General features: G+C 42.2%; 4 protein-coding genes across 7 annotated transcripts; 1 reads left to right on the forward strand and 3 right to left on the reverse strand.

Moving 5' to 3' along the window:
- Positions 1–1,115: 1,115 nt before the first annotated feature.
- Positions 1,116–72,158, reverse strand: slc1a7a (solute carrier family 1 member 7a). The gene is made up of 11 exons (XM_043699315.2): positions 71,969–72,158; positions 71,443–71,522; positions 38,522–38,737; positions 31,655–31,697; positions 23,951–24,176; positions 21,223–21,322; positions 19,397–19,630; positions 10,501–10,695; positions 7,335–7,469; positions 7,113–7,212; positions 1,116–3,376 (listed from the first exon to the last, which is right to left on the reverse strand). The coding sequence occupies exons 1-11, from the start codon at positions 72,107–72,109 to the stop codon at positions 3,167–3,169; spliced, it is 1,680 nt and encodes a 559-aa protein (XP_043555250.2). The 5' UTR covers positions 72,110–72,158; the 3' UTR covers positions 1,116–3,166.
- A 5,360-nt stretch (positions 72,159–77,518) lies between these two features.
- Positions 77,519–84,934, forward strand: cpt2 (carnitine palmitoyltransferase 2). 2 transcript variants are annotated; one of them, XM_043699316.2, is made up of 5 exons: positions 77,519–77,708; positions 78,464–78,544; positions 79,684–79,790; positions 80,477–81,781; positions 82,990–84,934. In XM_043699316.2, exons 1-5 carry the CDS (start codon positions 77,551–77,553, stop codon positions 83,319–83,321), a joined length of 1,983 nt encoding a protein of 660 aa, XP_043555251.2. In that variant the 5' UTR covers positions 77,519–77,550; the 3' UTR covers positions 83,322–84,934. The 2 variants fall into 2 exon arrangements, with proteins under 2 accessions (XP_043555251.2, XP_087846773.1); XM_087990647.1 differs by lacking the exon at positions 77,519–77,708 and adding an exon at positions 78,037–78,211.
- Positions 84,935–87,009: 2,075 nt separating this feature from the next.
- Positions 87,010–103,675, reverse strand: czib (CXXC motif containing zinc binding protein). Of its 3 annotated transcripts, none has more exons than XM_043699317.2 (8): positions 103,629–103,675; positions 103,454–103,537; positions 95,058–95,114; positions 94,780–94,861; positions 91,643–91,674; positions 91,371–91,448; positions 87,377–87,442; positions 87,010–87,265 (listed from the first exon to the last, which is right to left on the reverse strand). In XM_043699317.2, exons 1-8 carry the CDS (start codon positions 103,632–103,634, stop codon positions 87,188–87,190), a joined length of 483 nt encoding a protein of 160 aa, XP_043555252.1. In that variant the 5' UTR covers positions 103,635–103,675; the 3' UTR covers positions 87,010–87,187. The 3 variants fall into 3 exon arrangements, with proteins under 3 accessions (XP_043555252.1, XP_043555255.1, XP_043555253.1); XM_043699320.2 differs by having other exon boundaries at positions 91,367–91,448; positions 103,629–103,672; XM_043699318.2 differs by lacking the exon at positions 95,058–95,114 and having other exon boundaries at positions 103,629–103,649.
- A 6,733-nt stretch (positions 103,676–110,408) lies between these two features.
- On the reverse strand, positions 110,409–116,875 carry magoh (mago homolog, exon junction complex subunit). Its single transcript, XM_043699321.2, has 5 exons — positions 116,727–116,875; positions 114,240–114,298; positions 113,930–114,040; positions 113,366–113,448; positions 110,409–110,714 (listed from the first exon to the last, which is right to left on the reverse strand). The coding sequence occupies exons 1-5, from the start codon at positions 116,812–116,814 to the stop codon at positions 110,615–110,617; spliced, it is 441 nt and encodes a 146-aa protein (XP_043555256.1). The 5' UTR covers positions 116,815–116,875; the 3' UTR covers positions 110,409–110,614.
- Between the last annotated feature and the right edge of the window lie 3,363 nt (positions 116,876–120,238).

Consider the following 120,238-nt stretch of genomic DNA (forward strand, 5'->3'; position numbering starts at 1 on the left):
TTGAGATGCCTCTGCTTTGGATGTAGATAAAGAACACAATGCTGGCACAGATGCCATGGACATATATGACATTTATGTTGTGAAAATTTAGCTAAGTGTTTCTTTCTTATTTCACATTTTAAAAATAGGTACCAATGGTCATTATTGGGGAGAATGGAAGGAATTAATGTACTGACTATTTAAGTGCAAAATAGATTTGCCAGTAGAGGTCATCAGAAAATATGACAACAATAGCAGGTCCATAAAGTCTCATCTTCATGTTTATCAATCACTGATAGCCTGACGTAGAGTCATGGAGTCATACAGCACGCAATCAGACCCTTCAGTCCATGCAAAACAAGTTTCCCAGACTAAACTAGCCCCATTTGCCTGTGTTTGACCCATATCCCTATAAACCTTTTCTATTCATGTACCTGTCCAAATGTCTTTTAAATGGTATAACTGTACCTATATTTACTACTTCCTCAGGCAATTCATTCCACACGGTGTGAAAAGTTGCCTCAGTCCCTTTTAAAGTCTTTCTCCTCTTGCCTTAAAAATATGCTCTCTAGTTTTGAACTCCCCACTCTGGGAAAAGACCTTTGCTATTCACCTTATCTGTGCCCCTCGTGATTTTAAAAGTCTCTATAGTGTCACCCCTCAACTTCCTATGCTGCAGAGAAAGATGGCCCAGCCCATCCAGCCTCTCCTTGTAACTCAAATGTTCCAATCCCAGTAACATCCTGGTAAATCTTTTCTGAACTCTCTCCAATTTAATAATATCCTTCCTATAGCACAGCTACCAGAACTGTACACAGTACTCCAAAAGTGGCCTCAGCAACATCCTGTTCAACCTCAACATGAGTCCCAACTTCTATACTCAATGGTCTGAGCAATGAAGGCAATTGTGCTAAATGCCACCTTAACCAACCTGTCTACCTCCTATGCAACTTTCAATAAACTGCATACGTGAACCCCTACGTCTCTCTGTTTGACAGTACTCCCCAGGGCCCTATAATAAACTGTATAAGTCCTGCCCTTAGTTGTTTTATCAACTCGTATTTATCTAAATTAAACTCCATCTGCCACATCTCATAGGCAACAGGACTGATCACAGAAAGTACACAACTTTAAAAACAGCATAATTTATTGTCACTCAAAAAATAAAATCAGGAAAAATATAATGGCAACAATAATGGCAGATTACTTGTAGTTTTGTCCTTCTGGTAAATAAGCTTAAAACAATGAGTCATATAGCATTTGAGAATTAATTGCTTTCAATGGACTGATATTGGAAAAAATGCTGAAAGAGACATCGTCAGATATTCTTTCACGAAAATACTATCTCCATTTGATGCACTAAGTAATTTTATACATGACATTTGTTGTGTTTTAGCTGACATAAAATATTCCACGTCTAAGTGGTAATAAAATCTAAATTTCTCTAATAATAAGCAGCATATAATCTGCTTCAGATTCAGATAATATTAAATGGCAATGCATTTAAGCTATGTACAGTGAAACTATTTCATAAAAACAGTACAAGAAATATGACATTAAAATTCATAAAACAATGAAAGAGCCATTAGGTGATTACTGGACCATTAGCTGATTAAAACCTGCCAGCCCATTCAAAGTATTATGCCCTGAATCATTGAAAACAATACATTGTTGATGCCCTCCAATTCTGACATTTCTACGTCATTATTTCAATCCTTTATTGTTGTAGGTCAGCATAATTCTGCAATAGAAAGACTGTCCCAGTGAAGCAGAACTGCCACTTGGCAGAAAAAATGATTAGAGAAACTTATTTAAAATGAACTTAGGCAGGATATTAAATCATTCTAGACAATTGAATACAGCACAAAACTAATTGCTAGGACCTGCAAAACCTAATGCTGAGAAAACAACTGATCCAGTGTGTTTAGTGTAAGATTAAGTTTATCTAGTTTTCTAACATTTATCTTTAAAACTTCCATCAAGCTTCTCTTCCTCATTCCTTCTAAGGATGTAAAACTAGGTAACTGTTTAGTTAGCTTGATTTTACTTTTCCTCTACAATAAACAGGCTTTTGAAATGTGATTTTTGCCTTCTTTCCTACTCCCCTTTTAGCTCTCTCCTTTAAAACTATCAGATTAAATAGGTACAGCTGAAGTCCTTGGAAGAGAAGTTGTCGTGCATCAGGATTTGGGGCTGTAAGTGCTTAGAAGAGATTTTGAATAAATACATACGAGCATGATGCTATTAAGTTAACTTTGGCTCTCAAGAGCTTAAATGTGCAGCTTCCAGGAATGAAGATTAGTATTTGTAAAACATGTCGACCCAGAATGGAGCTATGGAACTTCAACAATTTACATAAAGTGTTAGCTGCCAAGATTCTTCAGTTAACCATTCTTGGAGCATGAAGAGCTGGAATGTGTGTGTGTGTGCACGCGCGTGCGTGTGTGTGTGTGTGTGTGTGAGAAGTCAAGTCTTTGGCCTTCTAACCAGCCATGACTTAGAGATTTAGAGGGTGAATTTTTTCAGGGCTTTATCTCACTTGACAATCATCATTTCATTCAGTAATGCATCCAGATTCTAACATTGGAGATTGTACTTTATGGAAGGAAAGACATTTTTAAATTAATCGGTTCAGAAGGTTTCTGATATAGCTTTGGAGTAGGTAGGACTTGAATGCAGACTTTCTAGTTCAGAGGTAGGGACTTTATTTACCACTGCACTACAAGAGCCCCAGGGAAGTTCCTAGATAATTATTGAAATTTCTTCTTTTTTGCCTCTTCATAGAATTAGAACAACATGTACCTGCTTCCTGAACTCCCTAGAATGGAGACAACCCATTAGGGAATGGGAGAAAGGAATCAGGAAAGATAGAAAATGCTAAAATCAGATAAGTTTAATTTGCTACCTCTTATTTTAGCAGGTGAAATAAATATAAGAATGTACCCTCTAAATTATTCCATTGTAAATTCAAGAAAAACCAAATAGACAAAAATCATGTGATATTTATGAAAAGAGACAAAGCATGAATAGGTCACATTGATACACATTAACTGCGCATCTCCAGCACTACCATCCATCAGTTCTACTTTTTAACTTCTCATGAATATATAACATTTCCAGCTCTGAGGTAGTCATACATTTTACCAATATGGCATGAAATACTCTTGTTGAATATACATTTGCGTCACTATACTTTGGTCTCTAACTCATCTATTTCAATGGTACAGTGATCCTTTTTGGTGCCGAGACCCAACTCTATTTGTACATTATGGGATCCATCTGGGGTAATAGCATAGATTTGTTTGTTTGACTTGTTAGCATCATTCGTGCATCCATTTCTCTGATAGGCCATGATTGGATTAATGCTTATAGGTTTTGTTTCACCAATCAGTGGAACCTAAATAAGATAAAATAATGAGATGATTAGATAGATCACTCACTGTTGCTGAACAATTTGATAAATTGGCAATTACTGACGCAATGATTAATTAGTATTGGCAATACAGTTAAGATGATAAGTTTCAAAATTATCAGTGTAAGTTCTAATTTTCGTTTCATGGGCAGTTGCCCAATGCAGTGGATTACTCATCTATTACTGAACCATATGGTTTAAATTCCATTGATATAATTAGGCAGAAAAGCAAGACAACTGACCCAGTCTCCTGCATGATCACCTAGTGACGATGTAAATTTACTCCTGTGTCCCAAGTATTGAATCAAACAGGTTCTATGGAAGGTAAGGATAATGGATAGCATTTCAAGAAATCCAAAACAGTGTGAATTCAGTCAGTTACTATATCTGAGGGGCATATTATATAGCATGAACTTGTAATATTGATTGTACTTTTCTCTTTCAGTCTCCTGCTCCAGGTGCAAAGGTGAAATTGACCTGATAAACTCAGCTAGTTTTATTTCAGCAAAAAGGCATGGCATCTGGTTCACTGACTATCATCTCCTTACAGATAAAACAGAGAAAGTGGCAAGGGATACACATCAAACTCCCCAGAGCAGCCATGGTTGACAGCCTTGACTGTTCATGTCTTTATCTCCCCCACCCAAACGTTTAGACTACAGTGATTCCTCTCACTAGAACACATACTTTTCAAAATTGTCAATATGCAAAATGCCCTAATAGACTCTGATCCAGCCACAAGTATGTGAATGTTCTGTGCTAGGAGCACACCCATTCCCAGTTGAGTGCAATAGAATGATACACTGTAATAAGTATCTCAGTTCCACATAGCCTACACACCAGGGCTCTCCTTGACAGTTCTATTGAGGTTACTTTTTAATTTTCGGGGCACATTTTTCATTCTCACTAATTCATTCATTAGGTGATGCAGTCATGCAGTAGCAATACCTTTTGTATTTTTTGGTGACATATTTGGACTGAAAAGCAGAATTAGAATTCATCAATATCCCCATACAATGCTTTATGAAGGCTTCTAATTTGTGGAGTCAATTCCACAATGCTTCTAGCATTTCATGGCAGTGGCTGCAGATGATGCATTGTGAGAAATCACATGCATGTAGCAGTGATTTTGCATCTATTAGAATCAATGGATCAAAAATCTCACCTTATTTCTCACAATATTATTTCTGTGAGGGCTGCTCCCCACTTGGAAACTTGGAATTGTTTCTTATGTTTGAAATGCACCCCTGTTGCCAACACGGTGGAACCAGAAGACTCCACAGAATCATTGTGTTGCAACCACCATTATTGCCTCTCCTTCCACACCCCGTTATCTTCAGAAATGCATTCTGCATTCCCCTGGCAACCCACTCACTGCCCCCTTCACATCGCCTTGCCGTTCCCCTGACCAAACCCCTGAACACTCAGGCATAAATACAAAGTTAGAAGGTTTAATTTCCATCTAGTGAAATCTCTGGATGGCCCTTTGCATCATTCTCTATTAGTTAGGAAGTATAACATAGCCTTCACATCATAAACTTCAGCAAAATGCTACATCATGGAGTGTTAGAATGATTGAAGTTCAAACATAACACACGTACAATTATTACTAATGGGCCACCATAATGATGGCAAAAGATCACCAGAAACTGCACTTATATGCCAATTAAGATGTAGTGTCTGATTAGGAGAAACCTAAGGAAATTCTAAATCCAGCTACAATCTGGCAGGGCAACATATCTTAAAAGACGACTGTCCCTTAATTTTGGTCACCATAGTAAGTGTTTAGGATTAGTTTCAGCGCCCCTTCTCACTGTATTTAAAAGGTTGCTACTGGTAATCAAAGTCAAGTGACTTCAATATAACTGCAGAGACAAAAAGCCATAAGACGAAAGCAAATGTTGTGTCCTCTTCAGTGATATGAGGAGCTGCTGTGTAGGTAGGTAATGATTGAGCATTGCATGATCTCAAGCAATCCCTTTTGGGACATAATCAATACATTTTGTGGATAGGAAATTACAAAATATGATGTAAATCATTTCTCCATTTTCCAAAGGCCACTATCAATAGTGATCAGAATTTTTTCTCCAGCCAGTACTAATAACTGACAAGTCCAACAACAAACCAGAAAGGGTACTGGTAAGATTTAGAGTGAGCTCTACACTGAGTTGAAGTTTGCCCAGGCAGATCATGGAACAGGACATGTCTGCATGGAGTGCACTGTATAAACAGAAGGCTCATTGAATCTGTTCACTATAAGGAAGCAGTTTCAGCAAAACATCATTGGGCTGATACTGCTACTACAGGTACATTTAATATTCAAGCTGATCACCAAAAGCTGCTTCCTCAAATAAAGTGGAGTTGAAAAATAGCTTCTGGATTTGGTGAAGAGTGCAAGGAGACTTCAGATTTGTTTTTGGAGCTGTCCTCTGAGTGATGATGCGATAGAGTTTGAGTCACACAGAGTCGTGTTGCGATTTCTGGCCACAATAAAGAAAATCCAAATAGCAGGAAAATAATTAAGATAATTATAAGCCATGGCTCTTAAGTGCTTTCAGATTATTGTAGTTATCTATATTAAATTACTTAGTGACATGCAGCAATCAGAAAGGACCAATTCAAAACTTGATGTTGTAAGGAGTATGTTGGATCAATTATGTTTTTTTTAATATTAAAATGTTTTGTAAGGCCCAAGGGGAATTGACTTAAATTGTTTCTGTTGATTTTCTTTGGCATAAGGTTTTGTGTCACCGTCACGAGGAAGCTGAAAACTGTGGGAGTGCATGAAAAATCTTTGATTAAAAGCTACATAATAGAATCACAGAGCCTAATTGATTGGCGCTGTCACCCATCCTATCACATGGAAAAGATTTGAAATAACTGATTTCAACTCTCAGCAGTAGCTGGAACCTGGTAGTAGTCAACTGGTCACACATTCCACATTCCACCAGATTTTCCTTTAGTAATGCAATTCTATAAAAATCAGGTCAGGTGTTAACCAGGTAACATCGACAAAATAATGACAGGCTGTTTTTCTTTCCTCACCTTAAATCTATTTGGAGGAAATATTTTCTTCTGAAGAAGTTACCAAAGCAATATCGTACACATCAAAAAAAAAGCATGGTCATGTTAGTCTCAAGCAAATACATTGTAAGTTCAGCATGGAAAGATTCAAGTACAGCAAGAAACAGTCACTTCTGCAAGAATAAACTAACACTGTCAGAGACTGTATTTAAAAAGTTCTAATATTTTCTGGGCATTGAGAAGATAATTTAATTATTGTAATTACTGTTCAGAAGTTTTGCTTTCTGCCCTAAAAGAAGTGCAGGTCTGTGGGTGTTAGCTTCTGGCATCTTGCCAAAAGATGTTAAATCTTGAAGGCAAATCTTAGAGAATGTAGAATGAGTCCACATGGATGTCTTAATTGAAACTGATTCTGTCTTCACCTCACATTCACACTCTTTTCAAGAGATGTCCTGGTTGCTTTGCCTGGGATAAATTAATTTAGATCAAAGGTCAAACCTGGCATCTTTTTTTGCTGAAAGACTTATTGTCATAGCAGATAATCAACAGGTACAGCCACTGTGCTATTGGTTGAACATAACAAGTTATTTTCCATGTCCAATCATCAGATGTCCAGTCTTTAAAAGAGTTAATAAGCCACAAAGCACATCTGTTGAGTAAAACCAAGTTTGAAAAGAGAACAAAATAATTTTCCTACTTCATCATTTTCCTGAGTGAAATTCTTTCGGCAGATATGAGCCATGATTCCAGCTGCCAAAGCATCTCCCAGGACATTAATCATGGTCCGAAATCTATCCCTTTCAAAAAAGAAGCCACTAAATGTTAGCACTCTGTTAAAATACCAGCCAGCGAGGTAGAAACAACTTCTTGTAAGGTTTATAAATAACAAAAAAGGAAAAATCTTTGCTTTACAACTTACAGTGCCCAGTCTACTGCAATTATTAGAGTGATGTCATCTGTAGGAAGACCAACAGATGTCAAGACAATAACCATGGTGACAAGTCCAGCTTGTGGAATCCCTGCTGCACCTATGCTGGCTGCTGTGGCTGTTATGCTGCAAAAATAAACAATAACAAGATATTACTGTAAAGTGGAAATCCAACTTTTAATGAATGTTTTGCTGCTTTGGCATCTAACTCTCCTCTTGTGATTGAGAGTGGGCACTTTATCCACATCTCCTGCAATCCTGTGAAAAAGCCCAGAGAAAATGAAAGTGATATAAAGAATGATGCCATCTTCAACATTGACTTCCTTTTTGTACACTTGATTACTCAATTCTGCACAGTTGGCATAAAGATTTCTGCAGAGTTGTGTTGTCCAAATGCTACGTCAGACAGTGTGATATGCTATTGAGGCATGGCCTACATTATTACAGGAAGTGATACAATGCTACATGAACTTGCTCTCTCGTAGCTTTGCGGCAAGCTGAAGTCACAGTAAGATTATTCTTAAATAAGTTCTCTTCAGATCAGCAGACTCTAAATATTCTTTAGCAGCACAACAAAACTAAGATTATAATAAGTTGAAGGCATCAAATTGTTGCTGCTATATAATTCCAGTTGAAGATAGACACTTTCCAAAACCTTTCCAAAGCATTCCTGATGAAGGGCTTTTGCCTGAAATGTTGATTTTCCTGCTCCTCGGATGCTGCCTGGCCTGCTGTGCTTTTCCAGCACCACTCTAATCTAAACTCTGGTTTCCAGCATCTGCAGTCCTCACTTTTGCCTACTTTCCAAAACCTTGTTTATTAACAGGTTAGTTGACCACAAGGGCACCACTGTCAAGTTTGTGAAGTAACTCCACAGAGGCCAGTATCCCATCACCAAGTCACTCTTTACTTATATGTGGAGAGTCCTTGGCACTGATCCAGCTCCCTCAGAGCCAACTCTAAGAGAAGAGAACCTCTGATACTCCTGTCCTTATTTGTCAGCCAGGGCTCCCTGATTGGACCAGATTAACAGCCCCAATCAGGGAACTCATCTCTGAATACAATCTTTACAGCTCACTATTTACATCATTGTGTTATCTATCCAAAACATGTTTATTGTTTTGATTTCAGAAAAACATCCATATTGAAGCATTCAGGAATTCCTGATGAAGGGCTTATACCTGAAACATTGACTCCCCTGCTTCTCAGAAACTGCCTGACCTGCTGTGCTCTGGCAGTGTCACCCTTTTCGAAGGAATGTAACAAGTTGTGTATTTTAGTACTGGTTTTGGAATCTAGAGTGTGCTAGCTGTTGTATGAGTGACTGGGATTGGTAAGGTGGACGGGGGGGACGGGGGGGATGGGGGGGAAGGGCAGCAAGCTGTTATGTTGGTACTAAGAGTTCGTGTAGACACCATAGCTCCCAGGCCTCATTTTACATTAGAGATCTAACTCCCATCTGAAGCCAGTAGGTATTACTCCCAGCTGGTGGGAGAATGTGAGGATTTGGACAGCAGGAGACTACTGTTGGCGATCTAAGAGAATGGTCTATGGTGCTGCAGTAAATGGCTGAAAGGAATGAAGAGAAAACCTGTGGTCTGAATGGGATAAGAAGGGGGAAGCAAGGAGGAGCAATGCCTGAAGGCTCCAAGGGAAACATCAATTCCCATTGGCCTACAATTAACCACATCACCACCGTTAACTTTTCAAAGTGCTTAACTTTCTGGATTTCTTGTATCCGTTTCCTGAAAGGTTTGTCCTGGCAAAGATATCACAAGAGGTGTGGTTTCCCCATACAGGCCTCTGGGTAAGATTGCAGCATGACACTATCTGCATTATCATTCAAGGATTTTATCAGCCTCCTGAGCATCTGAAAATTAAAACTGAAACTCACTAAATCAGGAGGTGAATCCAATGTCATTTTAACTGTCTCCACGTCTATTAACTGACAGATGGAAGGCTCAAATTCCATGGAGATTTTCATTTTACTATGGAAATGGTGAAACTGATCCAATATATATAGTAATTCATGGACTCAAAATCAAAATATAAATCATTGGATTCCTTATAAATCCAATGAGTAACTAATATTAAAAATGGAATCTGCCATCCCTTATTGGTATAACCTAGCTGGTGTGGCCTACCTCGGACTCCATTCCCAAAAACATTGCAATGTTTTCTGTAGTGGCCTTGCAATCCATTCAGTTATAAGACATCAGACACTGAACAGAAATATTGGATACATCCATTGGCAATGATCCGCATCGGGAAAAGACTCAAACAGTCGTATTCTATTTAGCCCTGGAAAATTCCACCTCATAAAGAGCAGCAATAATAAGAGTATTTGGTCCTATGATGCTCAATATTGACTCTGAACCTAAAGAATTCTCTGGCCTCAGGTGAAACATACTGCAAATAAAAAGAGAAAGTGTATATTTCTGTGTTAGATGAAGACAAGTTTAAGGCTCCCTGTGGCCTAATAACAGCAGGCAAAACGCAAAATTAATGGCAAACTGGATAATGTATTGAAAGGCAAGTGGCTCCCATTGATACAAACCCCAATGAGCAGTTGATGAGAATTCTTGTGTATGTTGGCTTCTGTCAGAACCAGCTGGGATGAGTTGGGTAGATTTGCTGTGACCAATCCTGCTCTTTTGTATGAAACAAAGTTACTGATACCAGAAGGAAAGATGCCTATGTGACATCTAAGGCAGAAGATGGTTGCATCTTCATAACATATGTTTATAGCATGTCAGTAAACAGCTTGTTACATTCCATCTGTGATAACTAACAGTCTCTTGTGAGATATCAAGCTCAAATTTAAAGTAAGTTTTTACATCACTGCTACTGAAACATTCTCATAGAGCAAACATAGAACTGATACAGCACATAACCAGAAAGTAAAACTGGTTAGCTCCTCTTAGGAAGAGTCTGTTACAGATATTTTCTCATCAATCTGTTCAGAAATATTATGATATACCTCTGCAGCAGGTGGGACTTGAACCAATGCCTCCTGGTTCGGAGGTAGGGACACTACCACTGCACCACAAGAGTCCCTATCTCATGATATTAGTTAACCTTTGCTGGTACAAACTGTCTTTTACAACTGGAAGCTACAAAATTTCAATTAGCTCAAATAAATGAGAACTCCATTTACCTTACAGTAATAATTTGTCCAAAGTCCAGTTCATAGTTGTTAACCTGTGCTATGAATATTGCTGCTACAGCTTCATACAAGGCAGTGCCATCCATGTTGATTGTAGCTCCCACAGGCAATACAAATCTCGCAATTCTTCTGTCGATATGATTATTTTCCAACAGGCACTTGAAGGTGATTGGCAAAGTGGCAGAACTGCAAATAATCAATGGCAGTCATAGTTAGACTATAGTGCAAACTTCAAATAGTGAACCCACCCATGCAGACCCAATGAAGTGCATTTTCATCCTGAGGCAGAGATAGGATTTTGAGGTGGCTCTACTGGAAATGTATGAGGTCAACTTCCTGACAAGTCTCCTGCTTTCCCATGAATTTAGTGGAAATGCCTTCTTAGAAGTTGCATCAACTCGCTAGAAAGCTATAGCCAATCAACTGAGGCAGTTAACAAGCCACTGGATAAAGGTTCTTGTGGAACTGTGGTAAAGATCCTAGCTCTGAGCCAAGAAACCTGTTTTCAAGTCCCACCTGCACCAAAGGTGTGTCACAACATCTCTGAACAAGTCAAGTAGAAAATGCTTTTTTAAAAAGTCAAATGATAACTTGTTCCAGGGCTGTTTTTGACACAATGCACAAGAACAGGGCTGGGCCATCAGTGTGCCTAATGAAAGGAGACAGCTATCCAATGGAGAGCCAGAGAACTGGGAGCTATTCTGACACTGCACAAATAGTGCTCAAGCATGACCACACACAGCTTGTTTTGTGTGGGGTTAATAGGGCAGAGCGGTGGGGGTGGGGGGAATGATCCAGGCTGCCATTCCCTTGCAACAAAATGAGACCAACTGTGGTATTTTCAGACCCTCTCTTCCTCTTTCCCTACCCTCAATGGCGCTCAAAAAAAACTTACTCATTCATTTCCATAATCAAGAATTCACCCTTTCTGCCCAATATCTATGTGACTTGTATGCCAAGGAAACTTAATAATGTATACCCTCTTTACAGGAATCTTAGCCATGCCATCAGTTGTATTTCTCCTTACACCTCCCACCACCAAATCATCATCTCCCAGACCATCCATAACCTCATCACCTCAGGGGATCTCCCATCCACTGCCTCCAACCTCATCGTCCCCAACCCCACATCGCCCGTTTCTACCTCCTCCCCAAAATCCACAAACCTAACTGCCCCGGCCGACCCATTGTCTCAGCCTGCTTCTGCCCCACCGAACTCATCTCTGCATATCTCGATAAGGTCCTGTCCCCCTTAGTCCAAGAACTCCCCAACTCCGTTCGGGACACCACCCACGCCCTCCACCGCCTCCATGATTTTCACTGCCCCGGCCCCCAACGCCTTATCTTCACGATGGACATCCAGTCTCTATACACTTCCATCCCCATCACAAAGGCCTCAAAGCCCTCCGCTTCTTCCTTTCCTGCCAACCCAACCAGTACCCTTCCACTAACACCCTCCTTCGACTGACTGAACTGGTCCTCACTCTGAACAACTTCTCTTTCCAATCCTCCCACTTCCTCCAAACCAAAGGAGTAGCCATGGGCACCCGCATGGGCCCCAGCTATGCCTGCCTCTTCGTTGGATATGTGGAACAGTCCATCTTCTGCAGCTACACTGGCACCACCCCCCACCTTTTCCTCCGCTACATCGATGACTGTATCGGCGATACCTCGTGCTCCCACGAGGAGGTTGAACAGTTCATCCACTTTACTAACACCTTCCACCCCGACCTCAAATTTATCTGGACCGTCTCAGACTCCTCCCTCCCCTTCCTAGACCTCTCCATTTCTATCTCGGGCGACCGACTCAACACGGATATTCACTATAAACCGACCGATTCCCACAGCTACCTAGATTACACCTCCTCCCACCCTGCCCCCTGTAAAAACGCCATCCCATATTCCCAATTCCTTCGCCTCCGCCGCATCTGCTCCCAGGAGGACCAATTCCAATACCGAACAACCCAGATGGCCTGCTTCTTCAAAGACCGCAATTTCTCCCCAGACGTGGTTGACGATGCTCTCCACCGCATCTCCTTCACTTCCCGCTCGTCCACCCTTGAACCCCGCCTCTCTAATCGCCATCAGGATAGAACCCCACTGGTCCTCACCTACCACCCCACCAACCTCCAGATATATTGTATCATCCTTCGTCATTTCTGCCACCTCCAAACAGATCCCACCACCAAGGATATATTTCCCTCCCCTCCCCTATCAGCATTCCGGAAACACCACTCCCTCCGTGACTCTCTCGTCAGGTCCACACCTCCCCCAACCCAACCTCCACTCCAGGCACCTTCCCCTGCAACCTCAAGAAATGCAAAACTTGCACCCACACCTCCCCCCTTACTTCCCTCCAAGGCCCCAAGGGATCCTTCCATATCCGTCACAAATTCACCTGCATCTCCACACACATCATTTGCTGCATCCGCTGCACCCGATGTGGCCTCCTCTACATTGGAGAGACAGGCCGCCTACTTGCGGAACGTTTCAGAGAACACCTCTTGGACACCCGCACCAACCAAGCCAACCACCCTGTGGCTGAACACTTTAACTCCCCTCCCACTCCGCCAAGGACATGCAGGTCCTTGGCCTCCTCCATCGCCAGACCATGGCAACACGACGCCTAGAGGAAGAGCGTCTCATCTTCTGCCTAGGAACCCTCCAACCACAAGGGATGAATGCAGATTTCTCCAGCTTCCTCATTTCCCCTCCCCCCACCTTATCTCAGTCCCAGCCCTCGGACTCAGCACCGCCTTCTTGACCTGCAATCTTCTTCCCGATCTCTCTGCCCCCACCCCCTCTCCGGCCTATCACCCTCACCTTAACCTCCTTCCACCTATCGCATTCCCAACGCCCCTCCCCCAAATCCCTCCTCCCTTCCTTTTATTTTAGCCTGCTTGGCACATCCTCCTCATTCCTGAATAAGGGCTTATGCCCAAAATGTCGATTTTCCTGCTCCTTGGATGCTGCCTGACTTGCTGCACTTTACCAGCAACCCTATGATGATAAGCAATCATATTCACTATCAAGGGAACATCAGATCCCTACCTCAATGATGATTGCAGTCAAACAAGGCCGTGTCATTATACCAGTTCTTGTCTCCAACCTTCTTCACTGCAAACCTGTACCTCAACTTCAGCAAATTACCCATTGGCATGGAGAAACAGAACAGACAGAAAGTTGTTCAACCCGCACTGTCTTGAATCCAAACTCGAGTCACTCTAACTGCAGTCAGTGAGCTGAATTTACAGATGAATTTGCAAGTTTTTTTTGTCAAGAGGTGTGAGGGAGGAGCACTGCTGGGAAGGTGAGTAAGACCGTTTAAAATACTTACCTCAGGTGTTGGGGCCTCCATTTGTCAAGAGGTGTGAGGGAGGAGTGAAGGACTGCTGGGAAGGTGAGTAAAAAACAAAATTTTTTGAACAGAGTGGTGAGGAAAGAGGGCAGAGAGAAACGAGCGCTGCTGGCAAGTTTTTAAGTGGGTGAGATCTAAACCCGAGACCCTATACCGTAGGGATTCCCTCCCACCCACCTCCTCTAACCTTACTAAGAGTCTGTAAGCTCGGTAGGTTTTCAGGTTTACTCATTTTTTCTTTTCTTCTCTTCCTTTGTTTAGTCTTGTGTGGGCTTTCAGAGTAGCGGGGTATGGCTGATAGGACAGTTGCATGTTCCTCCTGCAGAATCTGGCAGGTGAGAGACACTACACATGTCTCTGCTGATCACATCTGCAGGAAGTGCACCCAAATCCAGCTGCTCAAAAAGCGAGTTCAGGAACTGGAGCTGGAGCTGGATGAACTACGGATCATCAGGAGGCTGAGGGAGAAATTGAGAGGATGTACAGGGAGGTGGTCACTCCTCAGACACAGGATAAGGACAGCTGGGTTACAGTCAGGGGGAGGAAAGGGAACCAACAGATAGGGCAGGGATCCCCTGTGGCTGTTCCCCCCTCAGCAATAAGTATACCGTTTTGGATACTGCTGGTGGGGATGGCCTACCGGGGGAAGCCAAAGTTGTCAGGCCTCTGGCACTGAGCCTGGCACTGTGGCTCAGAAGGGAAGGGGGGAAAATAGAAAAGCGCCAGTGGTAGGGGACTCAGTAGTTAGACAGAATCTCAGGAGATTTTGTAGTCAGGAACGGGTCTCCTGGAAGGCTGTTGCCTCCCCGGTGCCAGGATCCGGGATGTCGCTGATTGGGTTTACAGGATTCTGAAGGGGGAGAGTAAGCAGCCAGAAATCGTGGTACATATTGGCATCAATGATATGGCCAGGAAAAGAATGGATGATCTGAAAAGTGACTACAGAGAGCTTGGTTGGAAGCTGAAGAGCAGGATGAGTAGAGTAGCGATCTCAGGTTTGCTACCAGTGCCACGGGATAGTGAGGTGAGGAACAGACAGCGAGTGTAGCTCAACACGTGGCTGTGAGGCTGGTGCAGGAGAGACGGCTTCAGATACCTAGACCATTGGGATACCTTCTGGGGAAGGTGGGACCTGTACATGAAGGACGGGTTGCACCTGAGCTGGAGGGGCACAAATGTCCTGGGTGGGAGATTTGTTCATGGGGTTCGGGAGGGTTTAAACTAGTTTGGCAAGGGGTTGGGAATCAGAGCTACATATCTGAAAGGGGGGCAGTTGTAGATTGGGCAGTGACAGGATGTAGTGAATCTATCAGGAAGATTTCTCACGTGATGAAACAAAGGGATTGGCTAAAGTGTTTCTGCTTTAACGCAAGGAGTGTCGGTAAACTCGGTAGGTTTTCAGGTTTACTCATTTTTTCTTTTCTTCTCTTCCTTTGTTTAGTCCTGTGTGGGCTTTCAGAGTAGCGGGGTATGGCTGATAGGGCAGTTGCATGTTCCTCCTGCAGAATCTGGCAGGTGAGAGACACTATATATGTCTCTGCCGATCACATCTGCAGGAAGTGCACCCAACTCCAGCTCCTCGAAAACCGAGTTCGGGAACTGGAGCTGGAGTTGGATGAACTAGAGTATGGATCAGTACTTGGGGCTATGATGTTGTGGCCATAATAGAGATGTGGGTTTCACAGGGCAGGATTGGTTGCTAGATGTTTCAGGATTTAGAACATTTAAAAAGAACACCGAAGGTGGAAAAAGAGGAGGGGGTGTAGCTTTGCTAATCAGAGAGTGCATCATAGCTACAGAAACAAATGTTGTTGAGGAAGGTTTGTCTACTGAGTCAGTATGGGTGGAAGTTAGGAACAGCAAGGGAGCAGCCACCTCATTGGGTGTTTTCTACAGACCCCCTAATAACAGTAGAGAGATTGAAGAACTCATACGCTGGCAGATTTTGGGAAAATGCAGATGTAGCAGGGTTGTTGTTATGGGTGATTTCAACTTTCCCAATATTGACTGAAACCTCTTTAGTGCAGATGGTTCGGATGGAGCCGTTTTTGTCAGGAGTGTTCAGGAGGTTTCCATACTTAGTATGTAGACAGGCTGACGAGGGAAGAGGCCATTTTGGATTTGGTGCTCGGCAATGTGCCAGGACAGGTATCAGGTCTCGCGGTGGGAGAACACTTTGGTGACAGTGGCCACGGCTGCCTCACATTTACCATAGCTTTGGAGAGGGAAAGCAGCAGTTACCAAGGGAAGATATTTAATTGGGGAAAAGGAAATTATCAGACAGGAGTTGGGAAGTACAGACTGGGAGCAATTGCAGAAAGGGCACAGCAGACATGTGGAGACTGTTTAAGGAGCAGTTGTTCCAAGTGATGCACTTATTTGTTCCTCTGAGGCAGGCAAGAAGGGGTAAGATTAAGAAGCCTTGGATGACGCGAACAGAGGAGCTTCTTGTCAAAAGGAAGAAGGCAGCTTACGTAAGGTGGAGGAAACAAGGATCTAGCACAGCTTTAGAGGAGTACAGGTTTACTAGAAAGGAGCTCAGAAATGGACTGAGGAGAGCCAGGAGGGGACATGAAAAAGGCTTGGCAAGAAGGATTAGGGAGAACCCAAAAGCATTTTACTCATAGGTGGAGAATAAGAGAATGATCAGGGAGAAGGTAGGACCAATCAGGGATAGCGTAGGGAACTTGTGCATGGAGTCTGAGCAGATAGAGGAAGCCCGAAATGAGTTTTTTGCTTCAGTTTTCACTAATGAAAGGGACCTTGTTGGGAATGAGAACTTTGAGGAGATGGGATGCAGGCTTGAACAGATCAAAATTGCTGAAATCGATGTACTGGAAATTTTGGCAAACATTAAGATTGATACATCCCCAGGGCCGGATTAGACTTATACTCGGCTGCTCCGGGAAGCAAGGAAGGAGGTTGCTAAGCTGCTGATGAAGATCTTTGCTTCCTCACTTTCCAACGGAGTCATACAGGAGGATTGGAGGGAGGCGAATGTTGTTCCTCTTTTCAAGAAGGGTAATAGGGAAATCCCTGGCAATTACAGACCAGTCAGTCTTATGTCTGTGGTTAGCAAAGTTTTGGAAAGAATTCTGAGAGTTAGGATTTATGACTATTTGGAAAAGCATAGCATGATTAAAGGCAGTCAGCATGGCATTGTGAGGGGCAGGTCATGCCTCACAAATCTTATTGAGTCCTTTGAGGAGGGGAAAAGACAGGTTGATGAAGGTCGAGCAGTGGATACGATGTAAATGGACTTCAGCAAGGCATTTGATAAGTTTCCCCATGGTAGGCTCATTCATCAACCTGTATGAGATACAGGTGGTATGAGATACAGGGAGATTTGTCGATCTGGATTCAGAATTAGTTGGCTGACAGAAGGCAGATAGTGGTTATAGATGGAAAGTATTTTTCCTGGAGATCAGTGTTGAATGGTGTCTCACTGCACTCTGTTCTTGGGCCTCTGCTCTTTGTAGTTTTTATCAATGACTTGGATGAGGAGGTTAAGGGGTGGGTTAGTAAATTTGTAGATGACACAAATGTTGGAGGTGTCGTTGATAGTATCGAGGGCTATTGCAGGCTGCAGTGTGATATAGACAGGATGCAGAGCTGGACTGAGAAATGGCAGATGGAGTCCAACCTGGATAAATGTGAAGTGGTGCACTTTGGAAGGTCGAACTTGAATGCTGAGTTTAGGATTAAACACAGGATTCTTGGCAATGTGGAGGAACAGAAGGATCTTGGTGTTCAAGTACATAGATCCCTCAAAGTTACCACCCAAGTGGATAGGGTTGTTAAGAAAGCATATGGTATTTTATCTTGCATTAACAGGGGGATTGAGTTTAAGAGCTGCGAGGTTTTGCTACAGCTCTACAAGTCCCTGGTGAAACTACACTTGGAATATTGTGTCCAGTTCTGGTCATCTTACTCTAGGAAAGATACGGAGGCTTTGGAGAGGGTGCAAAGAAGGTTTACCAGGATACTGCCTGGACTGGAGGGCTTGTCTTACAAAGAGAGGTTGACTAAGCTCGGACTTTTCTCTCTGGAGAGAAGGAGGAAGAGAGGAGACCTGATTGAGGTATACAAGGTAATGAGAGGCATGGATAGAGTCAATAGCCAGAGTCTTTGCCCCAGGGCAGGATTGACTGACACGAGGGGTCATAGTTTTAAGATATTAGGAGAAAGGTACAGAGGAGATGTCAGAGATAGGTTCTTTACGCAAAGAGTTGTGAATGCATGAAATGCATTGTCAGCGGTTTTGGTGGAAGCAGAGACATTAGGGACATTTAAGCGAATTGAGGGGTGCGTAGGATAGGTTATTTTATTTTAGATTAGGATTAATCCTCGGCACAACATTGTGAGCCAAAAGGCCTGCTCTGTGCTGTACTTTTCTATGTTCTATGACACTTGTGTGTGTGCTCTCACTGAGCTCCAAGAAATTGTTGCCTCTTTCTCTGATGCATATGAGAAAATGACAGACCAACCCCTGCAAAACTGAAGTCTTCTTCCACACAGATTCCACATTACACCACCTACCCCCGATGATTAAGACCAGCAAGGCACTGGAAAGCCTCAATCATTTTCCCCATCTTAACCTTCTCAACAAAGACAAACATAGATAATGAAATTCGCCATTATGTTCAATGTGATAACTCAGCTTATAGTTGACAAAAGGCAAGATGATTTGAGGACCAAGCTCTCAAATCCCAGGGCTAAGTTCATGGTTTAATTGGCAGTAGTATTATCCATGTTCCTGCATGACTTGGAGACTTCAGCAATCTACCGCCACCATCTCAAAGCACTGGTGAAAACCCACCAGCAATATCTTTGCAAAGTCCTCTAAATTAAGAGACAAGAATGGCAATTTAATAACACCATTTTCTCCCAAGCCACATGCCCCGAATCAAAACAAAAATTACTTAAAAGCAGTCCTGGTGGGTAAAATGTGGTGTTAGTAAGCCTACCAGCAAAGTAACATTGCTGGTTCACTGGACTCTAAACATTAATTCTGCTTTCTCGCCAGACCTGTTGAGCTTCTCCAGCAATTTTGTTTTTTGTCCCAGTGTTACTGTTGCAACAGGGGATTGCCAGGAGGACAACAGAAGTGCTTCAAGGATGTCCTCAAAATATCACTGCAGAGGTTAATCATCGCTGCCACCTCTCATGAGTCAATGGGTTGTGACCAACCAAAATGGAAAAGACTTGTTTCGGAAGACACAGAAAACATCAGTCAGGAATGTACAAAGGCAAAATTCAAACATCAGTGAGTGTGTAAAAGCTTCCACAGAACTCATATACAATATTATCCAAGCACCAGCTTTCCCTCATGTGACAGAATCTACCAATGATGAATTGGTCATCAGGCATGTCAGAAGCAAAGTGAAAGCAGAATGCTGATTGGCTGCTGAAGACGAATGTTGATATATTACTGAACACATCATTGAAATGATGTGTCAAATAATTTAAAAAGCCAATTTAATTCTTCATTAGATGATAATACTTAAACCTTGCAAATCGTGGGACATACCTTGATGAAGTAGCCAAAGCTATGAGTAAGGCTTGAAGGATTCCTCTTATATAAACAATTGGATTTTTCTTGGTGATAAAGAGGTAAACCATGGGTAGAACAAATAGCCCATGGACCACGAGACCACAAACCACTGTGATAGCGTAGAAGCCCAGTTTTTTCCCGATTGCTGTAGGGTCATCCATCTCCAGGATTTTGCCAGCAATGAGAAACACTATGCCTAGAGGGAAATAACTAATATAAAGAACATATTATGTTCAACGTAACCAATTAAATCAGAACAGAAAAGAAGAAGAAACAATAGCAAAATTTAAAAGTCCAAAGCCCCCATACCCTTCTGATGCAAGAAACCCCACAGGACCACAGTTATTTAGATTTCAAGAACTGTCTTATAGAATTACAAAGAATTCTAGTGGAGAGAAAGGGAATTGAATAAACACCTGAAATGAAAAGATTTCCAAGAAACAGTGGGAAGTGAATTGGTTAAATTGCTTTGCAAAAAAATCAGCACAGACATGATTATCTAAATGGCCTCCTTCTCTGCTGTAAGCATTTTATGATTCTAAACATTATTTTATCCTTCTGGTGTTTTTCATGCGTGTCTGAGAAAACTGGAGGAGACAATGACTCAAAATGGTCAAGACTTTGAAATAACTCTACAGAGGTCATTATCCCATCATCAAGTCACCCTTTATTCACACATGAAGAGTCCTTGACACTGATCCAGCTCCCTCAGAGCCTGCTCACACAGTGACCAGAATGTCTGACACCCCTGTTCTTATCTGTCAGGTAGGGCTCCCTGATTGGAATAGATTAATAGCCCCTTCTTTGAGGTCCACCTGGCTGCCCTCATTACAATCACTAAACACTTTTTCATGTTTTTGGATTTTAATTGATCTCTTCATTGAAAAATATAATTAAATTATGGAGAAGTTAAAAAGTATTTTCAGGACTTTAGTTGTAGTGGTCCAGCACATTGAAATAGAATAGTTCACCAATCTACAGCTAATAAAGATACAGAGGACTATCTAAAGTATTTATTCAAATGTTATAATTCACAAAATATATTCATCATAAACGTGATCAGATTTTGCAATAGATTATAGGTAGGTAAAATATAATCATATTAAGCAAAACATGAACCTAGATAGCAAGTAAGCTGTAGTCCTCACTGAAATGTCACTGAAAATAATACCCCAATTGCAGGTATTATCTCAAACCATCAAATGACACCTCTTGGGCCCTAATGTCAGTGAATACTGAAAGTGCTGCAACAACTCTCACACACGTCATGCCTTTTATATACTAAAGCATCTTGAGAGACTTCATAGGAGTGATATCAAATAAATTTGACACCAAGCCAGATTAAGAGCAATATATGAGCAAAGACTCAGTCAAAGAAGGTAGGTGCAAAGCACAGTTAATTTGGATGATTTGGCATTTATGCTGGGGCAGACAATCAATAGAATAGTGCAGTCTAGAGTTAACAAAAACAACAGATGGATTGAAGCAAGATAATTAATAGAAAAGTTTTGCAGACTAATGTTTTAACAAAATTGATGAATATTTTCTCAAATTTCCTTGTGGCCTAGTGGAGTGTGATAGACCCTTTGTAATCTGACGGTGACAGCAATGTTTATTGTTATTCTCTGGGAGATTAACCAATATAAGATTTATAAATATTTAGCATTTGCAAACAAAATAAACAACTTTCAGCATTTACTGGTCACAACATTCCCACATAACACTATAATTCAACAGGTAGTGAAACAGTTACTATTCATTCAAATTCAGTTCTGCATGAAGAGCACCAGACCCAGACTCACCATGTGGCAACAGCAACAATCTTCATCACAGATTCATTTAAACATTGACAGAAGCTGACCAGTGGCAGTCCATTCTTTCCCATTCTCCCCAGCATTATACCTTGACACAGAGAATATAACTTGTCACAGCTCAAGTCATTAACTTTATCTGGATGTCGCAGAGTTGCATTCCTATCTAGCCCTGAAACGTGGCAATTGGTTTATGAGATTCAAGAAAAGGTAGACTATGAAACACGTAGTCTAATCCAAAGAAACAATGTAATGGACCCCATTCTTACCCCACAGGGTCTCAATTACACCTCCTCAGACACTCTTGCACTCCTCAACCCTGGCCTGGCAGAACCCCACCCCATCCCCTCCCCTCTCATTGGGACTCAAACCTACCCCTCCTCCTCTTCCCCACCACCAGACCTGGCCTGATAACCCTTCCACACTTTGTATGCCCACCCTGGCAACCCTGTCACCAAACCCCACCCCGCACTCCCATACACAAACTGAGTATCCCTCCCCCTGCCAAGCATGACCTAACAGAAACCTACACCAACACCCTGCCACTGAATCTGATTCAACCCACACCTCAGGTCTGACCTGAACCCACCACCAGACATGACCCAACCACCCACCATCAGATCAAGTGGTGAAATAATGGTCACCACTGAACCAGATTTGTCCCACTCACCCTGACCTCCAAAGAAAAACTGCATCACATACCTGACACCTTCATCATCTTGCACCCTATCCCTAGAGCATGCTACTCACTTTTGACTTGGCACCTGGCCACTGGTATCCTACCCTCAATCCACTTGGCACCCTACCCATCTGTATCCTACCCTCCAAGCACCCTAATATCACAATCACTTTATATACTTTCCATTTGACTGCTACTGTCAAAGAGGCTTTCAGGCCCTTTAAATGTTCAGAAAACAGCAGCTCATTGCTTTGAGAAGGGAATGTGGTTTGCCTTCCTTGACATTTCAGCACTAACTGCCAGAATAGAAGCATGACTTTCACTTTTCTGAAGGAGCCCTGATCAGAATCTCCTCTCAGAAAATCAGAGTGCCCTTCTTTTGTAAAATAAATTACATTATGGTGATGTGCAATACTGGCCCTCGAGCAAGTCAACTGCTTGGAAGCTTGGTAGAACATTTACCTATACTCACTTTTATCCTATATTAACTATCAATGATCAAAAGCCCACTAGTGATATAAATGTAGTGGTAGGTAACAAACTATCACACAAATATTCACATTAATTTGTAAAATGCTTTTGTCATAGGATCTTTTTGCTAAATAAGCCCAGTATCAACACTACAAAGTATTGTTACTTACACCATATTTCAACTTAAGAAAAATAATTGGCTGATGGCAGGAGACAGAGGGTTGTTGTGGAGAGTTGTTTTTCAGACAGGAGCTTGTGACCAGCGGTGTTGAGTCCACTCTTATTTGTCACTTATATAAATGATTTGGATGAGAATGTAGGATTTTTGGTTTGTAAGTTGGCAGATGAAAATTTGTGGTAATATGGACAGTGAGGAAGATTATCTAAGATTACAAAGGGATTTTGATCAATTGGGCTAATGGACCGAGGAGTGGCAGATGGAGTTTAATTTAATTAAATGCGAAGCATTGCTTCTTGGTAAAAGGAACAAGGGCAGGGCTTTCATAGCTCATGGTAAGGCCCTGGGAAAAACAGAGAGATCTAGAGGTTTGGGTACATAATTCATTGAAAGTTGTGTCACAGGTAGAGTGATAAAAAGGGTGTATAGCACGGTTGCCCTCATTGCTCAGACCATTGAATATAGGAGTTCTGACACCATTTTGTGGTTGTACAGGAGGTTGGTGAGGCTACTTTTAGAGTACAGTCTGTTCTGCTATAACACGGTAGCTACGTTCTCGTCCAATCCTGTGTTATAAGAGCATAATTTAAACTGATGCGGCTGGAATCAAGTTATAACAAATTCATGCTTTAAAACTTCACATTTTAGAAATATTGTCCCCAATTAGTCAATCGTGTTATAGCGAATTTGTGTTAATGAAATGCGCATTATAGCAGAACGAACCTGTACTGCGTACAGTTCTGGTCACCCTCCCATAGGAAGGATACTATTAAATTGGAAAGAGTACAAAAAGGGTTTATGAAGATGTTACTGGGACTGAAATGTTTGATTTATAAGGAGAGGCTGGATAATCTTGGACTTTTTCACTGGAGCAGAAAAGGTTTAGAGATGACCTTATGGAGGTTTATAAAATGATGAAGGGCATAGATAAGATGAAGAGCAAGGTTTTTTTTCCCGTTGTGTTGGAGAGTTCAAAACTAAGGGACATAATTTTAAGGTGAAAAGAGAAAGATTTAAAAGGGACCTAAGGGACAACTTTTCACACAAATGGTGGCTCGTATGTGGGATGAACAGCGAGAGGAAGTGGTAGATGCAGGTGCAGTTACAACATTTAAAATACATTTGAACAGGTACATGAATAGGAAAGGTTCAGAGGGATATGGGCAAAATGTGGATGAGTTGGACCAAATGGTCTGTTTCCATGCTATATGATTCTATGACTCTATAAGAAGATTGATATGGATAAGTAGTCATTCTAAATAAAGTGTTATAATTTGCTAAAGAAATAATAAATAGACATAGGAAATCACAAACGAAAAAAAAATCATTAAATAATCTATATACTGATGCTTGTTGCATAGTTTGACAGATGTTCTGTTAAAAAAACTCACCCATTGTTGCAGAAAATATAACAATGCCAAGAACATTCATTCCTTCACTTGATCCTGGCCCTGATTTGTAGATAATTTCTGGAGGTGGGGTAATATCCAAAGAAATGTTCTGAACTACTTCAGAGTCATTGTCACCTTGAATTCCATAGATTAAAGGCATTCGTGTGGCAGCTTCAGATCCCACAACTTTGACAGAAACAACAATTGGAACAATCTTGGTTCGATACTGTGAAACCAAGCAATGATGTATTTTAGTATTCTCAAAGAGAACAAACAGCAATTTTAAATATAAAGTATAGCTAAATGACTTCTATCTTCATAGCCACATTAGCCGAGCCAAAACAAAAGTTGAAAATGAAACTCTATTGCTACGAGCTGAATTTGTGACTCGCTTTCATTCGAAAAGTGTTAATTTGTGTTGGCTTTAAAACCAACAGCATGAAGGAAGTCTGGGATTTCATGTAAGTGAGAATCCTCCATACATGCATCTAAGATATTTCTACACAAGAGAACATCAACTCTTTAACCTCCTGTCACATTAGCAATGTTTGTTATGTTCCTCATGAAGCTGAACTTCCTAAGATGGTAATTTCTAAAAACCTCCCCTAAAAGGGAGAATTCTGGAAGTACCAGATCTGAGAGAAATGCCTATGTGGTCTTGTTTACCATGATGGGTTATGGGTGGCAGAGCTCAAACAGAAGTCTATCAAAATCAAATAATAGTTTTCACATGTCTGACTCATTATACAGAGACAACTTCTTTTGGAGACACGAGTGGGGAAAAAAGTGTTGAGGGAAGGGGTTAAAAAAACAATTGCTGCAAAAAACAGAGAATGATTGCAACAAATAATAGGATACTTGTGAAAGTGAGAACACAGGACCAGAGTGAGTCACTCGGCCCATTGAGCCAGTTCCACCATTCAACAGGTCCAAATTGATCATTTATCTCTATGCCTTTGCTGCACTACCCCCATTTCCCTTATTATCATTGGCAGCTAGAAATCGATTGATTTCTATCTCAAACATGCTCAATGATGGAGCTTCCACAGCTCTTTGATGTAGAGAATTCCTAGGCTTCACCTCTCCCACTAAGAAGAAATTCCTTAAATAGCCAGCTCCATATTTTCTGCTGGTTTTCAGCTAGTTGATTTTCTGTTGGAAAGAAAGCAGACAGAACAAAGGAGAACATTTGAAGATTAAGGAGATACCATGTAAGGTTTGAAAATTAATTTTCTGCAAATACAAGTTCAATTGCCTTTCTAAAATTCTGATGAGATCTGATTCTGTAACGGATTACCACAGTCCTCTGCATGAAAAGACATCCATATTTCCTCCAGTTCCTCTGGTTCAAAATAATGAATAATTAATTCAGGTTTCTTCCCACTTGGCAGAGGAAATGGTGGAATTTCTCCTCCCTGGTGTGGTGTAAGCAATGAGCAAGAGAAATGGGAAATTACTGTGAGAAAACGAAACTCAACTTCCTTTTGTTGAGAACATGTTTTCTGATGTTCTCCTCAAACCCGCAAATAATGACTTCAGATCCTCACTATTGAGCAGTAACAACCATGCATTTACATGCATTTACACCTCATTAAAGCCCCAACATTATTTATACACCATTTTTAACTCTCCTATCCTTCCCTGAAAAACTAGACAGTACAAAAATTCCCAACATGTGCATCAAAGCGGGTACCTCCCAGCTGCAGCTCACTGACTGTTTGTACTGGCCATCTTCCAATTGCTGCGATATGAGAACCCATCTGCATTATCCATGGTCACCATCCTTGTTGACCTTAAATCCACACAAGTTAGTATCAGCAAACCACCAGCTTCACCACATTATCATGGCTACTCTCAGACCACTGCATGCACCATTTTAGCCCTTCAACATTTTAACTGCAGTTCAGACACATCTCGCACGTGTATGTTTGTGCCAGGATGGCACACATCTCATGCGTGTTCACAAGTTGTACCTTATGCTGTTAGTTTGCTTTTTTAATGCTTTCTCACTTTGCATTTACTTAGAGCCTTCCAGTCTCTACACAGTCACATAGTTTTCTTAGTGCACTTGCATTGACTTCAGCACTGACGTGTGGACAACCACATTTGTGTGACTTGCAATGGTTTATTAGCCCATGGGTCTTTAATGCTTCATTTCAGGTTGCTAGCCTCTGTGTCTTGCATTTTTTTTTATTGCAAAGGGAGATGCAGGCAGCTTGAAATGTTGGGAAACACTGGACAGTCAAAAGGGTGGACATAACACTGTCTGGCAGCTTGCAATGTCAATATTACACCTGCAGCATGTGTCAGCGCTTTATTTGGAAAATATACTGCATGTGCTTCAAGCAAATGGCCATGTGAGGAAGTTAAATGGGAATGGTCCTCAGTGGGGCGAGGGTAATCTGCAATCAGTCAAGGGGCTCATCCAGTTTTAGTCCAGGAGTTTGGTCATGGTCACACCCAGAGATTAAGTGCCATTAGTCCAGAGATTATAAGTAGGTCAGTCAGATTACAGTGGCAATTTCATTCCAGACAGGTAGTGGACCTATTTTTCCTGCAATAAGACAAAGATTATGTATCATTAAGTAGATGTAAGAGCAGTTAGCGATCATGCATGAACAGGCAAGATGGTGGGGTGCCTCCAGTGGTTGAGAAGGAAGCACAGAGGTCAGAAATCATTTTGGAGGTTAAAGTGGATGATAGCCTTTGAATGGACATGATGAATGCAATAGTGAAAGTTGTAGCGCATGAGCCTGGTGTGATGTATGTGCAATGTGACAGATTCAGAGTGAGTGATGGCCCTGTGAATGTGAGGGAGCAGATAGAAATTGGTGATCCTTAGCCTTACAGAGCAAAGAAGACCATAGACCTTCGTCCTGCTCTGCTGGGCATCCTTCTCTAAATGGGATGGTGGTGTGGATGTCTTTGACGGTCAACTAGTAAAAGGATTGCCCTCGTTTCCACCAATCCAACCACCAATCTCCTGGTCCCTATCTGGGGCGAGGAAAGCTTTTGTTTCCTCTGGGCCATGTCCTGAATGTAGAGGATGACCACCGCATTATGAGGGTCAGTTTCTGGCTTGCAGCTGCTGAAGTGGTTTGCAGCTGGGCATTAGGCTTTAACCACTGGGCCAGAGGCAAGCAAGCAAGAGGTTCCCAGCAGTTGAAAACTTCCAAAAGGCCTTTGATAAGGTGCCTCATGGGAGGATGCTGAGTAAGTTGAGGGCCCGAGGTGTTTGAGGTGAGCTACTGGCATGGATTGGGAATTGACTGTCTGACAGAAGGCAAAGAGTTGGGATAAAAGATTCTTTCTCGGAATGGTAGCTGGTGACAAGTGGGGTCCCGCTGGGTTCAGTGGTGGGGCCGCAGCTGTTCACTTTATATATTAATGATCTGGATGAAGGGACTAGGGGCATTCTGGCAAAGTTCACCGATGATAGGAAGTTAGGTGGACAGGCAGGCAGTACTGAGGAGGTAGGGAGGCTGCAGAAAGATTTAGACAGTTTAGGAGGGTGGTCCAGGATATGGCTGATGCAATTCAACAAGAATAGGTGCAAGATCTTGAACTTTGGACTATTTTTTAAATGATGAGAAATTCATAAAGCCAAAGTACAAAGGGATCTGGGAGTGCTAGTCCAAGATTCTCTAAAGATTGATTTGTAGGTTGAGTCCGTGATTAAGAAAGCAAGTGTAATGTTGTCATTTTTCTTAAAAGAGTTGGAATATAAAAGCAGCAACGTGCTTCTGAGACTTTATAAAGCTCTAGTTAGACCCCATTTAGAATACTGTGTCCAATTTTGGGCCCCGCACCTCAGGAAGGACATTCTGGCACTGGACCGTGTCCAGCAGAGATTCACAAGGATGATCCCTGGAATGGTCGGCCTAAATATGATGATCGGCTGAAGATCCTGGGATTGTATTCATTAAAGTTTAGCAGGTTGAGGGGAGATCTAATAGAAACTTACAAGATAATGCATAGCTTAGAAAAGGTGGACGCTGGGAAGTTGTTTCCGTTAGGCAAGGAGACTAGGACCCGTGGGCACAGCCTTTGAATTAGAGGAAGTCAATTTAGAACGGAAATGAGGAGACGTTCCTTCTGCCAGAGTGTGGGGTGGGCCTGTGGAATTCATTGCCACGGAGCTCAGTTGAGGCTGGGGCATTGGGTGTCTTAAGGCAGAGATTGATAAATTCTTGATCTTGCAAGGAATTAAGGAAGAGTGCAGGTAAGTAGAATTGAAACGCCCATCAGCTGTGATTAAATGGTGGAGTAGACTCGGTGGGCTGAATGGCCTTGCTTCCACTCCTATGTCTTTTGATTTTATGGAAAGCACTTCCATCTCGTTGGCCCAGTAATTTCCCTAGGAAGGCACCTAAGAGCCCAAATGCTCAAATAAATAAGGTGAAGAGTGTAAGATTGTGTGACAAAACTCAGTATGAGCCCTGGCAGAACAGATGCCATGAACTTCACAGAACAAAACTCTACCTGAAAATGGAAAGATTGCACCCAATATCTTTCTTGATTCATTATCAAAATCCCTTGGCATTTTGGAATATTTATTGAGGTTTTCTGTCAACATCTCTGCTTTTCTAGGTTCTCCAATCTCCCAACTGAAGTTCCTCAGCTCAGGGGTCATAATAGTAAACTTACTCTGCACTGTTTCTCGGACTTTGACATTCTTCCTAACACATGTTGACCTGGACTGTTTGCAATGCTCCAGTGGAGGTCCAATCAGATATTTTCAAATGGTATAGTGGGACTGCTTTGTTTTCATATTTGAAGCCTTTATATACAGTAGTTTGGCACACCGACCTCTACACCGCTGAGGCCAAACGCCAGCTCGCAGATACCTCCGCCTACTGCCCCCTTGATCAGGACCCCACCCCCCACCACCAAACCATCATCTCCCAGACCGTCCATAACCTCATCACCTCGGGTGATCTCCCATCCACCGCCTCCAACCTCATAGTCCCACAACCCCGCACCTCCCGCTTCTACCTCCTGCCCAAAATCCACAAACCTGACTGCCCCGGCCGACCCATTGTCTCCGCCTGCTCCTGCCCCACCGAACTCATCTCTGCATACCTCGACACGGTCCTGTCCCCCTTAGTCCAAGAACTCCCCACCTACGTTCGGGAACCACCCATGCCCTCCACCTGCTCCATGATTTTCGCTTCCCCGGTCCCCAACGCCTTATTTTCACCATGGACATCCAGTCCCTGTACACCTCCATCCCCCATCACGAAGGACTCAAAGCCCTCCGCTTCTTTCTTTCCCGCCGTACCGACCAGTACCCTTCCACTGACATCCTCCTTCGACTGACTGAACTGGTCCTCACCCTGAACAACTTCTCCTTCCAATCCTCCCACTTCCTCCAAACGAAAGGAGTAGCCATGGGCACCCGCATGGGCCCCAGCTATGCCTGCCTCTTCGTAGGATATGTGGAACAATCCATCTTCCGCAACTACACTGGCCCCACCCCCCACCTTTTCCTCCGCTACATCGATGACTGTATCGGCGCCGCCTCGTGCTCCCACAAGGAAGTTGAACAGTTCATCCACTTCACCAACACCTTCCACCCCGACCTCAAATTCACCTGGACAGTCTCAGATTCCTCCCTCCCCTTCCTCGACCTTTCTATTTCCATCTCAGGCGACCGAATCAACACGGACATCTACTACAAACCGACCGACTCCCACAGCTACCTAGACTACACCTCCTCCCATCCTGCCCCCTGTAAAAACGCCATCCCATTCTCCCAATTCCTTCGACTCCGCCGCATCTGCTCCCAGGAGGACCAGTTCCAAAAACGCACAACCCAGATGGCCTCCTTCTTCAAGGACCGCAATTTCCCCCCCCGACGTGGTCGACGATGCCCTCCACCGCATCTCTTCCACTTCCCGGTCCTCCGCCCTTGAACCCCGCCCCTCCAACCGCCACCAGGACAGAACCCCACTGGTCCTCACCTACCACCCCACCAATCTCCATGTACAGCGCATCATCCGCCGTCATTTCCGCTACCTCCAAACGGACCCCACCACCAAGGATATATTTCCCTCCCCTCCCCTATCAGCATTCCGTAAAGACCACTCCCTCTGTGACTCCCTCGTCAGATCCACACCCCCCACCAACCCAACCTCCACTCCCGGCACCTTCCCCTGCAACCGTAGGAGGTGCAAGACTTGCGCCCACACCTCCCCCCTCACCTCCCTCCAAGGCCCCAAAGGAAACTTCCATATCCGCCACAGATTCACCTGCACCTCCACACATATCATCTATTGCATCCTCTGCACCCGATGTGGCCTCCTCTATATTGGGGAGACAGGCCGGCTACTTGCGGAGCGTTTCAGAGAACACCTCTGGGACACCCAGACCAACCAACCCAACCACCCTGTAGCTCAACATTTCAATTCCCCCTCCCACTCCACCAAGGATATGCAGGTCTTTGGACTCCTCCATCGTCAGACCACAACAAAACGACGGTTGGAGGAAGAACGCCTCATCTTCCGGCTAGGAACCCTCCAACCACAAGGGATGAACTCGGATTTCACCAGTTTCCTCATTTCCCCTCCCCCCACCCTGTCTCAGTCAAATCCATCAAATTCAGCACCGCCTTCCTAACCTGAGATCTTCTTCCCGACCTCTCCGCCCCCACCCCAGTCTGACCTATCACCCTCACCTTGACCTCTTTCCACCTATCACATTTCTGACGCCCCTCTCCCAAGTCCCTCCTCCCTACCTTTTATCTTAGCCTGCTGGACAAACTTTCCCCATTCCTGAAGAAGGGCTTATGCCCGAAACGCGATTGTCCTGTTCCCTGGATGCTGCCTGACCTGCTGTGCTTTTCCAGCAACACATTTCCAGCTCTGATCTCCAGTATCTGCAGACCTCACTTTCTCCTCAAGCCTTTATATACACCTGGCAGGATTCTTGAATTCCCATAAAAAATTAATCTTTAGATTACATTGCTTCTTCATCATGCTTTTCCCAAAGTACATAACTCCTCATTTGACTGCATTAAATTATATTTGGTACATGTCTTTCCATTTTACCAACCTACGGTGGCACAGTGGTTAGCACTGCTGCCTCAGGCGACTGACTGTGTGGAGTTTGCACGTTCTCCCCGTGTCTGCGTGGGTTTCCTCCGGGTGCTCCGGTTTCCTCCCACAGTCCAAAGATGTGCAGGGGCAGGTGAATTGGCCATACTAAATTGCCCGTAGTGTTAGGTAAGGGGTAAATGTAGGGGTATGGGTGGGTTTCGCTCCGGCGGGTCGGTGTGGACTTGTTGGGCCGAAGGGCCTGTTTCCACACTGTAATGTAATGTAAAAAAAAAAATGTACATCTTCTCCACACTACTTTTCTATCTTTACAGCTATTTCCCATTATTTCTCATCTAACTTATTCTTTGCCAATATCCCAATTTTCCTTTCCTTCCACAATTTACAGGATTTCAAAACCTCGGCTTGTTATCACCCAATTTACTAGAATTTATCTTGTCTTCGTTCCTATTTTTTTTTCATTTTTGATCGCATTCTGCATTATGAACCTGGGTGGTTCACCTGGATTTTATAAAAGAAGGAAAATGTTTAAAAGCACATTGAATTACAGAGGTTTCACAAGGGCAACTATGAATGCTCAATACATGCTGACCTTGACAGAGTTGTATAAACAGGTATGAACAGGTATAAAAATAAAATATCAACTCACCTGCTGAAAGGTAGCTTGAACTAGATTAGATGGGAACATATTCCTTTAAGAGACAAGAAAGAAAACTGAGAAATACGTTTCTCAGCATTATTATAGTAATCAATAGCAAAATGCATTTGATTGAAATTTAAACAAAAAACCAAAGACAAATATGAATCATAACAATGAAATAAAAGAATCAATGGATTAATTTAGTTCTCTAAACTTAGCCTAGCTCAGATTATTGACCTATTAACAAGTGACCAATATTTAACTTCTTCAGAAACACTTTTTGGTATGGAAAATCAAGAAATAGACATAGCACAATGGCTCAGTGATTAGCATTGCTGCCTCACATTGCCAGGGACCTGGGTTCGATTCCAGTCTTGGACGACTGTTTGCACATTCTCCCTATGTCTGCGTGGGTTTCATCTCATAATCCAAAGCAGTCCAGGTTAGGTGAATTGGCCATACTAAATTGCCCATAGTGTTCAGGTATGTGTAAGCTAGGTGCATTAGTCAGGTGTAAATAGAGGGTAGGGGAAATGGGTCTGGGTGGGTTACTCTTGGGAGGGTCAGTGTGGACTTGTTGGGCCTAAGGGCCTGTATCCACACTGTAGGGATTCTATGATAGAAGATGCCACGGTAGAGGGATTTTATGAGATTGCTAATGTTACAAAAAGATACTGTAGCTAAAAGCTAAGAAAAAATCATGAATGTTTATTAGAGGTACAACTTTTTCATAACATTAATTTTTGGAATTCAGAGAGGGATTGGTTAAGAAACAGATCATGCATATATGTTTCTTTAAAACATACATGCACGAAAAGGAAACTTCCATTTTTCCAGATGTGAGAATCTACTTTATGATCCCCATTGTTTTTCCTGTTATTGTGTATTTGCAAGGGCAATTCATTCTGAATACACAATGAATAGTAAATACCAAATATATTACACCAATTAAGGAAAATCTTATTATTGAGGTCATAGAGGTGGATCACTGTCCATTTTATTATGTTTTGGTTCCTTCTCACCTTTATACCAGGACTGAATGCATAGACAAACCAGGAAAACAAAACATATAAAAGTCACAACAGAGAGTGGACAGATATTTTGCAAGGTTCTGGTCAGCTATCCATTAAATAATGTTACAGCTCTCAATTTGACCTGAAATGGCATTTAAATCCTTTTTTTGTTTTGTAACTGGGACGGTTATTTAACAGCATGAGCTCATAGTCCAAACAAAAGTTTAAATAAATTCATCTGTAAAGTCTGCACAAACAAATTTACTATGAATGAGCAACAGATGTGAATTTATGAGTATAATTGGGCCATTAAATACATTTTAAAGAACTGCGTGGCAGAAAGAAATGTCAGAAAACCAAAGGGGAACAGTTATTAAAATATACCTATCTGTTTGATTAACTTATCATCTAAATATTACCTTCCTTCAGCTCGGAATGGTTATCATGCCTCTGTTCAGAGATAGTGTTCTTTTTTATTCAAATACCAGTTTTGTATGTTAATTGTTACTGAGTCATTACAAGTAAATTCACGTTTGTTCTATGAACCAGTTGCTAGATTTCTTTTACCGATTCAAATGATGGTAGTCAAGCTTAGGAAAGGAATACTATATAATTTTGGTAAGGACATCAGAAAAGACAGATTGACCAGGATCAAAGATAGAATAAAGTGTCTCATGACCTGACCTTAAAATAGATTAGATTTAGATTTTTTTAGATTACTTAGATTTTTTTTAGATTACTTACAGTGTGGAAATAGGCCCTTTCGGCCCAACAAGTCCACACCGACCCGCTGAAGCGCGACCCACCCATACCCCTACATCTACCCCTTACCTAACACTATGGGCAATTTATCATGGCCAATTCATCTGACCTGCACATCTTTGGACTGTGGGAGGAAACCGGAGCACCCGGAGGAAACCCACGCAGACACGGGGAGAACGTGCAAACTCCACACAGTCAGTAGCCTGAGGCAGGAAATAGTGCACAAAAATTGCAAACAAACAAGATATTGCATAGCCTCTTCTGAATGAGACTTTCATTTTTGACTGCATCTTGATTTGTGTTGGACTGATGGCCATTAAGAGCCAACTAAGACTACCACACTGATTTTGCAAAGAACTGTTATAGCCATTTCAGCAAACATCCATTTCCTCAATTCAGATCAGATTTGAACCTTGAACACAGAGGTAAAAGAGTAAGTGCGAGCTGATTGCAACAACCAGTATTTTTTATTATCAATGCAGGGGACATAAACATTGCTGGCAATACCAAGATTTATTGCTCATCCCTCATTGCCCTTGAGAACGTGGTGACGAATCACCTTTCCAACAATTGATGGGTTTGTGAGGGTATTTCAGAAGAGTGTCACATACTTTTTCAGATCAGCAGATTTCTTTCCTTAAAGTTTAGGTTTTTCTGACAAAACAGTAGTTGCATGCTCATCAACACTGAGATTTTCTTTTCATTCAAGATTTATTTAAATAACTGAATTCAATTCACTAACAGATATTGATTTAAACTCCTATCTCCTTTTTTTTAAACTATCTCCCTGATTGCTAATCAAGTAACATGACCACCATGTTCCTATTTCTGTTATCTATTTGCAAAAAATATTAAAGATTAATTTAGATATGTAATGGAAACAACACATAGGCCTGAGGTCATGTACTTTGCCATGATAGGGATCTTCTTTATCATGGCAAAAATAGAGCAAGTGTCTGCAATTCAGACATATTGGCTCTGAACTTGGTTATTCACATTTTATGGTGGCCAGAATGGAGCAAGCCAGGTTTTGTATATACATATTGTATGAATGCACTTGACTATTTAGATCATAGCTGCCTTCACTGTAGAGGGAAGTTAGCATCCCTGTAGCATCAAACCTGGATTATGTACATTAGATCATCTTAAAGTTGACATTATTGGTGGGAAAGTTGCTGGTGAAGGTACTGAGGGATAAAATCTATTTATATTTAGAAAAGAATGGGCTTATCAGTGATCAGCAACATGGTTTTGTGCTGGGGAGAGCATGCCTTATCAACTTAATAGAGTTCTTTGACGAAGTGACCAAGTTGATAGATGAAGGAAGGGCTGTAGATGTCATATACATGGACTTTAGTAAGGCGTTTGATAAGGTTCTCCATGGTAAACCAATAGAGAAAATGAAGTCACATGGTGTGCAGGGTGTTCTAGCTAGGTGGATAAAGAACTGGTTGAGCGACAAGAAACAGAGAGTAGTAGTTGAAGGGAGTTTCTCGAAATGGAGAAAGGTAACCAGTAGTGTTCCACAGGGATCAATGCTGGTGCCACTGTTGTTTGTGATATACATAGATGATCTGGAAGAGGGCACTGTTGGTGTGATCAGCAAGTTTGCAGATGACACGAAGATTAGTGGGTTAGCAGAAAGCATAGAGGACTGTCAAAGAATACAGGAGAATATAGATAGATTGGAGAGTTGGGTGGAAAAATGGCAGATGGAATTCAATCCAGGCAAATGTGAGATGGTGCATTTTGAGAAATATAATTCGAGAGTGAATTATACAGTAAATGGAAGAGCCGTGGGAAAAGTTGATGAGCAGAGAGATCTGGGATTTCAGATCCATTGTATCCTGAAGGTTGCTGCACAGGTGGATAGATTGGTCAAGAGGGCATATGGTATGCTTGCCTTCATCGGACGGGATATTGAGTATAAGAGCTGGCAGGTCATGTTAAAATTGTACACGACATTGGTTTGGCCGCATTTAGAATACTGTGTACAGTTCTGGTCGCCACATTACCAAAAGGATGTGGATGCTTTGGAGAGAGTACAGAGAAGGTTTACAAGGATGTTGCCTGATATGGAAGGTGCTAGCTATGAAGAGAGGTTGAGTAGGTTAGGTTTGTTTTCATTAGAAAAAAGGAGATTGAGGGGGGACCTGATTGAGGTTTACAAAATCATGAAGAATATAGACAGGGTGGATAGAGACAAGCTTTTTCCCAGGGTGAAGGATTCAATAACAAGAGGTCACACTTTCAAGGTGAGAGGTGAAAAGTTTAAGGGGGATACATGCAGCAAGTACTTTACAAAGAGGGTGGTAGGTGTCTGGAATGCGTTGCTGGCAGAGGTAGTAGAGACAGGAATGGTAGATTCATTTAATATATGTCTGGACAGATGCATGAGTAGGTGGGGAGCAGAGGGATACAGATGCTTAGGAATTGGGCGAGAGGTTTAGACAGTGGATTTGGATCGGCTCAGGCTTAGAGGGCTGAAGGTCCTGTTCCTGGGCTGTAAATTTTCTTTGTTCTTTGTTTTTAAAGCACTCCTGACCTTTGTAAGTTAGTTTGGATAGCCAGAGTAGCCCTTTGGTGAAATAAAAGAGCCTTTTAGATATTGGACTGGGACATTTTGGGGCAGGTCAGGTAATCTTAGGTACCCTTGCAGATGGTGGTCAGGTACCCTTATAGGGGATTGTATGCTATGAGATTGTTAAAAGCACACATGCATTTCCCTAAAAGGTGCATATAACCATTAGAGATGTCAAAGAACTGTCAAAACTGCTAAAGAATTTAGAATATTGGCTTTCATAAGAGATTAGTTGAAGGTATTTGAATGTGGTGAATGTTGCTTTCTTTAAATCAGTTAGAAGTTTCTTTTAAAATAATCACATTTAATCAGTAGACTTACAGGGTTAAACTATATAGGGTTCTGAGCAATGTGCACAATAGGTGAGATTTGTGGTAGAGTTGGGTGTAAATTCCAGTGAGGCCCATCTCGATATTGGGAATGCCTTGTTCCATCTTTTATGTTTTTGAAAAGTACGTGGCAAGTTCTTTCTAGGCAGCAGTGAGTTGCTAGTTAAAGTGGATCCCTTGTTATATGCCTTTGGATGGCCCAACATGCCTCATTGATATTCAGCTAGATGTCAAGAGACTCGACAGGAAATCAGAACAGGCATCTGGTGGATTCAGCTTACCATTTGCCTTGAACAACCTTCATGTTGGACACATTTCATGGCACTGGCCATACATACTCTATGTCCACAGGCATTGACATTTAATATGTGCCAGGCTCTAAAAACCCTCATGGCACATCTCCAATCCATCTACAGGTCGCTTCTATACTTCAACATTGGGCCTTGGGCTGCACTGGCAATTATCTTTGTAATGCAGTAGCAAGGGCACTGTGTGCTCAGGGATACCCACCTAGTTCATGGACTGGACCAGGCTGCATGCCTGGGCTTGTTACTTGCTAACACAGCACTCACTCACTCTGAACCAATCTGGACTGGCATTGCCTTGCCTTGTCTTTGGAAGGAAGAAAGCTTGTCATATTTGTCAACATGTCTCAGTAAATTCAAGAGAGATAGCCTTCAGTCAGGTAGTTCCAGCACAACAAATTAAGGACAGCATCCATTATCAGGGCTGAGCCTGCTTGGGCCACTCAGAGTCATGATCCGTTCCACCTAGAGCATGAAGAGTTAAATGTCAGGCAGCCCACGTCCTGTTTTGACTCTTTCTGCCTTATTATATTTTCCTGTTGGAATAAGAAGTAGGTATTAAGGCTCAGTTGTTACTTTTGATGAGGGTGTGGAGATGTCCCAAGCAAGTGAGTCAGAAGTGCAGAGGGCCTACTGAGTTAGCGGAGTCAGCAATTAATGTGAGTGAAAGCCACTGAATGAAGATGTTGCACATATTAGTGAGAATAGTAGAGCATGAGACTTGGTGGGTGGCGTGTTCAGCAGCAGAGATATTGAATGTGAGGTATTGGAGAGAATATAATTGAACATACACGAGTGGCGTGGTAAAGGTTATTGACCTTCTTCCCACATCACTGCCAAGGGCTGAGAATGCACCAACTCTAATGGTAAGTTTGGAACCGGCTATTGGTGTGACCTCCACTGCCAGTCTTGGGGAAACAGAATGTCCCATTTGTGCACCACCCTATCCACCAGTGCCTCCAGGACCTTGTCTGTAAAGCAGGGCAACCATACCCTGCCATCTGCCATGTTTCGGGTAAATGTCAGGAACTGTACAGAGCAGGTCCAGACTTACAGTGCTTGTCTGGGTGCACAACAGCTTTTAAGATCGTGCAGACCCAAGAGGTTCTGGGATATCCATTGAGTGGCATGCAGTTCTGGGAATGACGCATGACAAGATGGGGATAGAATTGGATGCGACAAACACCATGGGGATCGGGTAGGTAGTTAATGAGACAAGTTTAGTAAGATATAGTGAGAATACTTGCCAGGTCTTGCAGTGCAACTTTGATTAGTCATAAAACTGTAAGATTCAGTCCATAATGTTATTTTATGTGTACATGGCAACAGGCATTTGCTTGTTCTGGGTTGCCCTGCATTCTTAGAAGGAATTTGGCAAGCCTAGGACAAAAATACAACCTCCTGGGACAATGCTTCCTGAATCTGGTCTGTGGAACGTGGATGGGCCTCAAACAAAAATGGGGCCCTCGCATTTTAATGTGGGTGTCAGAAACTCATAACATTAAAGCAGTGTTTGAGTTGTCATTTACGTTGTCATAGCCTCAGGGGCTATGGTTTAAGAGCTGGAAAACAGGATTAATGCAGACAGGCCTTTTTGACTAGTACAGACACAATGGCTTATATGGCCTCTTTCTGTATGTAAATCTCTAAATCTATGGAGTGTTATCAGCTGCAGAAACTTGCAGAGCTGAAGAAGCAGCTGAAGAATGCTGCTTAGACTGAAATGGAGAACACATACAGGGAGATGTTGATATTGGAGTTTACCCATATTGTTGAACATTACAATGTGTGATGTAAAATGCATTTAAAATAGCCTTGTCATGAGCCTGATTTCCCTGGAGTTACTAGAATTTTAGCATTGAATAAAGGACCATACTCACACATACCGTATCAAATCTAACAATGCATCAGCAGAGCTCATGATTGGCTTTCCACTGTCATCGATACTCTCCTTCTGGGCTGCACCACCAGGATGTATAATGGAGACCATAATTATTCCTATAACAACAGCCACAAAGGTTGTCCAGAGGTAGTAAGCAATTGTGATGAGACCCAATCGACTTGAAGCTTTTGCATCCAAGGCCGCCAGTCCAGACATCAAGCTGTAAAACAAACTTAAATAGTGCAAGGGTGTCCTGAACATGTCTGTCTGTACATTACTCACTGCATTGCTTTTCTCCTCCTGTTCTGAAGTGGGTCACAAAGGGAATGGCTCCAATGTACTCCTCCAACTCCTTGATTGCATGGTGGCTTGTCCTTTGCATCGAGTATCAAGAAACAAACACAGAGAATACTGGAAAAATTAAGCAGCTCTGAAGTTATGAAGAATAGTCATTCTGGACTTGAAATATTACCTCTCCACAGATGCTGCCAGCCCTCCTGAGTTTCTCCACCATTGTCTGTGTTTGTTTCTGATTTCCAGCATCTGCAGTATTTTGCTTTCACTTTGTTTTTGCCTCCCTATCACTACACGTTTAAGTCTATCAATTTAGTCTATTACTCTTCTAGTTTCATGCCCCAACATAGACTGGAGAAAAAAATCATGACATGTTTTGTTCCTGAAATAGTTGCACCACAGTTGCTCCAGTCTAAGTAGTCACTTATTTTTGAGTTTCTGGATTCTGGATTACTTTTGAGTGGCCAGAATCCCTTTCATTGTTAGCTCTGTAAGTGCTATTTGTATGCAGCATTCTGCTCCACTCTGACCACTTTGAAATGCTTCCAATATTGAACACCAACCATGAGACCATTCATGGAATAGGGCCAGTTCTAAACTAAAGTGGCATTTTATAGAATTTACTGCGCTCTGATCCATATACATTAGCATCAGGGATTGAGAAATTAACAATTGCCTACCTGCCAATACTGAATGTAGCACTATAAAGGAGCTGAATTAAGAAACTAACTTTTGCATTCATATACAGAATAGTTCATTATTTGATTTTCATAAGGGATAATGGAGTAACATAACTCAGGACAGAGCTATAAAGGTAAAATGATACAATATTCAGACTTCTGATACATCTAAATAGGTTGACCATGTAAAGGTACTGCTTAGGGAGCTATAGCTGGACATAGATGCTTTTCTGGAGTTAGACAAGTATGTTAGCTAAAATTACTGCTCTCAGTTGCACTACCCCTGTTTGAAGTTCTCATCTGAAGAGGTGAGGTGAGGAGGTCGACTAGCTAAACTCAACTACTTGAATGGTTCATCAATGGTCACCATGGGATGATAATCACCATTTGGATTAAGTGCTGGAAGTCATCCTGTCCTGTGAAAATATAGGATTTAGCAAGCATACATGTCAAGAGGAAAGGAGAACAATAGGAAGGAAGGAGAAATTCTTTAGAAAGATGTGGCATGTCACTTCTATTACTAAAATTCATTTAAGACTTAGAGATGCTCTTTACAACAAAAGTCAGCCAGTCTTATTAGAAACACAGTGACTTTTTATTCTGCAATTAATCAGAACATGGATATGAATACTATAGGTGCATTCAAGGGCAGTTAGATAAGCACACAAGAGAGAAAGGTATAGGTAGGAAAAAGCTCATGCAGAGCATTAATGGATTAAAACTGTCATCAGATTAATTTTATTTGCTTGTCAATATTTTTATTGATTTAAATTCCTCCTTGGGCTGGCAAAGACCAATTAATGATAATATGGTTAGTTTTTAATCTAGAGTTTTAAAATAATCTACAAGTCACAGGATAACAAATGTGGGCATACAAATATTAATCTCAAGGGGAGTGTGTATAATCTGGAGTAAAAGTTCTTTCATGCTTTTGGGACAGTGTTATGCTATGTCCCTGGGTAGTCATCACACAGGCTGGCAAACAAAAAGATACACATTAGGATGCAAATAAGCCATCATAACAAATGTCAACCCTTCTTTTAGAACATAAGAACTAAGAGCACGATTAGGCAACTCATCTCCTCGAGCCTGCTCTGCCATTTGATACGATCATGACTGACCTCAGCTTAGCCTCACCTCCACTTTCCTGCCCGTTCTCTATAACCCTTCAACCCATTCCTAGTTAGACCATTGACTCACTGCACAAATTCAGGAACCAATTGCCTCTGTTATTTATAGTATGATTGTATACATAGTCTCAATAATGGCTGTTATGATTTCACTTCAAGTAAATCAAAAGGCTTCTCATATTGCTTTAACTTCCATTTAGCACAGCATGAGGATAACTTGGAAATTCAATGGAAATGACTTTAGCAAATAAATGCTTGGATTGAGGGTTTGCAGGTACTGAGAAGTTGTATCAATATCTGAGCCAAAAGCGCTGGCAAATTTAATGTTTGCCACGTTTTATTTTTTAATCAAAGAGATACCAGCTAGACTTTCTTTAGTTTTGGAATGATTTAAAAATGCAAGTTAGAAGTAAAAGTTGGCAAATTTGCAGAAAAGCTTGGTGCTGAAAGTTCACGGATCCCTAAGGCATTTGAGCGTTTTCGTATTAATTCGTCATGATGCCCAATGAAACTCTACCTCTGCTATTAAAGTCTTTGTACAATAATTATACAATATGTAGCACTAAGATTCTGTCCTTCACTGCTGAATTGTTGCTCCCAAAAGCTAATGGCAGTACACTTGTTGTATTCTATGTTGCTAGAGACACTAATAGATCAGAAGTGTTGCTAGATATCTATTTTGGATTACTGTGAAGTTTTTGGCTGTTGAAGGATTGCTAAACTTTGCTGATGACAGGATTTTGGTCAGGGATGCCATCTTTGCTTCTGTAATCTTTGGAGTCTGCAGCTATTGCACCCCTTGAAGCAGTGCTCCTTTCTGAGGTTGAGAACGTGAAGAAAGAATGAAAGCATTTCAGATTGCTAAGACACTGCAGACTGGCATTAATCCATCTGTGCTGAAAATGTGTTGCTGGAAAAGCGCAGCAGGTCAGGCAGCATCCAGGGAACAGGAGAATCGACGTTTCGGGCATAAGCTCTTCTTCAGGAATCATCTGTACCCACAGACTTACAAGCATACTTGTTATCAGACCAAAGAGCATCCAGATTCCAGATACATTGTTAGGCTGCTATTTCTCAAGAGAACAGGGTCACCAGGGCAAGCAGCGGTTGGGTTTTGATGCTATTTTAGCACTTAACCCTTGGAGAGGAATATCTAGATTACGTTCTTCATCTTCTCCATATGTCCTTGTTCCTGGGCAAAGGGTGTCCTGAAAAAAAAAGGTAAAACAATTCCCCGAAAGCAACTTAACCCATAGCAGGCAAGTAGAAGATCACACTTGTACCTCCTTCCTATATTGATGGTCAAATATCACAGCCCTTGTTAATGGCCACATATTAAAACTAAATCTATACATGTTCTAACATTCACATTTATCAATGTAGATTTTTCACTAATAAATCAATTGGTTGATCAGATACATACCTCAAATTAACTATTGCAGAGAACTTTAAAGCAAAGCTTCCCATTTTATTTCTAATGATTTCAGTTTTATTGCTTCAAAAGTACTGACGTTCTTTGTTTTCAATTTTGTTGTTTTGTTCTAAATAGGGGGCTTGTGTTAAACTATACACAAAATCATAAAATCTGAAACAATTGCATTCTTCTATATAAGTGCCAATAAACTATTAAAATACACTCATATTCCTTCTGCCAGACCCTGTGCTGGCAATAACAGATTGTAATGATTGTCCCTAAGCAGAAGAACAGCTGACAGCAGGAGAGCTGAGAACAGCTAGTAGCATTGGAATATTCAATTTTGTTTCTATATTCACAAGATGTAGGTGTCACAGGCAAATCTGGAATTTATTGCCCAACTCTAACTGCCTTGAAGAATGTGGTAAGCTGCCTTATTGAACCATTACAATTCTTGGGCTGTTGGTATATCCACAACGCTGTTAGGAGGTAAGTTCAAGGATTTTAACCCAGCAACCATCGCCTTTGTCCCACTGTGCAACCTGCTCACCCTCATCATCATATACCTTTGAAGGAAATTAACATGGTCATCACGAACAGGATGGGAGGTTGGAGGCATGACCAGAGAATCTGGCAGGAAGGTATGGATGAAGTGCTCATTGCCTTCTTGATGCTGTGGAATTGTATCAATGGTGAGAAAGGTGGAGGACAACCTCTCAGATGATTAAGTGGTCAATTAGTCCTCTTTGTGAGAGGATCCAACAGAATCAGACATTCTGAGTTTCATGGTTGGTCACCTGGCAACAAGAGCTGCCCATTGAAAACAGCCTTTCCCACAGCCTGCCAATCACACTCTTCAGTTCCCACTCAGTCCTCCCCAGTCATTGCCCAGGTTTGCCTGACTGGCTCCAGTGATTCTAATCCTACTTGTTTCCATGGTGCCATTGATGCCAGATCTCTGGGCCAGGTGTAGTCTTAGATAATGGCCACCAGTGGCAAAGCAGGGACTGAAGAGCTGCCCAAACTCCAATTGGTCTGCAGCTCTTGGAAATGGGATGAAATTCTCAAGAGCTGCTCTTGAGATGTTTTTTTCTTGTCATAGAATCTTGTTGAGACTCCAGAAACGGCTGAGACAGATTTGTCCAGTTTTCTATCCTAACACTGCGGCCACTGCTGTCCCAAGAAAATTCAGCCCAGCTGTTTAGAATCCATCTCTTAACTGTTAGAAACAATATGGAATTCATCTTGGCACAGTTAATTATAAATAAATATATGTTCAGTGATTTCAATGATGAGGAAGAAAGGGTAATTCCCTCTGCAGTTAGTGAATTCTGTGCGACTGCTGTGCACTCTGCTTCACAGAAACCTGACTCAAAACATCTGTTCCCGACTGAGCACTTCAGGTTGATGGTTTTTCTATCCGTTGCATGGACTGTACAACGTCCTCAGGTAAGACAAAGGGTGGAGGGGTTTGCTTTTTAATCAACAACTTGTGGTACACGGACATTACAGCCCTGGGCAGCCATTGCTCCCCAAACCTTGAACTCCTCACCATCAAATGCCGCCCCTTCTATCTACCATGGGAATTTACTACTGCTATATAAACTGCTGCGTACATACCACCACAAGCAAAGGTTGAGGAAGGTCTGCATGTGCTGCACTCCACCACTAACACCATGGAGATGGAGCACCCCGAGGCCCTGCTTATTGTGACTGGCGATTTCAATCAAGCCAATCTAAGGAAGGTGTTGTCCAATTTGGTATGCTTTCCTTTATTGGTCAGAGTATTGAGTACAGGAGTTGGGAGGTCGTGTTGTGGCTGTACAGGACGTTGGTTAGGCCACTTTTGGAATATTGCGTGCAATTCTGATCCCTTTCCTATCGGAAAGATGTTCTGAAACTTGAAAGGGTTCAGAAAAGATTTACAAGGATGTTGCCAGGGTTGGAGGATTTGAGTTACAGGGAGAGATTGAATAGGCTGGAGCTGTTTTCCCTGAAGCGGAGGCTGAGGGGTGACCTTATAGAGGTCTATAAAATCATGAAGGGCATGGATAAGATAAACAGATTAAGTGTCTTCCCTGGGGTAGGGGAATCCAGAACTAGAGGGTATAGATTTAGAGTGAGAGGGGAAAGATATAAAAGAGAGCTAAGGAGCAACTTTTTCATGCAGAGGGTGGTATGTGTATGGAATGAGCTGCCAGAGGAAGTGGTGGACACTAGTACAATTGCAACATTTAAAAGGCATTTGGATGGGTATATGAATAGGAAGGGTTTGGACGGATATGGGCCGGGTGCTGGTAGGTGGGACTAGATTGGGTTGGGATATCTGGTCAGCATGGACACATTAGTCCGAAGGGTCTGTTTTCGTGCTGTACATCTCTATGACTCTATGACTTTATGACTCTAAGTATCACCAGAACATTACCTGCCTCACTAGGGGCCCGAACATTTTAGACCACTGCGAAAGATGCTCCATCCCTTGCCCTCATTTCGGGAACTCTGACCACAATGCTGTGTTTCTTCTCCCGGCTTACAGGCAAAAGCTAAAGCAGGAGATTCCCTCACGGATACAGGTCCAGTGCTGGTCAGAGGAGGCAGAGGATCAACTCTGGTGCTGTCTAGAATCAGCTGATTGGGCCATGTTCATATAGTCCGCAGGTACCTTGGACGAGTATGTCACCACCATCACAGACTTTATCAGCAAATGTGTGGAGGACTGCATACTGAGGTAGTCAATCTGGGTGTTCCCCAATTGGAAATCCTGGATGAATCAGGACATACAGAACCTGCTAAAAACCATGCGTGAGGCCTTCAGATCAGGAGACCCACTCAAATATAAGGAATCCAAGTATGACCTTCACAGAGCCATTAAGACAGCCAAGGACCAATACTGATCCAAGCCAGAGACCCAGATAGACACCTGGTGACTATAGCAAGAACTGAATGACATCACAGGTTCTAAAAAGAGACAGTGCAAGATAGCAGACAATGACACATCCCTCCCAGATCATCTCAACGCCTTCTATGCTCACTTTGAGCAGAATTTCGGTAGATAGGTAACACCTATTCCGACAAGTCCTGACAAACCTATCCCAACAGTCATTGCATCAGAGATCAGATCAGTTTTCCTTCGTGTGACTCCAAGGAAAGTGATGGGACCAGACGGAGTACCAGGCCGTGCACTCAGAGCACGCTCAAATCAACTGGCACAGGTCTTCTCGGACATCTTCAACCTCTCCCTGCAGCAGGTCACTGTCCCTGCCTGTTTCAAGAGAGCCAACATCATCCCTGTGCCTAAGAAGGCTCGTGCAGCATGTCTCAATGACTACCACCCAGTGACCCAACTTCGGTGGTCATGAAGTGCTTTGAAAGGTTGGTCATAGCATTAGAGCTGAAAATGTGTTGCTGGAAAAGCGCAGCAGGTCAGGCAGCATCTAGGGAACAGGAGAATCGGCGTTTCGGGCATAAGCCCTTCTTCAGGAAAGGGCTTATGCCCGAAACGTCGATTCTCCTGTTCCCTGGATGCTGCCTGACCTGCTGCGCTTTTCCAACAACACATTTTCAGCTTTGATCTCCAACATCTGCAGACCTCACTTTCTCCTTCTGGTCATAGCATTAATCAACTCCAGCCTCCCCACTACTCTTGACCCTCTCCAATTTGCCTATTGGACCAATCGATCCACATCAAATGCCATATCACTTGCCCTTCACTCCTCCCGAGAACATCTTAACACCAAGAACAGCTACATACGAATCCTACTCATCGACTACAGTTCAGCCTTCAGCACTATTATCCCCTCGAGACTGATTACTAAACTTAGTGATCTCAGACTAAGCCCCACTCTCTGCAACTGGATCCTCAGTTTCCTGACCCACAGGCCACAATCAGTGAAGATTATGGGGACAATTTTCATCCTCACTAACACTCAACATTTGAGCCCCCCAAGGGTGCGTACTCAGACCCCTACTGTACTCATTGCATACTCACGACTGCGTCGCCAAACACCAGACTAATGCCATTTACAAGTTCGCTGATGACACCACCATAGTCGGTCAAATCTCAGATGGCGACAAAACAGACTACAGACAGGAGGTGGAAGACCTGGAAAATGGTGCACTGAGAACAACCTAGCTCTCAATGCCGGCAAAACCAAGGAATTCATGATTGATTTTCAGCAGGATGTTACTTGGTGGTAGTCACTAAGGCATGCTGCATGAGTCGAGGAGAAAGTGAGGTCTGCAGATGCTGGAGATCAAAGTTGAAACTTTATTGCTGGAACAGCACAGCAGGTCAGGCAGCATCCAGGGAACAGGAGATTCGACGTTTCGGGCACAGGCCCTTCTTCAGGAATGAGCAGAGAGTGTTCAGCAGGAGAAGATAAAAGGTAGGGAGGAGGGACTTGGAGGAGGGGCGTTGGGAATGTGATAGGTGGAAAGAGGTCAAGGTGAGGGTGATAGGTCGGAGTAGGATGGAGGCGGAGAGGTCAAGAAGAAGACTGCAGGTCAGGAAGGTGGTGCCGGGCTGGAGGGATTCAGCTGAGACAAGGTGGGGGGAGGGGGGATGAAGAAACTGGTGAAGTCCAAGTTCATCCCCTGTGGTTGGAGGGTTCCCAGTCGGAAGATAAGACGCTCCTCCTCCGACCGTCGCGTTGTTGTGGTTTGGCGGTGGATGAGTCCAATGACCTGCATATCCTCGGTGGAGTGGGAGGGGGAGTTGAAATGCTGTGCTACAGGGTGGTTGGGTTGGTTCGTCCGTGTGGCCCAGAGGTGCTCTCTGAATCGCTCCGGTGCCCTCTCTGAATCGCTTCGACGGTGCCCTCCACCGCATCTCCTCCACTACCCGCTCCTCCGCCCTTGAGCCCCGCCCCTCCAACCGCCACCAGGACAGAACCCCACTGGTCCTCACCTACCACCCCACCAATCTCCATGTACAGCGCATCATCCGCCGTCACTTCCGCCACCTCCAAACAGACCTCAGCACCAAGGATATATTTCCCTCCCCTCCCCTATCAGCTTTCCGTAGAGACCACTCCCTCCGCGACTCCCTTGTCAGATCCACACCCCCCACCGACCCAACCTCCACTCCCGGCACCTTCCCTTGCAACCGCAGGAGGTGCAACACTTGCGCCCACACCTCCCCCCTCACTTCTCTCCAAGGCCCCAAAGGAAACTTCCATATCCGCCACAGATTCACCTGCACCTCCACCCACATCATCTACTGCATCCGCTGCAGCCAGTGTGGCCTCCTCTATATTGGGGAGACAGGCCGCCTACTTGCGGAGCAATTCAGAGAGCACCTCTGGGCCACCCGGACGAACCAACCCAACCACCCTGTAGCACAGCATTTCAACTCCCCCTCCCACTCCACCGAGGATATGCAGGTCATTGGACTCATCCACCACCAAACCACAACAACGCGACGGTCGGAGGAGGAGCGTCTTATCTTCCGACTGGGAACCCTCCAACCACAGGGGATGAACTTGGACTTCACCAGTTTCTTCATCCCCCCTCCCCCCACCTTGTCTCAGCTGAATCCCTCCAGCCCGGCACCGCCTTCCTGACCTGCAGTCTTCTTCTTGACCTCTCCGCCTCCATCCTACTCCGACCTATCACCCTCACCTTGACCTCTTTCCACCTATCACATTCCCAACGCCCCTCCTCCAAGTCCCTCCTCCCTACCTTTTATCTTCTCCTGCTGAACACTCTCTGCTCATTCCTGAAGAAGGGCCTGTGCCCGAAACGTCGAATCTCCTGTTCCCTGGATGCTGCCTGACCTGCTGTGCTGTTCCAGCAATAAAGTTTCAACCATGCTGCATGAGTCATCTTAGACACAGGGATAAGGCCCAACAACGTCTCTTCTTCCTCAGGCAGCTAAGAAAATTTGGCATGATGGCGAATACCCTTGTCAACTTCTATAGGTGCGCCATCAAGAGCATTTTATCTGGATGTATCATTGGTATGGCAACTGTACCATTCAAAGTTGGAGATGGTTACACAGAGTGGTGAACTTGGCTCGGGAAATCACAAAAGCGAACCTCCCATCTATAGAATCCATATAGCAGATTCGCTGTCAAGGAAAGGCCGCCAGCATTCTCAAAGATCCATCCCACCCTGGCAATGTTTTTCTACAACCTCTACCATCAGGGAGAAAGTACAGAAGCCTGAACATGCACCAGCTGGTTTTGAAACAGTTTCTTCCCTACTGTTGTTAGAATACTGAATGGACTCACTAACTCTTAACATTCGCCTGTACCTGTGTTTTTATTTTTGCCGCTGTTTATTTATTATTTACTCATCTATGCTACTTAACTCTGTGCTCTGCCTGTGTTGCTCGCAAGACAAAGCTTTCACTGTGCCTGGGTACACATGACAATAAATTCAATTCAATTCAATTCATTGTTCGCTTCACTATCTGTGGTAATTTGCCCCAAAAATTGACTCAAAATGGAAGTCTTACAGCAAAATGTTTTTGCTAAAGCCATGTTATTAAGAACACTTAGTACAGTAATTTTTTCTGTATTTCAGTTTACAATCCACTCCGAGGACAGATCCTCTGAGCAATCAAAGGCCTTTGCATGTTTTGGTTTTCATTCCATGTGTTTCTTTGCAAGAATATCCCTCATAAGTTACCTAACTATAAGTTACCCAACCATTCACTAGTTGTCCTTTTGTGTTATGCAGTAACTGCACCAGCTCTCAGATTTGGGAATTTGAAGGTAATAATTCAATTCATATTTTCCTCCCTTTCTGTCTTTGACTAACTCAGACTAAATGTTCATGTGACTTTGCAAGGGGTTCTCTCTTCTCAGATATTTGCTACCTCCCTGTCATCCTCCCTCCTAAAAAAAAATCTGACACATGGCCTACACATGGTCCTTCAGTCTGAGCAAAATATAAACCCGTCTTCTCCACTTCAAATTTCTTTGTAATGTTGTTGCCTTCTAAAATTCATTTCAATCTTTTCAACAACTTCACGTTGAATCTCTTCAATTGGGTCCCAGCCCACATGCACACCATTACCATCCTCCACCTATTGACTGCCACAGAAGTAAAATAGTGCTAACATCCCCTATCTGAATATGATAAATTCTCCTTTCTGTCCAGCTGTGACCTGTGACATTTGTCTGCACCATACTCTTTCAATGTCTCTCCCATGTTCTCAGCTCAATCTGAGAGCCTTTGCTTGCTTCCATTTTTTTACTGACCCCCAATTCCCATGCCCAATACTGTTTTGTCCTATCATTAGTGGCTGTATCCCCAAACACTTAGTCTGAATACTTCTTTTTTGTTTTTTACATTTACCTTTTCCACAGCTTTCCTCCTTTAAACTCCCCCTAACAAGGTTTTGATCTCCATACCTAATATTGTTGTGGGTTGCTGCTTCTAGCGAAGGTCCTTGTGGAACATTACAATGCAGCACATGCTAAATCTTAGTTTCAAATCGATAGAAAATCTTGAACCAGGGACAAACCCAAATTTCTGAAAGCCACTCCCATCAAATGATGCTCTATGCAGAGATGGTTAAGCAAGAATACTTCAGCTTTTTCTTTCATAATTAGTGTCTGTTAATTTTGTTTTTGTACATCTTTTGTATTACAAGATTGAGCTATAAATAACCATAACAAGAACTTTATGTTGTTGGTTCCTTGCAACAAAGAAAAGTTGTGGCCATGCATCAATCAGCAAGTTAGAGACTTCTGAAGCTACTCATTCACAAGTGATGATTAATCATGTCAGTTCCCTTTGGTATATCTTCAGTGTTGAGCATTACACTGTCTCTTACTCTAATTCATTCTTTCTCTGAATCTCTAAACAAGGTAATTCCTAATCTTCTTCAGTATTCCATTATTCTTACAATTGTCAGGCTTAGTTAATCAGATTTCCAACAGAATAGGATAGAATAGAAATTTATTGTAGCACATATTTTTACAGCGTGAAAAGCTTTATAAGTTGCCACACTACTGCACCTAAATTAATGACAAAAGTCATACATAATAATAATATCCATTCCTTGACCAGTTTTCCCATTTCTATACGTTTGATGGTGTCTTATGGATGATTTTATAGCCAGGTTGGTCAGTTTACAAAACTTCACAGCAATGGAAATAGTTCCAAGCCAACTACAGAATCTGGAAAAGAGTTTCACAGGCTAAATAGGCATTCTTGTGCTTTGCTGCCAGTACGCGACTAAATACAGGAAAACCACTGTAAATCGGAATGCATAGAAATGGATAGGAAAATTCTGATAATAGCTGCTTGGAACATTTAAAAACAGAAAGATGATTCACCCCATCATTGAAGGACAAGGGGCCCAGTATTATTTTAAAAGTGGTCTCCAGCTTAAGATGGAAATAAGAGGTTTTGTTTTTCTCTCAGATGGTTGCTAGCCTTTGAACCGGTCTCTCCAAGAGACTGATGGAGTCAAGTTCATTGAACATTTTTTACATGATGACTTAGATTATTGATTGACAAGGAAGTAAAAGGATATCAAGGTAATCAGGAAAGTAGAGCTTATACTGAGTCAGGTTGGCTGTGATCAGATCACATGGCTTAAGAGGCCAAATGGTGTTCTCCTGCTCTTTAACTAGTTTTTTAACTAACTAATGCAACTTTGCTTTGCGTTAAATGTTTTTTACCTGGCAGTTTACATTATTATCCCCCATGTATAATAGTCCAACCGGAATTGCTTATTTACTGCTAATTTCATATTGCCTAATGTTTGAACATTTTATGGTTTAAACAATTCATTTAGCTGAAGTTTATTAATTTATTTTATCATTTTAATGGTATGTATTGAGTCACTTTGAAGTTGACTCCTTTACAAGATCTGGAATCAGTTTCAAATAAATAAAACAAAATGTGTGTTGCTGAATAAAGAGCTGGAGAATGAGCAGGCAGAAATACTGCTCTGATCATTCAGGAGAAAGCATTTTCATAAACAACTCATTCTCTGATTAGTGAACTGGAAAGACCAGAATGACAAGGGGCATCACTGATATTACATTTGTTGCTTCAGCAAAATGACAAAGGATATAGGGAAAATATAAGAACATTGGGAGGAACTTTTCTATTTGTAGTTAAAGTGTTTTGACAAGTAAGATTCATGCCACCTGCTTTGCCATGGCAACACACAGTCTTCTGCTCATCACCTCATTAATTATGCAACCAGCTTCTTGGGTGTCTTTCTCAGGGAATCGTGGAGCAGAAGAGTATTCAGGTCACCTGCATCATCTTGCTATGTCAGACAGTGTGAGCCAGGAACTGTGCTGCTGGAGCCTCTATACTCAGGTCATGGCCAACAGGAAAGGAAAGCTTGCTTCTTACTTCATAAACAGGAACATGGAGATTTTCCTGAGTGGGCTGGTGGAGACGAGGCAATCCTTTTTCCAGCTGATTGCCACATCGTGAGACAGGTTGAGCCTGGGCACACATTGCAGCCTGGGTGCAGTGTCCTGGGTAAAGTGGGATGCCCAGTAGTTCAGGAAGAAGGACAGTGATCTTCTGCACTTGCAACTTCTCTCTGTTCTCTGACATTCACAGAGCTGCCACTAGCTCTAATTCTGCCACTGCACATGTATGTCACCAAGGCTTTTGGACCACAGCTCTCACTATGGCATCCACCATGTCAATGACCATCACCCACCACATCCTGACAAACTATTAACCTTCCCTGTCCTCTGCACTTTCTAATCACTCACTGGTGATACCTCACCCTCTTCTGCTCATGCAGCACCATGAACTGCTGTTCCATCCACTTCTAATGTACCCAATCCCATTTTCTGTTTCATTGCAAGAAGGAAAATTGGCCCAGTTCATGGTAATAGAATCAGATGAGCCCCTGAGTGTGACTGATCCACTTACTAACTGTGCGCTTCCCATACTGACTAACCACACTCCTTCTTCATCCCAACAAGGACAACTCCATAATGGCATATGGTCACATGCTTGAAGTCAATGTCGGGTAACGTCTGCACAAATTATTAGTACAAGTCCATGTCTATCCCCTTGACTGTACAGTGCTCTCCACCAGGACAAGTTGGTTTTCTCTGTCTCCAAACTGAAAAGGAACAATGTGAGCCTTCATGCTGAGCAACTTGTAACTAAATGTAAAGACCCAGTGCACCAAGAAAGCAATGTGAAGTTGACAGAGACTGGCAATCTTCAGACAAGCACTAAGTCAGTGTGTACTAAGAAAGTAGGCTAACAGACAAAAAAAAGCATCCTGCATAGGGGCATCTGTGTCCCTGTGTGCAAAGTGACCTGACAGAAGTCTGCACGTCACATGTGTCCCTGAACTCCAAAATAAAGCATTGAATAGTTGAAATGGTGCGTGAGTCGATCTCAGGGTGGGCATGAATATGTAGTGAGGTTGACCAATTGCCAATGCAAACATGTGGAGAAAGCGTGAAGGCTGGATTGTGGTCTTTGTGTTATTTTAATAATGTTTAAGCTGATTAAAATAAAAACGTGTTACTGCTTCTCTTAATAATGCAGACAAATGAATACCACATGAACATAGTAGTCATTAATCCATTATTAATGCCAGCAGTAATTTCTAGCCTCTGGTACATAGTAGTACAATTAGCCAATCCACAATAATGAATGATGCTATAATTATGAATGAATTTGACAGAATGACTATGAAACCCCATCCAGCAGTTCACACTTTCACTGAAAAAATACATTTTAATTAGATTTATTCTGTTTCCATTGTGGCTCCATGTAGCAGCAAGGTGTATGTGTAATGCATGACGAATGAATCCAGCCAAACTCAAAATTCAAATCTATCCAACTGGAAAAGAGTTGATCAGATGAAACCAAATCCAAACCTTTCTGCTTTGGTTGGAATTTAGCTCTGCCTTTTTTCCCTTCCAAAGCTTCAAAAGACCATGAACTGCTTATTAAATATGACAAACCTCTTGCTACATCTAAAGACTTAATCCTGGTTTGATTGTTTGCTTCAACTTCTGCCATCAGCAAGTATTTGGATTCAAGCAAATTAAATTTCAATACATGAGTTGACTGATTTAAGCCAAAGTGCTCATCTATAATTCATCTGTTTCAAAACACATGGGAGTCATTTACTTTTCCCTCCCAATGCTCTCCACTCCTCTTCAAAATGTACATGATACATTTCCATGAGTGTTCATTCCCTTTCACCAACTTATCTAAAGTTGTCATTTTATTATGGGTGAAGCTAGACAGTGCTGGAAGGCCAAAAGGCTAACAGAAAGTGCAGGAAATTCTCAGCAGGTCAGGCACATCTAAATGAATAGAATTAGAGTTAAGCTTTCAGGTCAATGACTTTGTCACAAAACTGGGAAAAAATAGTGATGTAATAAGTTTTGAGCAAAGGAGTGGGTAGAGCAAATAGGAAATAGTGAGGACTGCAGATGCTGGAGAAGTCAGAGTCAATAAAGTGTGGTGTTGGAAAAAACACAGCAGGTCAGGCAGCATCTGAGGAGCAAGAGAGCCGATGTTTCAGGCTTGACCCTTCATCAGGACTGTGGAGGGGGAAGGGGCCTGAGAAATAAACAGGGGGAAGGGGATTTGGCAATAGGTGGGCGAAGGTGATTTTGATAGGTTGGTGAGAAGGGTGGAGCGGATAGGTGGGAAGGAAGATGGACAGGGAGGTCAGGTCAAGAGGGTGGTGCTGAGTTGGAGGGCTGGGATCTGGGTTAGGGTAGGGGGAGGGGAGCTTTGGAAACTGATGAATTCAATGTTGAGGCTTTGTGGTTGTAGGCTCCTGAGATGGAAGATGAAGTATTCTTCCTCCAGTTTGCAGTGGCCTTAAGACAAATGTAAAAAGCAGAAGGAGCAATTGGATGTTGGAAGAGTTAGTCTTAAGAGGCCAAAAGGAATGATGATGGGGCAAAAAGAAACAAAGAAATATAGGATGTTCCTAGAGCAAGTGTGCTGCTGTCTGAAAGCAAAAATAAGAGAAAAACTGAAACTGCAGTGGAAAAGAGACAATATGGAAATCAGAGCTTACAGTCTGAAAGTGTTGAATTCAGTGCTGAGTCTGGATAGCTGTAAAATGCCTCTTTGAAAGATGGGATGCTATTTCTAAAACATATATTGAGTTTCACTGGAACAGTACAGTAGGTCAAGGACAGAGAAGTTAGCGTAAGAGCAACATGGAAAATTAAAATGACAGGTCACCGGAAACTCAGGGTCATCTCAGTGGACTCGACGTAGGTATTCTGCAAAGTGGTCCCATAATTTCCGTTCGGTCTCCCTAAATACAGGAAATAAAGTATACCAAATTAAAAGGTGTACACATAAATAGCTGTTACACTCGAATGAGCATTTGGAACGTTGCACAGTCTGTTCCCCGAGATAGCGGAGAGTTTTTCACAGGTCACTGAGAAGATTTTATGCTGTTAGGGTCTTCAGGAAGCCATTCACCCATCCCCACTTCAACCAGTTCAGTGTCTGCATGACCTTTGTTTTACCCAGGAGATGGACCTAGGATTGTGTTGTATTCCCAAAGCTACAACTGCAGTGCAGGACGGGGGACAGTCTTACCAGCAGCCAGTATGGTCACACCAGATCCCAATTCTACACCTCAGGATCATTCCAGCTGACAACATGGCCAACATCTCATAGCTCTTCATGCAACACTTCATCTGGGAACTATCAATCTCTGAAGCAGGCGTTCCACCAGTTGAATCATGCTAATGCTTATTTATAAAAATGGCATTTCCTTTTTTAGGAAATGATTTCATTTATTGCTAATCCATTATATTTTGAATGATGGAATTAATAACCCACATTCCCAAAACGAATAACATTTGTGGTGAAATAGAAGCAGAGATCAGTCAAGTTGGTTGTGTTCTTTTCTCTGCTCATTCCTGAATACTGTTGATGAAATTCCTGCCAAGCACAAGACTAAAAGGCCAAACAGTAACGTCCAACAAATAATGCATGAACATCAATGCCAAATAGCTAAAAGCATTATGAGATGTTCATCCTATCATTCCATCCAAGTTAAACAGGAGTAGCCAATAGAGTCCCTTCTAACCCATCACAAAATGACTGGATCAGGAGCATCACCATTTTATAAGTATTATTTTGATTCAACTGCCCTAATCTATTGGGAAGAGTACTTTGCTGCAGCACATGTAGGTTGGCAAAGATTATTGCAAGATTTAAAATGAACCAGGGTTTGACCTTTTGTAGCAAAATCCTAATTCCATTAGAATTATAAGACATGTTTCTTGCCATATGGACTTGCATGGTGTGAGGAAATGAGGTAACAGTGAAACTTAGGTGGATGAGGTCATTCTGCCAATTTCTTTTGATGTCTACATAGAAAGATGTGGAGGTGCCGATGTTGGTCTGGGTGGACAAAGTTAAAAATCACACAACAACAGGTTATAGCAAAAGGTTAGAGATATTGTGTGACCAGCTAACACATCAAAGTGCTCCAGCTTTGCAATATCATCAGCCAGTTCTCCATCTGTGATGTCACAAATTACAAGAAAAAAATTGACATTGGACTTACCAAAATAGTGAAATTCTATTCAGTTACCAAAAGACACACACTACTCAAACCTGACATTCATACTTACAGAATTACACCATTTATCCAACATCCTATCATCATCACCATCCTTGAAGTGGTGCCATATTGATATCAGGGATCAAAATATTATTAATTTGTAAGGTCTTTTCCTGAGACTTTCTCAAAGACTACTTTTTGGCTTTCACGGGCTCATTTTTCAGTTTCATTACATTCTTTATTTAGTAATGCAGTCACATTTTGAATTTGTGTTGAATTCTTTTGTAAGGTATGTTTCTTTGAATAGATAACACACATACCAATTGTGTCCATATTATTAAATCATTTAATTTGGAAACAATAAATAAGATGTTTTTGTTAATTTATTAAAAGTAAGTTCTCTATGTTCCTTTTCCAAAATGAAAATTCTAACTACTTGGCATAAAGTAACTTGCTGAGATTGCGTTTCAGGTCTGCCACTTGTGAAAATTAATTGCAAGTAATTTGCACTCTCCATTTTTCTCTGCTTTCGTTCTGCCAAATGCAAGGTTCATTCCTATCAATGCTGCTGTTTACAATGAGTGCTGACAAAATCATCAGTTTAGACTAAATGTAATAACAGGAACACACACAAATACATTTCTATGATTTTATTTCCAAGCCAGTACAACTATTTGCATGATCATTTGTTCTTTAATGATGCATAAATTGAAGCCTCAAAGTATAGAAGTATCCTCATTGCTTTAAAGATACAAATCATTTTATTGAGATGACTAACTCCCATGAACCAAACTATCCAGCTGCGGACAGTCAATTCCTCATTCCTGATGGATTTCACCCTATGTCATAAAAGAAGTGGCTAGTGAGACAAGGTTGGTTTTAGCTTTCCAAAATGTCTTTGATTCAGAGAAGGTTCCATTAGATTGGAAAATATGGAATGCAATTCTTTTATTCAAAATGGCTGGCAGAAAGCAGTAAAATAAAGCCCAGTTAGTTTCATAACTGTCACAGAAAAGACGTTAGTCACTATTATTAAAGTTAAAAATCACATAACACCAGGTTGGAGTCCAACAGGTTTATTTGGAAGTACAAGCTTTTGGAGCACTGCTCCTTCATCAGGTAGTTAGTTCAATACATTGTATCAATTGTGTGGCACTTTGATCTTTTACTATAAATTCTGTGTCCTATGATCCTGCCCCACTAGCTACCTGATGAATGCTTGTACTTCAAAATTGACCTGTTGGGCTATAACCTGGTGTTGTGTGATTTTTAACTTGTCCATGCTGTCCAACACTGGTACTTCCACATCATCACTATTATTAAGGATGTTAAACAAAGGAAGATAGAAAATTCCTAGGTAATCAGACATTGTTTTATGAAAGGAAAATCACATTTAATCAATTTAGTGGAGTTATTTGAGCTGCAGGTAAAAGATCTATTACACTTAGATTTCCAGAAAGCATTGATAAGGTGACACATCAAAGGTTATTGCAGAAAATAAAATCTCCTAGCATTGGAGCATTATATTGGCATAAGAAGAACATTGGTTAGCTGGTAGGAAACAGAGATTATGAATATATGAGCCAGTTTTGCACCAGCAAAATGTGATGGGCAGTGTACCACAGGAATAAGTGCTGGGGCCTTACTTACTGACAATTTATATAAATGACTGGGGTAAAGGGTATGAAGATATGGTCACTAAATTCACTGACAACACAAAGATAAATAGGAAGTTGTGAAAAGGACACAAGAAGGTAAGGTTAAGTAAGTGGGAAAGGATCTGGCAAATGGAGAGTAATGTGGGAATGTGAAATTGTTCATTTTGGTAGGAAGAATAGAAAAAGAAGCATATTGTCCACATGGTGGGAGATAACAGAGCTCTGTGGTGCTGAGCGATATATGATATATGAAGGAACATCAAGTAATTAGGAAAGGGAATAGAATGAGGGGTATTGAATACAGAAGGGGTTTGTACTTCAGTTACATGGGGCTTTGGTAGGACCACATCTGGAGTACTGTGTGCAGCACTGGACTCCTTATTTAAGAAAGGATGTAATTGCATTGGAAGCAATTCACAGAAGATTTATTAGACTAATACCTAGAATGGGTTGGCTGTCTTGTGAGGAAGCATTGTGCAGGCTAAGTTTCCATTCATTAGCATTTAGAAGATAAGAAGTGACTTGTTTGAAACACATAACATCCTGAGGGGTCTTGACAGGGTGGATGTGGAGAGGATATTTCTTGTTGTGGAAGTACTTAGAACTAAGGGTTATCATTTAAAAATATTAGAGCACCTAGGAATAAGGAGTTTCTTTTTCTCACACAGTGTCATTGAACCTTTTTCCTCAAAAGATGGCAAAATCAGAATATTTTTTAAAGCAGCAGTAGATAGATTGTTGGTAATAAGGGGGCGAAAGGTTACTGATCGAGGTGGGAATGAGGAACTCAAAGTAAACTGAAAGAAATTCATTTTCTGCTTCGGCACTTCATAGCCTTCAGACGTTCATATTGAGTTCAACAACTTCAACACATGAGCATTGCACTCCACTTGATTATTCCACCTCTCAAACATTGTCTGTTTCTTGTTGGCTTTGATGTCAGCAGACTCGACCTATTTTCACCAATTCAGACTTACCATTAATATCTATTTTACAACTCAATCTCTTCTTTGTCATCATCAGCATTCCCCTTGTTTTTTGCTCTGGGCACCCTCATCATTTGTTCCACTTGCTCCTCCTCCCCCTTTGCCAAAAGCACAAACAACACCACTTTCTTCAATGCTGAGTCTTACAAAGGACATACAATGTTGCAGTGCAGTACAGGCCATTTGGCCCTCGATGTTGCACCAACCTGTGAAATTAAACTGATGCCCATCTAACCTACACCATTCCATTATTATCCACATGTATGTCCAATACCCATTTAAATGCCCTTAACATTAGCGAGTCTACTACTATTGAGGGAAGGCCGTTCCACGACCCTACTACTCTCTGAGTAAAGAAATTGACTCTCATATCTGTCCCAAATCTATCGCCATTCAATTTAAAGTTATGTCCCCTCATGTTAGCCTTCAGCATCACTGTCCACCCTATCCAACCCTCTGACTATCTTGTATGTCTCGATTAGGTCACCTCTCAACCTTCTCTCTCCAATGAAAACAGCCTCAGTTCCCTCAGCCTTTCCTCCTTCCAAACCAGGCAACATCCTAGTAAATCTCCTCTGAACCCTTTCCAAAGCTTTCACATCCTTCGTATAAAGCAGTGACCAGAACTGTATGCAATACTTCAGGTGCAGCCTTACCAACATCTTGTACAGCTGAAGCATGACCTTGTGGCTCAGAAACTCAATCCCCCTACAAATAAACACCAACACACCATATGCCTTCTTAACAACCCTAGGTCGAAACTTTCAGGATTTATGCACTGAGACCTCTCTGCTCATCGACACTGCCAAGAATTTTAACATTAGCCCAATATTCCGCTTTCCTGTTATTTCTTCCGAAGTGAACAACCTTACACTTTTCTGCATTAAACTCCATTTGCCACTTGTCAACCCAGCTCTGCATCTTATCTATGTCCCTCTGTATCCCACAACATCCTTCGGTACTATCCATAACTCTGCCTACTTTAGTGTCATCCGCAAATTTACTAAACCATCCTTCTATGCCCACATCCTGATCATTTATAAAAATGACAAACAGCAGTGACCCCAAAACAGATCCTTGCCGCACACCACTGGTAACTGAGCTCCAGGATGAACATTTCCCATCAACCACCACCCTCTGTCTTCTTTTAGCTCGCCAATTTCTGATCCAATTCATTAAATCACTTTCAATCCTGAAACTCCGTATTTTGTGCAATACCTTATTGTGTGGAATCTTATCAAACATCTTACTGAAGTCCATATATACCACATCAACTGCCTTACTTTTACCCACCTGTTTTGTCACCTTCTTGAAGAACTCAATAAGGTTAGTTAGGCATGACCTACCCTTCACAAAACCGTGTTGACTATCTCTAATCAAATTACTTCTTTCCAGATGATTATAAATCCTATCTCTTGTAACCTTTTCCAACATCTTACCCACAACCAAAGTAAGGCTCACTGGCCTGTAATTAACAGGATTGTCCCGACTCCCCTCCTTAAACAAGGGATCAATATTTGTGAACCTCCAGTCTTCTGGCACTACTCCTGTCGATAGTGTGACATAAAGATCAAAGCCAAAGGCTCTACAATCTCCTCCCTGGCTTCCCAGAGAATCTGAGGATAAATCCCATCTGGCCCAGTGGTCTTATCTATTTTCAGATCTTCTAAAATTGCTAAAACCTCCTCGTTGTCAACCGCAATCCCATCTAATCTAGTAGTCTGTATCACCATATTCTCACTATGGTGAGAATGTGAATTTTCCAATGTGAATACTGACAAAAAGTATTCATTAAGTGCTTCCCCTATGTCCTCAGATTCCACACACAACTTTCCACTACTATCTTTGATTGGCACTAATCTTACTCTAGTCATTCTTTTATTCCTGATATACCTATAGAAAGCCTTAGGGTTTTGTTGATCCTATCCGCCAACAACTTCTCATGTCCTCTTCTGGTTCTTCTTAGCCCTCTCTTTAGATCTTTTCTGGTGAACTTATAACCCTCAAGCCCCCTAAGTGAGCTTTCACACCTCATCCTCACATAAGTCTTCTTCTTCCTCTTGACAAGAGCTTCAACTTCTTTAGCTAACTATGGCTCTCTCTCTCGACAACTACCTCCCTGCCTGATGGGTATATACTTATCAAGGACTTACAGTAGCTGTTCCTTGAATAAGCTCCACATTTCAAGTGTATCCATCCCTGCAATTTCCTTCCCCATCTTATGCAATCTAAATCTTGCCTAATGACATCATAATAGCCTTTCCCCCAGCTATTCCTCTTTCCCTGTGGTTATATACCTATCGCTGCCCAATGCTATTGTAAACCTAACCGAATTATTGCTAAAGTGCTCACCTACCTCCAAATCTAACACCTGGCTGGTTCATTCCCCAGTACCAAATCTAATGTGGCCTCGCCCTTGTTGGCCTGTCTACATCCTATGTCAGAAAATCCTCCTGCACATATTGAACAAAAACGGATCCATTTAAACTACTTGAACTATAGTATCCCAGTCAATGTTGGGGAAGTTAAAATCCCCCATAACAACTACCCTGTTACTCTTGCTCCTATCGAGAATCATCTTTGCTAACTTTTCCTTTATATCCCTGGAACAATTTGGAGGCCTATAGAAAACTCCCAACAGGGTGACCTCTCCTATCCTGAGGTCTCAATATGTTAACTATGTTACTCTCTCTCCACAAATGCTGCCAGACCAGCTCAGTTTCTCCAGTGTTTGCTGTTTTCTTTTTATTTCAGATGCCCAACTTTTGCAGTAGTTTGCTTTTATTGGATATGATAGAACTTGTCCAAAACTGCTAAAGAATGCAAATGGTATGTTGGCCTTCATTGTGAGCGGTTTTGAGTACAGGAGCAGGGATGTGCTGCAGTTATACAGGACCTTGGTGACATCTAGAATACTGTGCACAGTTTTGGTGTCCTTACCTGAGGAAGGATGTGCTTGCTGTCGAGGGAGACCAGGGAAGGTTTACCAGGCTGATTCCAGGGATGGCGGGACTGACATATAAGAGAGATTGACTAGGTTAGGATTGTTTTCGCTGGAATTCGGATGAATGGGGGGAGGGGGGGAAGGGGGGTAAAATCTCATGGAGACTAATACACTTCTGACAGGACTAGACAGGGTAGTTGCAGGGAGGGTGTTCCCAATTGTGGGGGTGTCCAGAACCAGGGGTCACAGTCTCAGGATTTGGGGCAGACCATTTAGGTTGAAGATCAGGAGACATTTCTTCACCCAAAGAGTTGTGAGCCTGTGGAATTCATTACCACAGGAAGTAGTTGATGCCGAAACATTGACTGTATTCAAGAGGTGGTTAGATATAGCACTTGGGGTGAATGGGATCAAAGGGGCTATGGGGAGAGAGCAGGAATAGGCTATTGAGTTGGATGATCATGATCGTGTTGAATAGCAGAGCAGGCTTGAAGGGCCGAATGGCCTTCTCCTGCTCCTATCTTCTGTGCTTCTATGTTTCAAACTTGTCTTTTATTTCTGAAACTGTAACTTCAGTTTGGACCAATCTCATAATTTCCAATTTTTACTGTTTTTATCATTAGCTTTTCCATAACGAGCAGTGAGCTGGTGATGGAAGTAGATTCAATAGTAACATCCAAAAGAGAACTCAATAAGTTATTCAAGGGAAAGGGATTATTTAAGACATCAGGAAAGGCTGTCATGGGCAAGATGTCTCTTGCTTAGATTGTTTTCATACTCAGTTAATTGAGGGCATATCCAATATCCCCTATGACTTTCCATTGCAGTAGCACTGTCATAGCAGATGTATAAATTAGTCCAATGGACAGCATGCTGTTAGCATGTCAAGGAGCAGTCACAATTACTCCCCATTTCCCTTATTTTCTTGAAGATTGTGTGAGGGGTTACGAATCCATGAGTACAGGTTGCCCTCTGGTGGCCATATGTAACCCTTGCATGCAGAAGAATATGAGCATGGGATTTTCAAACAAGTTCAAAATCCAATCACACTCACAAAACGTCTGAATGCACAAAATTTACTTCTAGAGACTAACATTTCATCTGGGAACACCATTGCTGTAACTGTTTTCTTAATAATTCACCTCGGATTCCTTGACAAGTAATTGTTGGATAATCAAATGTTGGTTTCCAACTCCTATTTTGGTTTTAGTTAGATATACAATTCACAGAATGGAAAAATAAGTTTGTAGCAGTCCACTAGAAGTGGATAAATGATACTCTCAGCATTTTCACAGATGGATCCAATGGACAGTGAAGATAATGAAATGATAGAGCATGATATTACAACTTTTTCCCCATAAGCATAAAATGGGATTATGGAAAGTTAGATATAATACTACAGTTGGTGATACTTTAAATTCTGGATAGATGGAAAAGAATAGTTCTGATTATAAAGGACTGAATCATATTGAAGAATCAGATGCTGAAACAAATCCGATTGGGTAATATAGGAACATCAGAACTTGGAAATGGAGACAGCAATTGACCAAGCAAGCTTGCACTACCATTCAACTAGACCATGGCTGATCCACCACCTCAGAACCATTTTTTCGTTTATTCCCATATTCCTTGATGTCTTCAAGGACACAAAAATAGAAGAACTGGGTGCAGGAGTAGTAAATTCAGCCTCTCGATCCTGCTCCAGCATTTGGCTGATCTTATCCTGGCCTCACTTCCGCTGTCTCCATTACCCTTCAACCCATTACCAATTAAAAATCTGTTTGACTCAATTGCCCCCACATCTATCACACTCTGGGGTAGCGAATTCCATCGATTCACAAGTAAATTCTCCTCATCTCTGTAAAATCGAGAAACCGGTCAATCTTTGTCTTGAATAAACTAGATGACTGAGTCACAGATGTAAGTATGCAAGGGGTAAAAAGCAGTTAGGTAGATAATTCTGTAATGGTGCAACATTTTGAGTTCCAAGGGTGGGGTAATCACCCACCCTAAACTACCCATGCAATAATTTGTTCACTTAGCTAGATGTTTAGCCCGCATAATGTGAAAGTTTATCATTGCAGTTTCACAGAGTACCAAAGGATAATGACAAAAAAAAATTAGAAATCATGCATCACAGTCCATAAGTTGCTGGGAGAGGAAAAAAAAACACAGGCTTTTCATGGGGTAAATGGAAAGAAAAATCTTGTAGCTCTTCAGATAATTAAAGATTGATGCAGAGGCTACACTTACCTTAATTCATATTATCGGGTTTGCTCCTCTGAAAGTCATACAGACATACAGCACAGGTTCTAGATTAGAGTGGTGCTGGAAAAGCACAGCAGTTCAGGCAGCATCCGAGGAGCAGGAAAATCGATGTTTCAGGCAAAAGCCCTTCATCTATTCGTGATGAAGGGCTTTTGCCCGAAACATCAATTTTCCTGCTCCTTGGATGCTGCCTGAACTGCTGTGCTTTTCCAGCACCACTCTAATCTAGAATCTGGTTTCCAGCATCTGCAGTCCTTGTTTTTATCGAGACATACAGCACAGAAGAGGCCAGTCAGCTGATCAATTCTGTGCCGGTCTATCTATCCTGGTCCCACTTTCCAGCACTAGGCCCATAAACTAGAGTGAAAGGCTTTCCATGGTTTGAGATAATCTCATGCAGGATGTAACCTTTACTTGAATTAGATACTGAACTAGTCTCTGGTTAAAGAATGAGGCCTAAAAATTTCAACCTGTGTCTGTACCTATGTAAGTTGTAAATATAAACCATGATCCTCCAATATATCCAGTTGAAATAATTTCCTGACATAAACACAATTGAGTCTCTTCATTATTTATTGAGCTTTGATCGAATCAGACATAGTCTACTGTTCTCTAATGTTACAGACCCAATGTTTTAAACCTATCTGGATAGATTAAACTGAACCCGCTCCTTCACCCTTTCCTGGGGCGGGGGGAGCTGGGGGGAAGGTAGCTGGAAATGTGGTAGGTAGATGAAGATGGGGGAGAAGGTGATAGGTAGGAGAGGAGGGTGGAGCAGATAGGTGGGTAGGAAGATGGACACGTAGACCATTCAAAAGGATGGTACCAAGTCCTCAGTAAAGGCCTCACCTTCATCCCACTGTATTCCCACATCCATCAGTTCAACATGCATTGCGACATTGAACATTTCTTCCACTGCCTCTAGGAGGAGTTGTCCATGAGTTGGCGCCTGGCTTCAGCGGTGTAGAGGTCAGTGCACCAAACTACCATTGTACCCCCACCCCCACTGGTCTGATGGTGATGTTGGGGTATTAAAGCTTACACATGACTTAAATAGGTTTCATTCTAGGCCCATACCCCTGTGGTAACTGGGTCACATGAATTTGACTCTGGATGCAGTACACATATGAGATCCTGTTCCCCTTTCCATTGTTCCATTTAATTCTGAATTAATAGAGAAAGTTAAAAATCGAACCATCTTATAAGTTCCAGAGGTCATACAGGATTCAGAATTGACTAAATACCTGTGAACAAGATTTTGCTGTTGTTAAATGATTTAGGTCTATTTGGAGGTTGGTTACGAGTAGTGACTGACAGGGGTGGATGCTTAGAACCTTTGCTACTTACTATCTGTCATTAGTGACATAGATAGAGGGATTGGGAGAATGATCCACAGATTTGAGAATAACACAAAGCCATGTGCAAGTGTTAGAACTATAGAGCAAGGCAAACTCTGCAAGCAAATGGAGATTCTCCATTTGACCAATTCATTGGAAAAGGTGACACTAAGAACTCTGAAATGACTTGTGAAAAAGAAAGCCATGTTGCTATGGAAGATTTTGAAAAAATTACCAAGTTAATAGATAAGGATATTCTTAAGGCCTACCAGAACTTTAAAAAATCTTTGATAAGGTAGCTCACAAGCTAGTACACTACAAGATGGGATCTGCTGCAGTGGTTTGTTAGATTCTCCATGAGACTAATAACTTTTAAAAAGAGTTACACATTTCCCAGTGGTCAAAACAAACGATTCATACCATATGATTTCATTTTTAAGTCTTTTACCGTAACAAATAAGCTGAAATCAACATCAGACTCAATATTATTTTGTAAGCAATATTTTCACTAAACTGTAGAAAAAATAGAGTCATAGAGATGTACAGCACGGAAACAGACCTTTGGTCCAACCCGTCCATGCCGACCAAATATCCCAACCCAATCTAGTCCCACCTGCCAGCATCCAGCCCATATTCGTCCAAACCCTTCCTATTCATATACCCATCCAGATGTCTTTTAAATGTTGCTACTGTACCAGCCTCCACCACTTCCTCTGGCAGCTCATTCCATACACGTACCACCCTCTGTGTGAAAATGTTGCCCCTTAGGTCTCTTTTATATCTTTCCCCTCTCACCCTAAACCTATGGCCTCTACAGTCATAAAGATGTACAGCATGGAAACAGACCCTTCAGTCCACCTGCCCATGCTGACCAGATATCCCAACCCAATCTCGTCCCACCTGCTAGCCCCAGCCCATATCCCTCCAAACCCTTCCTATTCATATACCTATCCAAATGCCTCTTGAATGTTGCAATTGTACCAGCCTCCACCACTTCCTCTGGCAGTTCATTCCATACATGTACCACCCTCTGTGTGAAAAAAATTGCCCCGTAGGTCTCTTTTATATATTTCCCCTTTCACCCTAAACCTATGCCCTCTAGTTCTGGACTCCCCTACCCCAAGGAAAAGACTTTGTCTATTTACCCAATCCATGCCCATCATAATTTTGTAAATCTCTATAAGGTCACCCCTCAGCCAACACTCCAGGGAAAACAGCCCCAGCCTGTTCAGCCTCTCCCTATAGCTCAAATCCTCCAACCCTGGCAACATCCTTGTAAATCTTTTCTGAACCTTTTCAAGTTTCACAACATCTTTCCAATAGGAAGGAGGCCAGAATTGCACGCAGTATTCCAATGTCCTGTACACCGCAACATGACCTCCCAACTCCTGTATTCAATACTCTGACCAATAAAGGAAAGCATACCAAATGCCTTCTTCACTATCCTATCTATCTGCGACTCCACTTTCAAGGAGCTATGAACCTGCACTCCAAGGTCTCTTTGTTCAGCAACACTCCCTAGGACCTTACCATGAAGTGTATACATCCTGCCAAGATTTGCTTTCCCAAAATGCAGCACCTCACATTTATCTGAACTAAACTCCATCTTCCACTTCTCGGCTCATTGGCCCATCTGGTCAAGATCCTGTTGTAATCTGAGGTAACCCTCTTCACTGTCCACTACATCTCCAATATTGGTGTCACCTGCAAACTTACTAACTGTACCTCTTATGCTCGCATCCAAATCACTTATGTAAGTGACAAAAAGTAGAGGACCCAGCACTGATCCTTGTAGCACTCCACTGGTCACAGGCCTCCAGTCTGAAAACCTACCCTCTACCACCACCCTATGTCTTCCACCTTTGAGCTAGTTCTCCCTGTATTCCGTGAGATCTAACCTTGCTAATCACTCTCCCATGGGGAACCTTGTTGAACGCCTTACTGAAACCCATATAGATCACATCTACCGCTCTGCCTCATCAATCCTCTTTGTTACTTCCTCAAAAAACTCAATCAAGTTTGTGAGACAAAGCCATGTTGACTATCCCTAATCAGTCCTTGCCTTCCCAAATATATGTACATCCTGTCCCTCAGGATTCCCTCCAACAACTTGCCCACCACCAATGTCAGGCTCACTGGTCTATAGTTCCCTGGTTTGTCCTTACCACCCTTCTTAAACAGTGGCACCACGTTAGCCAACCTCCAGTCTTCTGGCACCTCACCTGTGACCATCGATGATACAAATATCTCAGCAAGAGGCTCAGCTATCACTTCTCTAGCTTCCCACAGAGTTCGAGGGTACACCTGATCAGGTCCTGGGGATTTATCCACCTTTATGCTTTTCAAGACATCCAGCACATCCCCTCTGTAATTTAGACATTTTGCAAGGTGTTACCATCTATTTCCCTACAGTCTATATCTTCCATATCCTTTTCCACAGTAAATACTGATGCAAAATACTCATTTAGTATCTCCCTCATTTTCTGCGGCTCTACACAGAGGCCGCCTTGCTGATCTTTGAGGGGCTCTATTTTCTCCCTTGTTATCCTTTTGTCCTATTCCCCATTAACATCTTCACACACTGTAAACCTCACACAATGGCACATTCTCAGCGGACACAGAACATTGTAGATAAAGTTTCACATTTCTCCTGACATTCAGCTGGTTGTTTAGTCCTTCCATCTTCCAGTGTCCTTTAAAACAGAGTGCTTTTCACTCAATCTTCCAAGCATACTTGAATAGGCTTTACTCAACCAAGATGTCCTTTGATAATGCACTGGATTCTAACTCTCCACAATGCTTATTTTCTTGAACTGAGAATCCAACCTCAGCAAGACTTCACTTGATGATTGACCCCAAAATAATCCTTTTCCTCTAACTGTAGCAGCACCTGTTGTGCGAGTCCTTCCCCAAACTCTCATTCTGAATGCCCTTGAGAATCTGGATATTTGGACATGAAGAAAGACAACTGCCTCATCCTCTGAATGTTAGCTGGTCTGTTTAACCAATGCTAAGGTGGTATCTTTGGCTATTTTATTGATACTTTTACTGTTAGAAGCACAATCTATAGTTGTTAAATTAAGGATTGTTTTCAAAATTAATGACCAAGGCAAAATACCTATTTAACATCTCTGCCATATCTTTCAATGTCCAGTAATCATCAGGAACACATCTCTATGTTGATCCTTCAACCAAAATAGCCAAATTTACCAGTTGACCCCCAAAAGAAATTATTAGAAAGCTTTCACTTTTTGCATCTTCAACTGTAAAATTAACAATATTTTTACTCAAATAAATGTTAATTTCACTTTAATTATTCATTCCAATACACGAGTAAAAGCAATCTCCTATAGCAGTATGCAGCTTAACAGTGCCACAATTTGTTCTTTATTCATACAGGGTAGGTCAAGAGTCCTAACCAACAGTAGTCTTCAGCAGTAATGTGTACCTCTAAAACTCCTCTCTCTCGGTCAAGTTAACCCTAACAGTGTAGTTTTCCAGAAGTTCCTATCCAACCAGTCAATTAACAACACTCTGGTTTATGCTTTGTCAATTCTGGGAAAACACCCAGCTCTTTAGTACCTCTGAACTATTCAGACAGATTTCCAGGATTTGATTGTTTCTCAGCCACTTCTCACACTGCCCTCCAAGAGCTGCAATCTCCTTTAATGCCCCCCAAAAAACTGACAACTTTCTGAGAATGATTTATTGATTTGTCTCACCAGAATTTCATTACTACTTCTGCACCAGCTGAAGTTCTTATGTGTCCCTTACAAATATTGCCTGGTGTGTTTCTCTCTGTGTTTCTGTGTACAATGTTTTCATATCTACATCCATATTTTCATCTTCCAGTTTCTTTGCTTATAACTTCTCTTTTTTCCTTCAGCTCTCCTTTGTGTTTGGTCACACAGTCCCATACCTTAACTTCCTTCCTGTTGTACTGCTTCCAGGTCAAGGGCTGCCAGGTTGCATGGGCCAGTATTTGTCATTAGTTTTTAAATTTACATTTGATCCTTTTACAACTGATGAAAACTCTTAAAAATATTTTTGACAAGTCTCAAAAACAGTTACAAGTTCCATGGACAGTTTAAAGAAATTAGTATTTTTCTGACCGTATTGTTTCCTGGTCAAAGGCAACCACATTCAGGGTGTCAAATTGTGTTATTAAACAGGCAGTTACAGGCAGAAGTGAATGTGTTACTTTGTGGTACAAGCTGTCAGGGATCAGGGAAGGTAAGAATTAAGCTAGGCAACCTAGAATACAGCTACAATGTGAAGGCTTTGACCTTTAGAAACTTAGAGCATAGGTATCTCCAGTACCAAAGACAGGCTTCGGAATTCAATTCCAGAAGCTGATGTCATCTTTCCAGGAAGGATTTAATGGCCTCAGTCATGTTACTCATATGAACAGGTCATACAATATTTGAAACCATTGCTAGCCACTATCACATGGACCTGAATCTACAGAAAAGACTGGTTATTCAATGTTATTAACTTGTCAGCTATCTAAGGAATGTTCTAACTACTGTCACCAATTTACAGTACAAACAGAAACTTATCTCAATTGTAATTAAATAACTAAAATGCATTTAATGCTGTATTAAATATGATACATTGAGTTACATTTACCACCAAAATTAGCCATTTTCTTGAGTAACTCCATCTATTGCTCACACTTTTAGGTGAGCTGTTCTCAAACTGGGGTCCTTTCAGAATAATCTGAAAGTGCTTATATTGGCTGGCTAGAAGTCAGCTGAGAGACACATTCAGCACAGAGTGGTCTCAACTTGGAGTGGAACTCACTTGAAGGAGTGCTGAGAGTGGCAGTAAGATTACCAGGTAAATCTACAGTTACCCAAGCTGGTAGTGGTTTCCTACTGAGTTCAGACTTGTTGGAGTGGGAAGGATTGTTTTTAAATTGCATCATTTACTTAAACTCAAAGAAATATCCATCTTCTTAAAATGATTATTAAAATACTACTATTGATATGTACCACTTCCTTACTATGATTATATAGCATGACTTAGATGGGAATTCATGATTAATAATCCAATTCAAATGGGGTTCTTCAAATGAAAATGCTTGAGAAACATTGTGCTACGTGATCCTGTCTATTTACTTCTGCTAATAGTTTGTGTAATATTGTTAAAATTGCTGATGTTCTTACATTTATGTATTTTTTTAATTTTGATACCCATAACTAAATAGACATAACATGACTTGCTGTTTTACATTTTCTTGATTATTTTGTAAAGAAAGGGTTCATTCTCAGTAGGGGATTTGGTACAGTAAGCTTAAGTTCAATTGAAACTAGGTGATGTAAAATAGTTAAGTAGTAAATCATTGAAATAGTAGTAAGTAAAATAAGCTTTAGCAGTATTCACAATTGAATGCAGGAGGGAGGTAAACCCTATATGGTCCCTTTGTAAAAAGTTAAGGTGAAGAAGCCAGTGGCTAAAGTAGCATATGTTACACCTGCTGCAGCCTTTACAATGTAGTACACAATATCACAGCAAGAGCAGGTTCCAGAGGGCTAGGTGTAAGTAGGACATTTGTTGGGCAAGTTTCCATATAGCTAAGATTCAGCATCCCAAGGGGGCTCAACAGACCATAATTTATCAAATGCAATAAGCAACCTTCTTATAAGCTAGATACGTAAAGTCGAAGTGTGTGGTGCTGGAAAAGCACAGCCGGTCAGGCAGCATCCAAGAAGCAGGAGAGTCAATGTTTCAAGCATAAGCCCTTCATCAGGAATGATCGACTCTGATGCCTGAAATGTTGACTCTCCTGCTCCTTGGATGCTGCCTGACTGGCTGTGCTTTTCCAGCACCACACTCTCCGACTCTATCACCAGCATCCGCAGTCATCACTTTCTCCTAGGTACATAAAGTGAAGAGATATGACAAAAATCAAGCAATTTTATCTACAATATTACTTATTGGATTATATCTTGCTAATCATAGCAGACTGTTATAATAGCATAAATTCCATACTCTAATAAGATTAAAGAAGAGCACAACAAACATTTTGTTTCCCCAAAGAAAGCTGAGATTTGAACAACAATGGAAATTGCTTTTTTGGGATAAATATAAATATCCCAGTTGAAACAAGTTTATATTGTGGCTACCCAGTGCAAAACTTGCATTTGTCCCCACCAATACCACCCGCAATATATATAATTATCTTCACAACAAATACGCAGCAGAATGCTACAGTGTAAGGGAATCTGAAATAATAACAGAAAATGCTAGAAACACTTCAGATCTGGCAGCTCTGGAGACAGAATGTGCCAAGGCTTCAGGCTGGTGACCTTACATCAGAACCCAGATCCACGGGTTCCAGGTTCTGACCAAAGATGACTGACCTGAACCATTAACACTGTGCAAAATCACCATTCTCACTTACATGAACTCTAATGCCCATTGCTGTGACATTATTCAGATTGAATAGATGGAACACTTGTAGCTTGGACAATGCTGTGATAAAAATGGACACGGGACAGTTCTGGCGCTTTGCCCTTCCCATCAGCTGGACAGAGTCAGTTTGAAATGACTTTATCAAAAGGCAGAGCAGCAGCTTGGGACTAATCCACTCAGTTAAATTGACACAGACAATGAAAGACGATTAGAAAAAAAATGTAACGGAAATAGACATTTTTTCTAATATGCATTTGATTGAATAGTGAATTATGTGATGTGTTTTCACTCACCTGGATACTACCAGTGGAAGAATTAACATTTTTAGCATCCTCATCAACAGCTCACCAGGGAACTGGAAATACTTGATTTCCTAAAATGTCAAATATATATAACGAGGAACTGGATCCATTAAAAACTGGTAATACATTTACAAGATGGACTGAAGACAAAGCAATCTTATTACAGAAATACATTTTGAAATAAAATATCAGCAAATCTGGGTAGCATATAGAAATATCATGACATGTTCAGTACTGCTTTTTAATTGCTTTTGCAATTCCTTGTGGAAAATGAGAAAAGCAGCTAAAAAGTTTCCAAATACAGTAATTAGCTTTTTTTTTCATCTTAATGCTATGTGACATCTTTAGCCACTAAGTAATCAAAGCAATCATGATGGAAATGTAAATTATTGGTTAAAACAAAAACAGCTCAATTTCTAATTATCAGCCGCACAAATCTTCTCAAAACTCGCTAGTACACGTGATCACTGAGATTCCTGCCACCGAGTTCTGGTCAAATCCTGATAGAATTGCCCACCTGTTCGGAGAGGTGCCTAGTCCTAAGAAAAAATCCCAGGGAGCACCCGATAATAACCGACAGCACCGAAAGAATGAGCAGACCGTTCCTTTTAAAGACGCCCTTGATCTGAATGGAGACCGCTGCAAATGCTCCGGCCATTGTGCCCGGTTTGCTGGCTCAGGGGGAAACCGCTAGTCCATGTGGGTGGCGGTGGAGCTGTGAATGCTCGCTGACAGGAGCTCAGCTCACTGATCTTGCCATACACAGAACACAGCACCCCTGATCTCCAAGCTAAACTTCGTCAAATAGAAAGCATGAACCAGATGCCAGTGTTATCCCACACGGATGTTTCTGATCCTATTATCAGAGAGTTCATTAAAGTATCAAATACGATTGCTGAATATTAAGGCTTCGGTTCTGCCCACACTCCGCATATCGGAGTAGAGCATTGGAAACGATTCCGGAGAAAATGTAAAAATATAAACTAAAAACACCCGACAATATTTGTTTATTTTTAATAAGTGTCTCCTGCGGTAGCTTTGTCTGCGAATCAGTCCATAGCAAGATATCGTAAACCAAAAATGTTAATTTTAACTTTGAAATAGTGAAATGAGAAGGAAGAGGGGTGGGGTTTACCCAACAAGTGTAGTAGAAACTTGGGGACAGGGGGCAAAATGAGGAATAGTGGAAAAAGGCACGGTGAATTCTGTTCTTATGTAAAAGAGGATTGAATATATATATATATATATATATATGTGTAAGATTGTGCTGACGAATTTGTGAAAGACGTAAAGGGGCAGTTTTAGGTAGCGAAATCCAAGAGCCTGTCAAATGGAAATCTTTGAATGGATTTATAAATGAATGATTTTACAAATGGAGGGATCAGTAACAGTGAGGCATTGATTGCATTCAGGATTAGTTCTAAAAGCCTACATGGGAGCTTACATCAATGTTGTACATGCAGCATGAAATCTATTGCCTTATGTTTCTGTTATTATATTTAAGCGAGAACTGCTTTCAACAACCAAACATTCGCGAATACCGGACACAGTGAGGAAAGGGGATTATTGCAGATAGCTTTAAAGATAAACTGGGATTGGTGCAGGTAAGATGTAACAAATAGACTCCTTCTAGACTAGAATGACTGCCCGCTCTCCCACCTGCCCCCATAAAGATTGCTTCCTTCAAAACTGACCTCTGTCCACATTGCAACTGATTCCTTATTTAGTCCAGATTCTGCCCAACGGCCCACAGAAAATCAATTTCATTGAATAATGTGTTTTTAGCGGTTAGAGTCATCGAGATATACAGCACAAGAACGGTCCCTTTGGTCCAACAATGGACCAGCCCACCTCATCAATGCATAAGACAAAGCTGGAGTATTTACATATATGTTTATCCAGAGGTGGTGTCTGGATGACGCATTTGAGTCTTCTAATGTAATCCCCAAAATCATGCCAATCTTTGGGGATGCCAATCGTCAGCCAAATCGATTCAACCCACGTGATATAAAGAAGCAGCTGTATATGGAAAAGGCTTTGGGCCCTCACAACATTCCAACAATGTTGTGGTTAGGCCCTCACAACATTCCAACAATCTGGTCCATGCCAACCAGATATCCTAAACCAGTCTAGTCCCATTTGCCAGCACTTGGCCTATATCCTTCTAATCCCTTCTTATTCATGTACGCAGCCAGATGCCTTTTAAATGTAATTGTATCAGCCTCCACCACTTCCTCTGGCTGCTCACCCCTAAACCTATGCCCTCTAGTTCTGGACTCCCTCACCCCAAGGAAAATATCTTGTCTATTTACTCTATAGATTTGTCCCTCATGATTTTATAAACCTCTATAAGGTCACTCCTCAGCCTCCAACCCTCTAGGGAAAACAGCCCCAGCCTATTCAGCTTCTCCCTGTAGCTCAAACCCTCCAAGCCTCGCAACATTCTTGTAAGCTTTTTCTGAACCATTTCAAGTTTCACAGCATCCTTTAAACAGGAAAATACACAGCAAGGATTAGACAACCCACATCCACCGACTTAGATAGCACCTTAATAAATTCAAGCAGATTGCTGAGAACAACCTTATTGTCCTGAAGCCATGCCAAGGTTTCCTAAGAACCTCAATCTCAGAAATAGCAAATGCCTAGAATGTATAGAAATGTATCAATGTTATAAAGATAGAAAGGCAGCTATTTCAAAAAGAGAGTGGAGAGGACATGAGAAAACACTAATGGGTAACATTGAGGAAAAACCAAAGTCAAATTCTGTATGTGGAGCTGGAAGACCTAACTAAATATTAATTTAGTAATTTGTATTTTTATTCACTGGAGAGAAAGATGATATAGGTTGAGTACCAGGAAGAGGATTATGATACATTTGAACAAACTATCACTGAGGGAGAATAGGTACTTGAAATTTCAGCAGGCTTGGAAGGAATAAATTCCCAAGCCCAGATGAGATGTATCCCAGCCTGCTGTGGGGAGGCAATGGAGGATTGCAGGGGCTCTGACTTTAACTTTCAAGTCTTTCCTGGTTACAGGTGGACATTATGTATCATTATTCAAGCAGGGTAGTAGGAATAAACCAGGAAACTACAGGCCAATGACAACATCAGTGATGGGAAATTATTGGAAAGAGTTAATCTCCACTTGGTGGGGCATGGATTAATCGAGAGTAGTATACACGGCTTTGTAAAGGGGAAATCATGTCTAAAAAATTTGATTTTTCAGGGATGCGAATAAGTGTGTAAACGGAGGTAGTGCAGTTACTGTAGTTTACATGGACATTTGCACAGTTTTTGACAAGGTCTCACATGGCTAGCTGGTTAAGAAGCTAAGAGCCCATGGAATCCATAATAATTTGGCAAACTGGATCCATAATTGGCTTCCTGGCAGGAAGCAGAAGGTGATGGTCGAAGAATTTTTTTTGTGACTGGAAGCCTGTGTTTAGGTGCATATCATAGGGTATGGTACTGGGACCCTTGCTGTTTGTAGTGTACACTAATGATATAGATGTGAATGTAGAATGCTTGATCAGTAAGTTTGCAGGTCTCCTGAAAATTGGTGGTGGTCTAAATAGCAAGGAAGAAAGCTTAAGATGACAAGATAATGTAGACGGGCTGGTTAGATGGGCTAAACAATGGTAAATTAATCTAATTCTGAAAAATGTTAAGTGATGCATTTTTACAGGACTAACAAGGCAAGGGGGTACACATTGAATGGATCCTAGGTCCTTAGGAAATACATAAGATCAGAGGGACCATGATATACATGTCCACAGATCCTTGAAGGTAGACAGGTTATTTAAAAAGTATACGGTGGGTTTGAAGTAGGTGTCTCTGTTGAGTTGGTCGTGGGAAATGGAGACAGAGAGGTCCAGGAATGGGAGGGAGGTGTCCGAAATGGTCCAGGTGAACTTGAGGTCATGGTGGAAGGCAGTCATCCTGGACTTCTCTGTTTCCATTTCCAGCAACTGACTTAACATGGATATCTACTTCAAACCGCTGACTCCCACAGCTACCTGGACCACACTTTCTCCCACGCTGCCTCCTGTAAATACCCTATCCTTTACTCCCAAATCGGCTGCCTCCACTGCACCTGGTTCTGGGAGGAGCAATTCCACTCCAGAACATCCCAGATGGCTTCCTACTTCAAGGACTGCAATTTCCCCTCCCGCATGGTCAACAATGCCCTCCAATGCAACTCCTCAACTTTCCACACCTCCGCCTTTGAACTTCACCCTCCCAACAAAACAACGTCCTCCTTGTTGCTAGGTGATTAATCCGGAGACCTAGTCAATGTTTCATGAGTCCAGTTTGATTCCCGCCACTGCCGAATTTGAATTCAATTTTTAAAATCCGGACTTAAGAGTCTAATGATGACCATGAACACACTGTCAATTGTCAGAAAAACCCATTTGGTTTAGGGAGGGAAACTGTCTTCCTTGCCTGATCTGGATTACATGTGACTCTAGACCCATAGCAATGTGGTTGACTCTTAGCTACCCTCAGGGCAATTGGAAGGACGCAAAGCCTTCACCCCATAAATAAAATCATTCTCTCCACTCTCATTTATTTACCTTCTCTCCTCCTCACTCTCCTTGCATTTCTCCCATGACCTTCTTTATACTCCTGATGGTTTAGAGGGGTACCAATGTGTGCTAATGTATTAAAAATAACCATCAATCAGAACTCGGAATCGACAGATAATATCATAAGTCCCAATGCTGACTAGAATCTGACTTGCTTATGCCCGAAACGCCAATTCTCCTGCTTCTCGGATGCTGCCTGACCTGCTGTGCTTTTCCAGCACCACACTTTTTGAATCTAGCAACAATACCACTAGGTTGTTGCCATCCTTAGAATGAGAATGGGGAGAGATTGAACATCTCTCACATTGAGAGTGGAGAGCATGTGAATTAGTGGAGAGAGAGAATGAATTGTGTGAAACAAAAGCTCACTCACTTTAATAATTTCAGTCCGAGACCAAATATCTGAAACAGAGTCGTTTATTTGTACACTTGCAAGTGGGTGCCATGTCTAATTGCCAGGTAAGGCAATGACAAATGCACAGTAACCCCCAACAAACTCTCGCAATTTATACCCATTTTGTTTTCCTTATTCCATTGTTTGTTCCCTGCTTCGCTTACGTCACTCATTTCCTTAAGACTGATCCCACAACTTCTGTTTATCCGGCCTTGTCAGTGACAAATGTCTATCTCTGCCTCCCCCATAAAGTTGTTTGACGTCATCCCATCCTTTGCTTACCATTATCTGCTCCCTCCATCTGCGCTGCCCCTCACAGCATCTTATCACTAAGCCCTTTTAACTGGGGTTTGTTCCTGTGTCTCTGTACAAGTGGAGAAACAGATGTTTTTCCTGTTTGCCCATACATCCACCATTGTTCTGTAATCACATCTCATGCTAACATACCATTTTCTTTAACGGATTATATGTTTCCTCATTTTTGCTAAGTCAGCTCTTGTCCGAAACAATCCCAAACTAATGTGAATTCATTTACTCTATATCAGAACTTATAATTGCAGAAATAACATTAATTCACCTATATCCCACAGAATGATAATGGAATAAAGATGATTAAATGAATGAATGACCAAATGAATGAAAGTGAGGACAGTGAGTGAATGAGGAGGGAGAGAAAATGAATAAGCAGGAGGAGAGCAAATGAGTGAGAATAGAGAGACGGTGAATGATTAAAAGTGGGGATAGTGATGAATTAAGAGTGAAGAGAGGAATGAATGTAAGTTTGGAAGAAAGACAAATGAATGGCAACAGAGTCAATAAATGAGAAAAGGGAGGGTGAATGAATAAAAGTGCAGTATGAATGGGTAAAGGGAATGAATGAATGTGAATAGAGGGAAGGTGAATGAATGAGAACAGGGAGGGGGATTCAGCCACAATGACTCCCAGATTTTAACATATTCAACGTGCAACTTCCTTCTCAACGTTGCCGCTAATTCGGTCATTGTGTCCTCACTTCCTTTGGTGGGGATTATGGGATGTGCAGTGGGCGGAAGTGGAAGCGGTTTCCGGTGAGGGTGGGGGTTGCGAGGGAACGGGTGTTCGTGGATCTCCGGTCGCTATGGCTGTACTGAGGCTGCCTTCCAGAGTCAGCAGGCAGGTCCGCTCCGGGGGGCTCTCCCTGCCCCTGACCCGGAGACGGAGCACCTCCAGCTCCGAGCTGGACTATCTGCACAAGAGCATCGTGCCCACCGACCACTTCCAGAGGAGCCTGCCGCGGTGAGTGAGCCTCCCCGCTCACTGGGTGAGAGGGCAGCCGCAGCCTGCGACTCTGGCCGCAAGGCGGCTGTGATTTGAATGGGGCAACAACAGAGGGTTCTGGAGAAACTCAGCAGGTCTGAGCATCTGTGGCAGAGAGAAAGCAGAGTTAACGTTTCGGGTCCCATGATTCAGCTTTTGTCTGTTTCTGGTTTCCAGCAGCCGCATGTCTTTGTTTGTTTTGGGCGGATTGTTTGCCTCCTGAACCATTCCGGTGTTTATCTGAGGAAGGGTCACTGGACTCGAAACAATGACACTGTCTTTCTCCCCGCAGACCTGCTGAGTTCCTCCAGCACTGGCTGTTTTTGTTTTGTTTGTTTCAGATCACTGGTATCCGACTTCTCGGGAAGGGTTACTGGACCCGAAACGTTAACTCCGATTTCTTTACACAGATGCTGCCAGACCTGCTGGGCTTTTCCAGCAACTTCTGGTTTTGGTTCCGCAGCTCTTTGTTTATAACATCGGTAAAGAGTTGCGTTCGACAGTGTATGTTACGGTCGGGGATAATTATTGGTGCTTTTCTTGCGAAGTTGCTGATATAACTTCAGTCTGTCACTACTGTGATCAGTGTTTTTAAAATGTAAGGTGTTGGGTGGCTATATACATGAAATTCTTAGAAATATTTATTGTACTTGTCAGTTTTTTTCACATTGTGAATTTAGGCTCTTACTGCTAGTCTGTCTTCTGACTCTTTGTTTTTTTCTTGAAATCCTAAGATTACCAATTCCAAAATTGCAGGACACAATGCAACGTTACCTGACTGCACAGAAGCCACTTTTAGATAATGACCAGTATAAGTAAGTAAACGGAGAGCTTAGTGTGGTGTGTTATGCCAATATATATATTTTTTTCCCTGTTACTTAGCTATGTAGTTGAATCATTACTGTCTTTGAATTAAACACGAAGTCATAACAATGTATCCTATCCAGCCCAGAAGGATGATTGACTTGGAGCAGAGATTATTTAAAATTTAAAATCTAACAATTGAAATATAATAGCAAATATTGTTCATCTGTAATTAGCTATATAAGTGCATAGTACCTTTGAATTTGACACTATTGTACTTTGCAATTATAAGTGTGTTTTCCAGCATTGTCAATTCAATCAGTGTTGTGGAATACACTGTGTTGTGAAATGCAGGTTACATTTCTCGAACTGTTACAGTCAGGTCATGCTGAACAGAGATGAGATTTCTTCCTGCAGGAGGTGAGAAACTCTGATCATTGAAATTCCCAGCACCTTCACTGTCACATCTGCAGTGTGTCTTTAGAATATGACGAGGGAAAAAAGAACTTGGATTTATATAGCTGTTTATGACTTCCAGTTGTCTCAAAGCACTTTATAGTCAGTGAAACTAGGTCACTATTGTAGGAAATTAGGGAGCCAATATGTGCTAAGCAGACACTTTCTGAGCAATTTGATAACAATCAATAATCCCTTTTTGGTGATTTTGGCTGAGAGGATTGGTGTGGATTTGTTGCGCCGAAGGGCCTGTTTCCACACTGTAGGGATTCTAATTCTTAAAAAAAAGAGCAGCACTGAGGTCAGCATGTTGCCCCAAAATGGCAATTAGACATAAACAGAAAAATGAGGGTGTAAATGTGAAGGAACACAGTCATCTCTCTCTTTTTAATCAACTAATTTTCTCAACTTTCCTGTTTGAATCGTGCAGTCTTGTGTTCTAGTAAATCATTCACAACCCAGTTTAATGTAAATAGACACCAGCAATTTGCTTTTGAAAGTTCATGAAAGGATTCAAACCCGTTTATTTTTTAGCCATATAAATCTCTGAATCCAAACTTCTGTCTGATGTTATGACTTGCAAAACATGGCAATTAACTAGCCTGGACAAATTAAATACTTAATCTCCCTTTAAACTGTATTTACTGCTTGTCACAACTTCACATTCTGTGTTCTTTTTTTTAACATAATGTAGGAGAACTAAACAGTTGGCTGAGGATTTTGAAAAGGGAATTGGTAAACAGTTGCACGAAGAACTTGTGGCCCAAGACAAAAGAAATAAACACACCAGCTTCATTTCAGGTGAGATTAACTTCCTGATTTGCTCTGCTAGACCGAGGTTTAAAAAAACCTGAAGTCCACCCAACTCCACTATCTGCACATAGAGGGGTTCTAGTTGTTTTTGTTCAGAAAGAAGTTGCTATGTGTAAGTATTTGGTTTTGTAAAGCAATGCAGATCATCCTTTTAATAACTACATTTATTTCTGTGCTAAATTACACAAATCATTACAGCTATTGTATAAATGACCCAATAATATTTTGGAATATAGCAATGATAAAATTGTGGCACTGAGTCATATTAATAAAAGATCTAAGTTTGGTCTGTTGCCCTTCTGAATGGAGGCACCACAATTGGCTTCAGCATCCCTGGCATAGAATAGAGGGAGGTTTGCCATGATTCATTACATCTGAGCATTCAGTATTTCTTAATGGAAACAGTTTATATGGGCAATGAATGAGGGCAAGATCAAATTCAAGTATGATATCTGCTGATTTAGTCTCGTGCCAGGATTGTGCATGAGAGTAACTTTTTTGGTGAGTCACTGAAGGACCTGCAATGCTTGTGGAATAGTATAGTGATAATAGTATCTACAGGAAAAGGATGATAAAAACTGGATAACCAATAATAAATTAAAGATGGAATATGTTAATCTATATATTTGTAATGCAGTGTTTTGAGAATCTTTTCTCTCCTTCCATTTCTTTAGGACCATGGTTTGATATGTACCTCACTGCACGTGAACCAGTTGTCTTGAATCATAATCCCTTTATGTCTTTCAATTCTGATCCAAATTCTGCAAACAATGATCAGGTTATTAGAGCGACCAACATGACTGTGTCTGCACTGCGTTTCATGAAGACTTTTCGAGCTGGCTTGTTGGAACCTGAAATCTTTCATCTTAATCCTGCTAAAAGTGATACATCTTATTTTAAGAACATCATTCGATTTGTTCCTGCCTCTCTTTCATGGTATGGAGCCTACATGGTTAATGCCTACCCACTTGATATGTCTCAGTACTACAGACTGTTCAATTCTACTCGTATTCCCAGACCAGGTAGAGATGAGCTGTTTACAGATGAGAGTGCCAAGCACTTGCTGGTGATGAGAAATGGACATTTCTACACATTTGACGTTATTGATCGAGATGGAAGAATCACAAAAGCTTCTGAAATCCAAGCTCATTTCAAATATATTTTGTCTGATCCGAGGCCCCCTCCTGAATTTTGTCTTGGATATCTGACAAGTGAAAATAGAGATACTTGGACCTCGATGAGACTGAGGCTGTTGGAGGCTGGGAATACAGAGACGCTGAAGAAAATAGATACAGCCGTCTTCTGTATTTGCCTTGATGATATCACTGTGAAGGACCACCTGCAGCTCTCTCATAACATGCTTTATGGAAATGGCCTCAACCGCTGGTATGACAAATCCTTCAGCATTATATTAACCAAAGATGGTCATGCAGCTGTGAATTTTGAACATTCATGGGGTGATGGTGTAGCCGTACTGCGTTTAATGAATGAAATTTTCAAGGACACAACTGAGACACCTGCAGTTTCAGCCACTACCTTACCTGCAACAGTTGACTCCTCTCAGTCTGTGCAGAAGCTTGAGTTTAAATTTGATGATTTTCTAAAATCGGGTATTTCGAATGCCAAGGAAAAATTTGATAACACAGTGAGCACCTTAACTTTTGATGCACTGGAGTTCAAAAAAGGTGGGAAGGTATTCCTGAAAAAACACAATGTCAGCCCTGATGCAGTTGCACAACTCTCTTTTCAGATGGCTTTTTTGAGACAGTATGGAAAAACGGTTGCCACCTATGAGTCTTGTAGCACCGCAGCGTTTAAACATGGCCGGACAGAAACAATTCGCCCTGCCACCATTTATACAAAGAAATGCAGTGAAGCATTTGTGAAGGAGCCATCAAAACACAGCATCTCAGACTTGCGGGCGATGATCAACGAGTGCTCCAAGTATCATGGACAGTTGACTAAAGAGGCTGCCATGGGTAAGTCTAGGCATTCTATGGGTACTATCACTTGCTTTTATTGGATTGGTTAATAGTTTTGCCTAGTATTCTTCCCAACTTTGAAGGTGTTGACTCTTTGCAGGGTTTTGCTGTTTCCCTCGATCACTGTTGGCATTCAAATGTCTGGGCTATTCAATAATGGTTTAGCATCACACTCGACAAATTTTCTCCAATTATTTTCTGACATACACTTTCCCTAGAATTTTCCTGCAGTAAGGGTGGAAGGACCTTTGGCCTGTTGCTACTGTTCTCGTTCTTTGAAATAGCTAACCATTAGTTCCTTTCCTCTTTAATTATTGATTCTCTTTTACAATAGGATTCACAGGATTGTAGCAGCAGAAATCTAATTTTGTTAGTTCAGTTCTATTTTCTGACTTGTATAATTTTCATAACTATAGTAGTGAAGTAATTTTCTGATCAAGAGGTACATTTCTCACCTCTTCCTAATTTGGATTTAAGAGGGAAAAATGGTAGTATAGTATATTAATTTTGTCACTGTCAGGGAAAAAAAGTTTAAATAGCAACTTAAGATTCTTCTTTCAGCATTTCCCATGTTATGTGGAGTCATCACACAATATCTTTTGCCACCTTGGTGTTAACCATCTTTTTTGGGGATTTTTAGCAATGTTTTATAGTTGGGTGCTGTTTCTGCTAACTTCCTATTTGTCCAGTGCTGTTAAAGCTGCAATCTCAGATTGTTGTGAACAAATAATGTTCTTTGACTAGCATGTAATACCATTGTTCACTTTTATTTTCCAAAATGTCCCTAATCTTATGACAGGCCTCACCAGTATTAATGCAATAGAGGACCTAAAAATCTGAGCCCTGTTCTTTGCAGAATTTAATTCTGTGGAAGGTCATCCCTGCATATAGGGCTCTTTTAGAGTTTGTGAAGATATATAACATATCCAATGTACAAGTTAACATCCATGCTATCCTCTGCATCAACAATAATGTATGAACCATATTTAGTGTTTTAAACTGAGAATCTTTCTTGTGGACATCACCACCTAATTTTCTCAAAGGCTTAACAATTACCTGCTTTCCGTGAATCAATTGGACACCATATTCCTAAGCCTTGCATAAGAACAAATGCAGTGTTTAATTTTGTACTCTAGATTCTAAGGGTTTCAGTTTTCAAATGTATTTATCAGACATCAGTAACTATTTATTATTTCTTTCTTCAGGTCAGGGATTTGACCGGCATTTGTTTGCTCTGCGATACCTAGCAAAATCTAAAGGAATATCTTTACCAGAACTATTCCAAGACCCATCATATATTCAAATCAACCATAATATTCTTTCTACTAGCACTCTCAGCAGTCCTGCAGTCCAATTAGGGGGTTTCGCACCAGTCGTTCCTGATGGTTTTGGTGTTGGTTATGGTGTTCATGATCACTGGATAGGATGCAACCTATCCAGCTATCCGGCTCGAGATCCTAAAGAATTCTTAAAATGTTTAAACAAAAGCCTGAATGACATTTTTGGTGTGTTAGAAGGACAACCTGTCAGCACCTGAGGTACATGAACTAAGTGGCTAGAAATGAATCCGAATATAATGACTGTACTCTGCAATTATAAAATGTGTGCATTTATAAAGCATATTGTTGATCAGTATATTCTAGAAGAAAATGATAATTGAATCAACAGTCAATAATTGAGGGTGAGACAATGTTGTGTATTTGCAAATCTCTATTCCACTCAGGGTGGCTCACGGTGAGCTGGCTCACAGCACCAGTGACCCAGGTTCAATTCCACCCTTGGGAAACTGGCTGTGGAGAATTTGCACATTTGCCCTGTGCCTGCATGGGTTTCCTCCGGTTTTCTCCCACAGTCCAATGGTTTGCAGGTTAAGTAGATTGACCATGTTAAATTGACCAAAGTGTCCAGGAATGTGCAGGCTAGGTGGGCTAGCCATGAAAAGTGCAGGGTTACAGGGATAGGGTTGGGTCTAGGATACTATTTAGAGGTTTGGTGTGGACTCGATGGGCTGAATGGCTTGCTTCCACGCTGTTGAGATTCTATGAATCTGGGTCACACAGGACTCTAAGTGCAAGTCTCCTTACATCGCTGCCTACAAAATGAGTGTGGGTCCAAACTAAAGTGCTTAATGATAATGTGGTGCTGTTTATCAAAAGACCATATAATGACTGGAAATATAACACTGATGCACGGGCTATTTGGTGTAGTGGTATATCCCTACCTCTGGGCCAGGAGGCCCTGGTTCAAAATAAAAATACTTCCATTAGTGATACAATAGTGATGCTTTCTTGAAGAAGAAAATTGTTGGGCATTTTTAAAAAGTTTTTTTCACAAGTGTTGCATCTGACTTAAAAGTACTAGAAATTGTTTAATCCTGAATACCCAAATCTCTAGCCTTGTTAAGCACAAAATGTAGTTATTTTAATTTTATGATCTGTTTCTTGACCAATAAATTTATTTGATTACTTGAGTTGCTCCTGTGACAAGTTGACAACCACTCTTTCAATGTTATACAGCTAAAAATCCTGATTTAGCCATGACCTATGAACATTTCATACATCCTCAATTACACTTCAAATCTTGGTCACAAGTCTTAAAAGAATACCAAAGTATGTGATTGCTAGTTCATATTAAATATAAATTTTAACTTTAATAGTTTTTCACCACCACCACCCCTATATCTTTTTTTTTTGTCAACACAATCTTACAGTAGATGTGTTCAGGAATTTTGGCCAAGTCTTTTCTAAACATTTCTTTTTGGAGCTTAAATTACATTTTAAGCGTTCTATGGTTCTAATGTTGGGATGTAATGCTTCCCATGAAACATCATTTGTTTTTAATATTTCAATGCATCAAATTTGGGGACAATCAAACAGTTACCAAGCATTCAGATGTGATGTGTTTAATTATGCTGTCAATGCAATTTGAGTACTTTGCACTGTTCATTTTGTATTTGGATCAGCAGTAGTAACATAACTGAACTTTGTAATACTCAGTGCTAAATAACTGCCATGCTTCAAAGTTATGTTGAATAACATTGGACTAATTTTGGCCATCTGGACTAATTATATTACACTAATGTAATGGACCTAAAAAGGATAATGCGTTTTCAAATGAAACCAAAAATAAACTTTAGTTGGTTAACATTTATATTGGAATTGTCTGCCTCTCTCAATCTGAAGTTATTTTCTGCATTTTGTTTTGATGGGACTCATGTCATAAACTCTTGGAAAAATATTTACCAGGAATTTATCAGGGCTAATTCAAGACTTGGTACATAAGGTTTTACTGGAAATCCTATTCATTCAAGTAAATCCAAGTTAGCATGTTTAAGTAACTTAACTGAATTTTTGAAGAAATAACAGACTGGGTTGATGAGGTTAGTGGAGCTGATGTAGGCTTCCAAAAGACATTTGATAAAATGTCATAACAAGCTGGTCAACCCCAATCAAAATTAAAGGCCTGTAGAATAGCAGGAACACTGGCAGTGAGGATACAAAGTTGGCTGTGTGAATGCTTGTTATTTTTGGTCTGAACGAAAAGCACTTGGGACAATCCCCAGGGATTGGTGTTAAAATCACTTCCTTGATCTATGTTAGTTAAATGATGACTTTATCCTCATCAAGCTACCTGTTGCAGGTGTATCTCCCCATAATAGTATTGGTAGGAGTGACTACCACATAGACCTTGTGGGAACAAGTTCCATTGTATTGTGGATATCCTCCATATTAAGTGACACTGCCACTGTGCCAACTGGGATAGATTTGGAAATAGAAACATTTGCAGTCATGCAGTTTTGTGTTAATGGACCAGTAGCAGCAGAATTGTAACCAACTGTGTAGCTGAATGGCCTTAAAGTCCCCACTCTGTCATGATCATTACCACCACCTCCCACCGAACCCCAATCACCCACAAAAAGTTTAACATTGAGGGCTATCTGCCTGTAAAACGTGATCTCTGCAATGCACTTGTTAGTGTGTCACCTTTGTGACATTAAGATCAAGAATCTCATCTGTAGAATGTAGAGCAAACAGCCATGTTAATGAGAATGCACAGCTCAGTCTCAAGAAATTCTTAGAGATGACCATCTATACTTTATTCATTCATAGTAATGTATTCATTTGCTCTGCTAGTGTTTATTACCCATCCCTAACTGCCCACTGGGCAGTTAAGAATCAACCATATGTTTTGCATCTGGAGCCATATGGAGACTACAGGTAAGGATGGCAGATTTCCTTTCTTAAAGGGTATTAGTGAATCAGATGGGGTTTTACAACAATCGACAGGTGGGGGGCGAGCTGCTTTCTTGAACTGCCGTAATCCATGTGTTGTAGGTTGATCCACAATGGTTTTAGGGAGGAAAATGCAGAATTTTGACACAACAGCACTGAAGGAACATGGATATATTTCCAATTCAGGATGGTGGGTAGCTTCGAGGGGACCTTGCAGATGATATTCCCAGGTATCCTCTACCCTTGTCCTTCTAAATGGAAGTGATGGTGAGTTTGGAAGGTGCTGTTTAAGGATCTTCAGTGAATCCCTGCAGTGCAGCTTGTAGATTCACATCTACTACTGAGAGTCAGTGGTGGAGGGAGTGAGTGTGATGCCAGTCAAACAGGTTGCTTTGTCCGGAAAGGTGTCAAGCTTCTTGAATGTTGTTGGAGCTGTACCCATTCAGGCAAGTGGAAAGTATTCCATCACACTTCTGACTTGTCTCTTGTAGACAGGCTTTGGAGAGTCAGGTGGTAAGTTACTCACACAGTATTCCCAGCCTCTTGTAGCCACTATGTTTATGTGGCAGTTTATGGTCAATGGTCACCCCAAGGAGGTTGACAGTGTAGGTTTCAATGATGGTAACACCAGTGAATGTCAAGGAGCAGTGGTTAGATTGCTCTAATTGGAGATGGTCATTGTTCAACATTTGTGTGGCATGAATGATACTTGCTCCATGTCAGCACAAGCCTGGATACTGCCCAGGTCTTGTGTGTCTACATGATTGGCTCATGGATGAACAAAAAAAAACAGAAAAAGTACATTATCTAATTTATCTTAACAAATAAATCTTTCAGCAACCAAGTGTTAGCTCCTGGAAAAATGCTTTATAACTTGATATCCAGGCATGCTGCTGGTAACCTCACTAAGGAGATAGAAGCATGCTCAGACATGTGAACCAAAAGTTATCTTCCATAGGTGAACCGGAATGACGAAACCTACATCAATGCTAATTCAGCTGGCCAGTGTTAATTTTTATTAAAGATAATTAAACTTTGACTTGATAGATGAGGATGAACTGATTCACTGGTAAGTATATGCCAGATGAAATTGTGGTGTTTTTACTTCTCTGCCTCAGTTCATTTGAGTATGAGAGAATCCTTAGCTGTTAAATGTCTGTCAGAGTCCAGTTCAGATTTTAACAAACTGATGAGTGACTTCATAGATTCCCACAGATTCCTGAATTTTCTCATCATAATCATTCCAATCCTAACCAAGATAAAACAAGTTATTTCAGATAATTGTTCAGCAAGTCCAATTTATACCTTTTCTACTTTTTATCAGATCCAGTTCCAAAAGAAGAGTGTGTAGCTAGCTCACCTTTTCCAGCAGATTAATCTCACAAAATTTTGTTCCAGACTCTGCCCCTTCTGCAGCAAATCCAGCCTAAAAGCACAGGATGAACTTTAGTAAGCAGCTGATCAACACTTCATTGCACTAACTGAACTTTCAGCTTTTATTTTACTGGGGCAAATGATCCACGTCAATGATGCAGCTTTCATTTTCATTGCACCAGCCATTTATTACATTTGCACTTGACTGTGAACTTTCTTACAAATTTTGCATTGGAAATTTCTGTGACGAGAGAGATATTTTGGTGCAGCATTCTCTCCAGGGGATCCAGGGTATGTGAGAATAGGGCAAGTCACTATCTCTTAACCAACCAGATTTAAAGAATCATGAATCAGGAGCATAGAGTTTGAACCAGGCATTGCAAGTCACAATATTTAATATAATGGCAAATCAGACAAGGCAAAAAAAAGGATGAGAATGATTGGATTTTTAAAAAATGTCACTAAAACAAAAGTGTTGTTTTAAAATTTCTAATCAAAATCTTACATAGGATATAATGTAATGTAACAGATCATTCATCCATTTACACTCCACTCAAGCCTCCTCCCTCCTCATCCAATATCAATGTAACCCTTTGTTCTCTTCACACTAACTTGCTAATTTAACTCCCTTTAAATTATTCTGCTTGTTTATACCATTCCTGTGATGGAGAGTTCCACATTCTCACAACACCCTGGATACAGAGGTATTTTTGAATTGTCTATTGGATTTCTTGATGACTTTCTCAGCCTGACTGTCTTGAATTATGTTCTTCCTTGATTGGAAATATTCTCTCAATATGCCTTGCAACAAAATATTCCATATTTTAAAAAGTTTTCAAGTTCACCCCTCCGGTATTTTGAGAGAAGAGACCCAGTCTCTCAATTTTTATGTCGACTCAGGTATTTCTATTATCAGGATTGTGAATCTAATCTGCACCCTCTCCAGTGCCTCAAACTTTATAATATTGCAACCAGATCCATATGCAGTTCATAGTGTGATTTAATCAAGTTCAATACAGATTTAGCATTGAAATTAAAAAGGCCCAAATTGATCCAGAAACAGATGGTTAAACATGACAGGTGAGTTCAAAGTCTTTGGTCCTTAGACTTAAAGGAGTGAAGATCACAGAATTATTACGGTGCAGAATGAGGCTGCCTGACCGACTGTGTCTGCACCAGATCTCTGAATTAGCATTATGGCTTAGAGCTATTTTCCTGATTTTTTTTCCCCCTCATAATCCTCAATATTGTTTCTAGTTAAATTATCATATAATACACTCCTGAATGCCTCGATTGAACCTGCTTTCACCATACTTCCTGGCAATGGGTTCCAGCTGCTAAATACTCACTGTGAAAAAGCTTTTGCTCACATCACATTTGCACCTTTTGCAAATCAACATCCTCTCATTCTCGATCCTTTAATTTAAAAAAAAAGTTTCTCCATTTATACTCTGTGCAGCTCCGTCATGACTTTCAAAACTTCAATAAAAAAGATCATGAGGGGCATGGATAGGATAAATAGACAAGGTCTTATCCCTGGGGTGGGGGAAGTCCAGAACTAGAGGGCATAGGTTAGGGAGAGGGGAAAGATATAAAAGAGACCTAAGGGGTAACCTTTTCACACAGAGGGTGGTGCGCATATGGAATGAGTTGCCAGAGGAAGTGGAGGAGGATGATACAAATACAGCACTTAAAAGGCATTTGGATGGGTATGTGAATAGGAAGGGTTTAGAGGGATATGGGCCAAGTGCTGGCAAATGGGACTAGATTAGGTTAGGATATCTGCCAGCATAGATGAGTTGGACTGAAAGGTCTGTTTCTGTGCTGTACATCTCTATGACTCTAAATCTTCTCAAACTTCTCATCTGAAAGGAGAACAGTCAGAACTTCAATCTATCTTCATAACTGAAATTTCTCATCCCTTGGATCATTCTTGTATACCTATTCTGCACACTTCCAATTGTATTCACAACTTCCTGAAGTGTAGTACTTAGAACTGTACACAATACTTGAACTGAGGTCTGTACTAATGTTATTTGAGTTCAGCACCGTCTCCTTGCTCCTGCATTTTATACCACTGTAAATAAAGCCCAGGACACTGCATGTACTGAAATCAAAATACTTCAGGTGTTGGAAATCTGAAATACAAACATACTCAGCAGGTCTGGCAGAATCTGTGGAGAGAGGAGGAGTTCAGTCTAACTCCTCAGTTTCAAAGAGTCATACTGAACCTGAAACATTAACTCTGTTTCCCTCTCTCCAGATGCTGCTAGACCTGCTGACTTTGCTAGCGTGTATTTATTAACTGCTTGCTCTATCTATTCTTCAACCTTCAGTGATTTGTGCACGTATATAAACAGATTTCTCTACTCTTGCACACTAAGGTAATGCCCTTTACTTTTAATCTTACCTCCATGTTCTTTCTATCAGAATGTCTTACGTCATACTTCTCTGTACTGAACATCATTTGCCATCTACCTGCCCACTCTACCAATTTGTCAATGTCCTTTTATAGTTCTACACTGTTCTCACAATTTATCATGCTTCCAAGTTTTGGATGATTGAAGTGTGGAAATTGCCCCTATATGTAAAGATCTAATACATGTATATATAATCACGTAAAGCAGGGGTTCAAACTAGATCCCTGGGGAACTCCATTACAAACCTTCAGCCCGAGAAACATCTTTAACCATTGCTCTTTGTTTCCTGTTCCTCAGCTAATTTGCATCCATATTGCAATTGTTGCATTTATTCCTGAGTAATACGATTTCTCACAAGTTGATTACATAACACAGTATCAACGCTTTTTCAAAGTTCCTGTACACCAAATCAACGGCATTACTCTCCTCAACCGTCTTTGCTAGTTCTTTAAAAAACTCAAGTTAGCTAAATATGATTTTCCTGAAGAAATCTGCCTGATTCTTCCTAACTTACCCACATTTTCCATGTGTCTAATTAAACACAGGGCAGCACGGTGGCACAGTGGTTAGCACTGCTGCCTCACAGCGCCAGAGACCTGGGTTCAATTCCCGCCTCAGGCGACTGACTGTGTGGAGTTTGCACGTTCTCCCCGTGTCTGCGTGGGTTTCCTCCGGGTGCTCCGGTTTCCTCCCACAGTCCAAAGATGTGCAGGTCAGGTGAATTGGCCATGCTAAATTGCCCGTAGTGTTAGGTAAGGGGTAAATGTAGGGGTATGGGTGGGTTGCGCTTCGGCGGGTCGGTGTGGACTTGTTGGGCCGAAAGGCCTGTTTCCACACTGTAAGTAATCTAATCTAAAAAAAATCTAATAAACTATTTTGAATAATTGTTTCAATAATGTCCACACCACTGAAGTTAAACTGACTAGTCTGTAATTACTGGCCTTATCTTTACAACACTTTTTGAATATCTGTATTAGATTTGCAATCTAATATAGATCGAGCAAGTCCCCCGAGTCCAGGGGAAATATAAAGATCATTATCAGTGCTTCTGTAATTTACAATCTCACCTTTTTAAATATCTTTACATTTTGGAGTGGGTCACTGCAGGGGGAAAGACCACAATAAGTGAGGGTAAAGTTTTGCTGGGAAAATGTATCAAAGATAGAAGTGAGAAGTGGGTGAAAAAAAAAAACAATGGCTGCAGAAATATTGTGGCAAATGTGACAGCAAAGTTAGAATTTAAAAACTGCAGATTATGAGATCACGGAAGAATGTGGGTGGTAAGCAAAGCATGGAAGTTATTGCAGATGAGCTTGTTAGTAACTGAGCTCATGAAAGTGAGGCCTGCTATGGGAAATGAAAGGATTGTGGGTGAGGGTTTGTCCATGAATATGGAAGGAGGGTTTATACAAGATAAGGAGAAGTTTAGTGCAAACAGACCAGCAGTGGAATTACTGCAGGGAAGAGAAACAAAATTAGTTTGTAACATGGGAATGTCCCCAATTGAATACGTCAGGACAATGTCAAAATCTAGAACTAGCAAATCAGTAACTTACTTACTTGTGGTTGAAAGTCCACTGGTTCTAATCCTCGACACTCAAAGTGTACTATAGTTTTAAACTTTTCACTGTCATCAGCCTTAGTACAAAAGAAATAGAGCCTGATTAACACATTTGCAGCATCATTTTGTAAATAAATACATTTGCTTGTTTCTACTGGTATATAAGATTTCTTTTCAGGAACACTGCAGATGAATGAACGGACCAAGTACCTGCTGCTTGAAACAAGTTTACAACTGCACAGAGGAGGTAACACTTCATAAGGCAACTTACATTGTAAGGCTTCATTGTGTCCTTCAGAATATCTAAAAAAAATGCAGAGCCACATATCAAGGATTTAACATTCAAATAACATTAATATTTTAATCACTACAGTTGAAACTGTCAAATCAACCACTGCTAAAAGGTCAACTACATGCCGTAACAGCTATAACATTGGTTTTAAATATCAGTCTGCACTGAACTGCTGGATAATTCGGTAGCTTCAAATATTTGAACAAAATAATGGCCAATATACAGAATTAGTGGAGCTTTTGCTTTTTGTTCAGAATAATTAATATTTTACTTCAACTAAAGGATGAATACTAGAGTCTGCAACAGTAGATGTTAAATAAACAATTACCAAACTGCATACTTGATGGTCAGATTGCAGCTATTGTGACTGCCAGAGTAATTGTAGTTGTGAGGCCCCAACATCATTCTGCCCTGCGCTATTGCTCATCACTGCCAGGATGCTCATGAGAACTCGCAAATAAATACAATTTAGATGTCACTGAGAGAAATGCCAGTGGAAAAGCATAGATGATCGATTGAACACAAAGTGCACTGAGACAAAGAAGATAATGCAGGGTAGAAATAACAGTCTTTATGATGGACATGATATATTGGATCAGGGTGAAATAGTACAGTTGTTATGAACAATCTGATTCTGTCTCAGAATATTTTAGCATATTGAAAAGGACTAGAGTTGTGTTAAACACTTAGCTAGTACTGACTGTGTATATGAAGGAAATCTCTTTAACAGCAAGTAGTATCAACCACTGAAATGGATGCTGAGGACAGATCATCATGTTTCCAAAACTGATGTCAGTGACATCCTGTTACAGTATTTGCTGTTTCCACAAGAGGTTTAGATAAATGTGAGGTGCTACAGTTTGGAAAGACAAATCAGGGCAGAACTTATACACTTAATGGTAAGGGTGTGTTGCTGAACAAAGAGACCTTGGAGTGCAGGTTCATAATTCCCTGAAAGTGGGGTCCCACGTCGACATCGATATGCTTGCCTTTATTGGTCAGTGCATTCAGTTTAGGAGTTTGGAAGTCATGTTGTGGTTGATTAGGTCATTTTTGGAATACTGCATGCAGTTCTGGTCTCCTTGTTATAAGAAGGATGTTGTGAAACTTGAAAGGGTTCAATAAAGATTTACAAGGATGCTGCCAGGGTTGGAGGGTTTCAGCTATAGGGGGAGGCTGAATTGGCTGGGGCTATTTTCCCTTGAGCATCAGAGGCTGAGGGGTGACTTTAAGAGGTTTATAAAACAATGAGGGGTATGGATATGGTAAATAGACAAGGTCTTTTCCCTGGGGTGGGGGAGTCCAAAACTAGAGGGCATAGGTTTAAGGTGAGAGGGGAAAGATTTAAAAGGAACCTAAGGAGCAACGTTTACACGCAGAGGGTGGTGCATGTATGGAATGAGCTGCCAGAGGAAGTGGAGGAGGCTGGTACAATAACAACATTTAAAAGGCATCTGGATAGGTGTATAAGTAGGAAGGGATTTGAAGGTTATGGGCCAAATACTGGCTAATGGGACTAGATTAATTTAGAATATGTTGTCAGCATGGACAAGTTGGACCGAAAGGTTCGTTTCCATGCTGCACAGCTCCATGATTCTAAGTAGAGCAACACTGAGTATATAAAAATAGTTGGACATTGCAGCAGACATTGCAAAAGATTATATGTAACTGACAGTTATTACATTTCTATGAAGATCATATCAAAATTAGTATTTTGTTCTCAAATCATTTTTAAACTATTGATAAGTCACTTCATTTCTTGTAGCAATACAACTAATTCATTGATTTTGAGAGATAGAACTTCATACCACCCTCAGAGGTTAAGTATGGGGCATTATTGATCACTACTCAGAACACAGGTAGGCTAAACCCACTGTTATGCATCAAATGGTTTAATGCATCAAATCTGCCCTAGCTGCAAGCTGCTGCCAAATATTTAAATATTATGGTTGCAACTTTAAATAATCTAGCTTCACAATCTTATACGCTGTTAATGGTTTCAGTGCTTGTCCATGTACTCTGACTTCACATTGCAAAACAAATGATTTCAAAACATTATTACTGTCACCACATGTAGAACTGCTTCTGATCGGGGAACTGATGGTCTGGTGGTATTATTGCTCGACTATTAATCGAAAAACTCAGCTAAAGATCTGGGAACCCAGTTTCAAATCCAACAAGGGCAGATTGTGGAATTTGAATTGGATAATCTAAAATCTGGAATTAAGAATCTACTGATGACCATGAAACTGTTGTTTAGAAAAAACCCACCTGGCTTACTAATGATTTAGTAAGTTTGCAGATGACATCAAAATTGGAGGTGTAGTGGACAGCGAAGAAGGTTACCTCAGATTACAACGGGATCTTGATCAGATGGGCAAATGGGCTGAGAAGTGGCAGAAGATGTGCAGGTTAGGTGAATTGGCCATGCTAAATTGCCCATAGTTTTAGATGAAGGGGTAAATGTGGGGGAATAGATCTGGGTGGGTTGCTCTTCGGAGGGTCGGTGTGGACTTGTTTGGCTGAAGGGCCTGTTTCCACACTGTAAGTAATCTAATCTAATCCAGATAAATGCGACGTGCTGCATTTTGGGAAAGCAAATTTTAGCAGGGCTTATACACTTAATGGTAAGGTCCTAGAGAGTGTTGCTGAACAAAGAGACCTTGGAGTGCAGGTTCATAGCTCCTTGAAAGTGGAGTCGCAGGTAGACAGTACAGTGAAGGTGGCGTTTGTATCCTTTCCTTGAGTGGGCAGAGTTTTAAGTACAGGAGTTGGGAGGTCACGTTGCGGCTGTACAATTGCAACATTTAAAAGGCATCTGGACGGATTTATGAATAGGAAGGGTTTGGAGGGATGGGCCAGGTGTTGACAGGTGGGACTAGATTGGGTTGGGACATCTGGTCGGAATGGACAAGTTGGACCGAAAGGTCTGTTTCCGTGCTGTACATCTCTATGACTTCATAACTCTCTAACAGCTTGTACAGTTGTTGCTATTGCTAAAATTAATCTCTTCCTAAAAAGGATGGTTTAAACAACGTGAAAAGAAATTACAAAAATGCAGTGTAATAAAACATTAATCACTGAAACAGATTAGGATTCCTCTGTAAATCACCTACCAATGGAATTCTCTCTTGAACACAGCTTGCACTTCTGTATCATACTGGCACTTCCTCTCCCACCTTTGAGTGGGGCACTGTTCTGCACAAAACAAGAACTTGCATTTATGTGGCACCTTTAAAAATATTAAATGTAGCAGGTTGGGAGAATCATATCAGGATTTAACTTTTAAAACAGCATGCTGACCAATCATGGTCCAATGACTAAATACATGGAGCGCTACATGATTTATTGTTTTATTGAGAGTAAAAGAAAAAAACAACAAAATAGGACTCACCATTAATGTGATATACTGCCATTTATCAGACACCTCTCCACAATTCTGACATTTCAACTAACGTAAAAGCATACAGAAATTAATTAAGTGTTTGTGAGTCAGACACTGTTTATGCTACAGCCACAACTAGCACCACTCAGTAGTTTAGGATTAAGACATGCTTAGACAAGTTTGTGTCCTTAAATAAAACCATTGTGGGAACAACTTTGCTACAAGAATTGCAGTGGTAATGAGACAAACAGTGTTGAGAAATTATTTTAAATGATTGTTCAGATTTACTTTTCATACAATACTGAACAGGATAAAAAAAACAAAAATATAAACAGAAAACATTGCAAATACCTAGTAGGTCTGGTGGTAAATATTGAAAGAATAAAGTTATAATATTTCAGACCTAATACATCAAGTTTGATATGCTTTGCGGTAGACTAAATCACAATAATGAGATGAGAGGAATTCAGTAGAGTATGATAAATTACAAGTAGAACAGTACGATGTACAACTGAGCTTTAAGTTGAGCAGTGCGGCGGAGGTTGGGGGATTCAGTAGATATGTGATAATCTACAAGGATTTGAGTAGACAAGTTAGTCTGTGGAATATTGGGTTTGTGAAGAGTGATGTGTTGAGTTGTGAGGCTCGAGTAGAGCAACTAATCTGTGCGGGTTTGGTCAGAGCAGTATAATGGGCTGTGGAACATGAGTAGAGCAGCTTGAGCTGTGGGATATTGAAAAGAGCAATATGATGGATTGTGAACGTTTCAGCAGAGCAGCATGTTAAGCTGTTGAATGGGCTGATGTGTACAGCAGTGTAATGAGCTGTGGGAGCTTGAGTACAGCAGTATGGGTTTGTACAGAACAATGGGATGGGCTGTGGGAGGTTGAGTAGAGCAGTATGGGTTTGTATAGGACAGTGGGAGGTTATTTAGGGTTGTGGGAGGTTGCTTAGAGCAGTGTGAGAGGGTGTATGGAGCAGTGTGAGGGGCTGAGGGAGGATGTGAGAGGAGCAGTGTGAGGAGCAGTGTGAGGAGCAGTGTGAGGGGCTGCGGGAGGATGTGAGAGGAGCAGTGTGAGGGGCTGCGGGAGGATGTGAGAGGAGCAGTGTGAGGGGCTGCGGGAGGATGTGAGAGGAGCAGTGTGAGGGGCTGCGGGAGGATGTGAGAGGAGCAGTTTGAGGGGCTGCGGGAGGATGTGAGAGGAGCAGTGTGAGGGGCTGCGGGAGGATGTGAGAGGAGCAGTGTGAGGGGCTGCGGGAGGATGTGAGAGGAGCAGTGTGAGGGGCTGCGGGAGGATGTGAGAGGAGCAGTTTGAGGGGCTGCGGGAGGATGTGAGAGGAGCAGTGTGAGGGGCTGCGGGAGGATGTGAGAGGAGCAGTGTGAGGGGCTGCGGGAGGATGTGAGAGGAGCAGTTTGAGGGGCTGCGGGAGGATGTGAGAGGAGCAGTGTGAGGGGCTGCGGGAGGATGTGAGAGGAGCAGTGTGAGGGGCTGCGGGAGGATGTGAGAGGAGCAGTGTGAGGGGCTGCGGGAGGATGTGAGAGGAGCAGTGTGAGGGGCTGCGGGAGGATGTGAGAGGAGCAGTGTGAGGGGCTGCGGGAGGATGTGAGAGGAGCAGTGTGAGGGGCTGCGGGAGGATGTGAGAGGAGCAGTGTGAGGGGCTGCGGGAGGATGTGAGAGGAGCAGTGTGAGGGGCTGCGGGAGGATGTGAGAGGAGCAATGTGAGGGGCTGCGGGAGGATGTGAGAGGAGCAGTGTGAGGGGCTGCGGGAGGATGTGAGAGGAGCAGTGTGAGGGGCTGCGGGAGGATGTGAGAGAAGAAGTGTGAGGGGCTGCGGGAGGGAGTGTACCGCAGTGTGAGGGGCTGCGGGAGGGAGTGTACCGCAGTGTGAGGGGCTGAGGGAGGGAGTGTACCGCAGTGTGAGGGGCTGCGGGAGGGAGTGTACCGCAGTGTGAGGGGCTGCGGGAGGGTGTGTACCGCAGTGTGAGGGGCCGCGGGAGGGTGTATACCGCAGTGTGCGGGGCCGTGGGAGGGTGTATACCGCAGTGTGCGGGACCGTGGGAGGGTGTATACCGCAGTGTGCGGGGCCGTCGGAGGGTGTATACAGCAGTGTGAGGGGCCGTCGGAGGGTGTATACAGCAGTGTGCGGGGCCGTGGGAGGGTGTATACCGCAGTGTGCGGGGCCGTGGGAGGGTGTATACCGCAGTGTGCGGGGCCGTGGGAGGGTGTATACAGCAGTGGGAGGGTGTAGACAGCAGTGAGAGGGGCCGTGGTAGGGTGTATACCGCAGTGAGAGGGGCAGTGGGAGGGTGTATACCGCAGTGTGCGGGGCCGTGGGAGGGTGTATACAGCAGTGAGAGGGGCCGTGGGAGAGTGTATACCACAGTGAGAGGGGCTGCGGGAGGGAGTGTACCGCAGTGTGAGGGGCTGCGGGAGGGAGTGTACCGCAGTGTGAGGGGCTGCGGGAGGGAGTGTACCGCAGTGTGAGGGGCTGCGGGAGGGAGTGTACCGCAGTGTGAGGGGCTGCGGGAGGGAGTGTACCGCAGTGTGAGGGGCTGCGGGAGGGAGTGTACCGCAGTGTGAGGGGCTGCGGGAGGGAGTGTACCGCAGTGTGAGGGGCTGCGGGAGGGAGTGTACCGCAGTGTGAGGGGCTGCGGGAGGGAGTGTACCGCAGTGTGAGGCGCCGTGGGAGGGTGTATACCGCAGTGTGCGGGGCCGTGCGAGGGTGTATACCGCAGTGTGAGGGGCTGCGGGAGGGTGTATACCGCAGTGTGAGGGGCTGCGGGAGGGTGTATACCGCAGTGTGCGGGGCCGTGGGAGGGTGTATACCGCAGTGTGCGGGGCCGTGGGAGGGTGTATACCGCACTGTGCGGGGCCGTGGGAGGGTGTATACCGCAGTGAGTGGGGCCGTCGGAGGGTGTATACAGCATTGGGACGGTGTAGACAGCAGTGAGAGGGGCAGTGGGAGAGTGTATACAGCAGTGTGAGGGGCCGTGGGAGAGTGTATACAGCAGTGTGAGGGGCCGTGGGAGAGTGTATACAGCAGTGAGGGGGGCCGTGGGAGGGTGTATACCGCAGTGTGACGGTGTATACAGCAGTGTGAGGGGCCGTGGGAGGGTGTATACAGCAGTGTGAGGTGCTGTGGGAGGATGTATACAGCAGTGTGAGGGGCTGTGGGAGGATGTTTCCAGCAGTGTGAGGGGCTGTGGGAGGATGTTTCCAGCAGTGTGAGGGGCTGTGGGAGGATGTATACAGCAGTGTGAGGGGCTGTGGGAGGATGTATACAGCAGTGTGAGGGGCTGTGGGAGGGTGTATACAGCAGTGAGGGGCTGTGGGAGGGTGTATATAGCAGTGAGGGGCCGTGGGAGGGTGTATATAGCAGTGTGAGGGGCCGTGGGAGGGTGTATATAGCAGTGTGAGGGGCCGGGGGAGGGTGTATATAGCAGTGTGAGGGGCTGTGGGAGGATGTTTCCAGCAGTGTGAGGGGCTGTGGGAGGATGTATACAGCAGTGTGAGGATGTATACAGCAGTGTGAGGGGCTGTGGGAGGGTGTATACAGCAGTGTGAGGGGCTGTGGGAGGGTGTATACAGCAGTGTGAGGGGCTGTGGGAGGGTGTATACAGCAGTGTGAGGGGCCGTGGGAGGGTGTATACAGCAGTGTGAGGGGCCGTGGGAGGGTGTATACAGCATTTGGACGGTGTAGACAGCAGTGAGAGGGGCCGTGGGAGAGTGTATACAGCAGTGTGAGGGGCCGTGGGAGAGTGTATACAGCAGTGTGAGGGGCCGTGGGAGAATGTATACAGCAGTGAGGGGGGCCGTGGGAGGGTGTATACCGCAGTGTGACGGTGTATACAGCAGTGTGAGGGGCTGTGGGAGGGTGTATACAGCAGTGTGAGGGGCCGTGGGAGGGTGTTTCCAGCAGTGTGAGGGGCTGTGGGAGGATGTATACAGCAGTGCGAGGGGCTGTGGGAGGGTGTATATAGCAGTGAGGGGCTGTGGGAGGGTGTATATAGCAGTGTGAGGGGCCGTGGGAGGGTGTATATAGCAGTGTGAGGGGCCGTGGGAGGGTGTATATAGCAGTGTGAGGGGCCGTGGGAGGGTGTATATAGCAGTGTGAGGGGCTGTGGGAGGGTTTATATAGCAGTGTGAGGGGCTGTGGGAGGATGTTTCCAGCAGTGTGAGGGGCTGTGGGAGGATGTATACAGCAGTGTGAGGATGTATACAGCAGTGTGAGGGGCTGTGGGAGGGTGTATACAGCAGTGAGGGGCTGTGGGAGGGTGTATACAGCAGTGTGAGGGGCTGTGGGAGGGTGTATACAGCAGTGTGAGGGGCTGTGGGAGGGTGTATACAGCAGTGTGAGGGGCCGTGGGAGGGTGTATATAGCAGTGTGAGGGGCCGTGGGAGGGTGTATATAGCAGTGTGAGGGGCCGTGGGAGGGTGTATATAGCAGTGTGAGGGGCCGTGGGAGGGTGTATATAGCAGTGTGAGGGGCCGTGTGAGGGGCCGTGGGAGGGTGTATATAGCAGTGTGAGGGGCCGTGGGAGGGTGTATATAGCAGTGTGAGGGGCCGTGGGAGGGTGTATATAGCAGTGTGAGGGGCTGTGGGAGGGTTTATATAGCAGTGTGAGGGGCTGTGGGAGGATGTTTCCAGCAGTGTGAGGGGCTGTGGGAGGATGTATACAGCAGTGTGAGGATGTATACAGCAGTGTGAGGGGCTGTGGGAGGGTGTATACAGCAGTGAGGGGCTGTGGGAGGGTGTATACAGCAGTGTGAGGGGCTGTGGGAGGGTGTATACAGCAGTGTGAGGGGCTGTGGGAGGGTGTATACAGCAGTGTGAGGGGCTGTGGGAGGGTGTATACAGCAGTGTGAGGGGCCGTGGGAGGGTGTATACAGCAGTGTGAGGGGCCGTGGGAGGGTGTATATAGCAGTGTGAGGGGCCGTGGGAGGGTGTATATAGCAGTGTGAGGGGCAGTGTGAGGGGCCGTGGGAGGGTGTATATAGCAGTGTGAGGGGCCGTGTGAGGGGCCGTGGGAGGGTGTATATAGCAGTGTGAGGGGCCGTGGGAGGGTGTATATAGCAGTGTGAGGGGCCGTGGGAGGGTGTATATAGCAGTGTGAGGGGCCGTGGGAGGGTGTATATAGCAGTGTGAGGGGCCGTGGGAGGGTGTATACAGCAGTGTGAGGGGCCGTGGGAGGGTGTATACAGCAGTGTGAGGGGCCGTGGGAGGGTGTATACAGCAGTGTGAGGGGCCGTGGGAGGGTGTATACAGCAGTGTGAGGAGCCGTGGGAGGGTGTATACAGCAGTGTGAGGGGCCGTGGGAGGGTGTATATAGCAGTGTGAGGGGCCGTGGGAGGGTGTATATAGCAGTGTGAGGGGCCGTGGGAGGGTGTATATAGCAGTGTGAGGGGCCGTGTGAGGGGCCGTGGGAGGGTGTATATAGCAGTGTGAGGGGCCGTGGGAGGGTGTATATAGCAGTGTGAGGGGCCGTGGGAGGGTGTATATAGCAGTGTGAGGGGCCGTGGGAGGGTGTATATAGCAGTGTGAGGGGCCGTGGGAGGGTGTATATAGCAGTGTGAGGGGCCGTGGGAGGGTGTATATAGCAGTGTGAGGGGCCGTGGGAGGGTGTATACAGCATTGGGACGGTGTAGACAGCAGTGAGAGGGGCCGTGGGAGAGTGTATACAGCAGTGTGAGGGGCCGTGGGAGAGTGTATACAGCAGTGTGAGGGGCCGTGGGAGAGTGTATACAGCATTGAGGGGGGCCGTGGGAGGGTGGATACAGCAGTGTGAGGGGCCGTGGGAGGGTGGATACAGCGGTGTGAGGGGCCGTGGGAGAGTGTATACAGCGGTGAGAGGGGCCGTGGGTGAGTGTATACAGCAGTGTGAGGGTGTATACAGCATGAGAGGGGCCGTGGGAGGCTGTATACAGCATGAGAGGGGCCATGGGAGGGTGTATACAGCAGTGTGAGGGGCTGCGGGAGGGAGTATACCGCAGTGTGAGGGGCTGCGGGAGGGAGTGTACCGCAGTGTGAGGGGCTGCGGGAGGGAGTGTACCGCAGTGTGAGGGGCTGCGGGAGGGAGTGTACCGCAGTGTGAGGGGCTGCGGGAGGGAGTGTACCGCAGTGTGAGGGGCTGCGGGAGGGAGTGTACCGCAGTGTGAGGGGCTGCGGGAGGGAGTGTACCGCAGTGTGAGGGGCTGCGGGAGGGAGTGTACCGCAGTGTGAGGGGCTGCGGGAGGGAGTGTACCGCAGTATGAGGGGCTGCGGGAGGGAGTGTACCGCAGTGTGAGGGGCTGCGGGAGGGAGTGTACCGCAGTGTGAGGCGCCGTGGGAGGGTGTATACCACAGTGTGAGGCGCCGTGGGAGGGTGTATACCGCAGTGTGCGGGGCCGTGGGAGGGTGTATACCGCAGTGTGAGGGGCTGCGGGAGGGTGTATACCGCAGTGTGAGGGGCTGCGGGAGGGTGTATACCGCCGTGTGCGGGGCCGTGGGAGGGTGTATACCGCAGTGAGTGGGGCCGTCGGAGGGTGTATACAGCATTGGGACGGTGTAGACAGCAGTGAGAGGGGCCGTGGGAGAGTGTATACAGCAGTGTGAGGGGCCGTGGGAGAGTGTATACAGCAGTGTGAGGGGCCGTGGGAGAGTGTATACAGCAGTGTGAGGGGCCGTGGGAGAGTGTATACAGCAGTGAGGGGGGCCGTGGGAGGGTGTATACCGCAGTGTGACGGTGTATACAGCAGTGTGAGGGGCTGTGGGAGGGTGTATACAGCAGTGTGAGGGGCCGTGGGAGGGTGTATACAGCAGTGTGAGGTGCTGTGGGAGGATGTATACAGCAGTGTGAGGGGCTGTGGGAGGATGTTTCCAGCAGTGTGAGGGGCTGTGGGAGGATGTTTCCAGCAGTGTGAGGGGCTGTGGGAGGATGTTTCCAGCAGTGTGAGGGGCTGTGGGAGGATGTATACAGCAGTGTGAGGGGCTGTGGGAGGATGTATACAGCAGTGTGAGGGGCTGTGGGAGGGTGTATACAGCAGTGTGAGGGGCTGTGGGAGGGTGTATACAGCAGTGTGAGGGGCTGTGGGAGGGTGTATACAGCAGTGAGGGGCTGTGGGAGGGTGTATATAGCAGTGAGGGGCTGTGGGAGGGTGTATATAGCAGTGAGGGGCTGTGGGAGGGTGTATATAGCAGTGTGAGGGGCCGTGGGAGGGTGTATATAGCAGTGTGAGGGGCTGTGGGAGGGTGTATATAGCAGTGTGAGGGGCTGTGGGAGGATGTTTCCAGCAGTGTGAGGGGCTGTGGGAGGGTGTATATAGCAGTGTGAGGGGCTGTGGGAGGATGTTTCCAGCAGTGTGAGGGGCTGTGGGAGGATGTATACAGCAGTGTGAGGGGCTGTGGGAGGGTGTATACAGCAGTGTGAGGGGCTGTGGGAGGGTGTATACAGCAGTGTGAGGGGCTGTGGGAGGGTGTATACAGCAGTGTGAGGGGCTGTGGGAGGGTGTATACAGCAGTTTGAGGGGCTGTGGGAGGGTGTATACAGCAGTGTGAGGGGCTGTGGGAGGGTGTATACAGCAGTGTGAGGGGCTGTGGTAGGGTGTATACAGCAGTGTGAGGGGCTGTGGGAGGGTGTATACAGCAGTGTGAGGGGCTGTGGGAGGGTGTATACAGCAGTGTGAGGGGCCGTGGGAGGGTGTATATAGCAGTGTGAGGGGCCGTGGGAGGGTGTATATAGCAGTGTGAGGGGCTGTGGGAGGGTGTATATAGCAGTGTGAGGGGCTGTGGGAGGATGTTTCCAGCAGTGTGAGGGGCTGTGGGAGGATGTATACAGCAGTGAGAGGGGCTGTGGGTGGGTGTATACAGCAGTGAGGGGCTGTGGGAGGGTGTATACAGCAGTGTGAGGGGCTGTGGGAGGGTGTATACAGCAGTGTGAGGGGCTGTGGGAGGGTGTATACAGCAGTGTGAGGGGCCGTGGGAGGGTGTATACAGCAGTGTGAGGGGCTGTGGGAGGGTGTATATAGCAGTGTGAGGGGCTGTGGGAGGGTGTATATAGCAGTGTGAGGGGCCGTGGGAGGGTGTATACAGCAGTGTGAGGGGCCGTGGGAGGGTGTATATAGCAGTGTGAGGGGCCGTGGGAGGGTGTATACAGCAGTGTGAGGGGCTATGGGAGGGTGTATACAGCAGTGTGAGGGGCTGTGGGAGGGTGTATACAGCAGTGTGAGGGGCTGTGGGAGGGTGTATACAGCAGTGTGAGGGGCTGTGGGAGGGTGTATACAGCAGTGTGAGGGGCTGTGGGAGGGTGTATACAGCAGTGTGAGGGGCCGTGGGAGGGTGTATACTGCAGTGTTTGGGGCGGTGTCAGTCAGTGAGAAGCCTCCCTGTTGCAGACACACTGTCACATTGATGAGTATGAACTCCACCTTCAGGTACCAGCGGAAATCCTCTCCCTCCGGCCGCACGTTGCTGATATTTTCCAAAGTCGCTTTGAACTGGAGCCCGAATTTCTGCAACAGGTGAGTGAAGCATGAGGATCAGGAACCCATCGGAGAACGATCTAAAACTACTTTCAAAATAAAACTTGTCCATTTCACTCACCACCATCTTGGCCTCGACACACACATCAATTTACGGCTTGTCGTAACGAAGGTAATCACGACCTGCGCCCCCTGCAGCGGGCAGCAATATTACAGGGAGAGGAGACCAAGCTTCTTTGAACAATACCTGCAGGTTAACTCCTGCTTGCAATATACTTAACACCTTTGGATTACAGAAGAACTGTCAACAATTTGGTGGGAAAAATGAAATTACATTGCACAAATCTTAGCTTTTAAATATTTCTTTTTATTGGCTGTGTTTCAGTAGCAACATTGTGTCTAATTAACATTGTACCTGCATTGCAAAAGATTAAACACTGGAAAACATAAATAATGTCAAAAGTATCAATCAATTTACTTTGGATGGAGGACTGGGACCGTTCCCAGAAAATAAAAGGTGAAAAGGTAATGTAGACCGTGGCACAAAGAGGACCAAATGGCCTGTTTCTGTGTATTCTCAAGGTTACCTAAATTCAATTTCATTTCACTGAAAAATTGAAATTAATTTTCATCTTGCTGTTAGCCTCCTGCCAGAAGGTTGGCAGCCATACATCTCCATGCGTTCCTCTACATATTCCAGATAGTGCAACTGCACCCAAACTATTATATATGTTTCTAACAAATATTCATCAATTATGGTCCTCATTATCGCTTATCTCGCTTTTCTTTCCCAGATTACAATTGACAATCCCTTTGTCTGTATAATCCAGATAAGTGCAAGGCGATGCATTTTGGGAGGACTAAAAAGGGAAGAATGTACATAATGAATGGTAAGTCCCTAGTAAGTATTGAGTACTACAGGGACCTTGGTCCTCAGATCCCTGAAGGTGTCAGCACAAGTAGGCAGGGTGGTGAAGAAGGCATACAAGATACTTGCCTTCGTTAGGCAGGGCGTTGAATATAAGAGCAAAGAAATATTGTCACAATTTTATAAAACATTCGTAATGCCACAGATAGAATATTGTGTGCAGTTCTGGTTATAGAGTCATAGAGATGTACAGCATGGAAACAGACCCTTCGGTCCAACTCGTCCATGCCGACCAGATATCCCAACCCAATTCCAGCACCTGGTCCGTATCCCTCCAATCCCTTTCTATTCATATACCCATCCAAATGCCTTGTAAATGTTGCAACTGTACCAGCCTCCACCACTTCCTCTGGCAGCTCATTCCACACACGTACCACTCTCTGTTTGAAAAAGTCACCCCTTAGGTCTCTTTTATACCTTTCACCTCTCACCCTAAACCTATGCCCTCTAGTTCTGTACTCCCCCACCCTAGGTAAAAGACTTTATCCTACCCATGCCCCTCATAATTTTGTAAACCTCTTAGGTCACCCCTCAGCCTCCGACGTTCTAGGGAAAACAGCCCCAGCCTATTCAGCCTCTCCTTATAGCTCAAATCGTCCAATCCTGGCAGCATCCTTGTAAATTTTTTCTGAATCCTTTCAAGTTTCACAACATCTTTCCGATAGGAAGACCAAAATTGCGTGCAATATTCCAACAGTGGCCTAACCAATGTCCTGTACAGCCGCAACATGACCTCCCAACTCCTGTACTCAATACTCTGACCAATAAAGGAAAGGATACCAAACGCCTTTTTCACAATACTGTCTACCTGCGACTCCACTTTCAAGGATTTTCTTTCCCAAAATGCAGCCCCTCGCATTTATCTGAATTAAACTCCATCTGCCACCTCTCAGCCCATTGGCCCATCTGATCACTATCAAAGGACATAATTGTACTGTAGAGCAGATTCATTGGTATGTTGCCTGAGATGAAAAGTCTCAGTTATGAGGAGTGACTGGATAGATTGTATTTAGTTTGTTTGGAGCAGAGAAAGCTGAGGAGCGGAGAGAGGGTAGATCTCATATATTATCCGTCGGTAGAAAACTGCCTCAGGTATCAATCTTCTGAGGTGTACAAAATGTGATCATGGCAGATGTGTCTCAGAGGGTGGTAGATATATGGAATATGCTGCCTGAGACTGTGTGGTGGCAGGGGGGAGTTGGAAGCAGGTACTCTCATAACATTTAAGAAGCATTTGGATGAGTATTTAAAATGTTGGGGCATGGTAAGCTAGTAGGCTATGGATCAAGTGCCAAAAAATGGGATGTGTTGTTCGGTTTGTTGGTCACCACAAACATAGTGGGCCAAAGAGCCTGTTTCTATACTCTATGACTAGCTTTTTTCCTTTCTCTATCTCTGAGCTCTGTCTCTACCTATTCACTCCACCCTACTCCTTGTCCCATTCCTCACCCTATCCCATCATCAGCATAAGTACTACATTTTCTTAGATACTAGCAGTTCTGAAGAAGGGCAACAGGACTTAAAACAGGGTTAACATTTCTCTTCACAGATGCTGAGTTTCCTCAAATTATTTTTTATACCATTATGTCTATCATCGGTATTCTCCTTTTTTCCTTCTATGTTTGCTATAGATTCTTCCCTCCAAAAACTGTTTCTGTTTACTCTTTGTTCTAATGATGCAACTAAAGTATTGTATATTTTACCTCTTTGATTTTAAGCACGAATTTCCTCTTCATTCCAGGATTTCCAGACTTCATTAATCTTTCTATATAGGAAATGAGCAACATTTTACAAAATGTCTAGATCATAAATGGGCTCAGCTTATCAATACTATTTGTTTGTAATCCATGCCTCTAAACTACATAACGTAGATAACAAAGCGCAACACCTAGAATTCTTTTCCCGAAGTTCATCTTCAGTTTCTAGGTGTAAACATGTCCAATATTCTAAAAATGCTAGTCTTGGCTATCTTAATTCTCCTTCAGATCTCATATTATCCAGCTGTAGAAACCTGCCTTAGGTATGCAATCTTTTCATTTGTTCTGGGACCAATCTATTTACATAGAAGCTTACTTTTGGAGTTATTTCTCTGCTTATCATCAATGTCTTGGTTGCCTTGACATTAATTCTTAATCAATTCTTCTGGTTCCTTGCTTTTACTTTATTTACAACTTTTTTGGAACTCCTCTTCTGTATCATAAACAGTGCAGTGCAATAAGCATATCTCAAGCTTATGACTTTCAACACCTTCTTCTGCCCCCATCATTCATGTTGCAACATGGTAGATCTTTTTTGTGTCTGAAGATAGCTACAGTGTACAGGTTGATGAGTGGTGCTGACACAACATATTCCTGGCACACTCTTTTGACTGACAAGCTACCATCAAGTTTCGCCATTGTTGATTATTGCTACTTTTGATTCTGAATTCTTTTCTGTAATGTCAGTCAATTTCCAGGTTGTTCAAGCACTCCATTATTTTCTAATGGTATTTTATCAAATGCCTTCTCAGAGTCTATAAAGCATATACATGGATTTTGCATTTCCAGGTAGATTTCATTGATTACTGTCTCAAAAATTCTCTTGCATGTTTCTTCCTTTGATTTGAATCTTGACTGAATGTTATGTTTCCATAATTTGGTCATTTCTTTCCAAAATGTTCATTAAAATCTTTATTTTAAATCACAAAGTATCACGAGACTCATTGTCTTATGAACATTCTAGGCTTTTAGTTTCTTTGTAAGCTTATGAACACTGCATAAAACCTTCAGAATGGCCCAGTGGTATTATCGTTAGATTATTAATTCAGAGACCAGGAAGTGCGTCCAGAGATATGCGTTCAAACCCCACGGTAGATAGTAACTTTTGGAATTAATAACAATCTTGAAATAAGAGTCTAACGATGACTATGCCAATTGCCAAGAAAAACACAATCAGATTCACTAATGTCCTTTAGGGAAATAAATCTGTCATCCTTACCTGGTTTGGTCTACATGTGACTTGAGACCCAACAGCCATGTGCTGAATCTTAACTGCCCTCTGGACAATCAGTAATGGGCAATAAATGCTGGCCTACCTGGTGGCACCCATATCCCATGAATTAATTTAAAAAACATTCTCAAACAGGGTACCAAAGTTAATATAACTCAAGTTTATTCAAGCATTATGGTTGGATCTCAAATTCCAAACGCTCTTGCTTTTATTTTAGTTTTGCTTCTGCTACAGTTACCTCTGGTCCAACATTTCCCTCTGATGCTCCCAATTTACTCCTGTCCTTGTTGTGATATAGTCTGTTTAAACCACTCATTTAAAAAAAATGTAAGGAACAGGAGAAAGGATGCTGTGGAGGTTACTAATACATCTGAAGCTTTGGGTCAAGAGTGACAGAGCAATATTCTAGTGAGGAGGAAACTACGGGAAAGCACTGGAAAAGGATGAGAAATGTACAAAACATACGAGCCAGATCTTAAAAGGAGACAACAAAAAGTTAACAACAACCCAGTTAGCTTAAATCTGACTGAGCCAGCCACACACCTTCAAACTGCTTAAAGTATGGCTATAGCAAGGAACTGTATTTAACAATCGTATTGAAAACATATTTACCAGCATTCTATTACCACCAACACTTTAGTGAGGTGTTGGTGGTAACCGCCTTTAGTAAGTAACCACTCAAATTCATATTAAAAGGAGTACAGGAAGACAACGATGGTTTATTTTGGAAAATGTCACAAATGAAACTTTCCTGAATTTAAACTATGAATATTCAAAAGTTCCAGTTAAATATTTCTCCCAGTAAAGTTTGTTTCATTTTTTGGGGTCATGTTTCTTGTTACTTTCAGACTGCTGCCTCTCATCATATCCAACTGTAATTTTTCAAATTAAACACATCTTAAGTGCTAACAGAATCAATGTCAACGAGTTCAGAAGCAAGTTGTTCTCTCTCAATTAGCACTACTGAATTCAGAAAGCTGCCAGCCTTGAGCAGTTTTTAAAAGCCCTGCTTTTTGCATATCCTTTAACATAATTGCAGCACTTCCTTTATTCCCATGAAATCAAATCTCCAGAAAATAAATTGAACAATAATTTTTAGTAAGTTTAGTAAAACATGGGCATAAAATAACTTGTGTGAAATTTGTCATGTTCCTAACAAACAAAATGCTGGTGAAAATCATTACCTCACTAAATAGAAAACAGCAATTTCTTGAATCCTGAAGAGTCATATTTGTCTTCACAGATTTAACATTGTGCACATATTTTCCATTTATGACAGGCACATGAATCAATAATTTCATATTTCCTCAGGCCTAGACCTCCTACAGCTATTCAACATCCAAGCATCTGCAAGAATTACTTTCAGCCATTTGATAATATTAAGTAGCAGGCTGTGATTCACCACCTCTGTAAACTGTATCCGAGATTAAGAATTCATCATCATGTAGGAAATCTTCATGACTGCTTACATTAAGAATTGTCCACTATCATTCACCCAATGATGTGCATTTTATGGCCACAGTAGCAAAACATGAATTGTATCCAATCCACGAACCCAATAAAATCACCTCATCTATCTTCATTTACGTAAAGCAACCTTACATGACGCTCATTCTCCAGTCAAAAAGGACAGAAAAAAGTGAATGCCAAATATTATAACACTGAGTGTAGAACAAAATATAAATTTTAATTCTTCCCACCATATTCAAGACATTGATAGAAAACCCATCGGTCACTACTGCGGCAAAAGAATGCATTCACTGCCATCACATTACGACTAGAAGAGACATTCCTTTGTTACTGCAGGAAAGCAGCTTCGCTATTGCAGCTGCAAAGGTGAATGTTATTTATTTTTGACACTTGGAACCAGCTTCTTATAAAGTAATAAACCTTCCAATTTTTGTCTAATGTTGAAATTGTAACAAAGTTTTAATTTCTTACTGGTTTCTGACTATAAAACCAAAGATACATATATAGGAACTTTAAAATGTCAAAAACAGCAACAGATGTGAGTTTAATTTTGATAAATGTGAGGTGCAGTATTTTGGAAAGTCAAATCAGGGCTGGACTTATACACTTAATGGTAAAGTCCTAGGAATGTTACAAAACAAAATGACCGTGGAGTACAGGTTCATAGCTCCTTGAAAGTGGAGTCCCAGATAGATAGGATAATGAGTAAGGCATTTGGCATGCTTGCCTTTATTAGTCAGCGCATTGAGTGCAGGAGTTGGGAGGTCACGTTCTGGCTGTAAAGGACATTAGTTGAGCCCCTATTGGAATACTGCGTATAATTCTGATCTCCTTGTTATAGGAAGGATGATGTGAAACTTGAAATGGTTCAGAAAATTACAAGGATGGTGCCAGGTTTGGCGCTTATAGAGAGAGGCTGAATTGGCTAGGGCTATTTTCCCTCGAGCATTGGGGGCTGAGGGGTGACCTTATGAGGGTATATAGACAAGGTCTTTTCCCCAGAGTGGGGGAAAAGAGTCCAAAACTAGAGCGGAACTAGGTTTAAACTGAGAAGGGTAAGATTTAAAAGGGATCAAAGGGGCAACTTACTCCATGCAGGGGGTGGTGTGTATGTGAAACCAGTTGCCAGAGGAGTCATGGAGGCAGTTCCAGCTACAACATTTAAAAGGCATCTGGATGGATATATGAATAGGAAGGGTTTAGAGGGATATGGGATAAATACTGGCAAAGGGGACTAGATTAGGTTAGGATATCTGGTCAGCCTTGGTGAGTTGGACTGAAGGATCGGTTTTTTAGTTGTACATTTCTACGACTCTATGAACCTCAAAATTTGCTTTCTAGCTGTAACAAAATATTTGTAGCTTATCCCAGTAAATGAGTTAATTGCTTCCATGTCTCAGTTTAGACCTATATTTTTCATTTAATTGATAATGGAGTTATTTCAAAAAAGATCAAATAGTAACACCACCCACATATGTTTGTCAAATATTTATAGAAAGTTCAGTTAATAAACCACACCTTCCAACATCATTTATTTTAATATAAAAAGTCAACTACTTTGTAAACAAGTTGTTTATATATTCACATTTAAAAAAAAAAAAAAAATCGCCAAATCCACATATGATAAAGTTAGCTGCTGTAGCACATGGTTAATCCACTCGGTCTCTATTACTCCAGTCCATCCAAAAGTCCATCAGCATCCTTCTGTAGAAACCAAACTTTTAGATAGGCTTGATCTTGAAGTGTAGCCCAATAAGACTGAAAACTAGACATTTCAAATCCTGGACAAGATAGTAGAAAACTCGCAGACCCTCTGGATCCCTATGTGTAAACAATATTTTACCATTGTGAGAAGCACAATTCAAATTATTGTAATTTAAAACATTAGCTAAATGAGGAATGAGCTCAAAGTGAAGGGATGTTTGCTTTGCATGAGAGATAGTGGAATCAACACCTATATTCCTTTGGAAGTACTATGAACTGTGGAGGAAAAGTGTAGAACTTCAAAAAGAACAGACAGGAATAGATGAACAAATGACAGATGAAATTTAATACACTGTAAAATGTTTCATTTTGGTAGAGCAGAATAAGAGATTAATTCTAAAGTATGTGCAACAGCTGAGGGACTTGTGTATCTATGTATATAACTAAAGATAGCAGGACACATTGAGAACACAATGACAACATCCTTGACTTTATTAATTAGCGACAAAGTACAAAACTTGTATAAAGCACTACTTTGACCAGTGATTATAGGAGTGATATATGTGTATTCACTTTATTTTAAGAGTTTAGATTCAAGCCACTTTTAGGATTTTTTCATGAAGAGTTTAATAATTATGTAGACCACTATTTTAGAACCATGATTTTTAAACCACTGTGTCAGACAGCAGATATCGAAAGGCTTCTTGAAGAACTAATGGAAGCTTATTTATATTGCAAGACTTTAATGACAGAAGAAAATTCTTTAAACCAACAGCATAACAGAAACTAGAATGAGCAAGTATTTGAAACAATTAGTTTAAAAACTCCTGAATTCAACTTAAAAGAGACCTGACTGAAGTCAGATCTACAGCAAAGAAAAAGGCCCTTTGAGTATGCACGAGTCAAAAATAACCACATAATTATTCTAATCCCATTTTCTTTCTTCTTGAATGTTTCCCACTGCTCTGACACAGACTTACCTAAAAGTATTGGCTTCCAGGTCACTCTGGCCAGACCATATATCTTATTAAAATCAGCCTTCCCTCAGTTTAAAACTTGGATTGTGGGTCCATCCTTGTCCATCACAATCCTTAATCTAACAGTTATGATGCAAAAATAGTTCCTCCTAGAATGAGTTTGTTCAGAGTAGTTGAGAGCAAGTTACTTCAGCCTAGGGATCTCAAGACATGCACATCAAGAAAGACTTTCTAGTTCATCAGACAGGAACTGAGTAAGTAAAAGCAGTTTGCGCTGGGAAGGAAAACTGTTCTTCTGCCTAACTGTAAAGTGATGGTGTTGAGTAGATGGGCCCATATTTTGCAAGTTATATATAGGATCTGTTATATCAAGACAGCTTTTAAAAAAAAGCTTGTGTTTTACATATAAAACTAAAGCTACAGCCTCATGTTTAGGTTTCAGTGAAAGACTGCTACATTAAAATAAAGAAAAAATATGTTTTATATGGCCTGATTTCATTCTGGGATTGACTTGAGCAATAGTAACATTAGCTGGGATCATAAACCTCAACTGAATATTGCATGAAGTTCTGGATGACATTTTGTTTTGTAAAAGGGGAAATCACTCATGCATTTAACTAGTGTATTGTCGTTTGAGAAAATAACATTTACTGCACTTAAGATTCCAGAAAGGTTTTGATAAGGTGTGCTGGAGGTTACTGTGGAAAATAAAAGCTTGTGGTGGAGAAGGTGACAAAAGATTGAATAGCAAACAGGAAATAGATGACACAAAAGGGATAATTTGTGGTGCGAGGAAAAGCGAGTACAAAAGTAGAACAGTTATGCTTCAGTTATACTGAATGTTGGTGAGAACACCTGGAGTACTCAGTATAGTACCAGTCTCTGTATTTAAGGAAATATATAAATTCATTGGAAGCAATTCAAGGAAGGCTTACATAACAAGTACCTGGAATGGGCAGACATCACAGGAGTGGCTAGGCTTATATTAATTGGAATTTAGAATAATATCTAGTGACTTGACTGAAACAGAAGATCTTGAGGAGTCTTGACAGGACAGACAGAGAAAACACAATTCCTTTTACTGGAGTTTAGGGATAGGAGTCACTGTTTTAAAATAAGGGATTGCCCATCTTAGAGATATGAGGAGAATCTTTTTGCTTACAGATGGTCAAAAGTTCTTGGAACACTTCCTCAAAAAGGGAGTGGAAACAGAGAATTTGAAAATTGAGGTAGGCCAGATAGATCCTTGATAAGCAACAGGCTGAAAGGATTTCACGTGCAGGCATTCACGTGAGATAACCAATCAAGGAATCACAGAATCCCTATAATATGGAAAGAGGGTCTGCATGAAGCCACCAAAGAGCACCCAAACCCAGTCCCCACTCTATCCCTGTAACCTTGCATTGACCATGGCTAATCTACCTAGCCTACAAATCCCTGGAACTCAGAGCAATTCAACATGGTCAATCCACCTAACCTACACATCTTTGGACTGTGGAAGGAAACAACCGCACCTGGTAGTCATGCTTGCAGGCACAGGGAGAATGTCTGTGTGGAGTTTGCTCAGTCACCCAAGGCTGGAACTAAACCCAGTTCCCTCATGCTGTGAGCCAGCAGTGCCATCACTTAGCCACCAGGCCACCATGAGATTCGCCAAAGTTCATCAGACAGGAACTGGCAAAGAGGGCCTGAGGGATGAACTGGCCCACTTCTGCTCATTACACACATCTCTGCACTTCCACAGCTTAGTTTTCATTGTAGATTTTCCACACGTACCAAAGTTATACTTACTTGGATTGATTTACATCAATTAGAGACCCAATCTTAGATGTTGTAAATGAAATGTGTTCATCTCCTATTACAATTTCCAGCTCCTGTTATAAACATAATATGAAGGTGGTTATTTGCCTATAAGGAGGTTTCACGATCAAATACTCAGCACAAAATATGCATGTCTTAAAACACTGTGTACTGACATCTCATGACGAGTAACTGCAGATTTTGTTTGGAAATGTGTTGAATCCATCACAATTAAATCATTCAATAATGCGTATTACCCTACTTGATGACTGCTAATGCAAGATATAGGTGTTATCAAAATTTCAGTGGTGGCACTCCTAGTTTCGAGTCAAAGATCTTAAAAACAAGATCACCCGAGAACTTTAGACTGACATTGTAAACATTAAACTGAGGACCTTTATATCTGCATCAGGCAGGTGAAAAAGACTTTCTATTCAAATAGAAGTGAAGCTACCGGCAAGGTCAAGAACTGATGCCAAACAGTGCATGTCTTTTTGTAACCATGTTCTATTTCTTCTGAGTTAATGAAAACTAAAAAGGTTAAAGAAAACTGACCTGTCGTCCTACACGGTCAGGTGGGGGCCACAAAGCATCATCTTCCTTTGTGATTTCACTGTCTTCGATGATTCGCTTCAGTTCTTCCATGACACTTTTATGTACATAAGCCTGGAACAAATGATGCAACCACCAACTGCATTTCACAAGATAATATAAAACTGCACAGATTACAAAACAAAAAAAAACTTTTTGTACGGTTTAAATTAATGTCATAACAGATGGCATTTTATTAATAAAAGTGACAGCCATTTCGAACTCAACATTTAAAATTATATTCTCTAATTCACAATAGTTCAAGCATACTTACCTCCTTCCTAATCATTACATCATTTTTGTAATTGCTGTTGTTTGCATATCTTAGTTTTCCTGTCAATTAAATGAGAAACAAGTATGATTCATATCATTGGCTAAAGGTGTTAAAATATATCAAATACCAGTTAATTCATTAATGTCATCGATTTCTTTCTGCTTTTGATTATCCTCAGCTCTTGTAATTAATGCAGTAGCATACCTCTAGGTTAATGATAAAAATACAGTTTCTGCTGCTAGGTAGTGCTGCCCCGGTAATGGGTTAGCTTTGAAAAGTAAAAATTTAAGTATAGTTTCTTCAGCAGAAAAGTGAAACATGTTGATATATACACATCAGGCAACTGTAAAAGATCCCATGGTGCTCTTCAAACAATGAAAGAGTTCTTCTAACTTCATATCTATTAATGAGCGGAAGAACTGTTGCAATGTGGTGCATTGTTGTTTTTGTAACTATATTCTATGTATTGCTTCTTCTGAGTTTATGAAAATAAACAGTAAAATGCTGATCCACACATCCCATGCATTCAGGTGAGACTGCAAGACATCTTTCTTTGTGATTTCACTATCTTCTGTGATTTTCATTAGTTCTTCCATGTCACATCCAAAATATTTATACAATCGACAACTTCAATTCACAAGATATTTTATCACTTGTGATTTTATATAAGTTTTTTTAAAGTTTAAATTTCAGAAAAACAGCAAGTTTCCAATCCATCCTCTCCGCATCTCCTCCTGCCTATATTTCTTCTGCCCTTGCTCCACGTGCACACAATTCTTCTTGGTATAATGCTCATTGTTGCTACTCATCCATCCTTCACAAGCAAATCTGCACAACGGTTGGCAAACTATTTTATCATGGTGTCATTAATGCAAAGTCTAATTCTATCTGTATCAAACATGTATAGAAAAAGGTACATATCTGCAGAGTTTGGGGAATGCTAAGTGTGTACAGTGATATAATATGAATGTACTGACTTTTTTATCCTCCCTAACTCAAGGATATTGAAGACATGTATAATTTGCTATCTGGCTGGTAACTCACCAAAAAAACAAGACATCAGATGGTTGGGCAATCTTGCCATAAATTCTTTCAGATATCAACATAATAATTTTTAAAAAGTTGATAGTGGGGAAAAGAGTGGACCTTGTAGATGGTGCTTTGGCTTTAGCTTAAGCTTAAAAGCTCTGGGCAGAAAATTTAGAGTTTAGGAACTGCCTTATAAATCTGAGTAGCAGCAACATGGTACACCTCAACATAAAGTGAAAAAAAGCCACTAAGGTTCCACTACAACAAATTCTAACATCTAATGCTTACCTACTTTATTTCCACATTAAAAAAAGCCTTGAAAAGCTTTCAAATACTGGATCAATTTTATTCCAAGTCAATTGTCCAGATGATTTGAATTATCAATGTAACAGACTACCAGATAATGTAAGAAAATCCCTTATTTTGTTCTGCTATACCACAAAAACAAATGTTGGTAATTGTAATTATGGCTTATAGCTCATTTACATACATTACTAAAATAGATACGAAATAAATGCAAGGGAGCAAGAAATTAACACCCCTCAAATCTCCCAAAAGCAAAGATAGTTTTAATCTGATCAAATATATAACAAGTATAACAAACTCAAATTTTCAACAGTTGACAATTCATTGAAGCAGTGCTAGCAAATTAATGTAATTTCATTGCACTGCTAATTTAGTATCTTCACGTTTGGACAGTAAATTTCACACATATTTGATACAAAATAAATGTGTTCCAGCAGATATAGGATACTGCAAAAGTTCCATTTCTAAGCAAAATTTTCCAAGACCCTTCAATGCATAACCAGAAACATAACTAGACCCCATGCTGGTGGGCTCATTACAGTCCAAGTCATGGAAGAATAATTTCACTATTAAACAGATAATACCTTAAAATTACTGGATAGTAGTAAGATTGAGTTCTAGCTCTGTTATTATATCAGCGAAAAGAGGCCCAGTAACAAAGCTGTGTTCACAAGTAACCCAACCTTTCTGCGCTAATTTACGACTGAATGCCAGTATTAGGATCAGATCCCGAAATTAACATTTACCCAGCACATCTCACTATTCACCCAAATTTACAGATGCCCGTCAGGTAAATAAAAACAACACTTTGATTAGAAGAACGAGGAAACATAATTGAAAATGAATCCCTGGTCAGTATTCAGAGCGCAGGGAGCTGGGGGATATTTAGATCCTGCGGGGACGCTGGAGCTTTCACAGACCCTGAAAGCAGCAGTGAGGAAATGCCAGGTCAAGGGGAGACTCGGTGCACGGAGTCGTTCAGCGATGTATTGTTGCTGCTGCTGCAGCTGCACACTGACTGAGAGCCATGCAGCAATGTGAGGCTCACAGGCCAGACCAGGCCCAACCGGCCTTCCTCCCGCCAACAGCAAACCGCCCCCAGGCTCCGTCTTCATATTCATACCGCCGACCCCCTCCCCGGTCAACTCTTACCGTCCGGCCTGAACTCAAACTCCAGGAACTCATGCCCGAACTTGCCCTTGTGCCCCACATAATAACGGAGGTAGAAATCGCTCGACATGGTCACGCCGCCCCTCCTGCGTCAAGCGGCCCCACGTGACCCGCCTCCAACCCAAAAGTCGTCACCGCGCAAAGCCCCGCCCCTTAGCGACAGGCGCCCCACGTGACCTTTCCCAACGACACCACTCTCCCCCCCTCCCCCAATAATCGTCATCGCGCAAAGCTCCACTCCCTTCGTCATGATTTGGAGATACTGGTGCGGACAAAGTTAAAAATCACACAACACCAGGTTATCGTCCAACAGGTTTAATTGGAAGCACACTAGCTTTCGGAGCGTCGCTCCTCACTATCACCTGATGAAGGAGCGACGCTCCGAAAGCGAGTGTGCTTCCAATTAAACCTGTTGGACGATAACCTGGCGTTGTGTGATTTTTAACTTTGTCCACTCCCTTAGCGTCGGCAGCCCGCACGTGATGCGATCCCAATCCCAGATAGTCGTCATCGCGTAAAGCCCCGCCCCAGCAGCGTCTGGCAGCCCCACGTGATCCGCCTCCGGTCTGAATGTCGTCATCGTGCAAATCCCCGCCCCTTCTCACGGGCTCAGGGAACAAGTGACGTAACTTCGGTGCGTCGTAGAGTGTGCGTTTAGAAAACAGGACAGATTGAAAAACCTAGTCAGACCATTCATGGAATGAAAGGAAAGTGACAACAAAATTAAACACCCAGTCTTAAGTCTAAATGAAATGTCTGTATTTCCTATTACGATCTCCGGCTCCTGCTATAAATATCGGGAGCCCAGATCGAGGACATAGGTTCGGGAAGAGAGGGAATAGAGTTGAAAGGGACCTAAGGGGCAACCTTTTCAAGCAAAGGGTGGTTCGTGTATGAAATAAACAGGCGGAAGAATTAATGGAGGCTGGTACAATTACAATATTTAAAAGACATCTGAATGGATACATGATCAGGAAGGGTTTAGAGGGATATGGGCCAAGTGCTGGCAAATGGGACTAGATTAATTTAGGATATCTGGTAGGCAGGGACGAGTTAGACCAAAGGGTCTATTTCGGTGCTATACATCTCTATAGCTCTATGATTCTATGTGGAGCTGTTGATTATTTATTTAAAGAGGTTTCACAATCAAATACAGCACAAAACCTATATTTTTTAAGATGTACTGACAGCTGATGATTGTAGATTTTTTAAAGACAAATTCTGTGTTGAATCCATGTTAATGAATTGTTTGGTAAGTTGTACTACCCTATCAAATAACTGTTAATGCAGGTTATAGGTGTTAGCCTAAGTTCAGTGAAGGCACTCCTGGTTTTATAGTCAAAGTATCTCAAAAAAAAGTGTTCAATCCCAGAAATCTGAGCACATAATCTAGGCTAGTACTTCAGACATTAAACTGAAAAACTGTATATCCACATCAGGCAACTATAAAAGATCCCATGGTGCTCTTCAAACAATGGAAGAGTTCTTCTAACTTCATATCTATCGATGAGCGGAAGAACTGTTGCAAAGTGGTGCATTATTGTTTTTGTAATCATATTCTATGATATGTATTGCTTCTTCTGATTTTATGAAAATAAATAGTAAAATGCTGATCCACACATCCCATGCATTCAGATGGGACCACAGGACATCTTCTTTCTTTGTGATTTCACTATCTTCTGTGATTTTCTTTGGTTCTTCCATGACACACCCAAAATAATTATACATTCAACAATTGCATTTCAGAAGATATATAAAATCGCATAAATTATAAACACGTTTTTTAAAGTTTAAATTTCAAAAGAGAAGCACGTTTAGTCATAAATTACAAATTTTGAACTAAACCTTTATTAATTAGTTGAATTTTATTCAATTCACAGCAAAGACTGTTTTAATGACACTTATTCCCCTCCTAATTATTGTATCATTTTTGTAATTACCATTGTTACCACATCTTAGTTTGCCTGTCAATCAAATGAGAAACAAGTTTGATTAGTAAATGTGGCTAAAGACATTAAAACTTAACATAAAATATCACTTCATGCAGGTGAAAGTATGCTCTACTAGCGGCAATCATGATGCAAATCCAGTGCGAATCCACTGCTCCAGCAATTTTTCAGTCACAATATTAAACAAGCGAAGAGAGGGGCCAGAAGAGCATGTAACTCTATCATGCAGTGTTAATTCAATGTGGTTATAATTATACAATTCTTTCTTGAGACCTTTCCCTGCTTGGTTGATTCTCTATAATTTCAAACTTGAAAGAAGTAGTTTTTTAATAACGAGTTGTAATTTCAGAGGAAAGTCCAAACCCATTGACATCGAACATCCTGTACTGCAACTCTGCTCACATTTTGGCAGCTGTTAAAAATAAAATGATACAGTGAATGCATCACAGTCTAAAACAATCAACATTTCAAATAAAACAATCCACATTATTTTGAATCAAAAAGCATACTTGCCCTATCTCCCAATCTTAGTGGATCCTTTGAAAATTCCTGTCACCAAGAAATTATCAGCTTTTCCTTGGGCAATACACTAACTGTATATCAACTTTTAAAAAAAAAATCTGTGAATTGTCTTTTGAGAGATTGTTTACTGTCAAACACATCATCACCTCTCACCTTCAGACGTAGAGATAATCAGAGAAGGGCTGCTTGATAACAAGCTACTATCCATTCTTCACCGAGTTATTGTCATGCCCACACAATCCAATTGCACATGGCCAGCTTTCATAAAATAGAAGCCATGTTACCATGAAGAGTATTGAGTGTGGTGCTGGAAAAGCACAGCAGGTCTGGCAGCATCTGAGGAGCAGGAAATCATTCCTGATGAAGGGCTTTTGCCCGAAACGTCAATTTTCCTGCTCCTTGGATGCTGCCTGGCCTGCTGTGCTTTTCCAGTACCACACTCTTGACTCTAATCTCCAGCATCTGCAGTACTCACTTTCGCCATGAAGAGTATCGTTGAATAGATGTTCAGCAAGGTTAATGATGCAAAAATTCCAGTCTTCTGGAGGGGATGTCCAGTATATTATGAGTGGCCATCCCAATTCATGGTGGACTGTTGTAACATCCATCTCAAAAGGAGAAAGAATAAAGAACAAAGAACAAGGAAGCCTGTACATGTGTGTCCCAAATGGCTTTTCTATGGATTCTTAATTTGACTAACTCCTGTGATTAAAACCCAGATCCCTACTGTTCAACACTTCCATAAATTACTATCCCTCTGTTACAAAATATTGTAGTGTCCTTTTGGTATCATTCTGCAGAAATGATGAGGGTACTTGGTGGAGTGCATTACTTCGTCACACCATGTAAACTAAATGTTATTACAATTGTAGAAAATACTGGAGAAATTCAGCAGGTCTGACGACGCCTCTGAAGAGAGAGACAAAATTAATGTTTCACATCTGACAGGACTCTTCTCCAGAGATGCAGGAAACATTGCAATGTTTCCTGAACCCTAGGTAGAGGGTAAGCATCTTTCTGAGT

Source organism: Chiloscyllium plagiosum, unplaced genomic scaffold (genome assembly GCF_037043375.1).
Source record: "Chiloscyllium plagiosum isolate Xiang-an unplaced genomic scaffold, Cpla_swu_hap1 HiC_scaffold_9, whole genome shotgun sequence".
In the NCBI taxonomy this organism is placed as follows: domain Eukaryota; kingdom Metazoa; phylum Chordata; class Chondrichthyes; order Orectolobiformes; family Hemiscylliidae; genus Chiloscyllium; species Chiloscyllium plagiosum.

What these genes read in the sequence shown, in the direction of transcription:
- slc1a7a (XM_043699315.2), bottom strand. Translation starts at nt 72,109, where the DNA reads ATGGCCGGAGCATTTGCAGCGGTCTCCATTCAGATCAAGGGCGTCTTT. An exon ending in TTCAAGCTACCTTTCAGCAG is followed by an intron (nt 24,177 to 31,654) that starts GTGAGTTGATAT and finishes TTGGTTTCACAG; the next exon opens with TATCGAACCAAGATTGTTCC. An exon ending in ATTGCAGTAGACTGGGCACT is followed by an intron (nt 7,213 to 7,334) that starts GTAAGTTGTAAA and finishes CTTTTTTGAAAG; the next exon opens with GGATAGATTTCGGACCATGA.
- magoh (XM_043699321.2), bottom strand. Translation starts at nt 116,814, where the DNA reads ATGTCGAGCGATTTCTACCTCCGTTATTATGTGGGGCACAAGGGCAAG. An exon ending in ATGTAATGATTAGGAAGGAG is followed by an intron (nt 114,041 to 114,239) that starts GTAAGTATGCTT and finishes CATTTGTTCCAG; the next exon opens with GCTTATGTACATAAAAGTGT. An exon ending in CTGACCGTGTAGGACGACAG is followed by an intron (nt 113,449 to 113,929) that starts GTCAGTTTTCTT and finishes TGTTTATAACAG; the next exon opens with GAGCTGGAAATTGTAATAGG.
- cpt2 (XM_043699316.2), top strand. Translation starts at nt 77,551, where the DNA reads ATGGCTGTACTGAGGCTGCCTTCCAGAGTCAGCAGGCAGGTCCGCTCC. An exon ending in TTAGATAATGACCAGTATAA is followed by an intron (nt 78,545 to 79,683) that starts GTAAGTAAACGG and finishes AACATAATGTAG; the next exon opens with GAGAACTAAACAGTTGGCTG. An exon ending in GACTAAAGAGGCTGCCATGG is followed by an intron (nt 81,782 to 82,989) that starts GTAAGTCTAGGC and finishes TTCTTTCTTCAG; the next exon opens with GTCAGGGATTTGACCGGCAT.
- czib (XM_043699317.2), bottom strand. An exon ending in TTCAAGAGAGAATTCCATTG is followed by an intron (nt 91,675 to 94,779) that starts GTAGGTGATTTA and finishes CATTTTTTTTAG; the next exon opens with ATATTCTGAAGGACACAATG. An exon ending in CAGTGGACTTTCAACCACAA is followed by an intron (nt 87,443 to 91,370) that starts GTAAGTAAGTTA and finishes CTGTGCTTTTAG; the next exon opens with GCTGGATTTGCTGCAGAAGG.